Source organism: Salmo trutta, chromosome 34, assembly GCF_901001165.1.
Source record: "Salmo trutta chromosome 34, fSalTru1.1, whole genome shotgun sequence".
NCBI lineage: Eukaryota > Metazoa > Chordata > Actinopteri > Salmoniformes > Salmonidae > Salmo > Salmo trutta.
Window position 1 is genome coordinate 29,003,672 of NC_042990.1, and position 142,716 is coordinate 29,146,387.

The 142,716-nt window shown below is 44.1% G+C and overlaps 6 protein-coding genes and 1 pseudogene across 12 annotated transcripts in view; 4 read left to right on the top strand and 3 right to left on the bottom strand.

The window, feature by feature from the left end:
• tra2a (transformer 2 alpha homolog) overlaps positions 1–1,149 on the top strand; it is a 5,994-nt gene extending 4,845 nt beyond the window's left edge. Inside the window, exons 7-9 of the mRNA XM_029732496.1 lie at positions 5–190; positions 356–426; positions 557–1,149. Of these exons, the coding sequence (XP_029588356.1) occupies positions 5–190; positions 356–426; positions 557–567 (268 nt within the window). The 3' untranslated portion in view covers positions 568–1,149. The remainder of the gene's footprint in view (positions 1–4; positions 191–355; positions 427–556) is intronic.
• A 7,510-nt stretch (positions 1,150–8,659) lies between these two features.
• Positions 8,660–46,816, top strand: igf2bp3 (insulin-like growth factor 2 mRNA binding protein 3). 2 transcript variants are annotated; one of them, XM_029732497.1, is made up of 17 exons: positions 8,660–9,421; positions 10,389–10,449; positions 16,807–16,855; positions 21,456–21,507; positions 21,719–21,782; positions 22,352–22,633; positions 23,443–23,577; positions 38,352–38,474; positions 41,938–42,073; positions 42,410–42,544; positions 42,792–42,860; positions 44,355–44,480; positions 44,577–44,615; positions 44,845–44,919; positions 45,214–45,345; positions 45,526–45,639; positions 46,363–46,816. In XM_029732497.1, the coding sequence occupies exons 1-17, from the start codon at positions 9,247–9,249 to the stop codon at positions 46,471–46,473; spliced, it is 1,878 nt and encodes a 625-aa protein (XP_029588357.1). In that variant the 5' UTR covers positions 8,660–9,246; the 3' UTR covers positions 46,474–46,816. The 2 variants fall into 2 exon arrangements, with proteins under 2 accessions (XP_029588357.1, XP_029588358.1); XM_029732498.1 differs by lacking the exon at positions 42,792–42,860 and having other exon boundaries at positions 8,661–9,421.
• A 10,442-nt stretch (positions 46,817–57,258) lies between these two features.
• gpnmb (glycoprotein (transmembrane) nmb) lies at positions 57,259–77,576 on the bottom strand. Of its 4 annotated transcripts, none has more exons than XM_029732499.1 (13): positions 77,406–77,576; positions 75,515–75,644; positions 71,829–71,966; positions 71,564–71,728; positions 71,295–71,468; positions 70,335–70,496; positions 65,561–65,872; positions 64,231–64,296; positions 63,858–64,100; positions 63,574–63,673; positions 63,193–63,416; positions 57,612–57,705; positions 57,259–57,468 (listed from the first exon to the last, which is right to left on the bottom strand). In XM_029732499.1, exons 2-13 carry the CDS (start codon positions 75,591–75,593, stop codon positions 57,315–57,317), a joined length of 1,911 nt encoding a protein of 636 aa, XP_029588359.1. In that variant the 5' UTR covers positions 75,594–75,644; positions 77,406–77,576; the 3' UTR covers positions 57,259–57,314. The 4 variants fall into 4 exon arrangements, with proteins under 4 accessions (XP_029588359.1, XP_029588360.1, XP_029588362.1 ...); XM_029732500.1 differs by having other exon boundaries at positions 57,612–57,702; positions 77,406–77,575; XM_029732502.1 differs by lacking the exons at positions 75,515–75,644; positions 77,406–77,576 and adding an exon at positions 72,730–72,913 and having other exon boundaries at positions 57,612–57,702.
• A 6,515-nt stretch (positions 77,577–84,091) lies between these two features.
• Positions 84,092–96,328, top strand: LOC115173967 (polypeptide N-acetylgalactosaminyltransferase 15). Its single transcript, XM_029732503.1, has 10 exons — positions 84,092–84,965; positions 85,203–85,369; positions 88,128–88,332; positions 88,848–89,009; positions 89,145–89,262; positions 94,017–94,211; positions 94,837–94,968; positions 95,108–95,209; positions 95,348–95,491; positions 95,668–96,328. Exons 1-10 carry the CDS (start codon positions 84,436–84,438, stop codon positions 95,866–95,868), a joined length of 1,956 nt encoding a protein of 651 aa, XP_029588363.1. The 5' UTR covers positions 84,092–84,435; the 3' UTR covers positions 95,869–96,328.
• Positions 96,329–96,426: 98 nt separating this feature from the next.
• On the bottom strand, positions 96,427–97,290 carry LOC115173239 (gastrula zinc finger protein XlCGF57.1-like; annotated as a pseudogene).
• A 1,648-nt stretch (positions 97,291–98,938) lies between these two features.
• Positions 98,939–116,441, top strand: oxnad1 (oxidoreductase NAD-binding domain containing 1). 2 transcript variants are annotated; one of them, XM_029732504.1, is made up of 8 exons: positions 98,939–99,048; positions 99,419–99,569; positions 99,951–100,035; positions 100,275–100,378; positions 113,298–113,439; positions 114,482–114,727; positions 115,580–115,688; positions 115,971–116,441. In XM_029732504.1, the coding sequence occupies exons 2-8, from the start codon at positions 99,460–99,462 to the stop codon at positions 116,126–116,128; spliced, it is 954 nt and encodes a 317-aa protein (XP_029588364.1). In that variant the 5' UTR covers positions 98,939–99,048; positions 99,419–99,459; the 3' UTR covers positions 116,129–116,441. The 2 variants fall into 2 exon arrangements, with proteins under 2 accessions (XP_029588364.1, XP_029588365.1); XM_029732505.1 differs by having other exon boundaries at positions 99,972–100,035.
• Positions 116,442–123,730: 7,289 nt separating this feature from the next.
• rftn1a (raftlin, lipid raft linker 1a) overlaps positions 123,731–142,716 on the bottom strand; it is a 50,074-nt gene continuing 31,088 nt past the window's right edge. For both annotated transcript variants that reach the window (XM_029732507.1, XM_029732506.1), the window contains exons 3-10: positions 141,218–141,401; positions 133,743–133,848; positions 126,695–127,679; positions 126,316–126,519; positions 125,372–125,481; positions 125,174–125,277; positions 124,872–124,947; positions 123,731–124,502 (exon numbers count right to left, since the gene is read on the bottom strand). In XM_029732507.1, the coding sequence (XP_029588367.1) occupies positions 124,050–124,502; positions 124,872–124,947; positions 125,174–125,277; positions 125,372–125,481; positions 126,316–126,519; positions 126,695–127,679; positions 133,743–133,848; positions 141,218–141,401 (2,222 nt within the window). In that variant the 3' untranslated portion in view covers positions 123,731–124,049. The remainder of the gene's footprint in view (positions 124,503–124,871; positions 124,948–125,173; positions 125,278–125,371; positions 125,482–126,315; positions 126,520–126,694; positions 127,680–133,742; positions 133,849–141,217; positions 141,402–142,716) is intronic.

The window sequence follows — 142,716 nt, forward strand, 5'->3', positions numbered from 1 at the left end:
TCAGTAATGGTGGTGGTGGAGGAGAGCGAAACAGTGGCAGTGGTGGAGGGAGGAGGGGTCGGGACTCGTATGACCGATACGACGATCGACGGGGCGGAGGCTACGACCGTGGATATGACCGTGGATACGATCGGGGATACGATCGGGGAGACCGGGGATATGACAGATATGACGAGTACGACAAGTACAGGTAAGTTATACTCAGGATGTTGACTTTATTCAATAGATTCACATTGGAGATAACCTCAAGTAGCTACGAATATATTTGGAATACTTTTTTTCCCAATGCTGGCTGATAGTGAGTTAATCCTTCTTACGCTAGTGTACATCTTTTTGTTCTCTCTCCCTCTTACAGTCGCAGGCGCTCTCCCTCTCCCTACTACAGTCGATACAGGTCACGCTCCAGGTCTCGCTCATACAGCCCACGTAAGAACACACACGTGCACTGTTCACACACAAACACCTCAACAGCTTTTGTAAAAATGTTAACCCATACTCTGGTGTTTGATGTCTGAGAGAGCCTTAGACACTAACATGCATCATTATCTCTTTGCAGGACGATACTAACAAAGTTCCATCAAGATGAAGTTTTCCTTTTCTTCGTGACCCACATTGGAACGGAGCCGTTTGGGAGCGTTGTCAAGCTAACTAAAGTGTTTATCAACAGACAAAAGCTCCTCTGTGACTTAGCACGAAAGTCAGAGTTCGGAAGGAGAGTCAGTCGTTTGTTTACGTGCTCTAGATGTCTTAGTTTTTTAGACTTTTCGATGCATCCATGTAGTGTTTGCTAAAGACCCAGAGGGTGGTAATGAAACTCATTGAGCCTGTTTTGAGTATCTTTAAAATGTACCCTTCTCCATCACTGATCTGTAAGTGACTGTATAAGTGGAAGCATGGTATACATTTTATTGCTTTCACCAATCCAGCCTTGACAGATCAGTGATTACCTCAAGGGAAGAAAGGATGTATTTAATATTCAAAGTATTCAAACAGGCTCTTTGGTTTTAGTAGGAGGAAATGTATCAGTGGATTGAGAAGGGTCTTCGTTTTTGAGTTGGATGTTTATTGTCGGGATACCTCCGGAGATTTTTATTTTGATGTATGATTCTTTTTTTTTCTTTTTATGGAAATAAAAACCCAAATCTTGGATGTGTGATGGTGATTGAGCTTGATTCTGATATGAAAGTGAAGCCGTGGGGGTAACCACTAAAAATGTCTCAGATATGCATTAGTCATTACAGATGTTTATATTGATATTAAGAAATTATAGACCACAGTGCACATCCTAATCAACATGCATACAAATTCAAATATCTTCTGTGGAGAAATACCAAAACCCACACAAGATTTGTTTTCCATTTGGAGCAACAGAAATGTGATAAAGTGCAAAAGAAATGCTCATAAGAATGGTACACACACTTGTGCTGCTCATGATTAATAAATGTGGCCATTGCTTTTCAGACATTTATCCTTTTACTGAAATATACCTCTTTCCTGTTTTTCATTGTATTCAGCCCATCTCTGATCAAACAAGTGAAAATTCACGCTTCCTATTTGCACCTCTGTTTTACTATGTAATGATGCACTAGTCCAACTCCTTTTATAGGGTGTGTTCAGCACTGTGAAGCGTTCACAACACTGCAGATAGCAATACACTATAGAGATAGAGGACACCGCATTGTTTGTGCCCCATTATGGTGCCATTGAGGCCATCTCCATTTTGAAGTAGTCAAGTTTCTTCTATTCTGAGTTGGAAAACAAAGGGTGCATACTGCCACCTGGAGTGCGTTTGAATAGGTAAAGGTTGGCGATTTACTGCTACCTGCAGTTATGGAATGTTGCCTCATGAGTATAATTCATTGGCTGATACCTACTGATGACCTGGATGGAATTATGTGATCCTTCCTTAACCCATAGCAAGACTCCCCAGTTGATTACTTCAAATTTGTGAAAGTTCTCAATGGCGCTGCTCATTTTAAAACTGTTTTTTGGGCACTAGAGTCTGCTCTATCTCTATGCAATACACTCCACAGAAATAACCTGTTGTCCACATAAAATGGAAATTACTGCTCTATTTTCAGTTTTCTGTCTTCAATCCTCAAGAGGGCACAACTACAGGAAGTTCAGATTGAAATGTGTGGTATGAAACAGATCATTTCTCTGTCATGTAGAATAGACCACAGGGATTGTGTTTCAGCTCTATGAATTGCATTTCTATCTGCCACGCTGAATAATCTAATCAGACAGAGAGTGACACACCTTGGCTGAGAAAATGCTCATCAGAATGGGTGTGATCCACACAGTCAATTGTGTGATCAGTTGGGGGGACCATCAATCTAATTAACACACATATTGGTATGGAGAGGAGGTGGGGTAAAGAAAAAGTGCAAATGAAGACCATTGTGATTCAGGCAGGCTAGTTGACTGATCAGAGGCAGTGATAGAGGGGTGGGGTGGAAACTACAACGTTTATCTGGAGTATCGGGAGACCTTGAAACTAATGATACCGGAGCCCACTGAAGTGGGTAATGGCTACCATCATACCACTGACGACACTGTGGTTACTATATGGTCAGGAATATAAACATTAGAAAATAATGCTAGAGTTTGTTTTATGAGCAAATTATTTTTAATCCAAGTTACAGTTACAAGGAAAATATAAATAAGTAGACCAGCCCTACTAGTTTCTGTTGACCAATAGAGTTTCATCTTCCCGTTGCAAGGGGAATGGCTACAGGGAATGAGGTAATATTTTGAGACTATCTTCGAAAATAAATGGTTGAATTACAGTAGAGTTGCACATGTTTGAAAGAGGGTAAACATGTCATAAGACCACTTTCACCTTTCTTTGACCGCCTTTATCAGCACCACCATCTGCTGGTGAATAGTAATGCAAACATGGTTGAAAATTCATTATAGGGGACAAATGCAGACAGAAGAGTAAGTTTTACCTGCAGGATGGTGAGGCTTTTCACTGGATGAGACTGGGGAAACATCATAGCCAATTAAATCATATCCAAACACTGGTGAATCAAACATACTGAGCTTAAACCAATAAAACAAAGTTGTTTAAGGAAAGGTAAAAGTTACTTTAACATGAGCGGAAACCAAATGAGTGGCCCTTGAGGTTGAACCCCAACAACTGCACGGCTATCTCTGCTATATGTCTGCAAGGAGAAACAGTGGAGCAAGGACAACCTCTGCCAGAGACGGAAGATGAAAGACAATGAAGTAGACCAGACCCAGCTGCTATTGCATTGGTGTCTATGGGAGACACCCGGTTAAGTAGACTGGAACTGACCATTTTTTTCCCAATGGCAAACGGCCTGAGTGAACTATCTATATTTATCCACCATATTTGCCTCTGCCTCCCAGTCAAGATGAGTTGATAGGCTATTCCCTGACCTCATGGTCAGAGGCATAATGTGTGTCTCAAAGAGCAGCCATAATCACTATATAGTGCATTCCTAATGAGTAGTTCCGACGTTTTCAGATTTGAAAGGACCAGATAGGTGTAAGCAACATGGTGAGAGCAATCTAATGTATTCTCTGCCATATTGCTTAAACCTATCTGTATCTTTCAGATCTGTAAACACCAAAGTAGGTACTTTTACTCAGTTATTATTCAGTATGATTATTTAGTACCTAAATTAATCAGACAATATCCATTTTCCATTTACCAAAGGCCAATTCAAGATTTTCCTCTTGTAGGACAATAAACGTGATTCTGATTCTGACTGCAAATTTCACACCGTGTCAGTTTAAAACATGATGTACATTCTAGAATATAGAACAGACATGATCCACTATCATGCAATACGTAAGTTATTACACTCTATTCATCACACTTCTATCTGCAACATTCTGAACGTTGCACTCTGCTAAATTTCCACTTATTGTTAATTTGAAAAAAATACCAGCTTGCAGGCCAGGATTGGTTTTATTGGTGAGATGTGTTTCAATAGGTTTGCTTTTCAAACTTAGCATGCAGAGGATTGATCTGAACTTCAGAAAACTATCTCTCTGAAGTATTTTTTGTTATCTTCTTATAAATGAATGTGTGTTATATAGTACATTTTACAAGAGGCACTAGGTACAGTTGTTTAATACAACACCAATAAATAACTGTTTCAAAATACACCAAAATCAAGCATTGATCACGAATGAATTATATGTCAATTCCAAAATTAATTGGAAATGAGTGAATAAATTAACATAGCCTATTGTAATATATAAGTAATGTATGCTTGGAAGTGTTAAGTGACTTGAAGTGTAGTTTGCATCAGAGCTTAGGTCAGTTCCATGTCACCTTAATCACCTTAAGTCCACTCAGGAACTAATTTGATATAATTTAATTAATAAACAATATTTAGATTAATTTTCAACTCGTGAGGTTACTTGAACAGAAATTAAATGAATATGCATAATATTCTCTGAGGGTTTAGTTCGTAAATGTGTTTTCTGTATTGAATTGGAGTAAAAACAAATCTACCATGAAATGACGATATACTGTAACTTGATACTAGAGATAATTTCTATCAAGAAAATTAGCTGACATATAAATAAAATCAGCTAATTTATTGTTTCATGTAATAATGTAGTGTCAGAAATACTGTTTTCTGGACAGGTTTCTAACAACAAGTTAACTGCTGTTATCAAACAAATATTTAATTCTTATAACATTCCTAAAAGTCACATTTCCTAAGATATTTGTAAGTTTATGACAATAAACATTGGTGAACATGTTCACCAGCTATACTATGCTTCACTAATTGAAAAGATCACACTTACATTCACATAAAATAGGCCTAGATGCAGAGACTGGCAAAAAGGGTCTTGAACAACAATTTGAATGGATAGAATCCAAAGCAAAAATGTCTTCAACATAAAACGTTTGATAAAGAACTATATAAAGGATACAAACAGTGTTCTGAACTTAAATGTTCATTTATTTCATTTTGTCATTCACTTAGAACCTTTCATTATCAATAATATATATTGTGTTTTGAATGATTATTGAAGTAGACCTAGGCAGAACACCGCCATTTTCTGTGCAGAGGATATTAGTGAAAGTCTATAGGGTGACCTCACAGGGGAAAAGACCAATCTATTTCGAAAAAAACGTTCAAATGTAAGGCACATTTAATGCAATTTAAGTGTAATCTATGACTGCTGGTCGCAATAAGTTATTTATCCGTATTATATCGATTATATAAATCGTTGGAGAAAAGTTCTCACACACGTTTTTTCAATACTCACTACAACATGGCGTTCACGACAAGAATGCACCATACATTCTAGCTTAAGCAGTCAGGCAATGGAATGCATTGAGACTAACAAGAGATGATTCGAGATATTCGACTGAAGTATAAATAAATAGATAAGGGGATTTCACTCAAAACGGTTCCCCTGTTTCATTAAACGACGGGAACGAATGAGACATTGTTCCTCCATATCACGACACAGAAATACATAGTCTATTGTTTAAACTTAAACATTGCGTCATTATGGAATGAAATATAATTGTATTTGGTCTTAAAATCTCACCGATGTTCCCCGTGTGCTTTCCATTCATAAAAATCTCAAATCATTCCATGCAAGACGCAGTCTTTGGTATATGAATCTTTCTTTATTTAAGCCTGTTTAGCCCTAAGGAATAAAGTTTTTCTCCAAAGAATGGGGGCGGGGACTTTTTCTGTACATTCTTCACCGATATATTCACCACTTTGCAGTTACTGAGAGCGTTGTACAAGCCTGGAATGGTAGCGAAGAGAAGGACTGCGTACATTGGTTGGATGTAAACAAAGTGTAGAATCTAAGTCACATTGATAGTCCAATATTTTATCTATATGAACACATAGTATATTTCACATTTCCAGAAAAGTGTCTTATATAAACATTGTGTTATTTCCCAACAGACGGAATTAGAGTTGGGCTCATTGAATAAATCGACTAAATTGTGCGGGTTTATTGAACGAATAGGCTAGACTATTGAACTAAACGAATTAATTACACGATTGTTTGTTGAAAGGCAAGTAGACTTTTATGGTGAGGAAAAGATGACACATCTTTATTTTCACCATTTAATACATGACAGGTGAATTTGCGAAGCAGACGAACATGTAGGCCTAATAGAGGTGTTTGAAACCATCTAATTTACCTCGTAATCACTTTTTTTGAATTTGTAAGATCATTTCCATCTCCAACTTTCTCATTGACCAACACAAATAATGGGACTGTTCTTGTGGAGTAGCCTAACATGTATCTAGTCGCATTTGAATTATTTCGTTAGATTAGGAACGTGGATTACCTTTTTCCATAAACAGTGAAAAAAAGGGTTTTTCGCGCGCTGATTCATATAGAACAGCCGTACAAAAGAGCCAATGAATGAACACGCTGAGCTCGAGCCAGCGAGAGTAGTGGGGAGCGAGAGTGAGCTCTCTGATTGGTCAGTCTTTCCAACCAATAGGAGCGCACTCTATGTTTGGCCAGCATAGAGTATGTCAATTTAAAGTGCTGCCAGTGCCAACGCAGAGGGCCTACCGTTGTAGGCTTTGGCAATTCCCAGTTTACTTATTTTTGCCTAACATGAACATGTCCATGAAACTCAATTGTTCTTATGTTGTCTAGAAACGAGTAAGTAACTTTTCCTGCAGTTATACATTTGAAGAAGGTATTTTAGCAGTATGCCATGACGTGTTGCCAATGCCTACACACGATTTAAAAGTTGAATAAACTATATGCATGCACAAATGGTATAGATACTGACTAAATTATGGGCTATCCTGCTCTGGTATGTGTGTGTAAGACCCTATTCAACAGTGGCCATCCATGCGTTTCGAATTAAATTGAATGGATTACACTTTCATTCTATTATTAATCCATCCACATTTCTTCATACCTTTTTTATTTTCACCATAAAAGGAATGCTTTTGATGAATGTAAACACTAATTGAATCTAGAACACAAATGGAGAATAAACTTGTTTCAGAACGTTTTTAGGAAGGAAGGAAGAGAAGTCTATCCATTGTAGCGCCATTCAGAGCAACGAGGCGCACAGGCAGTGGTCGCACATTGTAGGCTTGTGTGTAACATGGATCACTTCGATTCAATTCACTTTACTAAATAACTGTTGTATTGCTACTTTTGTTGGCGCCTTTGAACTCTCCGGGGACCAATGAAGTAAGAAATTAGCAATGGAAGTATGGCTATCAGAATGGATAAGGGGCTGAGATCATCCCTAGGCTATGCTAAATGTAGCATACTAATTTAATAAAACTCATTGGGAATGAGTCCATGTTTGAACTTGTGTTGTGAATTTCATCTACCCGAAACTACAATAATTTTACACAATACATATTGACAAGTTTAATTGTCTGAAGACATGTGCTAAGCCCAGCCAGGCTGCATTTGAATGAAACTTGCTTGCTTGTTACATTTGTCGCCAGTTCGGTAGGGTCTGTATGAAAAGACCCCTCCCTCTCTGTACGTAGCCTATATCAGAGAGGAAGAGGCGAAGCGAGAGGATTTACTCCTCCTAAAATCTGTCCACATGAGATAAGTCCCTTTTTTGTTTGGAGGTCTATGAGAGTGAGAGTGTCGAATTACGTAAAGCTTATTTGATCAAATTGAAGTTTCGTAATGTTTAGTCTGTTAAAAATGTACTGATATAAGTGGACGCACGTGGCATTCTGTCAACTTTAAGAAAAACAACTTAGTTGTGCCTTTTGTTCACACCTGTATATGCCCTCTTATTGGCTAGAATGGTCCCACTTGATCTCGCCTACTTTCAATTATTGAGCACATGTATTTCCATTGTTAGAGCGGTCACTCTACTATCTTGTCAACATATAATAGGTAATCGTTGCCTATATACCCACGCCATAAATGTAATATCAGGTTCACCATTATGCAGTTATAGCAGAGACGGAAGAGGGAAGATGAAGCGAGACACCCACTCGCTGTTTTTTTCTGGTTCAATGAAAGTCAATTAACTAAGTAGACCAGACCCAGCTGCTATTGCATTGGTGTCCATGGGAGACACCCGGTCAAGTAGACTGGAACGGACCGTTTCTTTTCTATGGTAAAAAGCTTGAGTGAACTATCTTCATTTATTCACCATCTTGGTAGTAGCAAGCTCAATATATTTCTGGTTCTTCTCCAGATAAGTGTTTTAGAAAACAAGCAATCTTGCCCCAGACACCTTATTCCCCTCTCTGCCATTTCGTGTGGACATGGACAGAACTGGCATGTCACTGTATTGTAGAGCAGTGAACCACTTCAATCTACGTAGAGAAGATGGATGCCGTCATGTGGATGGTAGGAAACGTGTCATCCCATGTTGACCGGGCCATGGGCCTAGTAGTGGTGGACGCATTCTAGACTTTCATTGATTCAATCCAATGTGTTTCACATGCATACATTGTAACAACATCGTACGATATAATTTATGAATGGCACCTCCCCCAAGATACTTGTTCCATACAGTAGGCCTACACCCACCGCAGGCTCACATGCGTGCGCGCAAGCCCCCGCAACACTGCTGTCCCCCTGCTATGGGCGTGCGTGAGCCCACTGCCGTTTTACTATTTCGACCAGCGACCAATGGGAAGCCAGGGTTTGCAGAGAAAGGCACACAAATGTGATTCTAGTAAAAGATCCACTGGGTTCTCACGGAATCCCTTAACGCACGTAGCTCGCCAGGTTTTCCCCCAACACCAATCCACTCTTACCCTCTCCATGGTCCCCACCCCGGATTCCCGTGACATTTTTCCAATACAACACTTAATTGAGCAACTGAGATTCTTCACGTGCGTGGTTGATTTGTAGTTTGAACACGTGGCTCATTCAAATTAGCCGGAATATCCGTTTTTTTTCTTACGTCTTCTCTTTCTTGGTTTTATTCAGAGGCGGGTGCGAACCTTAACGTGTGACATTCTCTAGGCCAAGGGGTTTTGATGAAGACAAAAAAGTAGTTTCTTCCTTTTCACCCAGCCCGCCATCGTTTTGGAGAGAAGGAATAAATAATTAAGAATATTTTTTTTGTGCGCAATAGAGGGGCGAGGAAGCGCAAACACGGACGAGGTAGCCCGTCAAAAATATCTGTGGCTCGAACGACCGGGGGAAGCACGCCACCGCCACTCCGTTTAGTAGTAAGGCGATTTTGGCGACTCCAAACACTGCACACCCGAGATATTAAATAACGGTTAACCTTCTGCGTAAAGGTTGTCCATTTCAGCGCAGAACATGAATAAGCTGTACATTGGAAACGTGAGTGAAGAGGCGAGTGCGGAGGACTTGGAAACTATATTTGAGCAGTGGAAGATTCCGCACAGTGGTCCGTTTCTCGTCAAAACTGGTTATGCGTTCGTGGATTGCCCCGATGAAAAGATTGCAATGAAGGCCATCGACATTCTTTCAGGTGAGACATTTTAAAAAGGCGTTCGAGCGGTGCGTAAAGGGTGCTTTAATTGTGGAAATTGCTACGGGTTTACTTTAACCTCTTTAGATGGATGCATGGAGCCCAATTGGACGGGGGTGTATCCGGGCTGGTCTTGCCTCTCACTTGGCACCTGACACCGTATAAGGAAAGTCCATGTCTTTGATTAATTCAGAGTGTTACCACTAATTTACTCTAGTACAAAAACGGTGAAGAAAGTTGTTTCAGAACGAACAAACGAAGGAAGAGAACGCCTATCCATTGTAGCGCCATTCAGAGCAATGGGGCGCACAGGCAGTGGCCGCTCAATGTAGGCTTGTGTGTAACATGGATCACTTAGATTAAATTAACTAATTATAACTGTTGTATTGCTACTTTTGTTGCCGCCTTTGAACTTGCACATTCTCCGATGACCAACCAAGTAACAAAGTTGCAATTGGAAGTATGGCTTAACTTGTTAAATTGTAGCACACAACACAGTGCATTTGCTTCTACTGACACACCAGGTGGCTTCATTGTGTATTGGTAAAATGTAGGCCAACGAAATGTAAGACCATTGCCAAACTACGTTATATGTAACATTTAGAAACTACAACTGTACGAAATGTGAGAGGAAAATGTGGTATTCTGCAGGCCACAATCTATAAATAAATCTAACATTTTACGAAATGTTATCGTATTTAGCTCAGGTGTCGTGGACTTGTCACAGTTACCATATTTAACCTTTTAAAATTGGCATTCACGTTGGCTGATGTTAACTTAGTGAACATTTGTACATTTTATGGTCATACAATTGTGCCACTGAGTTTCATTTTAAATACATTTTGTGCAAGGACTTTTTGGACAAAAATCTAGGCTAGTTGAGGCCTACTTTTGGCTGCTTGTGAGAACAGTTGGAGAGCAATTAAATAATTGTGAACTAAAATTGCTTTTATTCTCCTCACTATAGGTAAAGTTGACCTACATGGAAAACTCCTAGAGGTGGAGCACTCTGTCCCTAAACGTCAAAGGTAAATTCTGATTATAATCTCCGAAATGTCCAAATTGTTAATTTATGCTGCTGCTGTCCTCCAAATGGTACATATTTCCATGACCCGTTTATGGAAACTTAACGTTATTTGATTGAAGTCGTCTGATTGTGTCTTGTGATTGTGTAGTCAGTGGGTTTGGAGCGTCAGCAGGAAGTGAAGGGGCGGAATGTCTGTTCTTTTGTGGAAAAAGCAGAAATTAATAGGCTGAGTGTGTAGGGGTTGAGTTATAAGGGCATGAGGGATGTCACCTCATCACGCCTATGGCAACCTAAAATGATGCCACTTAAATTATATTTTACACACCATACCCATCTGTGGAAGAGGTTAGGCTGTTTAGTGCAAATCTCCAGTGTTGTAGGGCTATTTATGCAGCAATGGTCTACTGGGCCTCCTTAGGTGTGGATGTGTGTGTGCTGAGGGGTAGGCTCTCTGAAGTCGTCCATTTGAGAAGGATCTGCCCGTCATTCTCTCTGCCTGCCCCACACTTCCGCCCTCCTTCGCTCGTATATTGAGGTTGTGCACGAGATGGACTCCCAAATGCGATAGGAATGGGCGGTTTGGGTCCTAGTCACGGGAAAAAACCCGGTCTGATAAAAAAACGTGTAGCTCCATGTACACAGTCAAACGGATTATACTGTGCTGATTTACGTGGAAGCGGGACAAGAAATGCAACAATTCGGCATGGCGTGGAGGATTTCCGCCACCTTACACATTTTGGCCATTTATTAAACTTCTTGGATTTTAATTGCAATCATTTGAAATTAGTAATTAAATTAGTAATGATTTGGAGGAAGAGGATTTGGCGCCAAATTGCACTTTAATGAGTTATAAATGAATATGCTTTTTAATGAGTTAGTGGGCTATATGCAGTGCATAATGGCTACTGCTAGGTTGGTATGGAATTAGAATGAAGCATGTGATAACCACGTTTCAAAATGAATAATGGAAGTAAAGTTTGACTGAATTGATTTTTATAATTGCCAATATGACCATTTAGGCCTGCTAAATCAATTCATCGGTTTTATTGACGTTCTGCACAAAATGGCTGAACATATTGGACATTCTATAATTTATTATAGTGGACATATTTATTTGCATGGTTTGAAATGACCATGCATTGAATTGTTGAGGTTAGGCCTATTGATGTTCGACAAGGGCCTTCACTTGAATGCCTTTAGCATGCTCGTTATTGGCATGGAATCATCATGAAGGTATTTTAAAAATGTCAAATCACTCTGGTCAATTTGCTGACCTTTCTCCTCCCAAAGTGGTACTAGTTGTTTTTTGCTAAATTATTAGTATTTGGCATGTGTAGGTTTACACACAGGCGATTTTTAGTAGTAGGTCTTACATTTCACTACAAGTCTCCACCTACAAAAAACGGTGAGTGGGGAGGACATAAAGGTGATGTCCCCCTATTGCAACAGGAAAGGTTATAGGCGCAACTGGGAACAGTATCCTGCCCATTACACACACTGGGGTGTCCACTGGGGCCCATTACACACACTGGGGTGTCCACTGGGGCCCGTCTTTGCATTCCAGCCTGCTGAATATCAGCTGGAGGCTCGGCCATCACCACGACTTAACCTTTGAACTGGCGGGGGAAGTGTGAGCAGGGAGGCAGAGGCTCCCAGAGTCCTCCACAGGGTTCCAGGGTGGGAGGAGAGAGTGTGGGGGTGGGGTGCAGATGGTGGGAGAGGACTAGGCTTTGGTGCAAGTGTGCCATTCGCGTTATAGTCCTACTTCTGCATTCATCTTTGGCCTACATATTGTAAAAACTGTAGCTTGATCATGAGGAGTTGAAAAGGGAGTAATTATTGTCGGGCCTGCGACATGTAGGGTATAGGTATATTTTGGCTATTTGTAATTGGCGCACTAATTGCTTTTATTTACTGAATCTTCATGTTTAAGTCTTAGCTGCACTAGTGAGTGTTTGTAGGACACCCATAGACCTCTGATTTTTAAAGCTATAGTCATATTGAGTTCATTGGAAATAAACTCCCCCATCTGTATAAAATATGGTTTGAGAGGTGGTCCAAGTGTGCCAATCGGTGTAATTTTGTATGTAAGCACTCTAAAGGGGTGTGTGTAGCGGTCAAAGTTTGTGCTTGAACTCTGGTGTGTGTGGGGGATGGGGCGGCAATCGGGCAGGTCGAGGGCCGAGTAGTAAGCTGCTGTAAGTGTGCTTGATGCATCAGGGTTATTACATTTGAACTCAGTCTGGCTTTTGAAGATGGTTCAACTTGAACCTAGTTTACTATTAGTCTTGGGACCTTTTGTTGTATATTTTTTTACACCAGACAAAAAAAATCTGTTACTTGCACAATCTTTTTTACACGTTCTAAAATTGCGATATTCTCCTCACCAAACGGGGAGGGGGTAGGTCAAGAAATCCTAAACATTGTCATTTAAACTAAAAATATACCCATTGTGCTTTTCCTTTAACAGCCCAAAAAACTCGTAGTTGTAAAAGCAAAGCTTGCTTCCGTGGCCATTCTAACCCATAACTGTGGCTTTGTGAAGAGAACTACCTCCCAGCTCTTATTAAAGAATTTGGGGTCAGGGGGTCATTGTGGGGCCTGACCTGTAAAGAAGGGATTTTGGATGGAAGCACGGGGTTGCCTGAAATTCTCAATGTGGCCCCCCATCTAGCTTGCAGTACTAGATGTCTCAACTCGCTCATTCTTATCACGGAGTGAGAAACACTGATAGTGTGGACTTATTTTGCTAGAGAACCATTGGATAGCATGCTGTAGGGAGATTAAGCTGTTAGCTTTTTTACGTGTGTAAGACTTCACAGATTTATATTAAATGTTTTGAGTGAACCAATTTTGTGTATTTTTAGCTATCAAACTACATTTGAGCAATTTTTGCTGCAAAATGGACTCTGCTATGTGAGGGTCTATAAGAGTGCAGCGGAAAGTGAGTAGTTTTGAGTTGAGTCATTCAGAACTGCTGCATACAGAATAGTCAATGTGTGTGGATGGATGGGTGTTGAACACAGACCTGGGAGTGTGTGTGCTGACATGGATGGGTTTTTAGTCTGGATGTCAGTGTTTCTGTTGAGTATTGAATGATGATAAGATGGGTTCTGGGGGGGGTGACGTGGATGAGCATGGATGTGGTGCAGTCTCATGTTGCTCGACATGGGATTCCTCCTATGGGCGTTACACACACACACTCTACGGTGGTGCAGAGGCCCGTAGATCTCAGCTGGGATGTGATCATTCGGAAGGGGACGGAGCCGTTGAATGTGTAGAATGTTAGTTGAATTTAAAAGTAAATAAGGAACCTTGGCCTCTGTCACATGACAAGCCAACCCAGCCCTCATGGTCCCCTCCCTTATCCCCTCCCCCTACATATTTCTGTCAGTGGACTTTGTGTCCATGGCAACGGGAGCCCCACCCCCACAGGGCAGAGAGGGCCCTTGTTACCCTTCCCTGTAAACAGGGCTACTTCCCCTACAACCCCCCCCCCCCCCCACCCCCCTTTCCTTAATCTAAGGCGGGGACTGGGGAATGCACCCCACCCCCTCTCCTCCCTCTTCTCTTCCCCATACCCTGGCTTACTTCCTCCATGTGTGGAGCTATAGGTTAATCCGTCTGGAAGTGCTTGGTGCATTTGCACATTTTGCACAGTGTTCCCGCTGCATTGCAGAGCGAAACACACAGGGAGAAAGGGGGCCGGATCAGCCAGGAATGGCACAGTAGACCGGAAAGAGCTGGAATTCCTCTCGGAAGCTCTTTGGGATTGTTTTTTTTATTTTATTCACCATTTTAGAATGTATTAATATTTTTATGGTCCAAATAAATTAATACAATTAATTTGAGGCCGGGATGTCGTGACCATGTTGAAAGGTCCTCCAGATCGAGTGTAGGTGTTATAGAATGTGTAAATGTCATTGAACTTTCCCCTACTATGTGTTTTCACTGCAGCCTAGTGCTGCATGCATGGAAGCTCTCCCACCTAACCTGCAGATGTGTTTGTTGAGGTATCAGACAGTTTTTAAAATGTGCTCCAATGTTAACGTGCTTTCTCTCTGGGTCATGTGTGCGTTGCTGGTCTTGGTGTGAGCTGGGCCGTGTCTGCGTGTGGGTGGTGGGCTGAGAAAATGATTTAAGGATGCTCTCTGGGACCTGAGACCAACCAGCCTGTTCAAAACGCAGACACTTGTCTCACTGATTGGCCTTTCCTAATTTGGGAAAAAGTCTGTCTTCCTCCATGACCCGGAAACAGATAAGTGGTCGAGGAGAGTGCCTACTAACGAATTGACAAACAGAAGATGGTCCTCCCATCTATAGCCTCCTTTAGGCTAGAAAGCAGAAGTGTATCTTACCTGAGTCCTTCATGGCAGAGTTTTATCTGCTACACCCTCTTTTTAATCAGATGTTTACTCGAAGGAGAAAAGCAATGAAACTTTAAAAACAATACGCTACTATCCTTTTATCTATAAAATGTCTTGCATATCTAGCAAATTCTTTTTTATCACTTTATACATTTATTTTGGGATTCCACCCTGTAAACGTCCTTTGCCTGGTGAGGTGTGATTTGGAGGAGTAATTTCGCACAAGTGCATTTTTGTCCACTTTCCCTCTCCTCAACAGGCCAGAGGACGCAGAAGTTTAGTGACTCTAATGGAGGAAAAAGGCCATTGACTTGCACAGCTTAAATGGCTGCCAGTTAATAATTTTCAACTCTTGAAGTTGAAGAGTTAAATTTGAATGTAAATTCATTGTATTTCGAATGTATAGTCTATTTAACAGGAAGGTTGATGGGCCACAATGCTTTAGTCATGACCCCAAAAACACAACGTTCCCACTTCAACAGAAGTCTTGGTCAGGTGACCACAAGTAAAAAGGTTTCTAACATTTCCTGTTAAATCATCCCACATCTTCATTTCCTGGTCAAAGTGATGCTTTTACCTCCTGACTGATCCTAGTGGAAGGGGTTAGTTGTGTTTTGTGGTGTAGATTATCTCTTGCGTAGATGTTTGTGGGAGAAGTTTCCGGTAAGGGTTAGGTTTATGTTCGGAGTGCGTTTTGGTATACGCTGTGTGTGTGTATAGGGGTCATAGTTTGCACTGGAACTCCCAGCTGCATGTACAGTGTGTGTGTGTGTGTGTGTAAATAGGCAGTGGACTTTGGAGCAGCCTGGCCACTTTTCCCACATTGATATAATCTCCCAGGTCTAAACCAACACCTTAATGGAACATGTCACAAGTACACCAAATTAGTCTTGAAGTGTGTATGTCCACAGACTAGTTACAGTGTGTTACGATTCAACCAAGTCCAACCAAGCATCTGAATGAGCTCTTAAAATATCTGGGTCCTTGGTATTCACAATGTTTCATTGTGGAACCGAAAGTTTTGAAAATGTGAAAACAATTGGCTGTATGGAGTTTGAATCCCATGGCATTCTGGGTGCCAAGCCTTTGACCAGACTGATCCCTGGAGAAGGGACACCAAATTAGAACGGATTCATTTTGGTCCGTGCGTGTGCTCCTCTTTTCCATCAGCCCGTCAAAAGTTAAACTCGTCTGATCTTTTTGTGCGTGGATGAAAATTGTATGGATATGGACCGTCAATGTATGACTCCCATTGAGAAGGTATAGGAAATACGGAAACAATCAACAGGCCAGTTTGGCTGCGCCCTTAACCAGAGTTCTACAGTGCAGTAATTGGTAGCAGAGAGTCTGTGCTGCTGTTGCCTGCGACGTCAGCGCTCCTTCCACTCTGAATCCCCGTCATCTGTTCTCTCTGCTAAGATACCACTAGTGGAGGTTCCCTCTTCCCTGGGCATGGCATCCCTCCCTTTTCTGCACTCCCTCGCTCACTCTTACTTTATGCTCTCCTCTGCCTTTCACCTTTTCCCTCTTCTCGCTCTTCTCGCTCTCGGTCCTTCTATCTCCTTTCCTTTCTGTTCCTCGCTCTTCCCCCCCTCCCTTTTCTCACCCCCTTCCTGTCTCTTCCTTTACCTTCCTCCCTACCTCTCCTTGCCATGCGCTCCCTCTGTCCCAATCCGTCTCATATATTTTAATTTTCAAACAAGATCATACCATTTTCTCCACATCGAGCCACCCGTCCAACAATGCAACTGCTTCCCTCCCTTGTATTCTCCTTCCATCCCTCCCTCTGGTGCACACCTGCTGGTTTTGGGAGTGGTATTAAACATTAGTCATGCCCACAGCTTGTATACCTCTCCTCTCAGAGCACAGGGTGATGGAAGGAGGCACCTACTAGCCTGCTGGCTTTTTACAATGTGACACCTTGTCCTTTAGCCCAACCAACTGATGCTAACTGTCTTGCTTCATCTCCCTCTTTCTCTCCCTTCATGTAGGAGCTGTAAGCTGCAGATCAGGAACATCCCGCCTCATATGCAGTGGGAGGTAAGTGTTAATTGGTCCGTTGGTAAAGCTTTGGCTGTCTCACTATACTGGGTCCTGTTCAATAGGAACAAACGTTAAAAAATGCTTTGAACACGAAGTACAAGTAAGCCTTTTTACTGGGTGTAAACAAGTCCACTGAACAGGTTCTTTGCCATCTTTGTGTCCTTTTTTTAGTTTTGTATCCACAAGTTAGTTCTTAAAAACAGAGGCTGATATTGCAGGTCTCCGTTTTCTCCTGGCTGTCTCATGGTACTTTACAGTTAGGGTTCGCCCCAAATGGCCCTTTTATAGTGCACTACTTTTGAACAGGTTCCATAGGGTGCCATTTAGGACACATAATTATACTGAACAAAAATATAATCGTAACATGTAAAGTGTTGGTTTCATGAGTTGAATAAAAGATCCCAGAAATGTTCCATACGCACAAAGCTTATTTCTCTCAAATTTTGTGAGAAATCCCTGTTAGGGAGCATTTCTCCTTTGCCAAGATAATCTATTCACCTGACAGGTGTGGCATATCAAGAAACTATTTAAACAGCATGATCATTACACAGGTGCACCTTGTGCTGGGGACAATAGAAGGCCACTCTAAAATGTGCAGTTTTGTCACAACACAATGCCACAGATGTCTGACGGGGGACCAGTACGGAGAAAAGATGTATGAAATGTATGCATTCACTACTGTAAGTCGCTCTGGATAAGAACGTCTGCTAAATGACTAAAATGTAAATGTAAGTTTTGAGGGAGCGTGCAATTGACATGCTGACTGCAGGAATGTCCAACAGAGCTGTTAATGGAATTGAATGTTCATTGCTCTGCCATAAGCCGCCGCCAACATCATTTTAGAGAATTTGGCAGTACGTCCTGCTGGCTTCACAACCACAGACCACGTGTAACCACGCCAGCCCAGGACCTCCACATCTGGCTTCACCTGCGGGATCGTCTGCTTGGCTGGGCCTGGCTCCCCAGTGGGTAGGCCTATGCCCAGTCATGTGAAATGCATAGATTAGGGCCTAACTAATTTATTTCAATTGACTGCTTTTCCTTACATGAACTAACTCAGTAAAATCTTCGAAGTTGTTGCATTTAGCAGTCGATTTTTAAGGGGACTATTTCGGTCAGAACAACTCATTAAGGGAGTGAGCGAGTACCAGCATAAAGCAAACAGGACAGGCTTTAAAGCTGAAATCTGTTTCATTGCTAGAGACTTGTTTGTTGTCATGCCGTGTATGTATGTAATCAATGGAGCTGTGATAGTCGGTGTTACTCCAGAGGATTGCCTTTTAGGCCAGTGACCTACTAGGGAACTGCAGCCCATGACATACCTGATAATGACAGGAGAAACGTCCATACAGATGCTGTGCTGCCCTTTATATGCCATCTTCTTTTGAAAGGGACATGAATAGCCATGCTAGACATGTACAGTGACTAGCAAGCATGTACAGCATTCACAAATCAACAGATAAAATGTTCATGACTAAAATGCTTGAATATCCCAAAAGTATTGTTGGGAGACTATTATAAAAGCACTGTCAGTGAACATAAACTCATTGTTTTAACACATAGGATTGATTATGATTTTCATGGACTCTTTCACATGGGTACACTAGACAGGGTAGAGGAACGGGGGGCAGGGGATGTTTGAGGGGGAATGCAAAGTAGATGGAAGTCTGCAACATTAAAGGGCACTTGCAACAACAAAAGGAATGTACTCTGCCGGACATGGGAACTATACAGATTTGGCGTACTTGTATTACATGGACACCACTTACACCCCATTCATTTTCAATATGTCGATTGGATAATATAAGATGACCTGCAATAGTGCCATTTAGAATGGGATTTATACTAGCGTTCAATTGTCTTGTTTGGAGAGCACACAAAAAATCTGACAAGCCGGCACATTCGTAGTGAGTCATATCAGTTATTGACCTCTTAATCCTTGATCCTTTCTGCTTGCAATCTAAATAAGAGAAAGTGAAAGGAAAAGGGGGATACCTAGTCAGTTGTACAACTGAAATGTCTTCCGCATTTAACCCAACCCCTCTATGGAGTGGGTCTGTGTCACAGGCAAAATCTACTTTAGCAAAGGGCTGTTTCATGTCTCAATTTGACCAATTGGAATACAGATAGAATAGCCTTTGTCCATCTAACTTTCAAAACTCAGTGTATAGGCTAAAGTATGACTGGTTTCACCCTTTTGAGTGTTCTGTTCTAAATTGACAACCTTTTGTGGTTGGTAGCATGTTGGCTAGCCGATGGCTTTTGGACCAGAGGGGTTTATGGTGCAGGTTAGCTTTTTCTGTCATGAATCTTGTTCTGGAGGGAGCTCTGTATATAGTGGTCACTAGCTGAGACAGCCACAAAGTCAATCAGATTTTAACCTCACTGCTAACCCAAATGCTAACCTAACCTTTAAATTAAGACCAAAAAGCTAATTGTAGTTCACACATTTTTACAATCTAGCCAATTTTGACTTCGCAGCTGGCCTTTCTAAGGGGAAATTGCTCCGTTCTGCCTCCAGGACAAGAATCATGACAATGAACGTCAACCTGCGGTTGTGGTAGGGTTGGAGTGGAGGGGGGACACCGAACAAAGTCTTTGATATAAGGGAGACGACATATCTTATTAGGGAGATAACGTGTGCCTCAGCACAAAGCCATGCAGGCAGAGAACAATGGTAGCATGTTTGCTAGGCTAGCTCTAGCTTGCTTTGGGTGGGTGGGCCTGCTCTGTTTCGCCTACATGTGCCTCAGACACACTCACAGAATGTGTAGCATTACTCCTGTTTCGCCCCTCCCCCCAATCCAACCACCGCTTCCTGCAGGAATGCACTCCACCCTTTCCTGAATGGCCTGGATTCTCATTGGCTGGACCCTGGAGATGGACAGACGTGGCAGCCAGTGAGCATGGAGGTGCTACTCCCCACTGGGAATGTTGTATCAGTGCTGGGAACAGCCAATGGAAGGACTTTGAGATGGCTCGGGGGTGGGTGGGAAGGGGATATGTGGGTTGGGAGAAAAGGAGGACCAAGAGGGAAGCTGATTGGTTAGAAAGGGGGGTTGAGCTCTTGTGGGTGTGGCTTCCAGTAAGCCTGGGCATGATTGGATGTCCTCAGCCTGTACGCTGCGTTGGGATGCCTCGCCCTCTCGTTCCCTCCCTCACGACTGCACTTGGAAGAGGAGAACATTTTATCTCGTAGAATTCAAATCCTGTGCTTGCCAGATTTGGGCAGGTTGCCAGATTGGTTTGGCTCTGACATTGATTTTGGCCCTCTAATAAAAAGCAAATCAATTCCCCCCCAAACTTTCTCTATGGACTCACAAGTGAATAAAGAGCAGTTGTTCAGCTTGATAATGTGGGGAAATCAAACTTCATGAACACAATTTAGGATGTTCTTTCTCCTGTTTTGAGAATGTAATTGAATGGTGTGATTCACCAAAGTAGGAAGACCTTGCATCTGAGGAAGTAGTGCTGTTCTAGGATCAGGTACCTCCTGCCCATGTAATCGTATTCATTGTGATCTAAAGGTTACACTGATCCTAAATCAGCACTCCTAGATGCTTGACGCATACGGCCCCAGGTCTCTGGTTGATGAGTGTTATTGATGGGCCAGTTAGTTGAATCACAGGTCCAATGACACCAGGCGTTGAACAGTTTAGTTGCAAAGTTTGGTAACAGAATGACACCAACTGCCATTCTGTTAACCAACTTTGCATCTGCACTCTAAGTAAATGTTTTTGTAAAATGCTCTGTGGAATTTGTTAAAGGTTGGTTGGTTGTATGGTTTGTTTACCTTTGCAATCGTTTTTGTTTGACACTCTTTATTCTCTGCATCAGTCTGTTAGTGTGAAATTGCCCTTAACTGTAAGTTGCTTTAGGTCCATCATGAACATTTTAAGAGGGTTTAACCAATGTGCTCTTTATTGGGATGTGGTGTGTTGGAGTGAAATTGTCCCTAGACACCGATATTGGATCACTTTGTTATTTCCCCTACTAATGGTTAAGATTAGGATTGGGGAAGGGGAATCGGATCCTAGATCTGTACCTATGGAAAAGTTCACCCCAGGGCATGTTGGTCAACACCCAGCAGGTGATCACTAACGGTGGTAATTCAACATGTAGAAGTTAACTGAAATTGACGGCCGAGGTTCTGGTCGGAGGTGATAGGACGGCCGTCCATCGCTTTGCTGTTTCCTGGCCACTTGTACATCAAGTTGCCTCACGCTACAGAAACGGGAGAGAGGCTCCTGCCCTATTGGCTGTTCTGGCTCGGACAAGAGCGACAGGTAGCCTGGCGTTTACAGCGTTGTCAGTAAGTGAAAGGTCGCTGGATCAAATACCCCCAGCCAACAAGGTGAAAAGTCTGTGCACTTGAGCAAGGCACATACCCTAATTTGCTCCTTGGGCGCCGTACTACTTTGGCTGACACTGTAAAACAACACATTTCACTGCACCTATCCGGTGTATGTGACTATCTTTTATTTACTTACTGAACTGTACTCACCAGAAAGCCAGTTTGGGCCTCCATGATGGTGTGAAAGACACTAACAAAACTCTGCTCTGGTTCTAATCACTGTTTCCTGTGGTTCTGGATCAGGTTCTGGATGGCATGTTGGCCCAATATGGCACAGTGGAGAACTGCGAGCAAGGTACGAGCACATGTAAATGTGCACACAACATGTACGTGCTTACGCACACACATACACACACACTCCTTAGCATGTCTGTTTGTCTTCTCTCTGCGGTGTGTGTGTGAGCATGTGACTAGTAGGTATTTGTTCAAGTCGGATTGTTTAGTGTATAAAGTTGTATCGCCTTGTGTGTTTTTGGGTGTTGAGTCTATGCTCTCTCTCCTTACAGTAAATACAGACACAGACACTGCAGTGGTCAACGTCAGATATGGTGCTAAGGACCAGGCTAGACAGTAAGCACACACCTACTTACCTACCCTCCTTTTCTTTGTCATTCTGCAAGAGCAGTCAAACTAAATTTGTCTGAGTGCTTCACACTATTTCCCCACACTGCGTTTGTATTGAATCGATTTGAATTGATTACCCTTTTGTTAGTTCACCTGACTCCTCACCCTCTAAAGCGGTCACGTCTAATTAGTTGCTGCTATAGGAGTAACGTGCTGGCTGAGAGATGCTAGCTCACTGCTGCCCTCTGGTGTGTGTGTGTGTGGAATGCTGGTCTTTCCTGAAAGTGGGCTTGGCCGGTGTATGGAAATGAATGCGACCCTTCAGAGCAGTTCACAGAACAGTCAGTCCTGGCCTTGTAGAGCAAGTTTTGTTCCAGCCCAGCAATAATACACCTGATTCTTGTAATGCCTTAATCAAGATCTTGTTTCAGTAGTGGGATAGAGAGAAAATAAAATCTTCAACTTGCGTCAGTATCTACAGGGTTCAAGCAAGTTTCTCCTTCTCTGTGACGGAAAGCTTTCTATTATCAATGCTGTGACAGTGACTGACTGCTGTTTCTTTGTGTGATTGCCAGGGCGATGGAGAAGCTGAATGGCTTCCTGATGGAGAACTTTGCCCTGAAGGTGTCGTACATCCCCGACGAGATGGCCACCGCTGACGTCCCACCTCTGGGAGGGGGTAGGAGGGGCTTTGTCCCCCGTGGCCCGCCCCGCTCGGGTTCTCCGGGCCTGGGGGCGCGCCCCAAACTGCAGTCAGAAGTCCCCTTGCGCATACTCGTCCCCACGCAGTTCGTAGGAGCCATCATCGGCAAGGAGGGAGCCACCATTCGCAACATCACCAAACAGACACACTCAAAGTAGGACTACGTCCCTGATCATGTACACAGTATACACCCAGCAGTTTGCTGGGGTGCGTTCCGCAGGACACAATGTTGTGCAACGTTCAGATAGAAATACAGCATGTAGGTCAAACACCCCTCTTTTACATGTACAATTAGGAATTACATTGGCACTATTCAATACGTTTCTATCTGCAACTTTCCACAACATTTGTCTACTGAACTTGGCCCTGATTTATGACCATATGTAAATACATTTTATGATTCACTTCTTGGCTTGGCAATATAAAGCTCACTCCCACAGAAATAATCATACTCTATTGATTTAGGCTCAGCCTACCAATTGATGTGACGCTCTTAAGGCATCTCAAGTTGAAAAAGATGGGCTTTAACAGTTTCACCCATCTTCAGTGATTCTGTGTGATTAAGCCAGTAGGAAGGGTGGACGCTGGGATTGAACCCTGATCTCTGGTAGGGAATAGTATGAGACCAGCCGGTATCGTAACCGGCAGACGGGCTGTGCACACTCTAGCTGTTTAGGTGACAAAAACAATGCCTTTCTTCCCTTCTAAACTTGGGCTCCCGAGTGACGCAGCAGTCTAAGGTACTGCATGTCAGTTCAACAGGCGTCACTACAGTCCCTGGTTCGAATCCAGGCTGTATCACATCCGGCCGTGATTGGGAGTCCCATAGGGCTGCGCACATTTGGCCCTGCGTCATCTGGGTTTGGCCGGGGTAGTCCTTCATTATAAATAAGAATTTGTTCTTAACTGACTTGCCTAGTTAATTTTTTTATTTAACTTCATCTTTCTCTTGCACCTCACCAGGATCGACATCCACAGGAAGGAGAATGCGGGAGCGGCAGAGAAGCCCATCACGGTCCACTCCACCCCAGAGGGCTGCTCCAACGCCTGCAGAACCATCATGGAGATCATGCAAAAGGAGGCCCTCGACACCAAGTTGTGAGTTCACACATGCATAGACACCTGACGACCTTTTAATTATTTTGCCGATATGAAACAATCATAATTCAGTGCATTCGGAAAGTATTCAGACCCCTTAACTTTATCCACATTTTGTTTCTTTACAGCCTTATTCTAACTGATTTTTTTTTAATATATATTTTTTTAAATTACTTATTCTACACACACTACCCCATATTGACAAAGCAAAAACAGGCATTCAGACCCTTTTCTATGTGACTTGACATTTTTGGTATTTTATTAGGATCCCCATTAGCTGTTGCAAAGGCAGCAGCTACTCTTCCTGGGGTCCACATGAAACATGACATTATACAGAACATTAATAGACAAGAACAGCTTGAGGACAGAATTGCATCCGTTTTTTTAAAGGCACATGTAGCCTACATATCAACACCTACACACAAACTATTTAGGTCAAATAGGGGAGAGGCGTTGTGACATGAGGTGGTGCTTTATCTGGGGTTTAAAAAAAAATATGTTTGTTTATTTGAGCTATGAAATGGAACAGTGTTCCATGCAATAATGGCTCTATATAATACTGTATGCTTTTTTTTGAAATTGTTCTGGATTTGGGGACTGAAAAGAACCCTGGTGGCATATCTGGTGGGGTAAGTGTGTGTGTCAGAGCTGTGTGCAAGATGACAATGCAAACAATTTGGGATTTATAAAAAGTGATGCATTCAGGCTCTCAACTCTTAGCCAAGAGAGACTGGCATGCATTGTATTTATCAGCCGCCTTATTACAATGAAGAGCAAGACGTGTCGCTCTGTTCTGGGCCAGCTGCAGTGTAACTAGATCTTTCCTTGCAGCACTGGACCACACGACTGGACAATAATCAAGATAATACAAAACTAGAGCTTTCGGAGCTTCTTGAAGTGTGGTGTCAAAAAATGTCTTTATTATGGACAGACCTCTCCCCATCTTTACAACAATTGAATCTACGTGTTTTGACAATGACAGTTTACAATCTAAGGTAACGCCAAGTAATTTAGTCTCAACTTGTTCAACAGCCACACCATTCATTACCAGATTCAGCTGAGGTCTAGAACTTAAAGAATGACTTGTAACAAATCCAATGTTCTTAGTTTTAGAGATGTTCAGGACCAGTTTATTACTGGCCACCCATTTCAAAACAGACCAACTCTTGTGGTTGCTGATGCGTATATGGTTGAAGCACACATGGACACACATGCTTTGTTTAATGCCAGTGGCAGGTCAATGGTAAAAATAGAAAACAGTAGAGGGCCTAGAGAGCTGCCCGGCGGTGCTGTTGTGGAATATTCTAATCAATATTATCAAAGGCTGCACTAAAATTTAACAGTACAGCTCCCACAATCTTCATATTATCAATTTCTTTCAACCAATCAGTCATTTGTCAGTGCGGTACATGTTGAGTTCCCTTCATAAGCATGCTGAAAGTCTGTTCATTTGTTTACAGAAATACCATTGTAAACTAAGCAAAAAAAGAAATGTCCTCTCACTGTCAACTGCGTTTATTTTCAGCAAACTGAACATGTTTAAATATTTGTATGAACATAAGATTCAACAACAGACATAAACTGAACAAGTTCCACAGACGTGTGACTGTTCCATTTCTGTTAATGTGTCCCTGAACAAAGGGGGGGTCAAAATCCAAAGTAACAGTCAGTATCTGGTGTGGCCACGAGCTGCATTAAGTACTGCAGTGCACCTCCTCCTCCAGATTTGCCAGTTCTTGCTGTGAGATGTTACCCCACTCTTCCACCAAGGAACCTGCAAGTTCCCGGACATTTCTGGGGGGCATGGCCCTAGCCCTCACCCTCCGATCCAACAGGTCCCAGACGTGCTCAATAGGATTAAGATCTGGGCTCTTCACTGGCCATGGCAGAACACTGACATTCCTGTCTTGCAGGAAATCACGCACAGAACGAGCAGTATGGCTGGTGGCATTGTCATGCTGGAGGGTCATGTCAGAATGAGCCTGCAGGAAGGGTACCACATGAGGGAGGAGGATGTCTTCCCTGTAACGCACAGCGTTGATTGCCTGCAATGACAACAAGCTCAGTCCGATGATGCTGTGACACACCGCCCCAGACCATGACGGACCCTCCACCTCCAAATCGATCTCACTCCAGAGTACAGGCCTCGGTGGAACTCTCATTCCTTTGACGATAAACGCGAATCCGACCATCACCCCTGGTGAGACAAAACCGCGACTCGTCAGTGAAGAGCACGTTTTGCCAGTCCTGTCTGGTCCAGCGACGGTGGGTTTTTGCCCATAGGCGACATGGTTGCCTTTGATGTCTGGTGAGGACCTGCCTTACAACAGGCCTACAAGCCCTCAGTTCAGCCTCTCTCAGCCTATTGCTGACAGTCTGAGCATTGATGGAGGGATTGTGCGTTCATGGTGTAACTCGGGCAGTTGTTGCCATCCTGTACCTATCCCGCAGGTGTGATGTTTGGATGTACCAATCCTGTGCAGGTGTTACACGTGGTCTGCCACTGCGAGGACGATCAGCTGTCCGTCCTGTCTCCCTGTAGCGCTGTCTTAGGTGTCTCACAGGACAGGCATGGCAATTTATATCCCTGGCCACATCTGCTGTCCTCATGCCTCCTTGCAGCATGCCTAAGGCACATTCATGCAGATGAGCAGGGACCCTGGGCATCTTTCTTTTGGTGTTTTTCAGAGACAGTAGAAAGGCCTCTTTAGTGTAGTAAGTTTTTGTAACTGTGACCTTAATTGCCTAACGTCTGTAAGCTGTTAGTGTCTTAACGACCGTTCTACAGGTGCATGTTCATTAATTGTTTATGGTTAATTGAACAAGTGTGGGAAACGGTGTTTAAACCTTTTATAATAAAGCTCTGAAGTTATTTTGGTTTTTACGAATTCTTTGGAAGACGGGGTCCTGAAAAAGGGATGTTTCTATTTTTGCCGAGTTTATTTGGTCCAAAACCATTTTTTTCTAACAACTTGCTAAGAGCTAGCAGCAAGCTTTATAGGTATGCTGTTGGAACAAGTTAAGGCTGCTTTACCACTCTAGGATAACTGGATTTACTTTAGCTTCCCTCCAGGCCTGAGGACAAAGACTTTCCTCTAGGCTCAGATTAAAGATATGACCGGAGTGGCTATAGTCAGCTACCATCCTCAGTAGCTTTCCATCTCAGTTGTCAATGCCAGGAGGTTTGTTGTTATTATTGATAATTTTTCCAACTCTCCCACACTAACTTTACAAAAATTCAAACTTGCAATGATCTTTTATTTTTTTAATGCATGAATACGGTGGCTCACTGTTCGTTGTTGGCATTCCCTGCCTACATTTGCCCACTTTGCCAATGAAGTAATCATTAAAATAATTGGCAACATCTAATGGTTTTGTAATGAATAATCCATCTGATTCGATGAAAGATGGAGTTGAATTTGTCTTTTTGCCCATAATTTCATTTAAAGTAGGCAAGTTTTTTTCCCCCCCATTCTTTATATCATTGATCTTGGCTTCATATTTCCTTTTTGGTTTGTTAGTTACATATCTCAATTTACAGCCAGTCAGATGTGCAGCCAGACTCATTAGCCACTCCTTTTTCCCCTTCTCTTTCAACCAAAGTTTTTCAATTCCTAGTCAATCCATGGAGCCTTATTGAGCTCAGGTGCATCCTGTTTCCATTGATCATCCCTGATGTTACTACAACTTGGAGTCCACCTGTGGTAAATTCAATTGATTGGACATGATTTGGAAAGGCACACACCTGTCTATTTAAGGTCCCGTAGTTGACCGTGCACATCAGAGCAAAAACCAAGCCATGATGTCAAAGGAATTGTACGTAGAGCTCGACACAGGATTGTGTCGAAGCACAGATCTGGGAAGGGTACCAAAAAATGTCTGCAGCATTGAAGGTCCCCAAAAGCATAGTGGCCTTCATCATTCTTAAATGGATCACTCCACCAATCAGGCCTTTATGGTAGTGTGGCCAGACGGAAGCCACTCTTCAGTAAAAGGCACATGACAGCCTGCTAGGAGTTTGCCAAAAGGAACCTTAACTCTCGCTGGTCTGATGAAACCAAGATTGAAGTCTTTGGCCTGAATGCCAAGCTTCACATCTGGAGAAGCATGGTGGTGACAGCATCATGCTGTGGGGATGTTTTTCCAGCGGCAGGGACTGTGAGGCTAGTCAGGGCCGAGGGAAAGATAAACGGTGCAAAGTACAGAGACCCTTGATGAAAACCTGCTCCAGAGCTCTCAGGACCTCAAACTGGGGGATAAGTTCACCTTCCAACAGGACAAAACCCCATGCACACAGCCAAGACAACGCAGGAGTGGCTTCGGGACATGTCCTTGAGTGACCCAGCCAGAGCCCGGACTTGAACCCGATCGAACATCTCTGGAGAGACCTGAAAATAGCTGTGCAGCAACGCTCGTATCCAACCTTACAGAGCATGATAGTCTCTGCAGAGAAGAATGGGAGAAACTCCCCAAATACAGTTGTGCCAAGAAGACTGTAATTGCTGCCAAATGTGCTTCAATAAAGTACTGAGTAAAGGGTCTGAATACTTATGTAAATGCAACCAGAGGGAAAATAACTCCCTTGGCCTCCATTTGGCAAATCGGACAAAAATTCTATCCTCCTAATTCCTGTTTACAAGCAAAAATTAAAGCAGGAAGCACCAGTGACTATATCAATAAAAAAGTGGTCAGAAGAAGCAGATTCTAAGCTAAAGGGCTGTTTTTTTGCTAGCACAGACTGGAATATGTTCCCGGGTTCCTCCAATGGCATTGAGGAGTACACCACATCAGTCATTGGCTTCATCAATAAGTGCATCGACGACGTCCCCCCCCCAGTGACTGTGCGTACATACCCCAACCAGAAACCATGGATTACAGGCAGCATCCGTGCTGAGCTAAAGGCTAGAGCTGCCACTTTCAAGGTGTGGGACTTTAACCCGGAAGCTTATAAGAAATCCCGCTATGCCCTCCGACCCATCAAACAGGCAAAGCGTCAATACAGAACTAAGATTGAGTCATACTACACCGGCTCTGACGCTCATCCGATGTGGCAGGGCCTGCAGACCATTAGACGACAAAGGGAAGCACAGCCGAGAGCTGCTCAGTGACATGAGCCTACCGGACGAGCTAAACTACTTCTATACTCGCTTCGAGGCAAATAACACAAACATGCATGCAAGCACAAGCCGTACCGGAAGACTGGGATCACGCTCTCTGCAGCTGATGTAAGACCTTTAAACAAGTCAACATTCACAGGGCCGCAGGGCCAGACGGATTACCAGGACGTGTACTGCGAGCATGCACTGACCAACTAGCAAGTGTTCACTGACATTTTCAACCTCTCCCTGTCCGAGTCTATAATACCAACATATTTTAAGCAGACCACCATAGTGCCTGTGCCCAAGAACACCAAGGTAACCTGCCTAAATGACTACCGACCCGTAGCACTCACGTCTGTAGCCATGAAGTGCTTTGAAAGGCTGGTCATGGCTCACATCAACACCATCATGCCAGAAACCCTAGACCCACTCCAATTTGCATACCGCCCCAACAGAGCTACAGAGGATGCAATCTCTATTGCACTCCACACTGCCCTTTCCCCGCTGGACAGAAGGAACACCTAATGTGAGAATGCTATTCATTGACTACCGCTCAGCATTCAACACCATAGTGCCCTCAAAGCTCATCAATAAGCTAAGGACCCTGGGTCTACACACCTCCCTCTGCAACTGGATCCTGGACTTCTTGACGGGCCGCCCCCAGGTGGTAAGGGTAGGTAGCGCATGTGCCACGCTGATCCTCAACAGGGGCCCCTCGGGTGCGTGCTCAGCCCCCTCCTGTACTCCGTTCACTCATGACTGCACAGCCAGGCACACCTCCAACACCATCATTAAATTTGCAGATGAGACAGTGGTAGGCCTGATCACCGACAACAACCTCTCCCTCAACGTGATCAAGACTAAGGAGATGATTGGGGACTACAGGAAGAAGAGAACTGAGCACGCCCCCATTCTCATCGACGGGGCTGCAGTGGAGCAGGTTGAGAGCTTCAAGTTCCTTGGTGTTCACATGACCAACAAACATGGTCCAAGCACGTGAAGACAGTCGTGAAGCGGGCATGACAAAACTTATTCCCCCTCAGGAGACTGAAAAGATTTGGAATGGGTCCTCAGATCCTCAAGGTTCTACAGCTGCACCATTGAGAGCATCCTGACTGGTTGCATCACTGGCTGATGTGGCAACTGCTCGGCCTCCAACTACTCGGCACTACAGAGGGTAGTGCGACTGGCCCAGTACCTCACTGAGGCCAAGCTTCCTGCCATCCAGGACCTCTATACCAGGCGGTGTCAGAGGAAGGCCCTAAAAATTGTCAGACTCCAGCCACCCTAGTTATAGACTGTTTTCTCTACCACATGGCAAGCAGTACTGAAGCGCCAAGTCTAGGTCCCATGAGGCTTCTAAACAGCTTCTACCCCCAAGCCATAAGACTCCTGAACATCTAGTCAAATGGCTACCCAGACTATTCACACTGCCCCCCCCACACACACACCACTGCCACTCTCTGTCATCTATGCATAGTCACTTTAATTAACTCTACCTACATGTACATACTAACTGGTGCCCCTGCACATTGACTCTGTACCGGCACCCCCTGTATGTTATTTTTTTACTGCTTCTCTTTAATTACTTGTTACTTATCTTTTATTCTTATCTGTATTTTTTTGGAACTGCACTGTCGGTTAAAGGCTCGTAAGTAAGCATTTCACTGTATTCGGCACATGGGACTAATAAAATTTGATTTGAATGTGATATTTCTGTATGTTTTTTTAATAAACACCTGTTTTTAGCTTTGTCATTGTGGGGTATTGAGGGGATTTAAAACTTTTTTTTTAAAGCGATAATCTAACAATGTGGAGAAAGTCAAAGGTTCTGAATACTTTCCGTACTGTATGTCAAAGATATCAAATTCCAGTTGATGCTTCAAAACCTACTTCATAAGAGGTTTTAAAAATAATAATGCATTCTTGGTAGAACAGATGGATGCAGTTCAATGCATGATTTAATATACAATACCAGTGAAAAGTTTGGACACCTACTCATTCAAGGCCTTTTCTTTATTTTTACTAATTTCTACATTCATAGAAGACATCAAAACTATGAAATAACACGCATTGATTCACGTAGTACCCAAAAAAGTGTTAAATGAAAATATATTTGAGATTCTTCAAAGTAGCCACCCTTTGCCCCAATGACAGCTTTGCAAACTCTTGGCATTCTCTTAACCAGCTTCACCTGGAAAGCTTTTCCAACAGTCTTGAAGGAGTTCCCACATATATTGAGCACTTGTTGGCTGATTTTTCCTTCACTGCGGTCCAACTCATCCCAAACCATCTCAATTGGGTTGAGATCGGGTGAACTGATACAGCACTCAATCACTCTCCTCCTTGGTCAAATAGCCCTTACACAGCCTGGAGGTCTGCTGGGTCATTGTCCTGTTTTTGGAGAAAAAAAATATTTTTTTTTATTATTATTTTTTAATCAGACGGTGTTACCAGCAAAGCACCATCACACCACCACCTCCATGCTTCACTGTGGTAACCACACATGCAGAGATCATCCGTTCACCTACTCTGCGTCTCACAAAGACACGGCGGTTGGAAAATCTCATTCGGACTCAGACCAAAGGACAGATTTCCACCGGTCTAATGTCCATTGCGTTTTACTTGGCCCAAGCAAGTTTTTTTTTTTTTTGGTGTCCTTTAGTAGTGGTTTTATTTCAGCAATTTGACCATGAAGACCTGACTTCATACACTTGATGTTGTCTGTTACTTGAACTCTGAAGCATTTATTTGGGCTTGTAACTAATGAACTTATCCTCTGCAGCAGAGGTAACTCTGGGTCTTCCTTTCCTGTGGCAGTCTTCCGGAGAACCAGTTTCATCATAGTGCTTCATGGTTTTTGCGACTGCACTTGAATAAACTTTAAAAGTTCTTGAAGTTTTCTGCATTGACTGACCATGTCTTAAAGTATTCAAATCAAAGTTTGTCACGTGCGCCGAATACAACAGTAGACCTTACAGTGAAATGCTTACTTACCTTTTTTGCACTATTGGTTAGAGCCTGTATTAGGTGAACAATAGGTAAAGAAATAAAAACAACAGTAAAAAGACTGAAAAACAGTAGCGAGGCTATATACAGTAGCGAGGCTATAAAAGTAGCGAGGCTACATACAGACACCGGTTAGTCAGGCTGATTTGAGGTAGTATGTAGATATGGTTAAAGTGACTATGCATATATTATGAACAGAGAGGAGGGGGTGGTGGGTGGCGGGACAATGCGGTTAGCCAATGTGCGGGAGCACTGGTTGGTCGGGCCAATTGAGATGCAAATAGTCCAGGTAGCCATTTGATTACCTGTTCAGGAGTCTTATGGCTTGGGGGTAAAAACTGTTGAAGCCTTTTTGTCCTAGACTTGGTACTCTGGTACAGCTTGCCGTGCGGTAGTAGAGAGAACCGGGTGGCTGGGGTCTTTGACAACTTTTAGGGCCTTCCTCTGACACTGCCTGGTGTAGAGGTCCTGGATGGCAGGCAGCTTATCCCCAGTGATGTACTGGGCCGTACGCACTACCCTCTGTAGTGCCTTGCGGTCGGAGGCCAAGCAATTACCGTACCAGGCAGTGATGCAACCAGTCAGGATGCTCTCCGTTGCAGCTGTAGAAACTTGAAGATCTCAGGACCCATGCCAAATCTTTTTCGTTTCCTGAGGGGGAATAGGCTTTGTCGTGCCCTCTTCACGACTGTCTTGGTGTGTTTGGACCAGTCTAGTTTGGTGATGTGGACCCCAAGGAACTTGAAGCGCTCAACCTGCTCTACTACAGCCCCGACGATGAGAATAGGGGCGTGCTCGGTCCTCCTTTTTCCTGTAGTCCACAATCATCTCCTTAGTCTTGGTTACGTTGACGGAGATGTTGTTATTCTGGCACAACCCGGCCAGGTCTGACCTCCTCCCTATAGGCTGTCTCGTCGTTGTCGGGGATCAGGCCTACCACTGTTGTCGTCTGCAAACTTAATGATGGTGTTGGAGTTGTGCCTGTCCATGCAGTCGTGGGTGAACGGGGAGTACAGGAGGGGACTGAGCATGTACCCCTGGGGGGCTCCAGTGTTGAGGATCAGCGTGGCAGATGTGTTGCTACCTACCCTCACCACCTGGGGGCGGCCCGTCAGGAAGTCCAGGATCCAGTTGCAGAGGGAGGTGTTCAGTCCCAGGATCCTTAGCTTAGTAATGAGCTTTGAGGGCACTATGGTGTTGAACGCTGAGCTGTAGTCAATGAATAGCATTCTCACATAGGTGTTCCTTTTGTCCAGTTGGGAAAGGGCAGTGTGGAGTGCAATAGCGATTGCATGATCTGTTTGGGCGGTATGCAAATTGGAAGTGGGTCTAGGGTTTCTTTGATAATGGCGTTGATGTGAGCCATTACCAGCCTTTCAAAGCACTTCATGGCTACTGACGTGAGTGCTACGGGTCTGTAGTCATTTAGGTAGGTTGCCCTTGTGTTCTTGGGCACAGGGACTATGGTGGTTTGCTTGAAAAATGTTGGTATTAGACTCAATCAGGGACATGTTGAAAATGTCAATGAAGACACCTGCCAGTTTGTCAGCACATGCCGGAGCACACGTCCTGGTAATCCTTCTGGCCCCGCAGCCTTGTGTGTGTTGACCTGTTTAAAGGTCTTACTTTGGCTACAGAGCGTGATCACACAGTCATCCGGAACAACTGATGCTCTCATGCATGCCTCAGTGTTGCTTACCTCGAAGCGAGCATAGAAGTGATTTAGCTCATCTGTTAGGCTCGTGTCACTGGGCAGCTCGCGGCTGTGCTTCCCTGTGTAGTCTAATAGTTTGCAAGTCCTGCCACGTAAGACCAGCGTCGGAGCTGGTGTAGTATGATTCAATCTTAGCCCTGTATTGATGCTTTGTCTGTTTGATGGTTCATCACAGGGCATAGCAGGATTTCTTGTAAGCTTCTGGGTTAGAGTCCCACACCTTGAAAGCAGCAGCTCTACCCTTTAGCTCAGTGCGAATGTTGCCTGTAATCCATGGCTTCTGGTTGGGGTATGTACGTACAGTCACTGTGGGGATGATGTCCTCTGCACTTATCGATAAAGCCAGTGACTGATGTGGTGTATTCAATGCCATCGGAAGAATCCCGGAAAATGTTCGTCTGTGATAGCAAAACAGTCCTGTAGTTTAGCATCTGCTTCATCTGACCACTTTTTTTTTTTTTTTTTATAGACCGAGTCACTTGGTGGAATGTCGTTTCTCTTTGCTTATTTGAGCTGTTCTTGCCATAATATGGATTTAGCCCTATTTGGTAAAAGACCATCTTCTATATACCAACCCTACCTTGTCACAACACAGCTGATTGGCTCAAACACAATTTATGGAGTTTCTTTCCATTTTAATAACATTTAACAAGGCACACCTCTTAATTGAAATGCATTCCAGGTGACTACCTCATGAAGCTGGTTGAGAGAATGCCACGAGTGTTAACTTGTCATCAAGGCAAAGAGTGGCTACTTTGAAGATTCACAAATGCAAAATATATTTTGGTTTACACGTTTTTGGTTACTACATGATTCCATATGTGTTATTTCATAGTTTTGATGTCTTCACTATTATAATACAATGAAAAAAATCAACTGTGGAATGAGTGTTTTGACTGGTACTGTTATTCACCAATAAATGTTTTGGTAGTCCAAAATGTTTAACTATCAGGTTGTAAATCAAAGCTGGCCTGGTACATTGTTTGCTTCCTCCATTCGAGATGCACTGTTTCAATGACTCAATATTTTGGACAAATCTGATGTCTGTAACTAACAGAGAACCCAAACCAGCTGCGCGTGCGCTATTGTGCATACATTTATTTTGTCCCCCTACACCAAACGCAATCACGACACGCAGGTTAAAATATCAAAACAAAGTCTTTACCAATAACATTAATTTGGGGACAGGTCGAAAAGCATTAAACATGTATGGCTAGTTAGCTTGCACTTGCTAGCTAGCTTGCTGTTGCTAGCTAATTTGTCCTGGGATATAAACATTGAGTTGTTACCTGAAATGCAAAAGGTCCTCTACTCTGACAAATAATCCACACATAAAACGGCCAACCGAATCGTTTCTAGTCATCTCTCCTCCTTCCAGGCTTTTTCATCTTTGAATTTATATGGTGATCGGCATCTACACTTTCGTAGTATTACCACAACCGGCAAAACAGTTCGTCTTTCAATCACCCACGTGGGTATGACCAATGAGGAGATGGCACGTGGGTACCTGCTTCTATAAACCAATGAGAAGATGGGAGAGGCAGGACTTGCAGTACGATCTGCGTCAGAAATAGAAAGGCACGCGACGTGTCCGGTCAGAGTCAAAAAAAGAAATGTAGAAATCCATGTTAATCAATTATTGCACCCACACTGTTCGCGCGCGCCAATGAGCGTCTGCGATACCAAGGGTTAAAATAGAACTCCTATTTCTGACGCAGATCGCGCTGCAAGTCCTGCCTATCCCTCATTGGTTTATAGAAATTAATGTATGCACGATGGTGCATGCGCGCAGCCGGTTTGGGTTCCGTGTAATACAATCCAGCTAACAAGGGCAACGATCACATGTCAGTCATTACATGGGTAATAGGCTAGCGCATGTGTCAACCAAGGCATGACACATTTCTATCCAGCCCGGTGTTGTCCAGAAAATCAACCCCCTGACAGATTTGTCCCCCCTCTTTCACGTGAAAAGACTTGCTTGCTGGTTGAGATTTCCGATCGCGTTTTAATTACATTTTCTTATGTCCGTTTGATAATGGGGTAAGGCGCTAGTAAGGTCTGCAGTTTTCGGTTTGGCTATTTGTTTCAAGTGTATGTCTAGAAATCAATCTCTTTGCCAAAATTCATCTCATGTCTTATTTGACTAGTAGTTCTGAAATGTTTGCCTACATTTTACTCCCTCTGTTTAATGGTACACGCACATTCATTTCAGTTGCCTGTCCTGACGTGAAGTTTGTTCTATAGAAAGTATTTCACTCTTTGTGCTACAAAGTATTTGACTCTAGTCAGGAAATTAGAGGGGTATTTCACAAGGCCATTTTCTTGGCCGATGAACCCCCCCCCCCCCCCCCCCCTTCTATGTCGGGACTGCAGGGCCTTGCACACTTCAGAATAATTTTGGTAGCTCATGTTGACCAGTACTGTGTGTGCCACAGAAAGTATGTGACTCAAGCCACAAAATGAAGGATATTAGAAGGGGGTGGAAGATTTTGGCAGGCAAGAAAAAAGCCTTGCCGAAATCCTATTCCCCTTGTAATTTCCTTAATTTTGTGGCTAGAGTCAAATACTTTCTATAGAACAGACTTCACGTCAGGATAGGCAACCCAAATGTATCATTAATGTGTTAAGCATAGAGGGAGTAAAATGTAGGCAAGAAATAAATGTTTCAGAACAACTACTAGTTGACTAAGACATGGGAGAGATGACGAATTTTGGCAAAGAGATTTATTTATAGACGAATACACTTGAAACAAATAGCCAAACCAAAAACTGCAAACATTACTAGTGCCTCCCCCTCGGACAAATCAACCTAAGTTAAATGAAACGCAGCTTAACGTGATCAGAAATCTCAACTAGCAAGTAAGTCGCAGCACTGAAGAATTGTGGGGGAGGAGGGGATCTTCGGCACAACACCGGCAATGATTTTGGTTAATTCATTTTGGCCCACTACCATACCGCCAACGTTGCACTGCACTACAAGTCACAGCAAGAACTGCCAACCTGCTGCACACCAACGGGCATTGCGTTGCCACACACAACCCTCTTCCCAGACACACACGAGCCAGCCAGAGCACTAACCGACTCTTCTACCGGACGAAATGTTTAAACGTGTTGTAGGCTAAATGTCCATGACGAGGTTCTGTGCCGAAGGGTCACTGCTGTAGCCTGCAGAAAATGCAGCCAGAACAATTTCATATTGGTTGTTGAAACTTTGAAAGATAAAGGATTCAGATGCGGGTTTAAATGACTACTAAAGGACAATAGGACACACGCGAGTATAAATTAGTCAACAGTTGAGTCATATACTGATTCACCTGATTTCGCTCGCATCGGTGAATTCAACTTGAATTGCGCTGCTTTCGTGTGTCCCGTTTATAGCACGCGGCAAGGTGTTCAGACACATGCCACAGTCCTAGCTAGCCTATTAAAATGTTGCCGTCTGGCTTCAGTTTTTATAGCTTGAAGATGAATAAGCAAAGAACTAAACCTGCAACAAAACACCACGCAAAGGAGAAATGTATTACAGCCACATTTGTTCAGTAGCCTAGGCTGGTTACTCAACTACAAGATATTGAGTGCACCATACAGCAATTCTGCATTCATTATTTATTTAGCAAGCTAAAAATACGGAGTGGGTGTGACCAACTTTCCCCCCTCATATCGCTTTTCGGTGGCTACAGGAAGGGATGCAGGTGTCAATTGGGTTGCTAGTAAGACATGTGAATCACTTTGCTAGCTACAGTAGCTATGCTTACCCTGAACGACTTATCCACAGTTAGCAGTGGTCAATCAAATGTATTGGCGTCGATCAAATGGGAGAGCTGGCAAGTTCCCATTCAGTTGTCAAACCGTGGGACAGTTTGCATGCATTGCCAGGGAAGCTGCAGAAGGACGGGGAAGGTTAATGCCAGGACTACGTTTTTGGCTAGAAGGTCCAAGCTGCTTGATAAGGACTCCACGAGAGTGCTAGCTACTGCCTTCATTCAATGCCATTTTGACTACGCTAGTACTTCCTGGTTTGGTGGTTTATCTAAGCTTCTGAAGGGGAAGCTCCAGATACAGGAGCTGCTTTCAGGAACTCAACTGGCTGCTTGTTGAGGCTAGGGTGTCCCAGATTAGACTGGGTTAGGTTTACAGAATTATTTATGGTTCTGCGCCCAGATATCTGATTACTTCCCCATGTTAGGGATGCACACAATCACAGCACCAGATCAGGTGTTGCTAATGTGTGCTTATACAGGTTCAGGAGTAATGCTGGGAAAGGTACTTTCTTGTATACTGGAGCCTCCAGAGTGGAACGAGTTGCCTCTGCCCATAAAAATGATGTCCTCTCTGGGCAGCTTTAAAAAGAAAGTAAAAAGAAAACTGTTCTGAGGGATAGACTACCTTTTCATTATTGTTTGATCAATAGGACTGTGAAGTTCCGAAATGTAAGAGGACTCGTGATATTTGAAGAAATCCATTTAGTGTAATTTGTGGCTTTTGGCGAATGTGTTCTAATCTAAAGTCACGCTGTTGCTACTGCCTGTAAACACACAGTCCAGTTTAAAGTGAATGATGGCAGGCCCGTGTGGCAAAAGCTTATTTGCATATAGGCCTACTGTGGCTCGGATTGGCTGTGGCCTACCAGTCTGCGTAGACTGCGGTCCTGGACAAGACGGATGGTTTTATTTACTGCAGTGTCTATTAATTGTTCAACCGCAGGGCTGCTTTCCCTCTGTATTGCTATGGAATTTTCACATGCCTTGCTCTGTCATTCCCAAACATTCTATGAATTTATGAAAACGTGAAAATGACGACTTGCTCACTTGTCAATGTTAACCAAGTATATGATCAGATTTTAATAAGATTTCATGTTGCTAAAACGTCAGTTCCACTTTTAATTATTCTTCGACTTGAACAATTAACTCCTGTTGTCTTTCTCTCGCTCTGCCTCTCCTCTCTACCAACAGTACTGAGGAGATTCCACTCAAGATTCTGGCTCACAACAACTTTGTGGGCCGACTGATCGGGAAGGAAGGACGGAACCTAAAAAAGATTGAAGTGGACACAGAGACCAAGATCACCATCTCCCCGTAAGATGACCACACACGTCCCAAAGTCAGAACTTCTAATTTCTCTGACTAGTGAAATAATAAAGTCCATTTTAGCATGTAAATCTTGGTGCGGCAAACTCAACCAATTTTGGTTGTTGATGCATGCCAGCGAATCCACAACACTAAACAATCCATTAATTGTACTATAACATGACAAACGGTGCCCACAAACTGTTAGGGCCTACATAAAGCTGTCCCAACAGCAGACATTTCCTTTCAGCACCATGGAGTGAATCCTTAACATTGCTACACTTGGGTATCGGTGGAGCCTTGTCTGGCAGCAAAGCAGTTCATTCAGCCTCATTTACTGCCTTTTTTTTAATAACCATAGCTGATATGGCAGACTTGATTAAATAATTAGTTGGTTTCTGCTGACTCCTTGTGGAGTTATGTAACTCCATAAAACTGCGTTCTCCTTTAATAACGAATGCTGACATGAGTTGACTTTTGAACCATACACAAACATTACATTTGTGTTCAGTAAATTCATGTTTATTCTTATCATTAACACTTATCTTTAAGTAGGCTATAAGCAAGTGCAAGCAAACGAGCTGCGACGAGGGAGGTCTTCCTTCAGCACTTTCAAAATGGACACAGACAGAAATTCAGGTGTCTTGCTGAATTTAACTTTACTCTAATTCACGGGAGGTGGTTAGCTTACTGCTTTAAGTATTTTATTAGGCCTATGTGGTCTAAAAAGGACAATGCAATCACAAGGATCCACTTTTATAGACAGCACGTTGTACAAACCAAATAACCCTCGCAGTATCAACTGGAATTACATGGGTCTATTACTGAACTCACTGGCAAACATGATTACAGACCCAAAGACATTATAGTATTCCCCCTCATTTAGAAAAGCACATGAGCTTTTTATAATACACAAAGAATTGTATAATTCCAACATTGACAAAAATAAATCGGATACTAATGAGACCTATATAACAATTGTGATAGAAAGTATGACATTAGGGGACGATGAGTGGATAAGAGGCAAGTTGTAATTTTGACACTATGAGCAAGCTAAGGACTACAATAGGCCTATGCCTATTTGTTCAGCACCTTTTGAAATGGACAGCGACATAATTCAGAACATGGGGTGTTCTTACAATATTCTCCCTGTACACAGTCAGAAAATAATAAATAACGGGGGTATGTAAGTAGACAAAGCTTTTACAATTGTAAACGAAGACATTTCTGTAAAACTGGCCAAGGCTATATGTGCACCACCAAGTCAAAACAGTGTAGGCTAAGTTCTGAGGTGGAGAGGGACCAAACTCTTAGGGTGAGACACATGGGCTACTAACAGCTTACTACACACCATACTTAATATTACTTTCTTAGCTACAGTATACGTATCTCCCTGGCATTACGTCATTTATGCGGCAACATACAAGACAACTTTTTGGACTCACCTTTGTGCAGTGCGCAGCAGTCCTTGTGGGCAAACCTTGTCATCAGTGTGGCATTCTCTGTATATATGGTGTTTTCAAGACAACTGGGAACTTGGGGGATTGAATCATGATGTCAGTGTTCTTCAGGTTGGAAAGTTGGACCTCTAGAAAGGGACCCGAGTACCGACTTGGAATTCTGAGTTCGATGACCGTTCAAAATGTATTTTCCCAGTCGGAGCTAGTCCCCCCAAAGAGTTCCCAGTTGTCTTGAACACACAGTCTGAGATTTCTGAGTTCCCAGTTTTGAACCCGGCAGAAGTCAATCTGGATTGATAGCATGGCTAATATCAAATCAAATCAAATTTTATTTATATAGCCCTTCGTATATCAGCTGAAATCGCAAAGTGCTGTACAGAAACCCAGCCTAAAACCCCGAAAAGCAAGCAATGCATGTGAAAGAGGCACGGTGGCTAGGAAAAACTCCCTAGGAAAAACTCCCTAGAAAGGCCAAAAACCTAGGAAGAAACCTAGAGAGGAACCAGGCTATGAGGGGTGGCCAGTCCTCTTCTGGCTGTGCCGGGTGGATATTATAACAGAACATGGTCAAGATGTTAAAATGTTCATAAATGACCAGCATGGTCAAATAATAATAATCATTGTAGTTGTCGAGGGTGCAACAAGCACGTCCGGTGAACAGGTCAGGGTTCCGTAGCCGCAGGCAGAACAGTTGAAACTGGAGCAGCAGCATGGCCAGGTGGACTGGGGACAGCAAGGAGTCATCATGCCAGGTAGTCCCGAGGCATGGTCCTGGGGCTCAGGTCCTCCGAGAGAGAGAAAGAAAGAAAGAAAGAAAGAAAGAGAGAGAGAGAGAGAATTAGAGAGAGCATATTTAAATTCACACAGGACACCGGATAAGACAAGAGAATACTCCAGATGAAACAGACTGACCCTAGCCCCCCGGCACATAAACTACTGCAGCATAAATACTGGAGGCTGAGACAGGAGGGATCAGAAGACACTGTGGCCCCATCCGATGATACCCCCGGACAGGGCCAAACAGGCAGGATATAACCCCACCCACTTTGCCAAAGCACAGCCCCCACACCACTCGAGGGATGTCTATATTCAACCTTTTCTGGTCCATGGTGTTGCATGTGAATGTTTATCCTTTTAAACTTGGAGAAGAGACCCTTTCGGACAGTTTAAAATCCTTAAACATAGCAGGCAAGGGAAGCAAAATAGTGATTGCTTTGTGACGCTGGCAGTTAGCCGCTGATTCCTTCCAAACCATTCATTGTTGAATTTGTGATTTCTGACTTGCTGTGTAATGTTTATGGCCAATGAGCACCAATTTTTATAATTTCTCTTCATTTGAAAAGGATTCATGATGAAGACTGCTTGGCTAGCTAAGATTTTGAAAGTATGATGTTGACATGATCAGTCCAATCAAAGCTATGGTAGATATAACATGATTTCATTTTATTTTATCTGTGACCAATGGCCTTGAGCCTTCTTGGATGGCCACTTCTAATGCAAGTCTAGGGCTGTGTCCAAGGGGGCTTAAACTGCGTAGATTCTGCGGTGCGTAGTATCCCCGTGAGTGACACAACACTGAGCCAATCACAGAGCAATGCCTCCGCACTATTTCCGGTGGCTGCCCCTCCACCACAGAAAGCATTGAGCTAGGCATTTTTGGCGCTGCCTAAAGAGACCATGTTTGTATGCGGATTGATTAACTCAAGGATCAATCTTTTCTTTTTTACATTGTTTGCAAACTGTGACACTGTGACCCACCTGCCCTGAATGACAGGTCGCCATTGTACACCCTTAACTGATGAACACAAGCCATTGTCATCACGTTATCAAAATGACTGGGTGCCACACGCGTACATTTTAGTCTTGTCAAATTCACCTCTAAAATAATCCCAAAACACACCAATGACAAAATCCTCATGTCTTTAGGGTATAACGAACACAAGGTCAGTCTCCCATCACAATACACACATCCACTAGAGACCAAGGTGGTAATGGATGTCCTTCTCCTTCAGTCTCCAGGACCTGACGCTGTACAACCCTGAGAGGACCATCACAGTGAAGGGTTCTATCGAGGCCTGCTCCCTCGCCGAGGAGGAAGTCATGAAGAAGGTCAGGGAGTCGTATGAGAACGACGTGGCTGCTATGAATGTAGGTCCTTGTTCTCACACGCTGGGCACAGCACACTGTGTCGGTAGAACCAAAGAATCCAGAGTAGTGTCCCTACAGTGTTCTACTTTTGTGTGCTATATATGGCGCCATTTGGAATGACCCCTGGGAGATACTTTTCTTATCACTGAAATAACAGTGAAGGTATAGAAACGTGATGTTTAACTACTTGCTACGGACCTGCGTGTGCCGTCTCTCAGCCTTTAATTGTATTCGACTGGTTTCCCTGAGATTATTATTATTTTTTTCTAGTAACTTTTATCTGGTAGTAATTCTCTCTTCCTCTGTCCATCTCTCTCTCGCTCTGTCTATCCCCAGCTCCAGTCTAACCTGATTCCAGGACTCAACCTGAATGCTTTGGGTTTGTTCCCTGGTGGTGCTCCAGGTATGGGCCCCTCCATGGGACACAACGCCCCACCTCCCGGTGCCCAGGGTGGCTACTCCTCATTCGGGGTGAGTGTCTGGACCTTTCCCCTCCCCACCCCGCCTACCTCCCTGGGTCTACTCCACAGAGCCTCTTGGTGACGCTTAAGGATGGCCCCCTCCTTACTGAATTTCTGCAAGAAGAAACCTAAAACAGACCAACCTCTGACTGAAGCCATTTTGGATCTTTCAGTGACCCTGTCTATGTTCCTCTCTCCTTAGTGCAGCCATTTGGGGGCACGACAGTGACTTGGTTTTGTGTTATTCTCTCCTATAGAGCAGTTCCTTCGGGGGTGAAGGGCCATTTTGGGCATCTGTGCTATCGGCGAGCAGCCAGCCTGTCTCTGTAAGTCTCCCTTCCCACAGTGCTTTGCACGGCTTCTGGCTGCTCGCTGCCGGATAGGGTAACAAGGTAGGGCTCGCAGTAACATTTGACCCCTAGGGAGGGCACAACACGTTTAAGTTCATTACTCTGAAACCTGCTGGGAAGGGGCCCCTAGTCCCAGAGGGCCCCAGTGTCTGCTGGGTTTAGTTGGGCCCTCAAGTCTTCAGCTGACAAAAGAGCAGCTATTGAACACCTTTGCGTGTTTAGAAGGGGGCAAATGTTTTCAAGCGGACACCTGTCTATTGAACAGTTTAATCTGGAACCGCCTCCTTGAAAACGTTTGTTCCCATCTGGAGGCTTCTGAATGTGACCCAGGATTTGGATGACTGAAGTGTAATGATTTGATGACATCCTCTAGATTAAAACTAGCAGTCCCAGCAGCTCTGTCCCACATGTCACCTTATTCCCTATATAGTGCACTACTTTCAACCAGAGCCAAATGTATAATATTAATACCTCCTGCCCCCTCATCTAAAAGATCTCACCCACTTTTCTCTAACACCAGCCATGTGCAGTGAGCGGACACAGTTTGCTACAGGTCATCGTCAATACAATCTGTTCTACAGTGTCTGTGGAAGCGCTGAGGAGTGACTGAGCAGGGCCAAGCATTCTGACTTCCATCTGAAAGGGATTATCAGAGTGGTGCATCCATATACTGTGTGGATTATTTAGATGTGCTCAGTTGCTACAGAGAAACGGAGAACCCTCAGGATGCTGTGTTTACCTGAACTAGGCACTGGATGCTACAGATTTGCGCATCTTTCTAGAGTCGGTGGTTCTCTTATGCCCTGGGTGCGTCCCAATCTGTCATTCCTCCTGAAATGTGCACTCGATCACTACTTCCCACAAATTTAAAAGCATTGGATTTGTATTGTCATGGGTAGGAGGGAATTTCCATATCAGTCTTTTTCTTTCTAATCCATAACAGGAAGTGAACAAGTTCTCACTTGGTGAGAAAGGAGAGATAATTGGGACACAGTCCACATTGGAAGTTGTGATCTGTTTAGTTGTGTTCAACCTCTTCAATACTGTGTGTTCAGTGCTATTGTGATTCTATATGCTACTGAGGGGATTTGAATTGGCCTAGATTTGACTGGTAAATATGAGGTACAACTTTGTTAATAAAGCCCTTAGGAAACTTCCCATCAGCTCTGCTTCCAGTCTCCCTGGCTGTCTCAAATGGCACCCTATTCCCTGTATAGTGCACTACTTTTGACCAGGGCTTATATGGCTATAGTCAAAAGTAGTGCACCAAATAAGGAATAGGGTTCCATTTGGGATGCGAGCCCCTGTGAGGATCCTTCTTCCTGTGTCGCTGCATCTGTTGCTTGGTCACTTTCATCTGGGCTGCTATCGCGGTTTGCCAGGCCTGATTGTGGTCTCCTTGCGGTCAGAGTTGCTCTGTTGTGGTCTCACTGGGATCTCTACTGTCTTGTGGCCTCTACTGTTCCACAGGGCCAGGGGCAGCCGGAGTCGGAGACGGTCCATCTGTTCATCCCGGCGCTGGCGGTCGGAGCGATCATTGGAAAACAGGGTCAACACATCAAGCAGCTGTCCCGCTACGCCGGAGCCTCCATCAAGGTGAGGGACTTAACTCACAGGAGGGTTTGAGCTGCGTGTCAACTTAAAGTAGCTTCTCATCTTATTTGTTCTCCTTCACCATCCGCTCCATTTCAGATCAGTGCAGAGGAAGTCGGTGTCGTAGATGCAAACCAGGTATTTTATTTTTGCTTCAAACATTCAGATGAATTTGTTTGTTGCTTATACCCATCAATCATCTCAGAAGTGCAAATTGGGTTAGGGTTCAGATTGGGATTGGGTGGCGCCTCCTTCAGGCTGTTCTGATGTGTCCCTGATGGGGTAAAGGGAAGCAGTGGGCAGTAATTAGAGCAAGTAAAGTGTGTGTGTGTGCAGATGTGTTAACATGTCATTTTCCTCCTGTCAGGTAGCCCCTCCAGAAGGTATGGACACAAAGCAGAGGATGGTGATCATTGCTGGACCACCAGAGGCCCAGTTCAAGGTAGGAGCCCTCAGGACCGTGCTCTCCAGCCATGCTATTTCTGTCCAATGCCCACCGCACCAGAGAAAAGGTGTTGTCCTTTTTCCCATAAACACGGTAGTCTATACAATTGAAAATTAGCTAGCTGGCTAATTCTGGTACAGTTACAGAAATGTTGATTGATGTCCATCGTCCCTGTCAAGTAAATTACCTCAAATAAAGCAGATATTTACAGTTTGATAAAGATGCTTCTGTAGCTTCAATCAAGGGTTTATCATTTCCTGACTCCAGTGTGGGATGTCTGCCCTGTTCCAGGCTCAGGGTCGTATCTTCGGGAAGCTAAAGGAGGAGAACTTCTTTGGGCCGAAGGAGGAGGTGAAGCTAGAGGCTCACATCAAGGTGCCCTCTTTCGCTGCTGGACGCGTCATTGGCAAGGGAGGCAAAACGGTACGCAGAGGCCGGTCTGTGTGTGTGATCACTGCAATTTACTGTTGCAAAATGTATAAGTTCTGCTGCAGAATAATTGAATACACCACTTATTACTTTGGCCATAATATAAAATACTTATTAATTTGTTCATTTCTCTCTCGCTTGCTCTGTTTCTCGCTTTCCTTCGGTCCCCCTCAGGTGAATGAGTTGCAGAACTTGACCAGTGCTGAGGTGGTGGTCCCCAGAGACCAGACACCTGACGAGAACGACCAGGTCATTGTCAAAATCACTGGACACTTCTATGCAAGCCAGGTATGTTACACTAATGAAACTTTAAAGTGCAATTAAATTTCAACTCACTTTACAGTAAAACAATAACAAATTAAGTAGATCAAAAACAAGCATGAGGAAATAAAGTAAAGGAGCGTAAAACTAATTCAAATGTATGTCTGAAATCATTTCACTACAGTACTAATACTGTTGCCCAAATCCAAATCTACCCCTCTGCACATCATGTGGTTCTGAAGGGATCAGATGGGAGGAGCTATGATAACAGGATGTTCCTCCACCCCTGTCACTGGGCAAGGTGGTGTCTTCTGACGGGGAGAGAGAACGAGTCCATATTCATCCCAGTCAGCTCTGATTAGTGAGCTAAAAGGCTGGTTCATGCTATGTGCACAGTATGAATGAAGCTGAGTGTAAGGTTGTGGACTGTAGGGTGAATGGGGGTGTAAAATGTATACAATGTCTGCTTGTTATGTAAGGATTGTCCACAATACTGTTTCACTTTGTAGCATTAATCAATGGCTGCATCTGAAGGGGCACCCAATTCCTTATATAGGGCACTACTTAAGGAAGGAAGGAATAGGGTGCCATTCTGTAATAAAGGGAATGGGGTGCTATTTCAGTTGCAGCCATCGTTAACCTTGCTGCTTGATGAATTCTTAATTCTACTCATCACCTTAGACGCAATGGATGTGTGCATGTCATTGTCAGATGACATGTCCTGACCTCTGCCCTCTTACCCCTCCCCAGCTGGCCCAGAGGAAGATCCAGGAGATATTGTCCCAGGTGAGACGACAACAGCAGCCCAAACCCTCACCCCGCGGGGAGGGACCCCCCCTCCCCCGCCCCTCCCGGAAGTAGATGGGGGGTGTCCGGTTGGCCCAGGGGGGGCCAGTGACAGAACCGCCCCCAAAGACAGACCAGAGGGGAAACACACAGGCAGGGACAACGCGCTCATCTCAGGGGTTAAGGGTCATGGGTACCCAACTGTACACCCCCACTCTCGGCGACCTCCTCGACCTTACACACCCACCCCCACTTTCAACGACCTCCTTGACCTTACACCCCCACCCCCCCTTCTCGACGAGCTCCTTGACCGACACTATCCCCCCCTCGACGAGCTCCTTGACCGACACTACCCCCCCTCGACGAGCTCCTTGACCGACACTACCCCCCCTCGACGAGCTCCTTGACCGACACTACCCCCCCCCCCCTCGACGAGCTCCTTGACCGACACTACCCCCCCCCCCCTCGACGAGCTCCTTGACCGACACTACCCCCCCTCGACGAGCTCCTTGACCGACACTACCCCCCCTCGACGAGCTCCTTGACCGACACTACCCCCCCTCGACGAGCTCCTTGACCGACACTACCCCCCCTCGACGAGCTCCTTGACCGACACTACCCCCCCTCGACGAGCTCCTTGACCGACACTACCCCCCCCTCTCGACGAGCTCCTTGACCGACACTACCCCCCCCCCCTCTCGACGAGCTCCTTGACCGACACTACCCCCCCTCTCGACGAGCTCCTTGACCGACACTACCCCCCCCCCCCCTCGACGAGCTCCTTGACCGACACTACCCCCCCCCTCTCGACGAGCTCCTTGACCGACACTACCCCCCCCCCTCTCGACGAGCTCCTTGACCGACACTACCCCCCCCCTCTCGACGAGCTCCTTGACCGACACTACCCCCCCCCCCTCTCGACGAGCTCCTTGACCGACACTACCCCCCCCCCCCCAACCCATCGCCACACCTGTCTGCATCTCTGTGAGAATGTACTTGAGGGTTCCAACGTTGTCACCCACCCTCACCCCCTGCTCACCCTCGCCTCGGTCCTGATTGGTTCCTTAATTGTTTTAATGTTTTTTTTTTTTTTTGGTACACTAGAAAACACAAAGAAGAAATAATAATGAACTCCCTCCTGTCACCTGGTGGTAACACACTCAACCACCTCACATGTTGATGATGGCTGTTAATTTTGACTTTTGTTTTTACCTTTTTATTTTAACTTTTTGTTTTTTTTGACCTGGATGAAGTGTTTGTTTAGTTGGTTGAAACTTTCTCTCCCGAGTTTTCTTAGGAAAGAAAAAGGCATTGCTCTGAGTCCTTGTAGGATGGAGAAAGGTTGGGGGGAGGGGTTTTGATGGGGCGGGGCTCGGGGTAATACTCTGGTGTTTGATTGGACAGGGGCCCCGGTGGTGGTCTAACAGGGCACCCCTGTCCTGCTATTGATAGTGGCATTTTATAAATTCGGATGCATTTTATAGATATATAAAATATATTTAGAGGCGAGGATAACACTGTCATTAACACTTAAGGGACGTGTTGAATGGTGTTGGCCAGGAAAACCAATTTAATATGCATTGTACTGAACTACCTCAGGATCTCTAGTACCTCAAGAAGATGAAGAGAAAAAGAAAATAATTATATATATGAAAAAAATGTTCCTTTCTTTTTTATTTTGCTTTGTGGTATTTTGTATACTTTATAAAGCTAATAGTTATTGAACATTTTTATTTTTTTAAGAAAATTTAAAATTTGGTCAGCTGCCAACTGACCTTGCCTTCAACTCTAGCGCTCTCCGGCGGCCACGTGTACAATGTCTGTCGACGGTGGCCCTGTTCATAGAGTCTCTGTACATAGAGCCCAGGGCAGAGTTGGCACCAAACTGTTGGCTGCTGACGGGAGTATCGAGAGAAGAAATTGCCTCAGTTTTCCTGAGGTGTATCCACCATCTAATGAAAACTACAAACAATGAATATATTAGAGTAATGCTGAATAATGCCAACCGTACATACTGCAGCAATGCCGTTTAGTTTTGGGATTCTGACATTCTATTTGTTGACAGTACGTTACATTTTTCACACAATGATTTTTCCTTTTGCCTTCCTGGAAGTGCAATGGGTAGCACACATGGAGGGGCCTGAACACTGAGTTCTCTCTCTGTAGCCTCCATAGAAATGGACATGTTAGAGCAGTACTGTCTGTTCTCAGTTGTATTTCTGTTACCTGCTTAGGCCTTACCTGCTTTATTACATCATCCTAGTCTCAAATAGCACCCCATTTCCCTTATAGTGCTCCAAGTTGTACACAACATTGAAAATAGGGTGCCATTTGGAAGTCATCCCAGGTTAGTGACAGGCTGAAGTGCAGTCCACAGCCTGACTAGGGTTTTTTCAGAGGGAGCTTGGCCATGTGCGGTGGCCCCAGTAGCCGCAGTCGGTCTACGTTAGTGTCATTCACTGCATGGTGAAAGTAAGGGGAGTCACTGACGGATGCTTATTTTGCTATAGAAACTACGTTAACTGAAGGTTGCGTTTGTTTAACCAGCAGCTGTAATCTTGATTGAAGTGAGAGAAGTTTCAATTGTTATTCATCATAAAAATCCAAGATGCACACAAGAAAATGTACTAAATTTACCTTGATTGGGATGGGAAACATAAGTAAAAAAAAAACTAAAAAAAACATGATAACGAAATACTATACCAAGTTTTTCCTTTCTTTTTGATTTCATGCAGAATGTAAATATGTTTTGATTGTGGTAAAAGTGCTCGTGTGTATCCATGCTTCCACAGTAGAACGCTGTCTACCTCAGCTGAGGGGGGTTTGTGGTGGCACCGCCCTCACCCCGCCTAGCGCCCACGCGCTCGCTGCGATACCTCAGTCCCCCCAGGAACACTTCTCTGCATGGGCTCGTGCGTGCTCACGCGGTTCAACCTCGCGCTGATGTCCACGAGGGGCACAAGTGACGTTTATTATTTCCCCCTCCCTTTCTCCACCCGTTTTTTTTAATCTACCTCTTTAGATACATTTGAATTAGAGACAAACTTCTATTTGTTAGATTTAGGGTTATTCTCCCACTGTCCCCCTTCTGATTTCCCAGATATTAATGAAAATAAATAAATCATGTACTCTTTAGAATTTGAACGAATAATGGAAAAGTTCAGATATTTCCTTTGCCAGTGTTTATATATATTTATAATACTCTTAGCTTAATTGATTGTAAATCCTCAAGATTTTGCTTTTCTTTCTGCTTTTCTTTTTGATGGTGTGGCTTCCATGTATTGAACTTTCTTGCCTGGGTTTTTTGTGAAAAAAAAGGTCAAATTCACCGGTTTAAGTTTTTGGATTCAATGACTGGACGATAAGTAACAAACAAATGTTTAAAAAAAGGACCTGCCTTTTGTTTCTGGTTTGAGACTAAAAATAAATACTAAGCCAGTCTTCTTTCTTACCTTTTTATGTCTTTACGGATGCTACATTGGCCTGCTGATTTGATAACAATTTGTTCGGTTAGCATTTCCTGGATGTGTAATGTGGAAAATCATGTTTGTGTGGGAAAGAGGGACTGGGTTTGGGAGTCAGTTTTTGGAAAAGTATTCTGGTTTAAGCATGATACCCCCCCCCCCCCCCTGCGACCATGCTTCTGCCCCTTCACCCCCCTCACAGCTCAACTTGTCAAATGCCTCTGAATAAATCAAAAAAATGAAATTGGCTCCCACGTCTTTCACTTGTCTTTTTTTTTCTCATGTTTTTTCAATCTACTGTAAGATGCTATAAAATGTAACTTAACATTTGTTAAAGGGGAAGTTCAGGATTCTACAACTTGATGCTAGTTGGTTCCTCGGCCTGAAAGAACACTATATATACAAAACTTAAATTAGTGGGTTCGGCTATTTCGGCCACACCAAACTTGGCAGAATAGCCCATACTGAAGAGCTCAGGGACTTTCAACGTGGCACCGTCATTGGATGCCACCTTTCCAACAAGTCAGTTCTTCACATTTCTGCCCTGCTAGAACTGACCCGGTCAGCTGTAAGTGCTTTTATTGTATAGTGGAAACCTCTTGGAGCAACAACGGCTCAGCTGCAAAGTGGTAGTCCACACAAGCTCACAAAAAAAATCTTATTTCTGCTGCAACACTCACTACAGCGTTCCAAACTGCCTCTGGGAGCAACATCAGCACAATAACTGTTCGTCAGGAGCTTCATGAAATGGGTTTTCACGGCCGAGCCGCCACACACAAGCCATAAAATCCCTATGCGCAATGCCAAGCGTAGACTGGAGGGGTGTAAAGTTCGCCGCCATTGGACTCTGAAGCAGTAGAAAAGCCTTCTCTGGAGTGATGAATCCCATTTCACCATCTCTCAGTCCAATGGACGAATCTGGGTTTGGCGGATGCCAGGAGTAAGCATGACAACACCCCTGTGAACAAAGCGAGGTCCATACAAAAAAATAGTTTGAGTTCGGAGTGGAAGAACTTGACTAGTCTGCACAGAGCCCTGACCTCAATCCCATCGAACACCTTTGGGATGAATTGGAATGCTGACTGAGCCAGGCCTAATCGCCCAACATCAGTCACCAACCTCACTACTGCTCTTGTGGCTGGATGGAAGCAAGTCCCTGTAGCAATCTTCCAACATCTAGTAGAAAGCCTTCCCAGGAGAGGGGAGGCTGTTATAGCAGCAAAGGAGGGACCAACTCTATAAAGGCCCGTGATTTTGGAATGAGATGTTCGATGAGCAGGTGTCCACATGTAGTTTAGCTCCCCCCCCCCCCCCCCCCCCCCCCCCTAAAAGTGTATGTGGCGAAAAGGGTGACATTTGGGAAGCAACCATAGTCTGTCTCGTACACATCAGCCGGTCCTTCCTCAGAGGGACACAGAAGAGAATGTATAGCTGAACGGATGCATCATGTCTGAGTGTTTCTCATTAACCCTTACCAGTGGCTCTGCCCCAACGGTTTAACAAATAAACAGAAGTTGGCCTGTTTTGCACGTTATTTTGCCATTAATACATGTCACATCAGTTTGTCAACAATGTAAAAAAACAATTATCTTTGAGTTAATAAAGCGGCATACAAACATTCTCTTTTTTGCTTTCTGGAGTAAGGCAGCTCCAAAATGCAGGTGTTTCAGCCTAGCTCAGTGGTTTCTGTGGTGGTGGGGCAGCCAGTGGAAAATACGGAGGGTAGGGGTTAATGTACTCTAGTTGCGCCGTGATTGGCGCAGTGTTCTGTCACTCATGGGGACAATTGCCGCAAAATCTATGGGGACAGCTCGAAAATTCAAGCCCCTTCGGGGCTGCAATAGATGTCCATTAAAGTGCCCATCCAAGAAGACTCAAGGTCATTGGTCACAGATAAAATGTCAAATCACATTTCTACCATAGCTTTGATTGGACTGATGTCAACATACTTTCAAAATCTTAGCTAGCAGTCATCATGAATCAAGTCGACAATCTACTGGCAAATCCTTTTCAATCCTTGTCATATGAAGAGAAATTATAGATAAAACGTATCGGTGGTCATCGGCCATTGGACATAAACATTACACAAGTGGAAAATCGCTAAATCAACCATGAGTGGTTTGGAAGGAGTCGGTGTCGAAGTGCAAGCATGGCAAAGCAATCACTAGACTGCTATTCAGTGGAGTGGGTGTGTGAAGTCTGGGTTTAAGGGTCTCTTTTCCAAGATTAAAAGGATAAACATTGAATCCAGCATTACTTTGCCGCGTTCAAAACAACTGGAAACTCAGAATGGAGAAATATTTAAAAAAACGAGCTCCAACTGGGAAAATACGTTTTAAATGATCATCCAATTCGGAATTCCAATTCGGGAACTCTGAAGCAACCTGAAGATCACTGACGTCATGATTAGACCTTGTTTTTATCTGAGTTCCCAGTTGTCTTGAAAGCACCATAAATCCAGAGAATGCCAGACTTTGATGATGAAGTTTGATGACAAAATTTGCAAATGAAGGATGGCCGCACCACCTACCTGTTCAAGTGAGCACAACAAAACAAGGTGAGTCCAAAAATGTATTGTATTCTGCTGCAGAAATTACATAATATAACAGGAAGATATGTATACTGTTGCTAAGAAAGTAATACTAAGTGTATGTTTTGTAAGTTGTTAGTAGCCCATGTGCCTCACCCTAATAATTTGGTCCCATAACTTAGCCTAATGTTCTGACTTGGTGGTGCACATTTAGCCTATAAAGCCTGTTTTAGAGACATTTCATTGAATATTGTAAGAGCTTTCATTGTCTGCTTATATGCCCCCTTCATTTATCCTACGGTCCTGACTTGGTGTTCAGGGAGAATACAGTAAGAACGGCCCATGTTCTGAATTCCCTCACTGTACATTTCAAAAGTGATGAAGAAATAGTTATATTGACTACGTCCGTCCGAGCTCGCTCATTAATGTCTTAATCGAAATTGCAGATTGCCTCTTACCCGCTCGTCGTCCCCTTATGCCATAGTTTGTACATTTCAATTGTCAGTAGAAACCACATTTGTTTAAGCAAATGACTGATATGGCTGACTTAAGCAAGTCAGCCATATCAGCTATGTTTTTTTAAAGGCAGTAAATGAGGCTGAATGAACTGTTTCCCAGCCAGACAATGCTCCGCTGATAGTCAGGTGTAGCAGTGGTAAGGTGTTGGAACTGCAATTGGGACTCTGCTGTTGGGACAGCTTTATGTAGGCCCTAACAGTTTGTGGGCACCGTTTGTCACCGTTATAGTGCAATGAATGTATTGTTTAGTGTAGTGGCTTTGTTGGCATGCATAAAAAAAAGTTTGGGGAGTATGCCCCACCAACAGTTACATGCTAAAATCACCACTGACCCTTACCCCTTCAGTGGCGGTGAATATTTCCCAGAAGGCAGCAGCCAACCTGTCGGAAAGTGTGTTTGTGCATGGCGAGGACATGGTGTTCAGTGTCTGTTCACGAACCCAGTAAATACCTGAAGACTGCCAATGCTGTCGACTACATCTGGGACTTCATGGACTGCAACCAGCTGGTCACCCATAGCAACGTGGCCACGTACGCCTACAGCGCGGTCGGCGAAGTTAACGTGAAGCTGGCCTTGAAGGCGGCAATCAAGATCCCGTGCCCCCCGCCAACACCGATGAGTGTTACTTTGCCTCAAACTACAGGTACACACTCGAGTCACACACTTCACTTCAGAGGATACTACAGGTACAGAAATCTAGAAGAAGGTGTTAGGGTTTGACCAACTATTTTTGTGCATATCCTATATAATATAACAATTTGTTTGCATCACCTATATAATATAACACAGATGCTATAATAATGAGTATTTAAACTATAGATAATTGAATACTGCTATATGTTAGAGGAAGTGTCTCATGTGATGGTGGGTCATGTGGAAAGAATGCTGATGCTGTAGAAACAGGATTGTCTGTAGAATAACAGGATATGGGTGAAAGGTATATGCGGGGGGTGTAAGGGTTTTAGAGAACTGTGCATTGTGCAGTCACAAGATGAGACATCCGTCAGAGACAACAGCTACGCCAGGAAGCTGGAGTGCGTCTAGAGGTTGGGACCAACCTGCACGCCAACGATAGGCTGGAATAAGTCTAAACCATATTCTAGCCTCTACTATGACAGGCCCTCAGGGAGAGGGAACTAAGTCTGTCCAGTATTTAAGGAAGAACTTGTGATGTCATACCAGTTCTCTGTCTGCCCTGCGTGGTGTTACAGAGAGCCCGTATATACGAGCCACATATTTACCATTCAAGTGTTTGCATTAATTAAAGTACAAAGAAATCAGAAGTTACTATGTGCTGACTATTTTGTTCTGATACCAGATTCTAATTGAGCGACCTAACAAAGGTATGTACATAGTACACACCATAATGAGCTTCACCTGCACCGTACTACTGCCACACATGCCTGGAATAAGGTATGCACTGTTGGGGAATGGAGCATGTTTTTTTGGACTGATTGAGCAGCAGCCTCATGTCCATCTTTGGAGTGTTGTATCATATCTGGTGTCCACATACTTTTGGTCATGTATCTATGGAGCATGATGAACTGCAATCTATAGTTTGGTCGTCTAAAGCCAGTACAAACTTCAGCTAACTTTAGCCCCAGTGCAACTGTGTTCGGTGGTCAGTTATTGCAACAGTGTAGTAGTGTCATAAGTCCCAACTTTAAATTATATTTAAATCCGGTTACTTGTTTCATCACTTGTAACCCCCCCACCTACTCCCAAGACACATGCAGATTGGTAGGCTACAGACATTACCAGTACATTCACAAACAGTGGTTAGTTCACAATCTTTATTTTAATCTTTCCAGAACAAAATTACATTTTTAGATTGGTTTGAAACGAATGCTTTTATAGTAACTAAATAACTACAATTCAGTACATTCGTGCAACAAATGTAAATTACATGCACATTAGAGAATGGGCAGTGGGATGTACAGTTAAATCTAATATTTGAACATTTTCTAAAAGTAACACATTGTTAGGCTTGTGAGACTGCAAAGATATTTACTACATTTTATTTACAAAATAATTAGCTCCGATCATCCGTCAAAGCTGTTCCATTTGGCCCAGTTCCATTTTAGTTCCTAGCCTCATTTCCCTTTGGAGTTCACAGATCTGAAAAGACTTGGGGAAGAAGCTAGGGATTGAAATGGGAAAGGGCCTTACTAGCACGCTCACACCAGGGGTGTATTCATTACAGAAACTGTTTACAGTTTAAGAACCAAATGGAAGCAAACAGAGCAAAACGAGTGTCTATTGGACAAATTCAGGTAGGTCCTGCCCATGTTTCGTTCTGTTTAAGAAACATTTTGCAACAGAATCGGTGGAATGAATACACCCCAGCACTGTCTTAAACACTGCCCCGCCCCAACTTAAAACACTGAGCTTTTTGCAAACTTTTCTTAATTCTTGCCATTTGCCACATACTTGTGCTTTTCTACTACAAAGTGAACTAAACAGAAAATATATTAATATTTTCATATTTTTCAGCACAGGTGAAATGTACCTCTTGCCTATTAACAGTGTTACTTTGACACACACTAAAATGTGAAGAAGTTATAGGTATATATATATATATATATATATACACATACTGCTCAAAAAAATAAAGGGAACACCTAAACAACACAATGTAACTCCAAGTCAATCACACTTCTGTGAAATCAAACTGTCCACTTAGGAAGCAACACTGATTGACAATAAATTTCACATGCTGTTGTGCAAATGGAATAGACAACAGGTGGAAATTATAGGCAATAAGCAAGACACCCCCCAATAAAGGAGTGGTTCTGCAGGTGGAGACCACAGACCACTTCTCAGTTCCTATGCTTCCTGGCTGATGTTTTGGTCACTTTTGAATGCTGGCGGTGCTTTCACTCTAGTGGTAGCATGAGACGGAGTCTACAACACACACAAGTGGCTCAGGTAGTGCAGCTCATCCAGGATGGCACATCAATGCGAGCTGTGGCAAGAAGGTTTGCTGTGTCTGTCAGCGTAGTGTCCAGAGCATGGAGGCGCTACCAGGAGACAGGCCAGTATATCAGGAGACGTGGAGGAGGCCGTAGGAGGGCAACAACCCAGCAGCAGGACCGCTACCTCCGCCTTTGTGCAAGGAGGAGCACTGCCAGAACCCTGCAAAATGACCTCCAGCAGGCCACAAATGTGCATGTGTCTGCTCAAACGGTCAGAAACTGACTCCATAAGGGTGGTATGAGGGCCCGACGTCCACAGGTGGGGGTTGTGCTCACAGCCCAACACCGTGCAGGACGTTTGGCATTTGCCAGAGAACACCAAGATTGGCAAATTCGCCACTGGCGCCCTGTGCTCTTCACAGATGAAAGCAGGTTCACACTGAGCACATGTGACAGACGTGACAGAGTCTGGAGACGCCGTGGAGAACGTTCTGCTGCCTGCAACATCCTCCAGCATGACCGGTTTGGCGGTGGGTCAGTCATGGTGTGGGGTGGCATTTCTTTGGGGGGCCGCACAGCCCTCCATGTGCTCGCCAGAGGTAGCCTGACTGCCATTAGGTACCGAGATGAGATCCTCAGACCCCTTGTGAGACCATATGCTGGTGCGGTTGGCCCTGGGTTCCTCCTAATGCAAGACAATGCTAGACCTCATGTGGCTGGAGTGAATTAGCAGTTCCTGCAAGAGGAAGGCATTGATGCTATGGACTGGCCCGCCCGTTCCCCAGACCTGAATCCAATTGAGCACATCTGGGACATCATGTCTCGCTCCATCCACCAACGCCACGTTGCACCACAGACTGTCCAGGAGTTGGCGGATGCTTTAGTCCAGGTCTTGGAGGAGATCCCTCAGGAGACCATCCGCCACCTCATCAGGAGCATGCCCAGGCGTTGTAGGGAGGTCATACAGGCACGTGGAGGCCACACACACTACTGAGCCTCATTTTGACTTGTTTTAAGGACATTACATCAAAGTTAGATCAGCCTATAGTGTGGTTTTCCACTTTAATTTTGAGTGTGACTCCAAATCCAGACCTCCATGGGTTGATAAATTGGATTTCCATTGATTATTTTTGTGTGATTTTGTTGTCAGCACATTCAACTATGTAAAGAAAAAAGTATTTAATAAGATTATTTCTTTCATTCAGATCTAGGATATGTTGTTTAAGTGTTCCCTTTATTTTTTTGAGCAGTATATATATATATATATATCTTTGTGATGCATTTATAAATGTGCTAAATGTATAATTTGTTACTAAAGAACCTCTAAGTAAAAACGTTAGCGCCTGTTCAGGATTATATAACGTTACAGAACATTCAGATATAAATGTATGGTGTAGAACAGATACTCAATATCCTAACTGACAGACTAGTGTAAGTTCTATTCATTTTATTTCGCTCTGCTTCCCTTCTGTAGTACCGACGGTGGGTCTACATGGGGCGTCTGTCCTTCAGCAGGCGACTCCTCTCCTCGTTGGTGGGGAATATGATCTCCCTCAGCCGGCCCATACGACCCCCGATCTCAACATGGACGCTGGCATCCTCCACAAGGGACTTCCTCACAGGTCTGTAGACCTTATAGCGCCTAGGGGAGAGAGAGAGATGGAGGGGATGGGGGGAAAGAGGGAAAGAGGACAGAGAAATGGCATAGAGAGGGAGGAGAGAGATCATGAGTAAGGGAAGATTGGTGATAGACGTGAGTGTGTGGAACACTGTGGCTTGACTTACTTGTAGACTATGAAGGCGATGAAGGCAAAGATGGCTACCAGGAGAGCACTGGAGGACAGGACAACCTCTGCAGCATGAGGAGCTTTATACACTACTAACAAAAAAAAGAGGGAAATGGACAGAGTGATAGAGTTGGATCGAGGAGAGGAAGGGAAAGAAGTAGAAAGAAGTGCAAAGAAGAGATGTAGGTATGAGACCAGGAGAGAAGGAAAGTACTTTAGTATCAGGTGCAAACTTAGCACAAGCACTATTAAATAAAACCTAGACAGGCACCTTTGGGTCGAAATGCCCCAAAGGAGACTGTTTTACCTATTTTTATCATGGAGAGAGAAATCCTGACAAAGGAGCAGGATATAGCCAACCCCATAAGGAGAAGGAGCTCTACCACGGTCTCATTCAGGAAATTCATCCAAACCACTTAAGGTCAGTACAGAGAGTATGTGCACTCTGGCGTATATATATTCTCAGTAAGGAAGCAAGAGCAACGTTTTGATCAGAGGAATAACAGTCAGAGGAAAACATGTGTTCAAAGAGAATAATTAGTTCAGTTTGAAGTCACGCATAGCTGACCAGAACTCCATTCAAGTTAACATTAAAGAACTACCTGAATCAGCAGATGATAGTGTTGTGACTGAGTTCCTGGCTAAAGCTAGATGTAAGGTGATGGGGAGAGTGATGAGGCGCATGATAAGATACAAGGGTCAATTTACAAACTGCTCCAATGGAGATCGTTTTGTATATGTTGAAGCAGCACCCATCATTCCTATAACACGGTCTGAAAGGATGGGCCCTCACTAAATCTTTTATGATGAACAAGGTCCTGTGCGTAGACAGGACTGGCTGACACAATCCCACACTAGAGGGGGTCAGGAGATGGTGGAGTACAGTCCTACTACACTGGACAACTTAAGGTGCATAAAGGAAACGTTTTCACACTGTGCAGGACAACAATCCTGTCCCCATGAGTAGGGCAGACGTATCATATATCTCAGCTGAAATGACTGAACGTGAGACTGAGGTTGAAGATGGTAATTCTTCGGCTCCCGAGAACAAAGACGGAGTGAATGAAACATTGGAGTTGGTACCTGGTGAGCTAGAGTCTGCAACAGTGACCTCTTATTCTTTTTCTTGGAATGAGAGGAAAAATGCTAAAAATGAAGCTGGGAAAGTGGCTACTCTCCTCATATATCTCTCATCATAACCCAATAGAAAACCTGGAGGTTAATAAGGGACCCCCGAAGGTGGTGCAACTCTCTGGGGAATACAAAAGAAGGCAGCCAAACATCAATGCTGGCCTTCATTCAAACAAACCAGAATTAACATACACCAAAGCGGCCCAGGGTACCAAGCTCCCAATCAGAGTCTGGAGTTAGGTCACCTGCAGAAAAAAAGGCTGATATGGAGGATGTAATTCTGGGAGAAGTGGAGAAAAGTCCCCCTAATTAGCCATCCAGAACAAAATCATTGATGAAGGATTGAAATAATCTATATTTGAGTAACCTATATTATCTGGGTCAGAGAAGGTTATTCTGTGTGTGAGCATAACTTCTGTCGCTACATGGCTTTTCAAGAGAATGAGCAATCTGCTGATAATTTCATTTTAATGCCAATTCTTGATACATGTCCCAAACAAAGCCCACCTTCAAGTCAGAAGCTCAGTTCCCTTAAACAGGTATTAGAAAACATTGTACCATGAAACTTTTTCAAACTGTTAATCAGGCTAAAATGCTCTGGGACCCTGGTTCCAAGCCTAGAGGAATATTGGGAGGTCATCTGAATATTCCTAGCATTATTTCTAAGAGTGAACAGGTAGAACATTTATTGAACGACTCCAAACTAGGTTTTCTGTTTCTCTGAGACATGGCTGAAAAAATCTTCTATTTCTGCCTTTAATGTCCTTGAAAGCCTATCCACCATACAAAGACTTATGACCCAGTTCACGATCCCTACGGCTTCCACTACATGTGGCCAGTCTTTAGGCATTGTTTCAGGCTTTTACTCTGAAAAATTAGGGAGAAACACCACTTTCAATGAGAGGACAGTGGAAATTTCCAGCGTGTGACCGGGAGCGCACCTTTCTTGTTTCTCCTTTTCTATTGACGAAGCTATTGTCTGGTTGAAATATGATCGATTATTTATGACAAAAACAACCTGAGGATTGATTATAAGCATCGTTTGACATGTTTCTATGAACTTTTATGGTACTTTTTTGATTTTGTCTTCATGCTGTGATCGCGCTTTGTTCCAACTTAATTACTGAACAAAATTGAGGTTTTTGGATATAAAGAGGGAATTTATCGAACAAAACAAACATTTATTGTGTAACTGGGAGTCTTGGGAGTGCTACCATATGAAGATCATCAAAGGTAAGTGATACATTTTACCGCTATTTCTGACTTTTGTTACTCCTCTTCTTGGCTGCTAACTGTTTGTAATGATTTGTCTGCTGGGCGCTGTTCTCAGATAATCGCATGGTTTGCTTTCGCCGTAAAGCCTTTATGAAATCTGACACAGCGGTTGGATTAACAAGAAGTTTCTTTCAGCTGGTGTATAACATTTGTATCTTTCATGTATGTTTATTATGAGAATTTCTGTTTTGTTGAGTTTCATGCTCTGCAATTTCACCGGATGTTGTTTGAGACAGTGGATTACTGAACAAAACGCGCTAACATAACGGAGGTTTTTGGATATAAAGAGGGACTTGACCGAACAAAACAAACATTTATTGTGTAACATGGAGTCTTGTGAGTGTAACCATATGAAGATCATCAAAGGTAAGTGATTCATTTTATTGCTATTTCTGACTTTTGTTACTTGTCTACTTGGCTGGTTACTGTTGGTAATGATTTGTCTGCTGGGCGCTGTTCTCAGATAATCGCATGGTTTGCTTTCGCCGTTGACACCGTTGTTGGATTAACAAGAAGTTAATCTTTAAACCGATGTATAACACTTATATGTTTCATGAATTTTTATAATGAGTATTTCTGTTTTTGAATTTGGCGCTCTGCAATTTTACTGGATGTTTGCCAGGTGGGACGGTAGCGTCCCACACCCCCTAGAGAGGTTAACACAGTGTCCAAAGGGACAATCTCTTCAGAAAGACAGGGTACTACAACAAGACATATTCTTCAAAGGACAAGAGAGATCTCTGCTGGGCAACCCAGCCTTCCATCTACGACCAATCTATCGAAGAGCAGCTCAGAGTAAATATTTCTTGCATTTTCCTTTTCCAAATGGGCGGTTATTTGGAATGCATAAGATTCTGTATTTACGATAGCATAGCTTCATAAGGTCCGATAGAGACCCAATCCTTTTGTTCCTCAGTCTTCCCGCGCTTTCATTCAAACCCAACCCCCTTTCTTTGTGTAACCAGCCATCATATCTGTTCCGTCCGCTAGGGACGTTTTCTTTTATGACATAATTACTAATCAATGTATGATCCATCCTGTGTATATGTAATTCTGTCATTATTTAGGTATTTAGTAAATAAACCACATTTTGTATTACTGATTCAACTTGTTAGCCAGGGTTTGTGAAGATAACCAAGAATTTTACGACGTTCAGATGAGACTTAATAAGGTGACGATTAATAATTGACTGCTATTGATATAAAAGATTACCAGGTCTTTAAGAGTTTATTCAGAAGACAACAGCTCTATAAACATTCTTCCGTTAGTTTAATCAGGTAATATTAATTACAGAGAAATTATTTTATAAAATAGCATGTCATATCACTTAATCCGGCATAGCAAGACACGACACCTGTTTTAAAATCTGGTGACCCAACACTGGTGGAAAATTACCGACCTATAAGCATGCTTCCAGTGCTATCAGAAGTAGCTGAAAGATGGATGGCTGATCATCTGACTGTGATCACCTCATTCAGGGCAACTCCATACATCAAATGCAATTTGGATTCAGAACTAACCATTCTACCGAAACAGCCAATTGCTATTTTCTGGAGTGCATTAAATCTAAACTGGACATAGGTGGTGATGTCAGTCTTTTTGGATCTTAAAAAGGCCTTTGATACTGTGAATCATGAGGTTCTCCTATCCAAACTATCCTACCTTAATGTGTCCACTGAAGTTATTAGTTGTATGTATTCCTATCTGACAAACAGAAGTCAAAGGGTTCGTCTGGGGGACACTCAGTCGGACTCTCTTTACTATAACACTGGGGCCCCAGAAGTGTCAATATTAGCCCCCCTTCTGTTTACCTTCTATAGAAATGATCTCACACTTGCTTGCCTACAAGTTAACATGCAGATGTATGCAGACGATACAGTTCTGTATGTACACTCCAAAAAATAGACAACTGGTTGTTAACAAGTTAACTTTAGCTATGGTCCATGTTTCTAAATGGATGACTAATTCTTGCCTGCATTTAAATATCGACAAGACTGTTTGTATGTACTTCTCTAAGAAATCCATTGATTCTTCCCGACCAGCTGTTCTTGTTAATGGGGAGAATCTGAAAGTTGGGTCTAACTTCAGGTATCTTGATGTCATTTTGGACTCCAACTCTACATTTAAGAAACATGTGAAGAAGGTGGTTAAGACAGTTAAGTTTGGATTATCCAACTTTAGGATTATAAGACCTTTCCTTCCTCTGGAGGCCACCAAACTATATATGCTATGATCTTCTCACATCTGAGATATTGCCTCACATGCTGGTCACAAGCAGGAACTACTATTCTGAAAACAATTGAATCACTCTACAAACACTTAAGATTTATGATAACAAACCAAACAGTTACCACCATTGTCATTTACAAACATAATTTATTTAGTCTGGATAGCTTTAAGCAGCATGTAGATGCAAGCCTTGTCTTTAAGATCCTGCATGGTCTTTCCCCTCCACCCCTATGCCGTCATGCTCAAGGAAAGCACCTCCAGGATAACAAGGGCAGTAACTAGACGGGTTTGCATTGTCCCTTTTCGACACAGTAAAATCAGTCAATCGGCCTTCTCTGTTAGAGCTACAGTATACTGGAATACAATGCCCATTTTCTTGAGAAGCTGCACTGATTATTGTACTTTTACATTTGAATTGAAAACATGGCTCAGATCTATCCAAACCTGTACGCATTAGTTATCTGTGCTTCCTCATATGTGAGATGACAGTTCATAATAATGTTGTTGTCGTTAGAATGATATTATTGGATGTAATGTATTGGTATTTTGTATTGTTTTAGTGAGTATGTGCATTGTGGCTGTATAATTGCCCTTAGCTGCCCTGAGACTACGGGTGCAAATTAGCTTTTGACTAACCCCAGCACATTTACATGGATGTTGCATTATTGTAATATTGATGTTGATTATTGCACATTGTCCCCTATAAAATAATTGTTTTTTTTTATAAAAAAAAATGAAAACCTCCAACTACGACTTGGACTTATCCACATGTTCACAACATTGCAGCAGACATTGCACAGTCAGGCATCAGATTGCTGTATCAGATGTGGTTAGCTAATTATCCTAAACATCTATCCAGACATTGTGAGATCTGGCAGACGTGTGTAAAGTAGTCCGCCTGCAACGCTGCCAATAGTACCTCAGGGTTTTTCCCTGTGACCTACCGGGTGTGTCAGGGTCAGTGTTGCTGATGGTGATGGTGGTGGTGGCGAGGGCCATACTGCTGGCATCCTCCAGGGTGATGTTGACACAGTAGACCCCCGGCTCCAGGAAGGTCCTCCGCAGGCGCACCTCGCAACCCAAAGACGGGGGCACGTCGTCACACACGATGTTCCTGACCTGGCGGCAGGAGGGGTCCGACACGATGGTGCAGGCTGAGGTGGGAGTGCTACGGGGGGAGAGGAGAAGTAGAGAGGTGATTATGGTAGATGGATGGGGAAACTATGGAGGGGTTTGTGTGCTAATATTCACAAATTACATTTTTCACTAGTGCCAAAAAAATTTCTGAGGGTTGCCTTAGCAATGTGTAATTGTATTCCACTCACCTGCCCAGGCACTTGACCAGGAAGCTGATGTCAGTGTTGGTCACCTTGGCAGCAGACACATCCACGATTCGATTGGCTGGCTGGCTGTTGATTAGGTGCTCTGTGATAGGGTAAAGCCCAAGTGATGTCATTTTCGAGTGTGCGTGAACTCATCAGCCAAATCTGTAATGTACAAGCTTTATATATTTGTATAGACTGACAAGTGATTAACTGAGGGGCTAACTGACTGACTATCTGACTTCACTGATTGTCATCAGTTTGACATCCCATTGTCATGCACCCACCAATGATGGTGATGTTGGTCTGGAAAGTTCCGTAGAGGTAGCGGAAGCAGTCGGTGGACGCCAGGTGTCTGTGACGGAGCTGGGCCATAGGGGTGGGGACAGCTGGCAGCAGCGAGGTCGGGTTGAACCCCTGGGTCACATCAGCCACCGTCGGGGGGAGGGGCTCTGTCGTCGGGAAGCCCGTTGTCCCGGGAACAGGTGTGTTGGGGCCCTTGGAGGTGGGTGTGGCAATGGTGACTGGCACTGGAAACGAGACAGTCGAATTTGGACAGTTTATGTCAGCTGAATAGAACTAAACTCACAAGAGAAAACATTTCCTCATACACTCTGGCAGACACTTCTATTCAATACACATTGAAGAGTTAACTCTTACCATAACCATGGGTTGTTTCCATTTTGCTAGTGATGGAGTGAGTGCCAGGGGGAGGTGTGGGGGCCGCTGAAGGAGAGAAAAATATATATGATACAACACTCCAAAGATGGACTTGAGGCTGCTGCTCAATCAGTCCAAAAAGCATGCTCCATTCCCCAACGGTGCATACCAAAAATCTCTGAAACTGGAAACACTTATCTCCCTCACTAGCTTTAAGCACCAGCTGTCAGAGCAGCTCCCAGATCACTGCACCTGTACATAGCCCATCTATAATTTAGCCCAAACTACTACCTCTTCCCCTACTGTATTTATTTGTTTTATTTATTTTGCTCCTTTGCACCATATTATTTATATTTTAACTTTGAACTTTCTTCAAACTACAAATCTACCATTCCAGTGTTTTTCTTGCTATACTTTATTTACTTTGCCACCATGGCATTTTTTTTGCCTTTACCTCCCTTATCTCACATCATTTGCTCACATTGTATATAGTCTTATTTTTTTTCTACTGCATCATTGATTGTATGTTGTTTTACTCCATGTGTAACTCTGTGTTTTTGTATGTTGTCGAACTGCTTGCTTTATCTTGGTGATAAGAGAATTATCTAATAAAGGTAAATGAATCAATAAACCATGATGAATTATTAGTCATACAGAATGGTTAATGAATAATCAATGTAATGATCAAAGTAGGGATAGATAAGTTTGATTAGTTCTGGAAAGTCCAGGAACCATGGGATAGGGAAAGAAATGTGTATATGCAATTACGAGGGACACCAGGAGACAGATGGTCCTGGGAGTAAAAGCTTCAAAGCATTTCTAACCTTGAGGGAAAGGAACAGGCGAGCTCGGGAGAGTGATAAAGAGTGTGAGAAGTTTGTGGGGGAAGCAGGTCACCAACAGTGTGTGTAAATGCATGTGCGTAAGAAAGCAAGAACTATATAATGACTGTTTTGTTATCCTGACCTCAGAACGTTCTCTGAATAAAGCTACAGAAACCTTTTGCAGAAAGCTGAGTCCTTGCCTAATTATTTTAACCCATTGTCTTACAAACCTTGGGCATTAGTCAAGGCGAATTGATTATTGATTATTAGCATCAAAGATATAAAATTCCTTTAACACTTGGCCAGGTCGCAATTGTAAATGAGAACTTGTTCTCAACTTGCCTACCTGGTTAAATAAAGCTGAAATAAAAAAATAATTCCAGGCATGTGTGGTAGTAGTACGGTGCAGGTGAAGCTCATTATTGTGTGTACTATGTACATACCTTCTTCTAGATTTGTGTACCTGTAGTATCCTCTGAAGTGAAGTGTGTGACTCGAGTGTGTACCTGTAGTTTGCGGCGAAGTAACACTCATCGGTGTTGGCGGGGGGCACGGGATCTTGATCGCTGCCTCCACCGTCAGCTTCACGTTGACTTTGCCGACCGCGCTGTAGGCATGCGTGGCCACGTTGCTATGGGTGACCAGCTGGTTGCCGTCCTTGAAGTCCCAGATGTAGTCGACGGCATCGGCAGTCTTCAGGTATTTACTGGGGTCGTGAACAGACCCACTGAACACCACATCCTCGCCACGCACAAACACGCTCGCCGACAGGTTGGATGCTGCCTTCTGGGAAATATTCACCGCCACTGGGATCTTGTCTGTGAAGGGGTAAGGGTTAATGAGAAACACTCAGACATGATGCATCCGTTAAGCTATACATTCTCTTCTGTACTTCTGCGTCCCTCTGAGGAAGGACCGGCTGATGTGTACGAGACAGACTATGGTTGCTTCCCAAATGTCACCCTTTTCGCTACGTACACTTTTAGGGGGGGGGGGGGAGCTACACTACATGTGGACACCTGCTCATCGAACATCTCATTCCAAAATCACGGACCTTTATAGAGTTGGTCCCTCCTTTGCTGCTATAACAGCCTCCACTCTTCTGGGAAGGCTTTCTACTAGATGTTGGAACATTGCAACAGGGACTTGCTTCCATCCAGCCACAAGAGCATTAGTGAGGTTGGGCACTGATGTTGGACGATTAGGCCTGGCTCGCAGTCGGCGGTCCAATTCAACCCAAAGGTGTTCGATGGGGTTGAGATCAGGGCTCTGTGCAGGACAGTCAAGTTCTTCCACACTAATCTCAACAAACCATTTCTGTATGGCCCTCGCTTTGTGCATTGTCAGAATTGTCATGCCGAAACAGGAAAGCGCTTTCCCCAAACTGTTGCCACAAAGTTGGAAGAACAGAATTGCCTAGAATGTAATTGTATGCTGTAGTAGCGTTAAGATTTCCCTTCATTGGAAGTAAGGTGCCTACCCCGAACCATGAAAAACAGCCCCAGACCATTATTCCTCCTCCACCAAACTTTACAGTTGGCACTTTGCATTGGAGCAGGTAGCGTTCTCCTGGCATCTGCCAAATCCAGATTTGTTTGTTGGACTGCCATATGGTGAAGCGTGATTCATCACTCAAGAGAACGTGTTTCCACTGCTAGGGCTGTGGTGGTCACAAAATTTTGTCAGTCGGTGATTGTCAAGCAAATAACTGTCGGTATCACTGTAATTGACCGTTAATTAACATAAACACATTTAGCATCTCAACTCATAGCTTACAAGTCACTGATGCAGAACTTTGGAACATCTACATTAAAAAGTCTAATAAATCCATGTAATATAGCCTACAACTTTACAATAAATCCATTATTTATTTTTGACAGGTCTAAAGAAGCATGATATGAAGAAAATGTAGTCTATTTCAGAAGAACAGAATAGCATACTCTGAGTTGTCCTTATGTTAGGTCCTGATCTGGCTATGCCAAATGGCTGTGGGCTACACTAGTTCATTTAGCAGACAAGATTTGCTTAGAATTCTGTGGAATTATTTTATAGTATGAATACAATTGAACAAAGCTGAATAAAAGAGAAAGGACATTTTCTCCAAACGATTTGAGGGAGTGTGCACATATTGCTATTCTGTGTTGAGCGGTTAATTTAGAGTTATTAATGTAACTCTAGGTTGTTTTACAAACGTTGGCCTATATGTTTAGATTTTTAATACATTGTAAGGCTGCACGATGATTTGAAAAACATTGCTTGAAAGGCATGAGCTCTGCTTTGTTTTTTGCGCAGGCAGTACACACTACATCAGTCACTCATTCACAATTTGACAAGGACTTGATAATGCCTCGAATTTCACGGCGTTATCCCCTTTGTGTGGCCGTAATGCACCCTAAGAAAATCCTTGCCTTTTGCGGCCAGTGGACATTGTGCCCTTCTCCCTGAGTGCTGAGCGCTCCGAATCACCTCACTCATATGGCTCTCCATCACATGAGCGGGTCTTTCTCACAGGCTACAAGTGAAGACAGACACATCGGGGATGCAACTGTGCGCGTCCTTATCCAATTCCGAGGTGCAAATTGACGATATTAGAAGAACTGTCAGCATTTACTTCTCGTCAGCCAACAAGATGAGTAGGCCTAACGAACAGCAAAAGCACTAGCCTATGTCAATCTACTATCCCCCATAGTACAAAAGTCAACCTATTATATTCTGTGTGAGAAATAAATATTCCAAACATAGTCTGGGACAGTTGTGGGATGCGTTAGATTCCAAATTAATACAACCACTAGCATTAAAAAACATGTTTAATGCAATGAGGCTGACGCAACAGATCAGAACGTTTAGCTTAAAATGTTGATGAACTATTAGGCAATTTCTTCACATTATAAGCGCAGCAATGGTCAGATGTACCATTAGCAGAAAACACCATTATCAAAGGTGACCACAAATGCAATTATGCATGTAATGCTTTTATTATAAAGATGCATTTTTATGATGTACATTTTCTTCCCCAAACTTGAAACTCATGTATGCCAGTTAGGCTATATACCCCTTGTAAAGCGAATTAATGTGCTTAATTTTAAGAAGTTTTTTGGCAACTTTAGTTGTGATACAAACCTTATCAAACCATGTAGGCTTATGGGCTAGGCTACATGAGGTGTGCGACTATGATTAGAAAAAGTAGCCCAAAAAAAGGCATTGTTTCTTAAGCTGGGCATTGTCCACAAGTGATAATATATAATTCACAAGTGATAGGCTAATATTGTCACCCATCAGACTATTCTTGATTTAATCTAGTATTTACATATATTAAATAATATATGTGTGAAATGTGTTTTGATTTACAATGGACCATTATCATGCATATGTATCGAAGCAGGGGCAGCAGGAAAAATACATGTAATCTATGCACTTAAATAGCGAATGGAGGACGCTTTTCATATGGTTCATTTTCATGCCAGCCAGGTAGGCTATACTCCGGTTGTAAATATAAGCAATGTGCTTAATATTAGGAAAGTTGAGAAATAAATATAGTAGGACTAGTCTATAGAAAGCTGATGGGATCCTCCTATTTTTAGTCGAGACCATCACTCATGCGCAACATGAGCACATGGGCTCTCATGAAGTGTTTGATTAGATTTTCGATTACATTTGCTTTGATATCAGAGTGATTAGAGGGACAATAGAGTGCTGAGTACCAGGAAGTTAGCAAGTTTGGTAGGCTACTAATGACCATCAGCAGCATCAACACTTGGAGAAGCCTAATTACCGTGACTAAACGGTCATGTTGAATTTGACTGCCTTCATGACATGTGACCGCCGGTGTGGTGGTAATACGGTCACCGCAACAACCCTATCCACTGCTCCAAAGTCCAATGGCGGTAGGCTTTACACCACTCCAGCCAACACTTGGCATTGCGCATGGTGATCTTAGGTTTGTGTGCGGCTTCTCGGCCATGGAAACCCACTTCATGAGGCTTCCGACGAACAGTTCTTGTGCTGATGTTGCTTCCAGACGCAGTTTGGAACTCGAAATGAGTGTTGATACCGAGGTCAGACGATTTTTCAGCTTCAGCACTCGGCGGTCCCGTTCTGTGAGCTTGTGTGGCCTACCACTTTGCGGCTGAGCCGTTGTTGCTCCTAGAAGATTCCATTTCACAATAACAGCACTTACAGCTGACAGGGGCAGCTCTTTAGTATGAGCTCTTAGTATGGGCCATTCTACTACCAATTTTTGTCTATGGAGATTGCATGGTTGTGTGCTCAATGTTATACACCTGTCAGCAACAGGTGTGGCTGAAATAGCCGAAACCACTAATTGAAAGGGGTGTCCACATACTTTTGAGTATGTAGTGGCCTCCCGAGTGGCTCAGTGGTCTAAGGCACTGTGCTAGTTGTGCCACTAGAGAACCTGGTTCGAGTCCAGGCTCGGCCGCGACCAGGAGACCCATGGGACGGCGCACAATTGGCTCAGGTTTGGGTGGCAGGGATGTTCCTGTCCAATCGCGTACTAGCGACTCCTGTGGTGGCCCGGGCGCAATGCATGCTGACACGGTCGCCAGGTGTATGGTGCTTCCTCCGACACATTAGTGCGGCTGGCTTCCGGGTTGAGTGGGCGTTGTGTCAAGAAGCAGTGCGGCTTGGCTGGGTTGTGTTTCGGAGGACACACGGCTCTCGACCTTCGCCTCTCCCGAGTCTGTACGGGAGTTGCAGCGATGGGACAGGACAGTAACTACCAATTGGGGAAGGGGTAAAATAATACAATTTTTAAAAGAATGTAGCGTATCTAGAACTTAAAAAGGTTATTTGGCTGTCCCCATAAGAGAACCCTTTGAAGAACCCCCCTTTTGGGTTCCGTGTAGAACCCTTCTCACAGATCCTACCTAGAACCGAAAAGCGTTCTAATTAGAAAAAAAAGGGTTCTCCTATGGGGACAACCGAAGAACCTCTTTAAAACCTTTTTTCTAAGAGTGTTGTGCACTACATAGTGCATTACATAGGGGTCTGGTCAAAAGTAGTGCACTATATAGGGAATAGGGTGCCTTTTGGGACACACAATCGGCCTTTGTTCCAATCAACAAAATTCTTAACTGTCACAAAAGATTTGAATAAGTGAAAGCAACAAAGCACTAAATCTCCACCTGACTAAGGGCTTGGTGTCCTATAAGATGTACAGGGGGAAGGAACGATAGTAGATGGGAGGAAGAAAGGTTGTGGATTGAGACCCGTCCCATTGATGCTTTGGGAATAGACATGAAGTGTATACAGGGGACTCACCCGTGACGAAGAAGACGGTCTTGTCTGTGGCCAGGGGGCTGTACTTCCTGCGCTCACGTTTCCTGTACACCATGACTTCTATCAGCTCTGGCCCCAGAGTGATGTCACTGGTGTTCACTGTCAGGGTGGAGGAGGAGCCATCACACGTCTCAGAGTACTGACCTGAGAGAGGGATGGAGGGAGTGAGGGAGAGGTGGAGGGAGGGAGGTGGAGAGGGAGGGCAGAGAGAGTTTCAGCAATAGCAGATCTCCATCTCTCTCAGCACCTGCCTCCTCACCTTTCCCCACTTTTAAAGCTGCAATATGAAACCTTTTAGAAATGTGAGTTATAGATCTGTCATTCTTATTGAAAGCAAGTCTAAGAAGCAGATTTGTCCAATGTGCACTATTTATATGCTTTGTTTTTGTGTCTTACTTTCGGTTTTGTATACCAGCTTCAAACAGCTGAAAATAAAATATTTTTGGTTATGGAAAATATATTTCACCGCGGTTTAAATGGTACAATGATTCTCTACACTGTTGTTTTGTCACATTAACTGAAATAAGGGAAAGGGGGATACCTAGTCAGTTGTACAACTGAATGCCTTCAATTGAAATGCGTCTTTCGCATTTAACCCAACCCCTCTGAATCAGAGAGGTGCAGGGGGCTGCCTTAATCGACATCCACATTTTCGGCGCCCAGGGAACAGTGGGTTAACTGCCTTGCTTGAGGGGCAGAACGACTGATTTTTACCTTGTCAGCTTGGGGATTCCATCCAGCAACCTTTCGGTTACTGGCTCAACGCTCTAACCTAGGCAAACTATTAGAATTTTAGCAACCAGGAAATGGCAGAGTGATTTCTGCATAGTGCATCTTTGATAGAGCACATATAATTGAAGACATTGTGCGTGCATGTGTGTGTTACTTTATGACTGTGTGCATGAGCATGTCCATGACTGATTGTGTTTGAGTGAGACTTACCCATGGAGTGCCATACGTAGACGTAGCCCTTGTGTCTCCAGTCGTTGCTCTGAGGGAAGGGTTTCCCGTCTGGGAAGACGTTACATCTCTTCAGGTCAGTACACTTTCCAAAGCCGTAGTCATCTAGCCAGGAGGTCCAGTTAAACACATAGCCATGCTTCAGCTGACCGTTAGCTGACCAGGGGAGGGGAGAGTTACAGTCAATACTGAAGTTATCAGATATTACGTGAATGTGTGTGTGTGCATGTAGAGTGGTTTGTGGGAAGCACCTGAGGCCTCCAGCTCCACACCATCCGGACAATGCTCATCCCACACCAGCTCCCCATTGGCATCCTCCTTCTGACACGGTGGGTACTCTAGCTTGGCGGTAAATGACACCATAGAGCCAATGATCGCAGGACTGTCACTGGTCAGTCGAACTTTGACGGGCTGACCTGGATAGGTGTGTGAAAATAGTGGATAGCCAAATGTTTTAAAGGAGGAACGTTATAACATTTCCCTGCATAATTTGACAAGGTCAGTGGTGGTGCTCACCTTTCCGCCGCGTTAGTTCCTTGGGACTGAAGGGTGGGTAAAGATAATCATCCCACGGGTTACCGTCTGGGTTCCAACCGGGGATCGGTGGAAACTTCATCGATACTGAATGCTTATGAGGGAACATGTCCCGGTAAGCTGAGAGAGAGAGAGTAAATGTTTGTTTTGAGATGTATAGACTAAAATGGTGCTTTTAAAAACGTATATTGGAAAATGCTGCCTAATGTGAGAGTTCTAATGTAAGCTTATTGTATTAATTCGTTGAAACCAGCCTATTTCCATAACCATAATAAACGGTCATATTCTAGACACAGACTACAATAGATTTAGTTCAAAAATATTTTGTATACCGTTGGAAAACCTATCCAGGAAATTATATTCACAAGACGCATCTACTAGTGCACGCGCGTAAATGGCATAATTGGGCTCATGGGACTGAGACTGACAAGACAAGCGCGCGGATATTGGCAACGCAATAACAGCCCGCGCACCTCTCTGACATTCTTAGGAGATGACCAAGGTCAGATGAAAACAATTCAAGTCCGGAGCGTTCATTTTTACTTGTAAAACGTAATTTGTAAACCACAGGTGTAAACGGAGAAAAATAACAATACATTTCAATTCCATGCATAGCCTATGTGAAATTATTTCGACCTATAGCCTAGTCCTTTGAAAGAGTTGACTGATTGCATTATTAAACCTTTATAGGCTAAAGGGGGAAAATATACAACGATCCGCATAACAAGTATCAAACAAGAATGTAGGCTTACAATCATCCCTATATTATTTAAATTATTCATTTGCCAACAAATTATGCTTAATCTGCATCCAAGCATTTTATTCCACAAACCTGATTGGTAGGTACAGCTGAGACCCAAAAAGCAACCAAAACTTTACTTACTTTTGAGTCCATTTGCTTGAGAAACGAAAAAAGCGCAAGCCAGAACACAGACATAATGCAATCCTTCCATTTCGACCTGGAGAAAAAGCTGCAACTATCTCCACACAACCCCAAAGATATTGCTGCTCACGCTGACCCCACCAAACACATAACTGCTCCCACGCGCACCTATTCTCCCTTTCTTCCCCGCGTGCCCGGAGTTCCATAATTTAATGGAGGGATGCATGCACGCGCAAACATGTGACGTTGATAACAAGATGCATCTCATCCTTCATTAGGTCGCGCGCTTCATGTGAACCGTCTCAATCCCCACCGCTCTCCTCTGTCCTGTCCCGTCCAGTGAGTGAGAAGTTTACATATACTCAAATAATATTTGGTAGCATTGCCTTTAAATTGTTTAACTTCGGTCAAATGTTTCGGGTAGCCTTCCACAAGCTTCCCACAATAAGTTGGGTGACCAGAGGACAGTATAGGACAGTAGTGCGAAAAAATAAACAACGTTTTAGATGCATGCCAATTATTATTTTTTTGCACCACCAAGATTTACATGCTAAAATTAATACATTAATTGCACCATAACGGTGACAAACAGTGCCCATAAACTCTTAGGGCCTATATAAAGCTGTCCCAACAGAAGAGCTTTATTTTCAGCACCATGGAGTGAATCCTTAACATCGCTACACCTGGTTATCAGCAGAGCCTTGTCTGGCTGGGAAACTGTTCATTCAGCCTCATTTACTGCCTTTTAAAAAACATAGCTGATATGGCTGACTTGCTTATTAAACAAATGTGGTTTCTACTGACAATTGAGATGTACTAACTATGGCATAAGGGGCCGACGAGCGGGTAAGAGGCAATCCGTAATTTCGATTAAGACATTAATGAGCGAGCTAGGACCGATGTAGTCAATATAACTATTTGTTCAGCACTTTTGAAATGTACAGCGGCAGAATTCAGAATATGGGCCGTTCTTACAGTATTCTCCCTGTACACCAAGTCAGAACAGTATGATAAATAAAGGGGGCATATAAGCAGACAATGAAAGCTCTTATAATATTCAATCATTACATTTCTCTAAAACAGGCTATAGGCTACATGTGCAGCACCAAGTCAGAACATTAGGCTAAGTTATGAAAGGGATCAAATTATTAGGGTGAGGCACATAGGGTACTAAGAACTTACTACACAACATACACTTAGTACTTTCTTAGCTACAGTATACATACAGTTGAAGTCGGAGGTTTACATACACCTTAGCCAAATACATTTAAACTCCGTTTTTCACAATCCCTGACATTTAATCCTTGTAAACATTCCCTGTCTTAGGTCAGTTCGGATCACCACTTTATTTTAAGAATGTGAAATGTCAGAATAATAGTAGAGAGAATGATTTATTTCAGCTTTTATTTTTTTCATCACATTCCCAGTGGGTCAGAAGTTTACATACACTCAATTAATATTTGGTAGCATTGCCTTTAAATTGTTTAACTTGGGTCAAATGTTTCAGGTAGCCTTCCACAAGCTTCCCACAATACGTTGGGTGAATTTTGGCCCATTCCTCCTGACAGAGCTGGTGTAACTGAGTCAGGTTTGAAGACCTTGCTCGCACACGCTTTTTCAGTTCTGCCCACACATTTTCTATAGGATTGAGGTAAGGGCTTTGTGATGGCTACTCCAATACCTTGACTTTGTTGTCCTTAAGCCATTTTGCCACAACTTTGGAAGTATGCTTGGGGTCATTGTCCATTTGGAAGACCCATTTGCGACCAAGCTTTAACTTCCTGACTGATGTCTTGAGATGTTGCTTCAATATATCCACATAATTTTACATCCTCATGCTGCCATCTATTTTGTGAAGTGCACCAGTCTCTCCTGCAGCAAAGCACCCCCACAACATGATGCTGCCACCTCTGTGCTTCACGGTTGGGATGGTGCTCTTCGGCTTGCAAGCATCCCCCTTTTTCCTCCAAACATAACGATGGTCATTATGGCCAAACAGTTCTATTTTTGTTTCATCAGACCAGAGGACATTTCTCCAAAAGTACGATCTTTGTCCCCATGTGCAGTTGCAAACCGTAGTCTGGCTTTTTTTATGGCAGTTTTGTAGCAGTGGCTTCTTCCTTGCTGAGTGGCCTTTCAGGTTATGGCGATATAGGATTCGTTTTACTGTGGATATGGATACTTTTGTACATGTTTCCTCCAGCATCTTCACAAGGTCCTTTGCTGTTGTTCTGGGATTGATTTGCACTTTTCGCACTAAAGTACGTTCATCTCTAGGACACACCGCTCCTTCCTGAGCGGTATGACGGCTGAGTGGTCCCATGGTGTTTATACTTGCATACTATTGTTTGTACAGATGAACGTGTTACCTTCAGGCATTTGGAAATTTCTCCCAAGGATTAGCCAGACTTGAGAAGGTCTACAATTTTTTACTGAGGTCTTGGCTGATTTCTTTTGGAATTCTGTAATTATCCAAGCTGTTTTATAGGCACAGTCAACTTAGTGTATGTAAACTTCTGACCCACTGGAATTGTGATACAGTGAATTATAAGTGAAATAATCTGTCTCTGAACATTTGTTGTAAAAATTACTTGTGTCATGCACAAAGTAAATGTCCTAACCAACTTGCCAAAACTATAGTTTGTTAACAAGACATTTGTGGAGTGGTTGAAAAACGAGTTTTAATGACTCCAACCTAAGTGTATGTAAACTTCCGACTTCAACTGCATCTCCCTGGCATATTACATACTTTATGCAGCAGCATTCAATACATTTTTGTACTTACCTTGTGCTGTGCTCACTTGAACAGGAAGTTCTCGTGGCTGTTCTTCTTGTGGACAAATTTTGTCATCAAACTTTGACATCAACGTCTGGCATTCTCTTGATTTATGGTGCTGTCATTACACCTGGGAACTCTGAAAAAAACAGGGTTGAATCATGATGTCTGTGATCTTCAGGTCAGAGCTCTAGAAAGAGTCCTGCAATCCTGACAGTTTTGGAGTAGAAATGGTCTATAATTGATTGATGATGATGGAGACGATGATTTGATTGGCCAGTGAAGTTGAGTAGGCTACCTACTCTGCGTGTTCTCGTCAATATAGTCAATAATTTGGGCAACAGTCCGGCCTTCACATGGTGGTGTCTGATGAACCTTTAAATTATACTCTACTAACATCGTTTTTGACAAGATAAGCATCCAATCTAATCACCCTATCCTTCCTCAGTCAGACTCAATGTGTCATCCTTCCTCAATCAAAATATGAACTGGGATCATATAGGACCAAAAACAGAGATGGGGGGGAGCTCACACTTACTTGTCTGAGGCCAAACCACACGACTAACAAAATTGTACACTTTATGGAACGCAAACAATCACTATGTAATCCTGGAATATCCAAGGCCTGGCGTCATCTGCGTTTGGCCTAAAAAGCAGGAACCTGGACTTCACCAAAAAATTTGAAATACAGACGTTGTCATCCTACAAGAAACATGGTATAGAGGAGATGGACTCACTGGTTGCCCTCTAGGTTACAGAGAGCTGGTAGTCCCATCCACCAAACTACCAGGTGGTATAGAGGAGATGTACCCACTGGTTGCCCTCTAGGTTACAGAGAGCTGGTAGTCCCATCCACCAAACTACCAGGTGGTAAAGAGGAGATGGACCCACTGGTTGCCCTCTAGGTTACAGAGAGCTGGTAGTCCCATCCACCAAACTACCAGGTGGTATAGAGGAGATGGACCCACTGGTTGCCCTCTAGGTTACAGAGAGCTGGTAGTCCCATCCACCAAACTACCAGGTGTGAAACAGGGAAGGGACTCAGGGGGTGTGCTAATTTGGTATAGAGTAGACCTAACTCACTCTATTGAATTTAAAAAAAACAGGACATTTTACATTTGGCTAGAAATTCTAAAGGAAATTATCTCAACAGAGAAAAATGTCCTCCTGTGTGCTACCTACTGTATATCCCCCCACTAGAATCCCTACACTTTAATGATGACAGCTTCTCCATCCTGGAGGGGGAAATCAATCATTTCCAGGCCCAGGGACATGTACTAGTCTGTGCCAACCTAAATTCCACAACTGGACAAGAACCTGACACCCTCAGCACACAGGAGGACAAACACCTACCTGGAGGTGACAGCATTCCCTCGCCCATATGCCCTAGGCACAACTACGACAACATAACCAACAAAAACCGGTCACAATTCCTGCAGATCTGTCATACGCTGGGTATGTACATAGTCAATGGTAGGCTTTGAGGGGACTCCTACGGTAGGTACAACTATAGCTCATCTATTGGCAGTAGTACTGAAGACTACTTTATCACTGACCTCAACCCAGAGTCTCTCAGAGTGTTCACAGTCAGCCCACTGACACTCCTATCAAATCACAACAAAATCACAGTCCACTTGAACAGAGCAATACTCAATCATGAGGCATCAAAGCCAAGGCAACGGAATAATATTAGGAAATGCTATAGTTGAAAGGAAAGTTGTCACGCCCTGACCATAGAAAGCCTTTGGTTCTCTATGGTGTTTAGGTCAGAGCGTGACTAGGGGGTGTTCTAGTCATTGTATTTCTATGTTGGTGGTTTGTATGGTTCCCAATTAGAGGCAGCTGGTAATCGTTGCCTCTAATTGGGGATCATATTTAGGAAGCCCTTTCTCCCACCTACCTTGTGGGATGTTGTTTTGTTGAGTGCTGATGTGCGCTCTGTTTGTTCACGGTCGGTGTTTGTTTATTGTTTGTTGTAGTTTCACTTTGGATTAAAAGTATCTGGAACTCAAATCACGCTGCGCCTTGGTCCGTCTTTTCTCACGATCGTGACAAAAGTAGTGTGGAAACCTACCAAAAAACAATTAGGCAACAACAAATTCAATCATTTTAGACAACTTCCTGGACAAAATGTTTCACTGTAATAGTGAAGCTGTAAACTTGTCAGTAGAAAATCTAAACAGTATATTTGACCTTTCAGCTTCCTTATCAAATCTAAACATTTCAAGCAGACAACCTAAGAAAATTAACAACAATGACAAATGGTTTGATGGAGAATGCAAAACCTAAGAAAGAAATTGAGAAACCTATCCAACCAAAAACACAGAGACCCAGAAAACCTGAGCCTACGCCTTCACTATTGCAAAACACTAAAACAATACAGAAATACACCACGGAAAAAGAAGGAACAGCACGTCAGAAATCAGCTCAATGTAATTAAAGAATCTATAGAATCTAACCACTTATTGGAAAATACTAAACAAACAAAAACACAAAGAGTTATCTATCCAAAATTGAGATGTATGGGTAAACCACTTCTCCAATATTTTGGGCTCTTTAACAAAGAACAAACAGCAAACACATATACATGATCAAATACAAATCTTAGAATCAACTATTAAAGACTACTAGAACCCACTGGATTCTCCAATTACCAGGACAAAATACAAACCCTCAAACTCAAAAAGGCCTGTGGGGTTGATGGTATCCTAAATGAAATGATCAAATATACAGACAAATTCCAATTGGCTATGCTTAAACTTTTTAACATCATCCTTAGCTCTGGCATCTTCCCCAATATTTGGAACCAAGGATTGATCACCCCAATCCACAAAAGTGGAGACAAATTTTACCCCAATAACTACCGTGAGATATGGGTCAACAGCAACAACAGCAAAATCATCTGCATTATCATTATCAGCCAACGTGTACATTTCCTCAGTGAAAACAAAGTACTTACCAAATTACGATAGACCACGTATTCACCCTGCACACCCTAATTGACCAAGTAACAAACCAAAACAAAGGCAAAGTCATGTTTTGTTGATTTCAAAAAAGCTTCGGCATGAGGGTCTGCTATACAAATTGATGGAAAGTGGTGTTGGGGGAAAAACAACATTATAAAATGAATGTACACAAACAACAAGTGTGTGGTTAAAATTGGCAAAAAAAAACGTTTCTTTCCACAGGACCGTGGGCTGAGACAGGGATGCAGCTTAAGCCCCACCCTCTTCAAGATACAGTGCATTCAGAAAGCATTCAGACTTATTCTAAAATTGATTAAACATTTTTTTCCCCTCATCAATCTACACCCTCTACCCCATAATGACAATGCAAAAACAGGTTTTTAGACATTTTAGCAAATGAATAAAAATTAAAAACTGAAATATCACTTTTACATAAGTGTTCAGACCTTTTACTCAGTAATTTGTTGATGCACTTTTGGCAGTGATTACAGCCTTGAGTCTTCTTGGGTATGACGCTACAAGCTCGCCACACCTGTATTTGGGGAGTTTCTCCCATTCTTCTCTGCAGATCCTCTCAAGCTCTGTCAGGTTGGATGGGGAGCGTCGCTGCACAGCTATTTTCAGGTCTCTCCAGAGATGTTTGATCGGGTTCAAGTCCGGGCTCTGGCTGGACCACTCAAGGACATTCAGATATTTGTCCCGAAGCGACTCCTGTGTTGTCTTGGCTGTGTGCTTAGGGTCATTGTCCTGATAGAAGGTGAACCTTCACCCCAGTCTGAGGTCCTGAGTGCTCTGGAGAAGGTTTTCATCAAAGATCTCTCTGTACTTTGCTCCGTTCATCTTTCCCTCGATCCTGACTAGTCTCCCAGTCCCTGCTGCTAAAAAACATAACCCACAGCATGATGCTGCCACCACCATGCTTCACCTTAGGGATGGTGCCAGGTTTCCTCGAAACGTGATGCTTGGCATTCAAACAACTGTGTAAATGTGATATTTCCCCCAAAAAAATTTTACTGTTTTGACCTTGTCATTATGGGTTATTGGGTGTAGATTGATGAGGAAAACAAACAATTTAATCAATTTTAGAATAAGGCTGTAATGTAACAAAATGAAAAGAGTCTGAATACTTTCCGAATGCACTGTATATATCAATGAATTGTCGAGGGCACTAGAACAGTCTGCAGCACCCGGACTCACTCTACTAGAATCTGAAGTCAAATGTCTACTGTTTGCTGATGATCTGATGCTTCTGTCACCAACCAAGGAGGGCCTACAGCAGCACCTAGATCTTATGCACAGATTCTGTCAGATCTGGACCCTGACAGTAAATCTCAGTAACACAAAAATAATAGTGTTCCAAAAAAGGTCCAGTTGCCAGGACCACAAATACAAATTCCACCTAGAGCACACAAAAAAACTATACATACTTAGGCCTAAACATCAACGCCACAGGTAACTTCCACAAAGCTGTGAACGATCTGAGAGGCAAGAAGGGCATTCTACACCATCAAAAGGAACATATAATTCAACATACCAATTAGGATCTGGCTAAAAATACTTGAATCAGTCATAGAACCCATTGCCCTTTATGGTTGTGAGGTCTGGGTCCGCTCACCAACCAAGAATTCACAAAATGGGACAAACACCAAATTGAGACTCTGCATGGAGAATTCTGCAAAAATATCCTCTGTGTACAACGTAAAACACCAAATAATGCATGCAGAGCAGAATTAGTCCGTTACCCACTAATTATCAAAATCCAGAAAAGAGCTGTTAAATTCTACAACCCCCTAAAAGGAAGCGATTCCCAAACCTTCCATAACAAAGCCATCACCTACAGAGAGATGAACCTGGAGAAGTGTCCCCTAAGCAAGCTGGTCCTGGGCCTCTGTTCACAAACACAAACAGACCCCACAGAGCCCCAGAACAGCAACACAATTAGACCCAACCAAATCATGAGAAAACAAAAAGATAATTACTTCACATATTGTGACAGACCCACTGTGACTGACCCAAATTTAAGGAAAGCTTTGACTATGTACAGACTCAGTGAGAATAGTCTTGCTATTGAGAAAGGCCACAGTAGGCAGAGCTGGCTCTCAAGAGAAGACAGGCTATGTGCACACTGCCCTCCAAAATGAGGTGGAAATTGAGCTGCACTTCCCAACCTCCGGCTAAATGTATGACCATATTAGAGACACATTTTGACCTGAGATTACACAGACCCACAGAGTTCGAAAACAAACCACAAGAAAGGGCAACCAGTGAAGAACAAACACCATTGTAAATACAATCCACATTTATATTATTTTCCCTTTTGTACTTTAACTATTTGCTCATCATTACAACACTCTATATAGACATAATGACATTTGACATGTCTTTATTCTTTTGGAAATTTGTGAGTGTAATGTTTACTGTTCACTTTTGTTTATTATCTATTTCACTTGCCTTGGCAATGTAAACATATGTTTCCAATGCCAATAAATCCCCTTAAATCCAAATTGAAAGCGGAGAGAGCAAGACTGAAGTGCAGTACTTCTAAACCTCCAGCAGAGTGCAGCACTATTCCGTCTCAGTGAGCCCCAGTCTATCCAGACATAACAAGACTCCAGACTCTACACGTCACTGACTGCAAAAACAAAAATAGGAATGTTTTCAGACCAGCAATCCAGGCATGGTACCCTGAATATCACCCAAAACCAACACCATTAATCACATCTGTACAAACAGAGGATACTAACATTGATTACTGTGAAGAGTACACAGAGTACCCAGAGTTGAGAAGAACAGGTCACACTCTTTTTGGGTGTAGTGGGGAAGGGAGTGTGTCTAGCCATGTCATGACCCTGGACCGTGAGTGTGTTTTCGGTGTGTGTGTGTTTTCAGAGTGTGTGTGTGTGTGTGTACGTGTTTAAGTGTGTATGGTGTAAAAACTTCTACAGCTGCAACATTGAGAGCATCCTGACCGGTTGCATCACCGCCTGGTATGGCAACTGCTCGGCATCTGACCGTAAGGCGCTACAGAGGATAGTGCGTACAGCCCAGTACATCACTCAGGCCACGCTTCCTGCAATCCAGGACCTATATAATAGGCGGTGTCAGAGAAAATCCCATAAAATTGTCAGAGACTCCAGTCACCTAAGTCATACACTGTTTTTTCTGCTACCACACGGAAAGTGGTACCGGAGCGCCAAGTTTAGGACCAAAAGGCACCTTAACAGCTTCTACCACCAAGTCATAAGACTGCTGAACAATTAATCAATGGCCACGGGACTGTTATATTGACCCCCCCACCAATTTGTTTTGTACAATGCTGCTACTCACTGTTTATTATCTATGCATAGTCACTTCATTTTGATTGGTGCATGTGTGCCCGTATGTGTGTTAGGAGCTGTTGGTTACAAGCAAGCACTTTCCCTCTCCCTACTTACAGCACTGCATGGCTTCTAGAGGGGGAAGGAATGCAGGAACATTCCTGAGGAGGATGCGTGGGTCGAGCTGTGTGTGTGTGTGTGTGTGTGTGTGTGTGCAGAGTCTACATCCTTGTATGTCTGTTTGTGTGGTGGTCTGGGAATTTAGATGTTTCTCTTTTGGCAGGAGGGTGGATCATATGGAAACGTTCTTCTGTGTGCAGATGGAAATGTACTGTTCTTTAATTGGGTGAATGACTTGTGAGTTCCATCCTATTAGATCAACTAAAGGTCAAGGGGTCAACAACCTGTTCTGTGCCATGTCACTTGGCAGTAGGGGGAGGGACTAAATACATGAAACATTCTGTACAACTTCTGTCCTGATTTTTAACAGTTCGACTGAAAGGTCTCTCTGTCCTCTTTCTCACATTCCCCTCTTTCATTTTCTTGATAGATCCTCTTACCTCTCGCCCCCTCTGTCACTTAGTCTGTCTTTCTCTCTCCCTTACTTTACGCTCTCTTCACCTCTCTTCCCTTCCCTCTCTTTCCTTTTCATCCTCTCCTTCACTCTATCTCTTTCTCGGCTTCTCTCTCTCCAGGTATGTCCTCCTGTGTAATCAGGTGTAGGGTGACGTTTCCGTTAGACGCTGATCTTGGGTCAGTTTTTCATTGTCCCCACTAATGGTTCATGTTAGGATTTGGGGAGGGAAAGCTGATCCTAGGAAAGACTTCATCCTTGAGCCACCAGAGCCCTGTGGACACCATCATTACCCAGGGGCCTCAGGGAGACTGATGTCTCTGCCCTGTCATCCTGACCAGGGGGAGCCTTTAGAGGTGGACACAGTGCTTTCATCCTGAGGGGGACACACGGATCCTACCACCCACTCACTCAATGTAATTACAGAGAAACTAATGCTAAAGACTGAACTAACTGTCAACAGTACCCAACACCTACAGACAGGCATGCCAAGACAGAACTAATTCTGTCAACACTAACAGAACTAACTCTGTCTTGGAATGCCTGTCTGTTAGTGTTGGGTAGTATTGACAGAGAGATGACATAAGTAGAGACACATACAGAGAGTCACGACTATGTAGACCGTTTTCTATTGTTGTCCTGTTATCAGCACACTATGGCCTAAATGCACCTTTTTAGTCATTTTTTAGCATACGCTCTTATCCAGAGCGACTTACAGTAGTGAATGCATACATTTCATACATATCATACTTTTTTTTTTTCTGTGCTGGCCCCCCGTGGGAATCGAACCCACAACCCTGGTGTTGCAAACACTATGCTCTACCAACTGAGCTACAGGGAAGGCTTCACACTGTAGCATTACAGCCTACTGTTGAAATGGGCCACAGTGTGCTGATAACAGGACAACAATAGAAAACGCATGGTTCTCATATAAAATATGATGAAACTAAAAGTCTACAAAGGGAGGGAAGAGGAGACTTTGGGCGGTGTGGAGCCAGGCACCCTGCTTCCAACAGCAGGGAAGAAAACAGCCACGGTGGCTGCCAAGAATCAATGTGAAAACCGGAGAGATCGAGTCTGCAGCCGCCGGCTTCACAGCGCAAACAGCCAGTCATGGGACCGCGAGGCCGTTGGCCAGCTGGCCCGGGTAATAACTCTGATGTCTGACCGGGGAGTGATGCTGCCTCGAGCTAGCCGCGAGGAGGGGCGCAGTACTCGCATACACAAATAAACTATGGGCTCGATTCAATCCGTAGCGCTGGAAATCAGCTCGGTAGCGCGATTGAGCCGACATATGCAGCGTTATACTATGAATGTAGTCTCCGAACGCGGGAATGCTTTACATTTCTATCTCGCTGTAGCTCAGGTCATCAGCGCTAAGGGTTGAATCGAGGCCTATGTTGATGACAATCTGTTCTCCGTTTATGTTTCCCCTTCTTTTAGAGGTTGACATCAGATATAATGATGGCTAAATATTTTCTTATGACAGATATATAGAATTTTAGCCATATTTGGATGATTTAATGTGTTTTTGTTATTTGCCTCTATTTTCTATTCACTTATAGGGCTATAGGCCTGGATATTGATTTCCTAAACTGTTATTGCCATTTAGTCATTACGGTGATAGAGCAAGCAAGGTGTTTGAACAGGTGTGGCCTTCAAATCCGCTATTCTTGCAGGGGTTAAATCTCGCGTTAGGACCACAGGGGCGCGGTGGAAGGACATATTTTACGCACCTCACTCCAACAGCAATGAGTTTCACCGAACAAGGGACATAACTGGAAACCACATTTGTCGGAGGTGAAACGAAGCGCTAACGTGTTCAGCGCTGCAGGTCTTTGGAAGGACACCGTTATGGACAAAAACTAAAGAACAACATCTATGCGTAATTCCATTTGGTCATGATTACGGACTATCCATTGCAAGACTGAAACGTCATGGTTAAAAAGTTGTAGCTAAAAGGTGCAGCATCTGACCATGTTGTCCCCAGTCAAATTTGATGAGGGGAATAAGATTCAGCGCTGACTTCTCTATGTGAACCCGTCCCTCTCCTCTCTCTCTCTCCCGCTCACCATGCGGCTTTGGAGCAGACTCAGACCATGCCGGCGGGTGATGCTCTGTCTCTGGTTACTTATCCTCGTTCTATCCGTGGCCACGTTGGCTCTCATGGACCTGGTCTTTCGGGATCAGACCCAGACACCGCCCAACTCGCCCCGCCGTCCCTTCCAGCGGCTCTCTCGTCCACCGGACCTGGAGGTGATCGTGGATTCCTGGGACCGTCTCAAACAGGAGCATAATCTCGGTCTCGCGCCGCTGAGCTCGCTGCAGGAGGACCAGCTTCTCCTCGTGCCCTCAACCCAGGTGAGGAACCCAGCTCCGCCGCCGAGGAAGGGGAGTTACCGGATGGTTATATCGAGCGCCAAGAAGGAATCAGCGGTCCCGGTGCTACCGACGCACGGGGATATGGGGAGACCGGTGCGGCTGAAGCTGGAGGGGCTAGAGAGGGACATGGAGAAGTCTGCTCTGCAGAAATACGGCTTCAACGAGCTGGTGAGCGAACGGATCTCACTGCACCGCAGATTGCCCGAGGCTCGCCATCCTTCGTAAGTGCCCTGCATGTTCCCAAGGAGCGCACGACGCCAAAAAAAGATCTCTTCAACAACGTATCCAAAATAACTAGATAAGATAAGTCGACAAGAGCTATCAATGACAAATATGTAGTCTAATTTCAAGATCTCACTAACTACGAAATATGGTATATTGTTTAGTAAAGCTAATGGGTTCGTGCGTAATTACTCGTGCGTCTATACCCCTGTCAATCAATGGGAATGCTTTGACAGGTGCCTCGTTGAGCGTTACAGCGAGTCGCTGCCGTCCGCGAGCGTGGTGATATGTTTCCATGACGAGGCTTGGTCCACGCTCCTCCGCACCGTGCACAGCGTGCTCGACACTGCGCCCAAGGAGTACCTGCGCGAGGTCCTGCTTGTGGACGACCTCAGTCAGCATGGTGCGTGAAGAAGACAGTACTCAAACAATAGGCACGAGTTGTATCTAATTAGTCTAAAGTACCACTACAACATCACTGCATATCAGACGAAACTTGTTCACTCTATTCTCACCATATTCAACTATTTTATAGTGCCAGATTCTGAATAGACCCCTAGCCCCCTAGCCCCCAAGTGTCCCAAACCCTTTTGCACTTGTCTGAAAGGATAGGTGTTAGCATTATGACCAAACTTCCACCTATAATCCGAGTTGTGCTATGCCCATGTTATTACTGTACACATCCATCCCTGGGGTTCATTTGGAATGGGGCATACAGTACCAGTCAAAAGTTTGGACACCACTACTCATTCCAGGTTTTAAAAAAATATATATTTTCTACATTGTAGAATAATAGTGAAGACATCAAAACTATGAAATAACACATATGGAATAATGTAGTAACCCAAAAAGTGTTAAACAAATCCAAATATATTTTATATTTGAGATTCTTCAAAGTAGCCACCCTTTGCCTTGATGACAGCTTTGCACACTCTTGGCATTCTCTCAACCAGCTTCGTGAGGTAGTCACCTGGAATGTATTTCAATTAACAGGTGTGTCTTGTTAAATGTTAATTTGTGGAATTTCTTTCCTTAATGCATTTGAGCCAATCAGTTGTGTTGTGACAAGTTAGGGGTGGTATACAGAATATCGCCCTGTTTGGTAAAAGACCATTTGGTAAAAGTCCATATTATGGCAAGAACAGCTCAAATAAGCAAAGAGAAATGACAGTCTATCATTACTTTAAGACATGAAGGTCATTCAATCCGGAAAATGTCAAGAAAAAAAAATTAAAGAAGTGCAGTCACAAAACACATCAAGCGCTATGATGAATCTGGTTCACATGAGGACCGCCACAGGAAAGGAAGACCCAGAGTTACCTCTGCTGCAGAGGATAAGTTCATTAAAGTTACCAGCCTCAGAAATCGCAGCCCAAATAAATGCTTCACAGAATTCAAGTAACAGACACATCTCAACATCAACTGTTCAGAGGAGACTGCGTGAATCAGGCCTTCGTGGTCAAATTGCTGCAAAGAAACCACTTCTAAACGACACCAATAAGACGAAGAGACTTGCTTGGGCCAAGAAACACGAGCAATGGCCATTACACCGGTGGAAATCTGTCCTTTGGTTTGATGAGTCCAAATTTGAGATTTTTGGTTCCAACCGCCATGTCTTTGTGAGATGCAGAGTAGGTGAACGAATGATCTCCGCCTGTGTGGTTCCCACCGTGAAGCATGGAGGAGGAGGTGTGATGGTGTGGGGGTGCTTTGCTGGTGACACTGTCAGTGATTTATTTAGAATTCAAGGCACACTTAACCAGCATGGCTACAACAGCATTCTGCAGTGATACACCTTCCCATCTGGTTTGCGCTTAGTGGGACTATCATTTGTTTTTCAACAGGAAAATGGCTACTTTGAAGAATAAAGAAGGTTAAAGAAAATATATTTTGATTTGTTTAACACCTTTTTGGTTACTACATGATTCCATATGTGTTATCTCATAGTTTTGATGTCTTCACTATTATTCTACAATGTAGGTAATAGTAAGAATAAAGAAAAACCCTGGAATGAGTAGGTGTGTCCAAACTTTTGACTGGTACTGTGTGTATGACCCTGACCCTGCCTCACCTATCTGTAGGTCACCTGACCCTGCCTCATCTATCTGTAGGTCACCTGACCCTCCCTCACCTATCTGTAGGTCACCTGACCCTGCCTCCCCTATCTGTAGGTCACCTGACCCTGCCTCACCTATCTGTAGGTCACCTGACCCTGCCTCACCTATCTGTAGGTCACCTGACCCTGCCTCCCCTATCTGTAGGTCACCTGACCCTGCCTCCCCTATCTGTAGGTCACCTGACCCTGCCTCACCTATCTGTAGGTCACCTGACCCTGCCTCCCCTATCTGTAGGTCACCTGACCCTGCCTCCCCTATCTGTAGGTCACCTGACCCTGCCTCCCCTTTCTGTAGGTCACCTGACCCTGCCTCACCTATCTGTAGGTCACCTGACCCTGCCTCCCCTATCTGTAGGTCACCTGACCCTGCCTCCCCTATCTGTAGGTCACCTGACCCTGCCTCCCCTATCTGTAGGTCACCTGACCCTGCCTCCCCTATCTGTAGGTCACCTGACCCTGCCTCACCTATCTGTAGGTCACCTGACCCTGCCTCCCCTATCTGTAGGTCACCTGACCCTGCCTCCCCTATCTGTAGGTCACCTGACCCTGCCTCCCCTATCTGTAGGTCACCTGACCCTGCCTCACCTATCTGTAGGTCACCTGACCCTGCCTCCCCTATCTGTAGGTCACCTGACCCTGCCTCCCCTATCTGTAGGTCACCTGACCCTGCCTCCCCTTTCTGTAGGTCACCTGACCCTGCCTCACCTATCTGTAGGTCACCTGACCCTGCCTCCCCTATCTGTAGGTCACCTGACCCTGCCTCCCCTATCTGTAGGTCACCTGACCCTGCCTCCCCTATCTGTAGGTCACCTGACCCTGCCTCCCCTATCTGTAGGTCACCTGACCCTGCCTCACCTATCTGTAGGTCACCTGACCCTGCCTCCCCTATCTGTAGGTCACCTGACCCTGCCTCCCCTATCTGTAGGTCACCTGACCCTGCCTCCCCTATCTGTAGGTCACCTGACCCTGCCTCACCTATCTGTAGGTCACCTGACCCTGCCTCCCCTATCTGTAAGTCACCTGACCCTGCCTCCCCTATCTGTAGGTCACCTGAAGAGTGTGCTGAGTGAGTATGTGTTGCTGCTGGAAGGGGTGCGTCTGGTCCGCAGCACGTGGCGTCTGGGCGTGGCAGGGTGTCGCTCTCTGGGTGCAGCCAGAGCTGTGGGGGAGGTACTGGTCTTCATGGACTCACACTGCGAGTGCCACAGGGGCTGGTTGGAACCACTATTGGAGCGAGTGGCACAGGACAGGTATACACACACACACACACACACATATACACACACACACACACACACACACACACACACACACACACACACACACACACACACACACACACACACACACACACAAAATGGCACAATGTATGTCTGTGTTTGTGTGAATCTGTCTCTGTGTATTATATCCAATCCTTAATTGCCTCCGGACCATGGTAGCTTGCTTGCTGAGCTGTATCCAGCAGGGTAGCAGCCATTTAGACTAGTTGATTAAACAGAGTCCTTTAATTGCCGCCTGGCACTACTCCATCTCTCTTGCTCTCTCTCACTCAAACCTCTTAATTCCCTTCCTTAATCCCTGCTCTTCTTCTGTGATGTTTTATGAAATTATAGGTTATCATTGACCAATCATCTGTCTGCAGATTTACATCCATCAAATAAAATCTTAGGTTTTTAATCTTCTTTGCGAGAAAATGTTTCTGATCTAGTTCTAGGAGTTATATGAGTTTCCTCTGTGCCCAGTGTCTATCTCCTCCCATCTCCAGGACCAGAGTGGTGTCCCCCATCATAGACGTGATAGACTGGCAGACGTTCCAGTACAACGCCACCCAGTGGCCACACAGGGGAGTGTTTGACTGGAGACTGGACTTCAACTGGGAAACCCTGTCCCAACAGGAAGACCAGGATTCACCAGTGGAGCCTGTCCAGTAAATATAGTCTGACCTCTGGAATACTACAGTGAAATAAGGAGATTACAGACATATCCAGTTCAAAATCAACCCCTAGTAGTACCTATCCCTGTCGACTCTTTTGATATTTCCTCTCCTTTCATGGTCCTATAGGAGTCCGGCGTTGGAGGGCGTGGTCTTAGCAATTGACAGACACTTCTTCCAGAGCGTGGGTGGTTATGATCCGGGCATGCTGTTCTGGGGGGCAGAGCATATGGAGTTGTCCATCAGGGTAAAGAAGGGAGGTTATTTATTTTTATTTATTTATTTCACCTTTATTTAACCAGGTAGGCTAGTTGAGAACAAGTTCTCATTTACAACTGCGACCTGGCCAAGATAAAGCAAAGCAGTGCGACACAAACAACAACACACAGTTACACATAAACAAACATACAGTAGAAAAAGGACCTCTACACCAGGCGGTGTCAGAAGAAGGCCCTAAAAATTGTCAAAGACCCCAGCCACCCCAGTCATAGACTGTTCTCTCTACTACCGCATGGCAAGCGGTACCGGAGTGCCAAGTCTAGGACAAAAAGGCTTCTCAACAGTTTTTACCCCCAAGCCATAAGACTCCTGAACAGGTAATCAAATGGCTACCCGGACTATTTGCATTGTGTGCCCCCCCCCCCCCGCTGATGCTACTCTCTGTTTACCATATATGCATAGTCACTTTAACCATATCTACATGTACATACTACCTCAATCAGCCTGACTAACCGGTGTCTGTATGTAGCCTCGTTACTTTTATAGCCTCGCTACTGTATATAGCCTGTCTTTTTACTGTTGTTTTATTTCTTGACCTACCTATTGTTCACCTAATACCTTTTTTGCACTATTGGTTAGAGCCTGTAAGTAAGCATTTCACTGTTAGGTTTACACGTGTGTATTCGGGGCACGTGACAAATAAACTTTGATTTGATTTTAAAAAGTCTATATACAGTGTGTGTAAGTGAGGTAAGATAAGGGAGGTAAGGCAATAAATAGGCCATAGTGGCGAAATAATTACAATTTAGCAATTAAACACTGGAGTGATAGATGTGCAGAAGATGAATGTGCAAGTAGAGATACTGGGGTGGAAAGGAGCAAAAATTAATAAATAAATAAATAAATAACAGTATGGGGATGAGGTAGTTGGATGGGCTATTTACAGATGGGCTATGTACAGGTGGAGTGATCTGTGAGCTGCTCTGACAGCTGGTGCTTAAAGTTAGTGAGGGAGATATAAGCCTCCAGCTTCAGTAATTTTTGCAGTTTGTTCCAGTCATTGGCAGCAGAGAACTGGAAGGAAAGGCGGCCAAAGGAGGAATTGGCTTTGGGGGTGACCAGTGAAATATACCTGCTGGAGCGCGTGCTACGGTTGGGTGCTGCTATGGTGACCAGTGAGCTGAGATAAGGCGGGGCTTTACCTAGCAAAGACTTATAGATGACCTGGAGCCAGTGGGTTTGGGGACGAATATGAAGTGAGCGCCAGCCAACGAGAACATACAGGTCGCAGTGGTGGGTGGTATAAGGGGCTTTGGTGACAAAACGGATGGCACTGTGATAGACTGCATCCAGTTTGCTGAGTAGAGTGTTGGAGGCTATTTTGTAAATGACATCGCCGAAGTCAAGGATCGGCAGGATAGTTCGTTTTACAAGGGTGTGTTTGGCAGCATGAGTGAAGGATGCTTTGTTGCGATATAGGAAGCCAATTCTAGATTTAATTTTGGATTGGAGATGCTTAATGTGCGTCTGGAAGGAGAGTTTACAGTCTAACCAGACACCTAGGTATTTGTAGTTGTCCACATATTTTAAGTCAGAAGCGTCCAGAGTAGTGATGCTAGTCGGGCGGGCGGGTGCGGGCAGCGATCAGTTGAATAGCATGCATTTAGTTTTACTAGCATTTAAGAGCAGTTGGAGGCCATGGAAGGAGAGTTGCATTGGATTGAAGCTCGTCTGGAGGTTAGTTAACACAGTGTCCAAAGAAGGGCCAGAAGTATACAGAATGGTGTCGTCTGCGTAGAGGTGGATCAGAGAATCACCAGCAGCAAGAGCGACATCATTGATGTATACAGAGAAAAGAGTCGGCCCAAGAATTGAACCCTGTGGCATCCCCATAGAGACTGCCAGAGGTCTGAACAACAGGCTGTCCGATTTGACTCACTGAACTCTGTCTGAGAAGTAGTTGGTGAACCAGGCGAGGCAGTCATTTGAGAAACCAAGGCTGTTGAGTCTGCCGATAAGAATGTGGTGATTGACAGAGTCGAAAGCCTTGGCCAGGTCGATGAATACAGCTGCACAGTATTGTCTCTTATCAATGGCGGTTGTGATATTGTTTAGGACCTTGAGCGTGGCTGAGGTGCACCCATGACCAGCTCTGAAACCAGATTGCATAGCGGAGAAGGTACGGTGGGATTCGAAATGGTCGGTGATCTGTTTGTTAACTTGGCTTTCGAAGACCTTAGAGAAGCAGGGTAGGATAGATATAGGTCTGTAGTAATTTGCCTCTAGAGTGTCTCCCCTTTGAAGAGGAGGTTGACTGCAGCAGCTTTCCAATCTTTGGTGATCTCAGATGATACGAAAGAGAGGTTTGCAGCTCTTTCAGAACATCAGCTATCTGGATTTTGGTGAAGGAGAAATGGGTGAGGCTTTGGCAAGTTGCTGTGGGGGGTGCAGGGCTGTTGACTGGGGTAGGGGTGGCCAGGTGGAAACCATGGCCAGCCGTAGAAAAATGTTTATTGAAATTCTCAATTATAGTGGATTTATCGGTGGTGACAGTGTTTCCTAGCCTCAGTGCTGTGGGCATCTGGGAGGAGGTGGTCTTATTCTCCATGGACTTTACAGTGTCCCAGAACTTTTTTGGAGTTTGTGCTACAGGATGCAAATTTCGGTTTGAAAAAGCTAGCCTTTGCTTTCCTAACTGCCTGTGTATATTGGTTCCTAACTTCCCTGAAAAGTTGCATATCTCAGGGGCTATTCGATGGTCTGGAGTGAACCAAGGGCTATATCTGTTCCTGGTTCTACATTTATTGAATGGGGCATGCTTATTTATGATGGTGAGGAAAGCACTTTTAAAGAATAACCAGGCATCCTCTGCTGACGGAATGAGGTCAATATTCTTCCAGGATACCCGGGCCAGGTCGATTAGAAAGGCCTGCTCACTGAAGTGTTTTAGGGAGCGTTTGACAGTGATGAGGGGTGGTTGTTTGACCGCAGACCCATTATGGACGCAGGCAATGAGGCAGTGATTGCTGAGATACTGGTTGAAGACAGCAGAGGTGTATTTGGAGGGCAGGTTGGTTAGGATGATATCTATGAGGGTGCCCGTGTTTACGGATTTGGGGTTGTACCTGGTAGGTTCATTGATAATTTGTGTGAGATTGGAGGCATCAAGTTTAGATTGTAGGATGGCCGGGGTGTTGAGCATGTCCCAGTTTAGGTCACCTAGCAGCACAAGCTCAGAAGATAGATGGGGGCAATCAATTCACATATGGTGTCCAGGGCACAGAAGGTGGTCTATAGCAAGCGGCAATGATGAGAGACTTGTTTCTGGAAAGGTGGATTTGTAAAAATCCACCTTGGTTATGGTTATGACCATAGAGGTATAATAAGAACTAGAGACTTCGTCCAAGATATCCAACCGTTGTTGTCAACGTAATCCACTAACATTTGCCGATTCACGGACTGTCTATATCCGGGTTGCATACGGCCCAACTTCATATTCGCACTAGCACTCAGTGCCCATGGAGAGCAGCTCAAGCAGTGAAGACATCATCACGTCATCCAAAAACATGCCAGACATTGGATGAATATAAAATGTTAATATCTTCGGCTGTGAGTGATGGAGGAAAAAAATAGTCCTCAGCGAAAATTCTAATTACAATTATACATTTTGCTTGGGAAGTAATGTGTGATTCTGTCACTTTCATTTTTTACATTACATTTTAGTCATTTAGCAGACGCTCTTATCCAGAGCAACTTACAGTAGTGAATGCATACATTTTCATACATTTCATTTCATGCATTTTCTTTTTGTACTGGCCCCCCGTGGGAATCGAACCCACAACCCTAACGTTGCACACACCATGCTCTACCAACTGAGCCACAGGGATTGACATTATAATAATTCAATGGATGTTTAGTGAAGCGTTACAGGTCCCGCGATATAAATATAAGGTAATTTTCGATTGAGCCGACATATGCAGCATTTACCAAGAATACAGTCTCCACTATTGTGGGAAACATTGCCTTTAAATTTCAATCACGCTGTAAAGCTGACCTTCCACAATGGGGATTGAATAGGGCACAATTGGCCCAGCGTCGTCCGGGGTAGGCCGCCATTGTAAATAAGAATTTGTACTTAACTGACTTGCCTAGTTAAATAAAGGTTAAATAAAAACAATAAAAATAGAGCCCTAAAGTGTCTTATTAGGAATTTTCAAATCAGACTTCTCTATGTGGGGGGTGTATGGAGCTGTCCATCAGGGTAAAGGGGGAGGTTATATATGGAATGCAAAGGGCTGATTGATGATGGAATGTCTCACTAGCAGGATTATGTAGCATGTTACATATGGGCCCTGGTCGAAAGTAGTGCACTAGTGAATAGGGTGCCGTTATGGAATGTTTATATCCATCATGGAATGTTTAATTGAAATGATGGTTTGGAATGATGAGCAAATGGAAACCTTGGGAAATAAAGAGGAATAGGATCGCAGCGTACTGTTGGTTGATAGTGTATTTGCAGACAGGTGTCAGTGAATGTGAGTTTTTGTGATCCTAGCAATTTAAGATTCACACATACATCTTCATTTGAAGGACATTTTGACAATGTAGCGAAAGTAATGGAGTCTGAGTGGAGACACACCTGTCTGCATCTGTGGAGCTTAGATGTGCGGATGATTCTACAAGGCTTCTGTAGATTGGGCTGCTCATCTTGGTGAAGTCATATTCCAACAAAAAAGGTGATGGCATCGCCCTGTCTCTGTCTGTCTGTTTGTCCCGGTCCAGGTGTGGTTGTGTGGGGGCTCCATGGAGGTGGTCCCCTGCTCCAGAGTTGCTCACTTGGGGCACCATCACCAGCCCTATACCCTCCCTGACCAAGACATCCTCCAGAGGAACAAGATACGCATCGCTGACACCTGGCTGGATGGCTTCAGGAAAATCTACTATAAGAGAGATACACTAGCTCACTTCATCAGGCAGGTAGGGTGTGTGTATGCGGTGTGTGCACGTGTGTGTGTGCGTGTATTTATATCTATAGGCGTGTGTGTGTACTGAGTGTACAAATCATTAGGATCACCTTCCTAATATTGAGTTGCACCCCCTTTTGCTCTTGGGGCATGGACTACAGGGATGCTGGCCCATATTGACTCCAATGCTTCCCATAGTTGTGTCAAGCTGGCTGGATGTCCTTTGGTTGGTGGACCATTCTTGAAACACACGGGAAACTGTTGAGCGTGAAAAACCCATCAGCGTTGCAGTTCTTGACCCGATCAGGTGCACCTGGAACCTACTACCATACCCTGTTCAAAGGCACTTAAATGTTGTCTTGCCTATTCACCCTCTGAATGGCACACACACAATCCATGTCTCAAGGCTTAAAAATCCTTCTTTAACCTGTCTCCTCCTCTTCATCTACACTGATTGAAGTGGATTTAACAGGTGACATCAATAAGGGATTATAGCTTTCACCTGGATTTACCTGGTCAGTCTGTCATGGAAAGAGCAGGTGTCCTTAATGTTTTGTACAATCAGTGTGTGTGTGTTTGCGCATGTCTGTGTCTGGCATTGATCTGAAATGAATGTGTGTGTCCTGTTCCCTGTGCAGTCTGAGAGTCCTAACATTACAGAGCTAGTCAGACTGAAGAAGAGACTGGGCTGCCGTAACTTCCACTGGTTCCTGACTAACGTCTACCCAGACCTCTATATACCCCAGGACAGACCTTCACTCTCAGGGGAGGTAGGACTCACCCCCCCACACACACTTGTATAGCTATTATATCATTATCCTCATACTTTGACTAATATATTGTGTTATTATTGTGCTGTATGTTGAACATGAATGTATCATGTAACATATTGTGCCTGCACGTTTGAAGCTGTACAATGTTGGCACTGGCTATTGTGCGGATTACCCTGGAGGACGGGGTCCACAGGGCGCCACTATGGACATAGCACCCTGCAGTGGCAATGGCTACCAGGTAACCATGACAATGATGATGACAATGGTGATGATGATATTGGAGACAGTGAGAGCGGATCCTAAATCAAAAGATCATAATGATGCTGTTGTAGTGATGAAGACTAAAGTTTTACTCCCCTGTCTGTTCTCTCTTCAGCACTGTGAGCTGAACTCCATGGGAGAGGTGCGCTGGGGGCCAGCGGGACGGCTGTGTTTCCACGCCCAAGGGGAGAGGGTGGTACTAACACCGTGCCCCGCCCATCAGTCGCCCCGCAACAAACCACAGTGGAGGGTCATCAAGGTCAGTGAAGGGGCAAAGGTCATGCATGACATGACAACTGCAAACTTCTACAAAATAAATAAGCAAAAAATAATAGTTGTATGAAGTGTTACTTATTTAGGTGTTTGTAATTTGACACAGATATTATAATAATAATAATACAGACAATTAATAATTTATAGATTTTTTTTCTTCAGCTGAGTGGCCAGGTGGTTCACTTGCAGACCCAGAGATGTCTGGAAGCTATGAAGGAGGAGGGGGGTAAGCAGCAGAGGGACACAGGAGGTCACCAGAGAGGGGGCAACGGTACCCAGAAGGGTCTGTTCCTGCGCCCCTGTGCCCATCAGCCCCGGCAACAGTGGCACTTCGAGCAGCTAGTTGTCCCTAAAGGGGCCTGAGACGGACTTGAAGTATAGTTACAGTACATTGCCTAAAGGCACATAATAAAAGCGCATGTTGTAAGGAGCCAGTTTTATAAGTGGGTCTCTATGGGCAAGAGGTTTAAGGCTAAATTCAATAGTAATGCTGATGTGGCTTTACTGTATGTCTGTATATTCTTTGCAATGGCTTGTGGAATCAGCATCTTGCCTGTATTTAGATTTTGTTTCTGTTTTAAGGACATATAATGCAAGTTCTACGGTGTGAACATAATTTAACCATAAATCACAGAGGAAATACGCTGTATGATTTTGTACAATGCTGCACATAAAGGAATATTCTATATTATGAAATTGCCAGATTTAGTTAGTGAATAGCCTATAATGTAGGCTTAATGGTGACTGAATCCTTTAGAATCATTTAGAAGTGCAAACAATCAAGATTTTTCATCCTGAATAAAATATCTAACAAACGTATCAATAGTATAGTGTGTGGATGTTTCAATGTATAAATGTCTCCAAGCTCAGAAGTAACCTAGGCCTACACAATTCCGACAATTCAGATGGCAGACTGATCAATTCGCTGACTGATAGAACAGGCATTGCCACCTTTATTACCAGGAGAGTCAGCATACAATCATCTTCTGTACATATTCAATTAAATAAGTACAAAAAGGGTGTCTGTTAATCACACAATCCAACTATAATCTACTAATGATGTGCCAATGTATTCCATGACTATACTGTTAATGTTATCATTTCACTGTGGAGGATTCATCTCCAAGTGATTCCTATGAATACAATGAGTTTCATAATACAGGTGTTATATAAAAACAAGTCCTATCCTGATAATTTACGACATCTAGGCAGGTGTTTGGAGAGGTGCTTTCCGAGTGAAGCTGAAAAGGCAGAGTGGGCAGGGATACGGTCTCTCCCGTGTGGGTCTTTATATGGACTTTCACGTGACTTTGTTCATAAAAGCTCTTCCCACATTCTTGGCAGGAGTATGGCTTCATATGAAGGTGAGTCTGGCTCCTCATGTGACTGGTCAGAGAACCATAGTGGTTAAACCGGTTGGAGCATTCAAGGAATTCAAATGGCTTTTCCCCAGTGCAGAGGAGCTTGTGTTTAGAGAGATCCCCAGACTGAGTGAAGCTTTTACCACACTCACTACAGGTATATGGTTTCTCACTTGTGAAAGTCAGATCATGTTTTTTTTCTAAAAAACTGCTTGTCACACACTGTGCAGTGGTAGGGCCTCTCCCCAGTTTGTGAGCGCATGTGTAACTTAAACAACCCAAGCCTCAAGAACTCCCGCCCACAAATCCCACAGTGGTAGTTCTTCTCGTTGCTGTGGATCTTCAGTTTAAGATCAACTTTGTCAACAAAGTCTTTACCACACACAGAAAGGTCTCTCCCCTGAGTGCGTTCGCAGGTGAAATGTCAGATGTGCCCTTCTTGCATACTGCTTGTCTCATTGGGAGCAGGAGAACTTGCTTTCACCAGTGTGAACAGACAGGTGAGTCCAGAGGAGTGACTTCTGTTTGAAAGCCTTCCCGTAGTACCGGCATTTGAACGGCTTGAGTCCCGAGTTTATTAACAAGTGATAACGGTAACTGCTGTTCTCTGAGAAGCACTTGCCGCACTCCTTGCATTCATAAGGCTTCTCTCCGGTGTGGATGAATATGTGAATGTCCAGGCTCATAGGAGTACTGATGATTTCCCCAGACAGACCACAGGCTTAGTGTCCTTAGGTTTAGAGCCCTCTGGTTCATGACACCGGTAAGGCCCCAGTCCCCAGCAATTCTCAAAGCTTTTCCCAGTCGGAGCAACCGATGTGTCCATTGGTGCGAAAAACTGCCATTTTGTACAAATTCTTGCAGTGCTTCAGCAGGGTGCCCAGGTACGAAAATCTGCAGGCAGAGGTGGAGTTTCCCCGGAACCCTGGGGGGACAGGCAGGTTTCAGAGGAAGGGCAGAGGGGTGGGCCTGGCATGTGTGGATGTCTAGCTGTCATGGGGTGTGGAATATACAGCTACAGTGGGAACATCTGTTTGTGAGGGTGTGTACTGTTTTACTCTTTGAGACGTGGCTTTTCAACATGGCCAGGTACTGCTTCTGGTGTTTGGTCTTGATGTGGTTCTCCAGGAAGTAACAGTCAGTGAAGGAGATGGTGCAGTGTGGACAAGGTAAGAACTTCAGAGAAGAGACTGAGGTAGAGGGATAGAGGTGGAAGGAGGGTAGAAAAAGAGAACATAATAAATAAATAATCCCTGTTGATATCAAATTAAAATCTTCAGTAATTCATCAACCATTTAAACTGCAATGTTGCGACTAGACTATGTATGAACAGTATGTCCTACCTTGATTGTTGTCTTCATCCCTTCTGGCAACCGTCTCATCCTTCACCAAACTTACTTTTCTCTCAGTCTGAGAAGAATCTTAACCACCACTTTATAGATGACAAAGATTAAGAAACCACAATAAGCATAAACCAACAATCTAATTGCTCTTGTCTAGTTACTAACTGTCACATGTTGGGAATGATTACTAACTCCTCTTACATCAGACAACCTTGTTAGTATCACCACAGGACTCCTCCATATCCTGCTACACCTGGTCGGTTGGGTGGAATATGTTTGATGTTATTTGATGTGCTTTTGCTTCTCCAGCAAGGACCATTTGGAATGGTCGGTCACCCATTTCCTTCCTTTCAAGGTATGTTGGTTCTTTATTTATTTGGATGTAGTTGAAAGTAACCCAATTCATGTTGGACTGTTTAGTCCTCTTGGTTCTGTTACATTGCTTTTTCCCAGATGTGTTATTCATCATGTAGACTTGAGTCCGCACCTTCCTTTTCCTTTGAATTGCGTAGAAAGACCAGTTGGGATAAGGGGACAACACCATTTTTCACCCCTGGATTGAGGTACATTTTCCAAACCATATCTTGCGCTGGCTCGTTGATGTCGTAATCTGAACAGGAAGTCTGTCCGACCACAGTGCAGCTGTAAGGAGTCGTATGGTCGGAATCTATTCTGGCTAAGAACAATGTTGAGTGTGGCCTGCGCAGTCTCTGCGCAAATATGAACCCACGAAAGAGCAGGCCGTCAATCACTTCCGGGGTCAACAAATCTTCCACAGGAAGGTTATCTAACTAACTTGTACAATGATGAAGATCATATGAAAGATTCTCATCACATTGGTAAGACGTTGTTTTCAGAGAGACTAGCTAGCTATATTCCGTAGGGAATGCAGTCAGGACTAAGCGAAGTTACGATAGCTGTTTGCTGTCATGTGAAAGGGCATATGGTTGTGTAACTGGACTGAGCTAGTCATGCTATGGTTTTCTCTCTTTTAAAAACGCTGTGGTTGCACAGGTGGTTATCATGCTAGTTACATCAGACATACATGTTGAGATGCCGGGTGACAAGAAAGAGACCGAGGGTGTTGTAATCGATTTTTGTATCAATTAACTAGATTACGTGACTGTCAATCTGGTTTAGACCACCGATAACTGGCCATCACAACAGCACCAACCAACACCACATTTCTCTCTTCCTCTCTTGCAATAGGTTTCCTCTATAAAGTTAAGGTGAAGTGACATCCTATCGCAATGAGCGTCCCATGTCTACTGTCCACGGCTGCTCGAAGCTTCACATTGCCGGGGGTATCCGGTGTGCTGTTACGCCGGTTCCGTGTATTGTGCCCTTGTTCGATCACAAGGTGAGTTGAGTTCCATCTCGAATATGTCGAGTATTGTTGCAGGTCAGGTGGCCCTTCACCACTGTCATTGTTGTGGGTTAGGAGAGGCCTGGCTGTGACTGATTGTGCAGCTACTACACTTTTGCCACTTCTTATCCAACACCAGAGCTTCCATACACCCAGAACTACTCGCCTGTTTTTAGATTATGATTTACTTAAAGTTTGTTGGACCCAGCTGATAATAGGTAAAAGTCAATTTGCCGTTTGTGTTTTGACATCTGCACACAGGTAAGACTGCAGTGTCTTTATAGGGGCCATTGAGGTTATAGCCTTATGTAACCTTTGAGGTGATCAGCTTGGCTACATTATTTTCTGATAGATGGACGTGTTTAAATAAAGTAGGCATTTTTGTTGTCTTTTCAGGAAAATGTCATCCAGAAGACAAATGGACCATCTAGAGAGGACAGCCAGCAACTACAGACAAGATGTGAGTGACCGCCCAGCCGTGTTCGTACTATAGCAGCAAAACTGTGGCTTATGCAATTCAAAGCTGAAAACAGTTTTGGGCTTCATTCTGTGTTTCATCACGAGACAGTTTTCTTTGTCTGTTTATGCAATAGGTTAGTAGTGTACAGAGCCTTAACTATTGCCACAGTTTACAATCATTCATATTCATGATTGACAGGTTATTTAATCTGTAAAGTTTGTGTGTCTGTCTGTGTCAAGGGTGTATATCCGGCACAGGTATGTGGCATCATGGACGAGTCTGAGACAGTGAAACGCCTTCGGCTAGCTGTCCATCCAGACTTCACTTTCAGAGCTGGCCAGTGGTGAGTAGTACAGTACTGTTGTTTGTTTGGCTACATTCATAGCTCATTGTAAGGATTCTGAACATAGCATAACACCAATGGTTTGGGGGAGAGGCTGCTTACACCTATCCAATCCTTTCTGATCTGCACAAGTGTGAAGTGGTATGTTGTAGGTATGGGTAGATACTAGAGCTGTAAAGGTATTGGTACTGAACCGTTCGGTGTGGGGACCTCGGTTCGACCGCACTGTGAACCTGAATGAATGAAGAGAAACATTAGGGCTTGGCTATGCCTACGCTGCGTTGTATGCCATTTCCTTGTGAATAAATCAGAGCTGAAAAAAGATTGTAGGCTATTCCGTTAGTTAAAACAACTACAACCTATGCGCACGTTGTAAAAAAAATTCTAATCTTGACTGGCGGATTTCAAACTATCCTTTTGTGAGGCGCTGGGCACTGTGTAGATGGCGAGGTGAGATCAATAAACCAGAATGGGAGGATCCTCCGTCATTTCAATTTCCAGTTTCGGGAACATTTTGGCTTCACAGTCGATTACAACGGCGATGGACAGAGTTGTGGATAAAACGTTTATAGTAGGTTCTCCACTGCTCAATGAGAATAGCCTATACAGAGTGGCCAATCACAAGCCATCAGAGCCTCTACAGTCATAAGAGCCTCTGTGTGTAGCAAAGCAAGTTTGGAGATTATCTAATCAATGGAATTAAAATGATCGAGTTAAAAGAGAAGTATATGCTACAACGAACGAGAGCCAACGGGTAGGCTGCTATTTAATCATTTGAATGGAGGTGTTGTTATTTGTAACTGTAGGACAGGAAGAAAGCAAATGCAGACCCAACTAGCTTCTCTCCGTTTGATACAGTCAAGAGGGGTACTACGTAATCATATTGGATGATACAGTTGAAGTCGGAAGTTTACATACACCTTTACCAAATATATTTAACCTCAGTTTTTCACAATTCCTGACATTTAATCCTAGTAAAAATTCCCTGTCTTACGTCAGTTAGGATCACCACTTTATTTTAAGAATGTGAAATGTCAGAATAATAGTAGAGTGATTTATTTCAGCTTCTTTTTCTTTCATCACATTCCCAGTGGGTCAGAAGTTTACATACACTCAATTAGTATTTGGTATAATTGCCTTTAAATTGTTTAACTTGGGTCAAACGTTTCGGGTAGCCTTCCACAAGCTTCCCACAATAAGTTGGGTGAATTTTGGCCCATTCCTCCTGACAGAGCTGGTGTAACTGAGTCAGGTTTGTAGGCCTCCTTGCTCGCACATACTTTTTCAGTTCTGCCTACAAATGTTTTATAGGATTGAGGTCAGGGCTTTGTGATGGCCACTCGAAGACCTTGACTTTGTTGTCCTTAAGCCATTGCCACAACTTTGGAAGTGTGCTTGGGGTCATTGTCCATTTGGAAGACCCATTTGCGACCAAACTTTAACTTCCTGACTGATGTCTTGAGATGTTGCTTCAATATATCCTCATGATGCCATCTATTTTGTGAGGTGCACCAGTCCCTCCTGCAGCAAAGCACCCCCACAACATGATGCTGCCACCCCCGTGCTTCACGGTTGGGATGGTGGTCTTCGGCTTGCAAGCCTCCCCCTTTTTCCTCTAAACATAATGATGGTCATTATGGCCAAACAGTTATATTTTTGTTTCATCAGACCAGGGGACATTTCTCCAAAAAGTACGATCTTTGTCCCCATGTGCAGTTGCAAACCGTAGTCTGGCTTTTTTATGGCGGTTTTGGAGCAGTGGCTTCTTCCTTGCTGAGCGGCCTTTCAGGTTATGGCGATATTGGACTCGTTTTACTGTGGATATAGATACTTTTGTACCTGTTTCCTCCAGCATCTTCACAAGGTCCTTTGATGTTGTTCTGGGATTGATTTGCACTTTTCGCACCTAAGTACGTTCATCTCTAGGAGACAGAATGCGTCTCCTTCCTGAGCGGTATGACGGCTGTGTGGTCCCATGGTGTTTATACTTGAGTACTATTGTTTTGACAGATGAACGTGGTACTTTCAGGCATTTGGAAATTGCTCCCAAGGATGAACCAGACTTGTGGAGGTCTACAATTTTTTTTCCTGAGTTGTTGGCTGATTTCTTTTGATTTTCCCATGATGTCAAGCAAAGAGGCACTGAGTTTGAAGGTAGGCCTTGAAATGCATCCACAGGTACACCCCAAATTGACTCTAATAATGTCAGTCAGCCTATCAGGAGCTTCTAAAGCCATGACATTTTCTGGAATTATCCAAGCTGTTTTGTAGGCACAGTCAAATTAGTGTATGTAAACTTCTGACCCACTGGAATTTTAATTTAGCGTATTTTGCCAAATAAACAAACATTAACTACAGTAACTGTTAGAATTCTAGAATTCATTTTTTCACTGTACCTGCAACCAGTCAGGATGGTCTCTGTTGCTGCTGTAGAACCTTTTGAGGATCTCAGGACCCATGCCAAATCTTTTTAGTTTCCTGATGGGGAATAGGCTTTGTCGTGACCTCTTCACGACTGTCTTGGTGTGTTTGGACCATTCTAGTTTGTTGGTGATGTGGACACCAAGGAACTTGAAGCTCTCAACCTGCTCCACTACAGGCCCGTCGATGAGAAGGGTGGCATGCTCGGTCCTCCTTTTCCTGTAGTCCACAATCATCTCCTTAGTCTTGGTTACGTTGAGGGATAGGTTGTTATTCTGCCACACGGCCAGGTCTCTGACCTCCTCCCTATAGGCTGTCTCGTCGTTGTCGGTGATCAGGCCTACCACTGTTGTGTCGTCTGCAAACTTAATGATGGTGTTGGAGTCGTGCCTGGCCATGCAGTCGTGGGTGAACAGGGAGTACAGGAGGGGACTGAGCACGCACCCCTGGGGGGCTCCAGTGTTGAGGAACAGCATGGCAGATGTGTTGCTACCTACCCTCACCACCTGGGGGCGGCCCGTCAGGAAGTCCAGGATCCAGTTGCAGAGGGAGGTGTTTAGTCCCAGGATCCTTAGCTTAGTGATGAGCTTTGAGTGCACCACTATGGTGTTGAACGCTGAGCTATAGTCAATGAGTAGCATTCTCACATTGGTGTTCCTTTTGTCCAAGTGGGAAAGGGTAGTGTGGAGTGCAATAGAGATTGCATCATCTGTGGATCTGTTTGGGCGGTATGCAAATTGGAGTGGGTCTAGGGTTTCTGGGATAATGGTGTTGATGGGAGCCATTACCACCCTTTCAAAGCACTTCATGGCTGCGGATGTGAGTGCTACGGGTCTGTAGTCATTTAGGCAGGTTGCCTTTGTGTTCTTGGGCACAGGGACTATGGTGGTCTGCTTGAAACATGTTGGTATTACAGACTCAATCAGGGACATGTTGAAAATGTCAGTGAAGACACCTGCCAACAGAACAGTAAAAGGAAATCTGTCAATTGAAATAAATTCATTAAGCTCTAATCTATGGATTTCACATGACTGGTAATCCAGATATGCATCTGTTGGTTACAGGTACCTTTAAAAAAAGGTAGGAGCGTGGATCAGAAAACCAGTCAGTATCTGGTGTGACCACCATTTGCCTCATGCAGTGCGACATATCTCCTTCACATAGAGTTGATCAGGCTGTTGATTTTGGCCTCTTCAATGACTGTGTGAAGTTGGGGGGGAACTGGAACACGCTGTCGTACACGTCGATCCAGAGTATTCCAAACATGCTCAATGGGTGACATGTCTAGTGAGTATGCAGACAGTGGAAGAACTGCGGCAAACAGATGAGCTTCCTTTAGACACTTTCTGACAGTTTTGCAGAATTTCTTCAGTTGTGCAAACCCAGGTTCATCAGCTGTCCGGGTGGCTGGTCTCAGATGATCTTACAGGTGAAGAAGCTGGATGTGGAGGTCTTGGGCTGGTGTGTTTACATGTGGGCTGCGTCTAAAATGCCGTTGGAGGCGGCTTATGGTAGAGAAATGAACATTCAATTCTCTGTCAACAGATCTGGTGGACATTCCTGCAGTCAACTGCACATTTTAGAGCTGCCTTTTATTGTCCCCAGCACAAAGTGCACCTGTGTAATGATCATGCTGTTTAATCAGCTTCTTGATATGACACACCTGTCAGGTGTATGAGTTATTTTGGCAAAGGAGGAATGCTCACTAACAGGGATGTAAATAACATTTGAGAGAAGCTTTTTGTGCATGTGGAACATTTCTGGGATCTTTTATTTCAGCTCATGAAATATGGGACCAACACTTTACATGTTGCGTTTATATTTTTGTTCAGTGTAAAAACATTTTCCGTACAGTGTAATTTGTAGAGATTACTAATATTACTGTCCCCACTACAACAACCAAAAATACTTAAATGCATGTAATTTTGTCCTTAACATTTAATTGAAATACTTAAGAATTCCATTCATTCCTATGGCGGACTGCTTTTACTGGGGAGTGCCAATATGGTTGACCGGTGGCTTCAAAGCCTCTCAATCGCCCATACATAGCATCAGAAATCTAGGGTTTGTATAAATCATTGGTAGATACAGTATTGGGGGAGGGGGTTGTCACATTTCAGCAATAAACCACAACAAGAGGTACCGTTTTTTGGATAAAAGGACCACGGGCATAGAGGTTATGAAGTTTATTATTTGACATAGGCTGCTGTCAATCATCATGCTCAGTGAACTCTTCTGTCCAGCTCTTGAACAATTATTTTATAAGGACTGTAATACCTTTACCAGGCACAAGAGGGAAGTGTTGCACTGGAAGCTCTGTGGTTATGTTTATGCTGCACAGATACATTTAGTGTATACATTTACTCTCCCCTGCCACTCTTTCCCAGGTCATTGTGGTAAAATATAAAGTTTAATCAATCACCCCCCCCCCCTCGGTTAAAATGAAGTTAAGTTGATCATTTTAAAAGATGAATGGATATGGCGACAGCAGGAAGCAGTTGGAAGTATGATTAACTTGCAAGGTTATTTTAGACCCACTAACAAGCATTAGTATTGTAGCTAAAAGCAAAGCACACATACATAAACATGTTTAATTTATGTTATGGAAAAGTACATTCATTTCTCTAACTGTAAATATCAATTAATCACATTTATTTTGAAAGCTCTCTTTACATCAGCAGATGTCAGTTCTTATACAGAACCCAGCCTAAACCCCCAAACATCTCCTTCAACTCTGAGGTCCATACTGCAGGTGGGCGTTTGTGTTGTGTATAAACAGTAGGGGTCCGTGAGTTGGACGACGGCGTTCAGTAATGAATGTAAAAAGATGTAAATGCATTTGTTACACCACCTCCAGTCCATATGGATGTTATTCCTATTCTGACAGCTGGGTTGGAGGAGTGGGAGAAACGTGTGTGTCTCAGTTCAGGTGTCGGAGGGAGAGGGAGAGAGCAGTAGATGGTTACTAGTTAGTATTTCCTTGGAGGGGTAGATGGAGAGAGCAGTAGATGGTTACTAGTTAGTATTTCCTTGGAGGGGTAGATGGAGAGAGAGAGCAGTAGATGGTTACTAGTTAGTATTTCCTTGGAGGGGTAGATGGAGAGAGCAGTAGATGGTTACTAGTTAGTATTTCCTTGGAGGGGTAGATGGAGAGAGAGAGCAGTAGATGGTTACTAGTTAGTATTTCCTTGGAGGGATAGATGGAGAGAGAGAGCAGTAGATGGTTACTAGTTAGTATTTCCTTGGAGGGGTAGAGGGAGAGAGAGAGAGCAGTAGATGGTTACTAGTTAGTATTTCCTTGGAGGGGTAGATGGAGAGAGAGAGAGCAGTAGATGGTTACTAGTTAGTATTTCCTTGGAGGGGTAGATGGAGAGAGAGAGAGCAGTAGATGGTTACTAGTTAGTATTTCCTTGGAGGGGTAGATGGAGGGAGAGAGAGCAGTAGATGGTTACTAGTTAGTATTTCCTTGGAGGGGTAGATGGAGAGAGAGAGAGCAGTAGATGGTTACTAGTTAGTATTTCCTTGGAGGGGTAGATGGAGAGAGAGAGAGCAGTAGATGGTTACTAGTTAGTATTTCCTTGGAGGGGTAGATGGGGAGAGAGAGAGCAGTAGATGGTTACTAGTTAGTATTTCCTTGGAGGGGTAGATGGAGAGAGCAGTAGATGGTTACTAGTTAGTATTTCCTTGGAGGGGTAGATGGAGGGAGAGAGAGCAGTAGATGGTTACTAGTTAGTATTTCCTTGGAGGGGTAGATGGAGAGAGAGAGAGCAGTAGATGGTTACTAGTTAGTATTTCCTTGGAGGGGTAGATGGAGAGAGAGAGAGCAGTAGATGGTTACTAGTTAGTATTTCCTTGGAGGGGTAGATGGGGAGAGAGAGAGCAGTAGATGGTTACTAGTTAGTATTTCCTTGGAGGGGTAGATGGAGAGAGCAGTAGATGGTTACTAGTTAGTATTTCCTTGGAGGGGTAGATGGAGAGAGAGAGAGAGCAGTAGATGGTTACTAGTTAGTATTTCCTTGGAGGGGTAGATGGAGAGAGAGAGAGCAGTAGATGGTTACTAGTTAGTATTTCCTTGGAGGGGTAGATGGAGGGAGAGAGAGCAGTAGATGGTTACTAGTTAGTATTTCCTTGGAGGGGTAGATGGAGAGAGAGCAGTAGATGGTTACTAGTTAGGATTTCCTTGGAGGGGTAGATGGAGGGAGAGAGAGCAGTAGATGGTTACTAGTTAGTATTTCCTTGGAGGGGTAGATGGAGAGAGAGAGGGAGAGAGAGCAGTAGATGGTTACTAGTTAGTATTTCCTTGGAGGGGTAGATGGAGAGAGAGAGAGCAGTAGATGGTTACTAGTTAGTATTTCCTTTGAGGGGTAGATGGAGAGAGAGAGCAGCAGATGGTTACTAGTTAGTATTTCCTTGGAGGGGTAGATGGGGAGAGAGAGAGAGCAGTAGATGGTTACTAGTTAGTATTTCCTTGGAGGGGTAGATGGAGAGAGCAGTAGATGGTTACTAGTTAGTATTTCCTTGGAGGGGTAGATGGAGGGAGAGAGAGCAGTAGATGGTTACTAGTTAGTATTTCCTTGGAGGGGCAGATGGAGAGAGCAGTAGATGGTTACTAGTTAGTATTTCCTTGGAGGGGTAGATGGAGAGAGAGAGAGCAGTAGATGGTTACTAGTTAGTATTTCCTTGGAGGGGTAGATGGAGAGAGAGAGAGAGAGAGCAGTAGATGGTTACTAGTTAGTATTTCCTTGGAGGGGTAGATGGGGAGAGAGAGAGCAGTAGATGGTTACTAGTTAGTATTTCCTTGGAGGGGTAGATGGAGAGAGAGCAGTAGATGGTTACTAGTTAGTATTTCCTTGGAGGGGTAGATGGAGAGAGAGAGAGCAGTAGATGGTTACTAGTTAGTATTTCCTTGGAGGGGTAGATGGAGAGAGAGAGAGCAGTAGATGGTTACTAGTTAGTATTTCCTTGGAGGGGTAGATGGAGAGAGAGAGAGCAGTAGATGGTTACTAGTTAGTATTTCCTTGGAGGGGTAGATGGAGAGAGAGAGAGCAGTAGATGGTTACTAGTTAGTATTTCCTTGGAGGGGGAGATGGAGAGAGAGAGCAGTAGATGGTTACTAGTTAGTATTTCCTTGGCGGGGTAGATGGGGAGAGAGAGAGCAGTAGATGGTTACTAGTTAGTATTTCCTTGGAGGGGTAGATGGAGAGAGCAGTAGATGGTTACTAGTTAGTATTTCCTTGGAGGGGTAGATGGGGAGAGAGAGAGCAGTAGATGGTTACTAGTTAGTATTTCCTTGAAGGGGTAGATGGAGAGAGAGAGAGCAGTAGATGGTTACTAGTTAGTATTTCCTTGGAGGGGTAGATGGAGGGAGAGAGAGCAGTAGATGGTTACTAGTTAGTATTTCCTTGGAGGGGTAGATGGAGAGAGAGAGCAGTAGATGGTTACTAGTTAGTATTTCCTTGGAGGGGTAGATGGAGAGAGCAGTAGATGGTTACTAGTTAGTATTTCCTTGGAGGGGTAGATGGGAAGAGAGAGCAGTAGATGGTTACTAGTTAGTATTTCCTTGGAGGGGTAGATGGAGGGAGAGAGAGCAGTAGATGGTTACTAGTTAGTATTTCCTTGGAGGGGTAGATGGAGAGAGCAGTAGATGGTTACTAGTTAGTATTTCCTTGGAGGGGTAGATGGAGAGAGAGAGCAGTAGATGGTTACTAGTTAGTATTTCCTTGGAGGGGTAGATGGAGAGAGAGAGCAGTAGATGGTTACTAGTTAGTATTTCCTTGGAGGGGTAGATGGAGAGAGAGAGCAGTAGATGGTTACTAGTTAGTATTTCCTTGGAGGGGTAGATGGAGAGAGCAGTAGATGGTTACTAGTTAGTATTTCCTTGGAGGGGTAGATGGAGGGAGAGAGAGCAGTAGATGGTTACTAGTTAGTATTTCCTTGGAGGGGTAGATGGAGAGAGAGAGAGCAGTAGATGGTTACTAGTTAGTATTTCCTTGGAGGGGTAGATGGAGAGAGAGAGAGCAGTAGATGGTTACTAGTTAGTATTTCCTTGGAGGGGGAGATAGAGAGAGAGAGCAGTAGATGGTTACTAGTTAGTATTTCCTTGGAGGGGTAGATGGGGAGAGAGAGAGAGAGCAGTAGATGGTTACTAGTTAGTATTTTCTTGGAGGGGTAGATGGAGAGAGCAGTAGATGGTTACTAGTTAGTATTTCCTTGGAGGGGTAGATGGAGAGAGAGGGCAGTAGATGGTTACTAGTTAGTATTTCCTTGGAGGGGTAGATGGAGAGAGAGAGAGCAGTAGATGGTTACTAGTTAGTATTTCCTTGGAGGGGTAGATGGAGAGAGAGAGAGAGAGAGCAGTAGATGGTTACTAGTTAGTATTTCCTTGGAGGGGTAGATGGAGAGAGAGAGCAGTAGATGGTTACTAGTTAGTATTTCCTTGGAGGGGTAGATGGGGAGAGAGAGAGCAGTAGATGGTTACTAGTTAGTATTTCCTTGGAGGGGTAGATGGAGAGAGAGAGCAGTAGATGGTTACTAGTTAGTATTTCCTTGGAGGGGGAGATGGAGAGAGAGAGAGCAGTAGATGGTTACTAGTTAGTATTTCCTTGGAGGGGTAGATGGGGAGAGAGAGAGAGCAGTAGATGGTTACTAGTTAGGATTTCCTTGGAGGGGTAGATGGAGAGAGAGAGCAGTAGATGGTTACTAGTTAGTATTTCCTTGGAGGGGTAGATGGAGAGAGAGAGCAGTAGATGGTTACTAGTTAGTATTTCCTTGGAGGGGGAGATGGAGAGAGAGAGAGCAGTAGATGGTTACTAGTTAGTATTTCCTTGGAAAGGTAGATGGAGAGAGAGAGAGCAGTAGATGGTTACTAGTTAGTATTTCCTTGGAGGGGTAGATGGAGGGAGAGAGAGCAGTAGATGGTTACTAGTTAGTATTTCCTTGGAGGGGTAGATGGAGGGAGAGAGAGCAGTAGATGGTTACTAGTTAGTATTTCCTTGGAGGGGTAGATGGAGAGAGAGAGAGCAGTAGATGGTTACTAGTTAGTATTTCCTTGGAGGGGTAGATGGAGAGAGAGAGAGCAGTAGATGGTTACTAGTTAGTATTTCCTTGGAGGGGTAGATGGAGAGAGAGAGAGAGAGCAGTAGATGGTTACTAGTTAGTATTTCCTTGGAGGGGTAGATGGAGAGAGAGAGAGCAGTAGATGGTTACTAGTTAGTATTTCCTTGGAGGGGTAGATGGAGAGAGAGAGAGCAGTAGATGGTTACTAGTTAGTATTTCCTTGGAGGGGTAGATGGGGAGAGAGAGAGCAGTAGATGGTTACTAGTTAGTATTTCCTTGGAGGGGTAGATGGAGAGAGACAGCAGTAGATGGTTACTAGTTAGTATTTCCTTGGAGGGGTAGATGGGGAGAGAGAGAGAGAGAGAGCAGTAGATGGTTACTAGTTAGTATTTCCTTGGAGGGGTAGATGGAGAGAGAGAGAGAGAGCAGTAGATGGTTACTAGTTAGTATTTCCTTGGAGGGGTAGATGGAGAGAGAGAGCAGTAGATGGTTACTAGTTAGTATTTCCTTGGAGGGGTAGATAGATAGAGAGAGAGAGCAGTAGATGGTTACTAGTTAGTATTTCCTTGGAGGGGTAGATGGAGAGAGAGAGAGCAGTAGATGGTTACTAGTTAGTATTTCCTTGGAGGGGGAGATGGAGAGAGAGAGAGCAGTAGATGGTTACTAGTTAGTATTTCCTTGTTGGGGTAGATGGTGGAGAGAGAGCAGTAGATGGTTACTAGTTAGTATTTCCTTGGAGGGGTAGATGGAGAGAGAGAGAGCAGTAGATGGTTACTAGTTAGTATTTCCTTGTTGGGGTAGATGGTGGAGAGAGAGCAGTAGATGGTTACTAGTTAGTATTTCCTTGGAGGGGTAGATGGAGGGAGAGAGAGAGAGAGCAGTAGATGGTTACTAGTTAGTATTTCCTTGGAGGGGTAGATGGAGAGAGCAGTAGATGGTTACTAGTTAGTATTTCCTTGGAGGGGTATATGGAGAGAGAGAGCAGTAGATGGTTACTAGTTAGTATTTCCTTGGAGGGGTAGATGGAGAGAGAGAGAGAGAGAGAGCAGTAGATGGTTACTAGTTAGTATTTCCTTGGAGGGGCAGATGGAGAGAGCAGTAGATGGTTACTAGTTAGTATTTCCTTGGAGGGGGAGATGGAGAGAGAGAGAGCAGTAGATGGTTACTAGTTAGTATTTCCTTGGAGGGGTAGATGGAGAGAGAGAGCAGTAGATGGTTACTAGTTAGTATTTCCTTGGAGGGGTAGATGGAGAGAGAGAGAGCAGTAGATGGATACTAGTTAGTATTTCCTTGGAGGGGTAGATGGGGAGAGAGAGAGCAGTAGATGGTTACTAGTTAGTATTTCCTTGGAGGGGTAGATGGAGAGAGAGAGAGAGAGCAGTAGATGGTTACTAGTTAGTATTTCCTTGGAGGGGTAGATGGAGAGAGAGCAGTAGATGGTTACTAGTTAGTATTTCCTTGGAGGGGTAGATGGAGAGAGAGCAGTAGATGGTTACTAGTTAGTATTTCCTTGGAGGGGGAGATGGAGAGAGAGCAGTAGATGGTTACTAGTTAGTATTTCCTTGGAGGGGTAGATGGAGAGAGAGAGAGCAGTAGATGGTTACTAGTTAGTATTTCCTTGGAGGGGTAGATGGGGAGAGAGAGAGCAGTAGATGGTTACTAGTTAGTATTTCCTTGGAGGGGTAGATGGAGAGAGAGAGCAGTAGATGGTTACTAGTTAGTATTTCCTTGGAGGGGTAGATGGAGAGAGAGAGCAGTAGATGGTTACTAGTTAGTATTTCCTTGGAGGGGTAGATGGAGAGAGAGAGAGCAGTAGATGGTTACTAGTTAGTATTTCCTTGGAGGGGTAGATGGAGAGAGAGCAGTAGATGGTTACTAGTTAGTATTTCCTTGGAGGGGGAGATGGAGAGAGAGCAGTAGATGGTTACTAGTTAGTATTTCCTTGGAGGGGTAGATGGAGAGAGAGAGAGCAGTAGATGGTTACTAGTTAGTATTTCCTTGGAGGGGTAGATGGAGAGAGAGAGAGCAGTAGATGGTTACTAGTTAGTATTTCCTTGGAGGGGTAGATGGAGAGAGAGCAGTAGATGGTTACTAGTTAGTATTTCCTTGGAGGGGTAGATGGAGAGAGAGAGAGCAGTAGATGGTTACTAGTTAGTATTTCCTTGGAGGGGTAGATGGAGAGAGAGAGAGCAGTAGATGGTTACTAGTTAGTATTTCCTTGGAGGGGGAGATGGAGAGAGAGAGAGCAGTAGATGGTTACTAGTTAGTATTTCCTTGGAGGGGTAGATGGAGGGAGAGAGAGCAGTAGATGGTTACTAGTTAGTATTTCCTTGGAGGGGGAGATGGAGGGAGAGAGAGCAGTAGATGGTTACTAGTTAGTATTTCCTTGGAGGGGTAGATGGAGAGAGAGAGAGAGCAGTAGATGGTTACTAGTTAGTATTTCCTTGGAGGGGTAGATGGAGAGAGAGAGAGCAGTAGATGGTTACTAGTTAGTATTTCCTTGGAGGGGTAGATGGAGAGAGAGAGAGCAGTAGATGGTTACTAGTTAGTATTTCCTTGGAGGGGTAGATGGAGAGAGAGAGAGCAGTAGATGGTTACTAGTTAGTATTTCCTTGGAGGGGTAGATGGAGAGAGAGAGCAGTAGATGGTTACTAGTTAGTATTTTCTTGGAGGGGTAGATGGAGAGAGCAGTAGATGGTTACTAGTTAGTATTTCCTTGGAGGGGTAGATGGAGAGAGAGAGAGAGAGCAGTAGATGGTTACTAGTTAGTATTTCCTTGGAGGGGTAGATGGAGAGAGAGAGCAGTAGATGGTTACTAGTTAGTATTTCCTTGGAGGGGTAGATGGAGAGAGAGAGAGCAGTAGATGGTTACTAGTTAGTATTTCCTTGGAGGGGTAGATGGAGAGAGAGAGAGCAGTAGATGGTTACTAGTTAGTATTTCCTTGGAGGGGTAGATGGAGAGAGAGAGCAGTAGATGGTTACTAGTTAGTATTTTCTTGGAGGGGTAGATGGAGAGAGCAGTAGATGGTTACTAGTTAGTATTTCCTTGGAGGGGTAGATGGAGAGAGAGAGCAGTAGATGGTTACTAGTTAGTATTTCCTTGGAGGGGTAGATGGAGAGAGCAGTAGATGGTTACTAGTTAGTATTTCCTTGGAGGGGTAGATGGAGAGAGAGAGCAGTAGATGGTTACTAGTTAGTATTTCCTTGGAGGGCTGTGTGCTTCTTGACGTTTTTATTTTCTTTTAAAACTTGTGGCATTTTTTTCCCCCAGCCATTTCCTTTTTTGTGGTGTGTGTGTATATATAAACAGAGAATTCATCGACACGTTCTGTACATTTTAAGATTTAATTTGGATCAGCTCTAGACTATTGGACACTTGTGTTTTATTGATTACTGTCCGTTTGAGTGTGTGCTTTTCCCCCTGCTGCGTGTGTCTGTGTAGGGTGGACTTCTTCATCCCTGGTATGGAGAAGGTCGGAGGATTCTCTGTGTGTTCCAGTCCAGGTCTGCTGCAGAAAGAGGGTGTCATCGAGCTGGCTGTCAAATACACGCAACATCCCCCTGCACACTGGATACACACCAAGGTGTGTGTGTGTGTGTGCATTGAATTGAAAATGTTCACTTGTCGGTAGTGCCTCAAAATCAATCAATAGCTTTGTCAGTATTTCTGCTGGTCACTATATCCGTTAATTGCTCTGTCTGTCTCTCTCTCTCCCATTGTGTTTAACAGCTTCTGTTCAGACGTAGCTAAATCGAACCTGCACTGGAAGTCGTTTTTTTTATATCTCTGAAACAGACACTTTCTCCACAATAGGGAGCAGAAAGCAGATCATTCTAGAATGTGGACACATCTCATACCTGAGCTATTTATCAGTACAAAATAATCACTCTCCCCCTCCCCCTCTCTCTGCCCTCCCTCCCTCTGCTCTCTGCCCTCCCTCCCCCTCTCTCTGCCCTCCCTCCCCCTCTCTCTGCCCTCCCTCCCCCTCTCTCTGCCCTCCCTCCCCTCTCTCTGCTCTCTCTCCCTCCCCCTCTCTGCCCTCCCTCCCTCTGCTCTCTCTGCCCTCCCTCCCTCTGCTCTCTCTGCCCTCCCTCCCTCTGCTCTCTCTGCCCTCCCTCCCTCTGCTCTCTCTCCCTCCCCCCTCTCTGCCCTCCCTCCCTCTGCTCTCTCTGCCCTCCCTCCCTCTGCTCTCTCTCCCTCCCCCTCTCTCTGCCCTCCCTCCATTTGCTCTCACCCTCCCTCCCTCTGCTCCCCCCCTCTCTGCCCTCCCTCCATTTGCTCTCTCCCTCCCCCTCTCTCTGCCCTCCCTCCATTTGCTCTCACCCTCCCTCCCTCTGCTCCCCCCCCCCTCTGCCCTCCCTCCATTTGCTCTCTCTCCCTCCCCCTCTCTCTGCCCTCCCTCCATTTGCTCTCACCCTCCCTCCCTCTGCTCCCCCCCCTCTCTGCCCTCCCTCCATTTGCTCTCTCTCCCTCCCCCTCTCTCTGCCCTCCCTCTTTCCTCACTGCTCTTTCCCCCCTCTGCTCTCCCCCCTCTCTGCTCCCTCTCTCTCCGCTCTCTGCTCTCTCTTCCTTCCCTATCTCTCTCCTCTCTCTCTGCCCCCCCTCTCTTCCTCTCCCTCCTACAGTGCACCATGGACTCCCATGTAGCGATGCGTGTGGGTGGTAACTTTTTCTTTGACCCCCTGCCCTCTGACCCCTCTGTTGACCTGTTGTTGGTGGCTGGGGGCGTGGGCATTAACCCGCTATACTCCATCCTGCTCCATGCCGCTGACCTGCTACGACAGAACCCCGCTAACGCAGGGAGGGGCTACCACATAGGCTCCACCCACCTCTGCTACAGTGCCAAGAACACACAGGAGCTGCTCTTCAAGGTGTGTGTGTGTGTGTGTGTGTGTGAGAGAGAGAGGACGTGTGTGGTTGCTAGTATTTGTATCAGTGTATATATATAATTGTATCAGGATATATGGTCTTTTCTCATTTGGGCAAAAGCCTGTATTTCAAATCAAATGTTATTAGTCACATGCGCTGAATACAACCGGTGTAGACGTTACAGTGAAATGCTTACTAATGAGCCCCTAACCAACAATGCAGTTTAAAAAAACCCAGATAAGAAATAAAAGTAACAAGTAGTTAAAAGAGCAGCAGTAAAATACCAATAGCGAGACAATATACAGGGAGTACCGTTACATCCTTTCTCCTCCGTGATCCGGAAACCAATAAGTGGTTGAGGAAACCAATAAGTGGTTCATTAGTAGGCAAACAGAAGTGTCCTCTCTTCCTCTATAGCCTCCTTTCATCGAGGATACCAGAGTCCTTTGCGGAAGAGTTTTATTAAAGTCTGCCACACCCCCTTTGAATCAGCTTTTGTCGGAGGAGAAAAGCATGCGCGTTTAAAAACAATATTCTACTTACTGTTTTATCTATAAAATGTCTTGCACATTTTAACTTTTTGTTTGAGTCACTTTACACATTTTCATTTGGGATCCACCCCTGTAAAGGTAATTTTCCTGATGACGTGTGAGTGGAGAAGTCTCATTTCATACAGCGTATTTTCGTCCACATTCCCTCGCCGCCTTGCCTCAATTAACTTTCACCGTTTTCAAAAGGAGATGAGGGAGGACGGAGAAGACGACGCAGGAGTTGAACAAATCTAATTGAGAAAAGGCCTGTGTGTGTAGGAATGAGACCAGTAATTGTTCTTCCCGTCCCTGATCTGCTCTCAGAAAAGCATCATAAACGTGTGTAAGGAATTCCCAGAGAAATTCTCCTGTGACTTCCACGTCACCGCACAGACCGCAGACATCAACCAGGAACTCCAACCGTACATGAACCGTAAGAACCACAGAATGACCTTAACACAACCACAAATGTTTACTGATGTGGTCTACAATGGGTTGGTAGACTTTGGCTTTGAAATGATCTAGATTTTAACTGGATATGTTTCCATTGGTTGCAAAACGGATACGTTCTCAAATCAATTAAATGGATGCTAGTCCCAGAATGGTAGTACTGGTATGAAAGTGTTTTTAGCTACTTTTTAATGTATGTTTTTCATGTTGTCTTTTTTTTTTTTTAAACAGCACTTGTAATAAATGTTGATTTGATCTTCCCCAGGTGGGAGGCTGTCAGAGGGGGGGTTGCGTCGCCACGTCCACCCTAACACCACTCTGTGTTACCTGTGTGGCCCTCCACCCATGATAGAGAGTGTGGTCCAGACCCTACTCAGCCTAGGCCTATCCCAGGAAAGGATACTGTTTGAGAAGTGGTGGTAGTGTGTACTAGAGACAGACATCTTCATCATCTCACCCCGGCCTAACTATCCCTGCTCTCTCCTCCAGTGTCTAGGAGATCAGCACCTGCCCGCGTTACCATGGCAACATGTCAAGGACTATTGGACCATATTTGTCCGGAGCTGCACACATCATTTTACATGCGTCTATACTAGGGCTGTGAAGGCCAGCCAGTGATTGTCATGTATAACTGCCCGTCTCACGGTAATTGACCGTTAATTAACAAACACATTTAGCATCTCCTGGCTTTCACTCATAGCCTACAAGCCACTGATGCAGACCGTTGGAACATCTACACTACCGTTCAAAAGTTTGGGGTTACTTAGAAAGTTCCTTGTTTTTGAAAGAAAAGCAACATTTATTTTTGTCCGTTAAAATAACATCAAATTGATCAGAAATGCAGTGTAGACATCAATGTTGTAAATGACTATTGTGCTGAAAACTGCAGATTTTTTATGGAATATCTACATAGGCGTATAGAGGCCCATTATCAGCAACCATCACTCCTGTGTTCCAATGGCACGTTGTGTTAGCTAATCCAAGTTTATCATTATAAAAGGAAAATTGATGATTAGAAAACCCTTTTGCAGTTATGTTAGCACAGCTGAAAACTGTTGTTCGGATTTAAAGAAGCAATAAAACTGGCCTTCTTTAGACTCGTTGAGTATCTGGAGCATCAGCATTTGTGGGTTCAATTACAGGCTCAAAATGGCCAGAAACAAAGACCTTTCTTCTGAAACTCGTCAGTCTATTCTTGTTCTGAGAAATGAAGGCAATTCCATGTGAGAAATTGCCAAGAAACTGAAGATCTCGTACAATTCTGTGTACTACTCTCTTCACAGAACAGCGCAAACTGGCTTTAACCAGAATAGAAAGAGTGGGAGGCCCCGGTGCACAACTGAGCAAGAGAACAAGTGCAAATGAGTGTCTAGTTTGAGAAAGACGCCTCACAAGTCCTCAACTGGCAGCTTCATTAAATAGTACCCGCAAAACACCAGTCTCAACGTCAACAGTGAATTGGCGACTCCGGGATACTGGCCTTCTAGGCAGAGTTCCTCTGTCCAGTGTCTGTTCTTTTGCCCATCTTAATATTTTATTTTTATTGGCCAGTCTGAGATATGGCTTTTTCTTTGCAACTCTGCCTAGAAGGCCAGCATCCCGGAGTCACCTCTTCACTGTTGACGTTGAGACTGGTGTTTTGCGGGTACTATTTAATGAAGCTGCCATTTGAGGACTTGTGAGGCGTCTGTTTCTCAAACTAGACACTCTAATGTACTTGTCCTCTTGCTCAGATGTGCACCAGGGCCTCCCACTCCTCTTTCTATTCTGGTTAGTTCTGTGGAGGGGAGGCATGTGCTGTTTTTTGCCTTACTGCACACAAGCTTGGAATCATTCACAAATGATAGGCTCAAATTGTCACCCATCAGACTATTCTTGATTTAATCTTGTCATTACATAAACTAAATGTCATCCATGCACTTAAATAGCAAATGGAGGACGCTTTTCCCGTGGTTCATTTTCATGCCAGCCAGGTAGGATATACTCCTGTTGTAAAGAGAAGCAATGTGCTTCATATTGTAAGTAAATATAGTAGGCCTAGCCCATAGAAAGCTATTTGGATCCTCCTCTTTTTAATAGAGGCCATCAACAACAAAAAAATCTCAGCAATTGCATAGCCTATAGAAATGTTGCGCAACATGAGCTCATGGGCTCTCATTAAGTGTTTGATTACATTTTCCAATACATTTGCATTGATGTCAGTGATTAGAGGGACAATAGAGCGCTAACCTAGTGGTTAGCAAGTTTGGTAGACTACTAATGAGCATCAGAGCTTGGAGAAGCCTTGTTACCGTGGAATTTGACTGCGGTCATGATTCGTGACCACTGGTGTGGCGGTAATATGGTCGCCATAACAGCCCAAGTCTCTACCAGGTACTGACTTGAACAACTGGCTTGACTCAGGTACAACTTGAACAAATGAACGCATCTTTACCATGAATATTCACTTGACTCAGGTGTTCATCAAATGCAATGAACATAAGTTGTACGAGGCTCATTGCACTGAGCCTGACTGATTTTGACCTCTGACCCGTGTGAAGTGCAGTGTAAAATGTATAGAAAAGTTTCTTGATGGTGCACATTGCCCAGTGGAGAAATGTTCTCACCTGTTTTCTGATAATGAAAATAAATCATTTTATTCAGTGGATATAGTTTGAGGAAATAATGTGTATGTGCAATTCTGTACATTATAATAATCTGATTATCTTTTTCAAGCAGTAGAAATAATTTATATAGGAATGTTTTTCAAACAAGACCAAGCCTAGTCTGGTTAACACGAGCTCTCAGTCTTTCTGACTGTAGTCACGTGGATCTCGTCAGCCAAGCTAGACCAAACCACACAGCAGAACCCCTGTTTATACCTGGTGCTAACATGATACCTGTGTCCTGATCTTTTCCACATTCTGATTGTGCCCACATTTTTAAAGTTTAAATGATTCTAATAACAGATTGTGATTAGATAGTTGGGGATGATTTGATGGGTTAGATGACAGCTCAGTGGATGGAGTCAATTAAAAGAAACCTTTTCAGAGAGGTTGATGGACGGCATTAAACACAGGTTGTGAACAGCAAGATTGCCAGTTTTAATCCCAATGCAACTTGTTTTACAACCCTACACAACATAACTAATCACATTTTAGTGTCTTACTGAAGAACTTCAAATATGTGAAAAACAAGTGTGGTGCCCTCCCCCTACTGGCGCAGTGGACTAGGCACTGGGGATGGGGACCAGAAGGTCCCAGGTTCTAATCTTTGATGCCTCTTTTCAAAAAAGGTATATTTATAGCCCTGGTTACACCTTGCATTAAAATGTGGTTTCGTTATCTGATCAATGAGAATGTGGACAAGCTCAGCACACATTCTTAGCACCAGATATAAAGGGGCTAGAGAGAAAATCTCACCAGCGAGTGTATTTATAGAAAGTTAAACTATGCAGACCTTAACACATTTATCACACACATCCTGGCAAGTGTCCCCTCATCCCATCTCTCTCTTCCTCTTCCTCTCACTTACACCACGACTTCTTCCAATCATCACACACCCATCCAGGCCTGAAATCGCACACACACCTCTCACAAATGAGTTTGTATATACAGTGGCAGAGGGGATCTGTCATGGTGCACTGTAATATAACCTCCTGGTGGTCCATGTCCGCTGAAATCGTTTAGTTTTGTTTTGCTCCTCAGATGTGAGAAGACTGAGGGGTGTATACAGAATTAAGAGTTGAAATAAAAGAAAACGAAGTCAGTATATTGTTTTGAGAATTGTTTATTCCTTCTGTTTGTCTGTAATAAAGAGTGTGTCTCAAATGGCACCCTATTCCCTATATAATGCACTACATAGGGAATGGGGTACCAGACTTGTTTACCACATCACTCACACAACAGGAAGGGGACTATGGTGCTGTACAAGTATTCCATAAATGCCTTCTGTAAAGTATAATCACTGACCTAACATAACATGATAGGGGAAAGCTATACAGAGACACCTATCCAATCGTTACATTTACATTTTAATCGTTTAGCATACGCTCTTATCCAGAGCGACTTACAGGAGCATTAGGGTTAAGTGCAATCATGATAAATGAAGGGAGGATACAGTTTTCAGTATTCACACAGGGCCATTGTCCTTGACTTTAAATGAGTTAAGTAAAGGTGGAGAAAATCTTAAATGTACAGTATTGTATGATACATGTCAAATAGATCTATAAACAGTGGTATGATTGATGTTACCTTGGCAATTAAGGCTCTGACCTATATTATCGGCGTATTCTCATTGGCCCAAAGCAGATGCACAACTGTACAAAAGTATCTCCACATATTTAGGCAATAAGGCCCGAGGAGCTGTGGTATATGGCCAACATACCACGGCTAAGGGCTGTTCTGACGCAATGCGGAGTGCTTGGACACAGCCCTTAGCCGTGGTATATAGGCCATATATCACAAACCCCAGAAGAGCCTTATTGCTATTATAAACTGGTTACCAACGTAATTAGAGCAGTAAATGTTTTGTCGTACCCGTGGTATGTGGTCTGATATACCCTGATTTTCAGCCATTTAAAATTCAGGGTTCAAACCACCCAGTTTAAAATTGCAAATAAGGCCTACTAGGTGAGTACATTACAACACTCCAGGGTGAAGTTTCCCTTAGGTACAGATCTAGGGCCCTCCCTCAATCCTAACCTTGACCATTTGTGGGGGGAATGCAAAAACTGACCCAAGATCAGCATCTAGGGGCCACTTCACCCTACTCCAAACGACAACATCTTGGCCAGAAGGTGAAATGTGTGCCTTGAAGGATGATTGAAGCCGTACACGTTGGCAGCAGTCCATATGAATATACACAAATCCATATATATACACTACCGTTCAAAAGTTTGGGGTCACTTTAGGGTTCTTGTTTTTGAAAGAAAAGCAAACATAGGCCCATTATCAACAACCATCACTCCTGTATTCCAATGGCACGTTGTGTTAGCTAAATTGCCAAGAAACTGAAGATCTTGTACAACGCTGTGCACTACTCCCTTCACAGAACAGTGCAAAATGGCTCTAAAAAGAATAGAAAGAGGAGTGGGAGGCCTCGGTGCACAACTGAGCAAGAGGACAAATACATTAGAGTGTCTAGTTTGAGAAACAGAGTCCTCAACTGGCAGATTCATTATATAGTACCTCCAAAACACCAGTCTCAACATCAACAGTGAAGAGGTGACTTCAGGATGCTGGCCATCTAGGCAGAGTTCCTCTGTCCAGTGTCTGTTATTTTGCCCATCTTAATCTTTTCTTTTATTGGCCAGTCTGAGATATGGCTTTTTTTTTGCAACTCTGCCTAGAAGGCCAGCATCCCGGAGTCACCTCTTCACTGTTGATGTTGAGACTGGTAGTCCCACTAAGCGCAAACCAGATGGGATGGCGTATCCATTTTTTCCCACAGGACAATGACCCAACACACCTCCGGGCTGTGTAAGGGCTATTTTACCAAGAAGGAGAATGATGGAGTGCTGCATCAGATGACCTGGCCTCCAAAATCCCCCAACCTCAACCAAATTGAGATGGTTTGGGATGAGTTGGATCGCAGAGTGAAGGAAAAGCAGCCAACAAGTGCTCAGCATATGTTGGGAACTTCTTTAAGACCGTTGGAAAAGCATTCCAGGTGAAGCTGGTTGAGAGAAAGCCAAGCGTGTGCAAAGCTGTCATCAAGGGTGGCTATTTGAATCTCAAATATAAATATATTTTGATTTGTTTAACACTTTTTTGGTTAATACATGATTCCATATGTGTTATTTCATAGTTTTGATGTCTTCACTATTTTTCTACAATGTAGAAAATAGTAAAAATAAAGAAAAACCCTTGAATGAGTAGGCATTCTAAAACTTTTGACCGGTAGTATATATATATGTGCACATATATATACAGCATATATATACAGTTGAAGTCGGAAGTTTACATACACCTTAGCCAAATAGATTTAAACTCAGTTTTTCACAATTCTTGACATTTAATCCTAGTAAAAATTCCCTGTCTTAGGTCAGTTAGGATCACCACTTTATTTTAAGAATGTGAAATGTCAGAATAATAGTGTAGAGAGTGATTTATTTCAGATTTGATTTCTTTCATCACATTCCCAGTGGGTCAGAAGTTTACATACACTCAATTAGTATTTGGTAGCATTGCCTTTAAATTGTTTAACTTGGGTCAAACGTTTCGGGTAGCCTTCCACAAGCTTCCCACAATAAGTTGGGTGAATTTTGGCCCATTCCTCCTGACAGAGGTGGGGTAACTCAGTCAGGTTTGTAGGCTTCCTTTGCTCGCACACGCTTTTTCAGTTCTGCCCACACATTTTCTATAGGATTGAGGTCAGGGCTTTGTGATGACCACTTCAATACCTTAACTTTGTTGTCCTTAAGCCGTTTTGCCACAACTTTGGAAGTATGCTTGGGGTCATTGTCCATTTGGAAGACCCATTTGCGACCAAGCTTTAACTTCCTGACTGATGTCTTGAAATGTTGCTTCAATATATCCACATAATTTTCCTGCCTCATGATGCCATCTATTTTGTCAAGTGCACCAGTCCCTCCTGCAGCAAAGCATCCCCACAACATGATGCTGCCACCCTCATGCTTCACGGTTGGGATGGTGTTCTTCGGCTTGCAAGCATCCCCTTTTTTCCTCCAAACATAACAATGGTCATTATAGCCAAACAGTTCTATTTTTGTTTCATCAGACCATCATTTTTCTTCCTCATGATGCCATCTATTTTCTGAAGTGCACCAGTCCCTCCTGTAGTAAAGCACCCCCACAACATGATGCTGCCACTATGCTTCACGGTTGGGATGGGGTTCTTCGGCTTGCAAGCCTCCCCCTTTTTCCTCCAAGCATAATGATGGTCATTATGGCCAAACAGTTCTATTTTTGTTTCATCAGACCAGAGGACATTTCTACAAAAAGCATGATCTTTGTCCCCATGTGCAGTTGCAAACCGTAGTCTGGCATTTTTATGGCGGTTCTGGAGCAGTGGCTTCTTCCTGGCTGAGCGGCCTTTCAGGTTATGTCGATATAGGACTTGTTTTACTGTGGATATAGATACTTTTGTACCTGTTTCCTCCAGCATCTTCACAAGGTCCTTTGCTGTTATTCTGCGATTGACTTGCACTTTTTGCACCAAAGTACGTTCATCTTTCGGAGACAGAATGCGTCTCCTTCCTGAGCGGTATGACGGATGCGTGGTCCCATGGTGTTTATACTTGCGTACTATTGTTTGTACAGATGAACGTGGTACCTTCAGGCGTTTGGAAATTGCTCCCAAGGATGAACCAAACTTGTGGAGGTCTTTGCTGATTTCTTTTGATTTTCCCATGATGTCAAGCAAAGAGGCACTGAGTTTGAAGGTAGGCCTTGAAATACATCCACAGGTACACCTCCAATTGACTCAAATGATGTCAATTAGCCTATTAGAAGCTTCTAAAGCCATGACATAATTTTCTGGAATTTTCCAAGCTGTTTAAAGGCACAGTCAACTTAGTGTATGTAAACTTCTGACCCACTGGCATTGTGATACAGTGAATTATAAGTGAAATAATCTGTCTGTAAACAATTGTTGGAACATTTACTTGTGTCATGCACAAAGTAGATGTCCTAACCGACTTGCCAAAACTATAGTTTGTTAACAAGAAATGTGTGGAGTGGTTGAGAAACGAGTTTTAACGACTCCAACCAAAGTGTATGTAAACTTCCAACTTCAATATGTATATGTATATGTATGTATGTATGTGTGTATGTATATATATATATATATGTATATATATATGTATGTATGTATGTGTGTATGTGTATATATATATATATATATATATATATATATATATATATATATATATATATATATATATACAGTATATACTGTATAAGACTCCAGGTTTGATACAGTCCCAGGAATATAACTAAACTACCATTCTGTTAAGTGCCTTGGTTTCCATCGATGAGCTACTAGTGCTTCATCCTATTCTGTCATTCTGTATATTATTATTTCCAGTCCAGGGTTAAAATAGTAGGCTGTTTGAAATCTTACAACTTGCTGAGCGTGCCTAGAGTGTCAGGTGGGCTGGGTTTGCACTTTTGGTACTATTCCATTAGTTCCATCCAGGCAAGGCACCATGCAAGCTCAATCAAGCAATCTTACAAATACTATTTGAACCCAAGTCAGGGCCTGTAACGTTATTCAGAACACATCTCAGAGTAAGAGTGCTGATCTAGGATCAGTTCCCCGCTTATTCATTATGATTTTAAAGGCAAAACTGTTCTTAGATCAGCACTCTTACTCCTACTCAGATGCTTTTAATTCTATCTAATTAACATACTCCAGAAAACAGCGCTCTCTCACTCAGCTGCTGTGTGATCTTCTCCTCTGACTTCTCTTCATCATTCTTCTGATTGACAAATTGATCTGCAAACCTAACGGCCTTCTCATGTCTGGCCAATAGGGCTTTGCAATTCCCCCGCTCTACTTCCTGGTTGAGGTCTGTGGCCCCGCCCTCTGTACCCTGGGTGAAGTCTTCTTGAGATTCTGTCTCACACTCTCTCTCCTCTTCTCTCTTGATTCCTTCTCTGTCTACGGTTCTCCCTTTCTCATTTATTTTGTTCTCACAATTCCTTCTCGCCTCTCTCTCCTCTTCCGTGTTCCTCTTCTGTCCATCCATCCCTCTCTCCATCACTGGGGATGTGTCCTTTCTCTCCTCTTTCTTCTCTAGCATTTCTCCAGCAGAGTTTTTCTTCGGCTTGTTCCGACCCCTGAGGTTCAACTTCTGAAAGATAGACATTTTAAGGATATGTTTTTTTCTTTCTAGAAACCTTCTCTCTCTCTTCAGACACCTGACAAATGACTACAAAAATCTCTGTGATGCCTCTATTGGACAGTTAAAGGCAAAGAATTGACTGAAGAAAGTTATCTTTTTGACTGTAATGTACTAAGAAATTACTATTTTTAGAACATAAAACTCTCCCCCTGAGTGTTAACAGAACCAGAGTAGGCCTATATCAGCTGGGTTATCTACAGCTACATTTAGAAGTATGACTTTTGAATGACACAGCATTGTGTAAGGTACAAGGAAAGAGTGAGTGATAGAGAGAGAGAAAGACAGACAGAGAACTAGAGGAACCAAAAAGTGAGGAACCTTGAAGTCTTTCCTGTTGCGTTGCAAGGCAGGTCTCTGGAGGAAAAGGATCTGCTTTGTGGACAAACTGCCATCACTAAGGAGAGAACAGTGCTATTAACGTAATCTACATCACATCACCACTGGCTTCACATCTTGGAACTTGATATTACAACTTCTGAGTCCTATACTGTATCTTATAATGTGAAATGTAATTTTGTTCCAAATGATGTGCAGTGTTCCAATGTTTAGTATGGTTTAGAGAAATAGTGCTATTAGTCTGTGCTAGGCTAGTGCTCCTGACTGGTGGGTTGGGACAGCACCTGTTGGTCTTAACGATGGGAGTAGGCAGCACACACGTCAGTCTCCATCCATAGGGAGCCAGAGACTGGAGCAAGGGTATGTAGTCTGTCCTTACCACTACACCCTGGAGAGGAGAAAAACAGTGTCACGCACACGTCGACAATGGTCGCTCGGGTGCACACACACGCGTACATTTACACGCACGCGCACACACTCACATCGACAATGGTCCACTGCTCCACCACAATGGCGTCGTATGAAGTGGGTGTGGTTTCTTCTGAGGAGCTCTGAAAGATGAATACACTGTCCACGGAGGAGACCCCGCTGTCTGAAAGAGAGAGAGAAACTCAACAACTTCTGCTACAGTTGAATCTCTTCCACAGATTTGGAAAACATAGAGTTGATCCGTTCTGGCTTTGATGTACTTCCATGCATCATGGGTGAAGGAACACGGATAAGCTTTGATGTACTTCCACGCATCATGGGTGAAGGAACATGGATAAGCTTTGATGTACTTCCAGGCATCATGGGTGAAGGAACATGGATAAGCTTTGATGTACTTCCACGCATCATGGGTGAAGGAACATGGATAAGCTTTGATGTACTTCCACGCATCATGGGTGAAGGAACATGGATAAGCTTTGATGTACTTCCACGCATCATGGGTGAAGGAACACGGATAAGCTTTGATGTACTTCCACGCATCATGGGTGAAGGAACATGGATAAGCTTTGATGTACTTCCATGCATCATGGGTGAAGGAACATGGATAAGCTTTGATGTACTTCCACGCATCATGGGTGAAGGAACATGGATAAGCTTTGATGTACTTCTACGCATCATGGGTGAAGGAACATGGATAAGCTTTGATGTACTTCCATGCATCATGGGTGAAGGAACATGGATAAGCTTTGATGTACTTCCATGCATCATGGGTGAAGGAACATGGATAAGCTTGAGCCTACACACTTTCCAAGTAGGCCTTTACCATTTTCCCCTACATTCCAAAAGTTGTAAGTATGTTCGCCATGGTAAACACTACAGCACTAGTGTTGTCAAAGAGCTGTTTGTGCTCTTCCTAACTGCAATGCTCATGGACAAGCCAAACAGTCTGGCCTCACTGAAATGGCTACTACTGTATTACACATTGTGCAAAACATACCATTGTCGTCTCCAAGGTGAAAGAAGCCGTCGATGAGGTGAGCTCCGCTGGTGAAATGCTGGGTCATGTGATCCAGCCAGTGGGCGTCAACCTCCGTTACTAGCCCCGCCTCTCTCTGCAGCTGCAGCGGAACCCTGAGGGAGTAGAACCTCAGAGAGCTGGACAGCTCCCCCGTGTGGTTGTACAGGGCAAACAGCTGCACCCCTACACACACACACAGACACACACACACACACAGAGAGAGACACATAGCATTAGTTTTAAATACTATACACAAGTCTGAAATCAATCAATATTATATTATTCAGTAATATTCAGTATAAAGTCACAACAGCAACCTCTATAACCCAGTTGCAACAGTAGTAGGCTTCACACTCACTGCTCTGTGCTGGTGGAGACCCTGCAGCCCTCTTTTCTCTGTCTGGACTCTTGACCCGGATGTGATTGTTGTTGTTGTGGGTCGGAACTCTGCTGCTCCTCAGATGCTCATCCGGGTCACCGCCCGTGCCCTCGTTTCTACGGTTACACCCCCTCTCAGCCCCGGACTCTGACCCGTGGTCACCGTTGTCTAGTTCTGGTGACCGGACCAGGTTGTCTGAGCCATGGTCCATTTCCGGTCTCTGTTTGTGGTTCTGTGTCTGAGGGCTTAGACTCTGTCTGTCTCCCTGGCACTGTCTGTCTGCGTCTGGACCACCAAGTCCATGTGTTAACTCTGTTGGGCTGAAGTTGGGTAGTAGAATCCTGATGAAGTCTGCTTGGCTTTCATTCTGTTGTCTCTCTATACATGTGGTCTCTATTGTGTTGTTAGACTGTAGTTGATCCCGGTCGCCAGGGAGTTCTGTTGGGGCGTGGTTGTGGTTCTGTTGGTCACTCTCTGGATCTCTTTGGCTGGGTCTCTCTGGTGAGTCTGCTGGTTCATCTGGACAGCGGTTTGGTTGGTCTTCTATTGAGGCTATTTTGCCTGGACTGTGGTCGTGTTCTCTGTTTGATGATTCTATTGGAGTAGAGTCCTGTGTGAGATCTAGCAGTCCTGTTGAGCTCAAGTCCAGCTCCACCTGTCTGGTATCTGTAGGGTTCTGTTCAATTGTTCTGAGTTCAACCAACTTGTGTTCTGGTGTTTTCACTTCTGTGTTCCGGTCGTGTTCTGGTTCTAGGAGGTTCTGGTGGGGTTCTGCAGAGCCTGTAGGGCTGGGATCCGGTATCGTGGGTTCTGAGGGACTGGTGGGGTGTCTGTGTATGGGGGAGGGGCTGGAGTGCAGGGAGGACAGGTCCTCAGGGTCCAAGTGCCCCAGGAAACAGGGTCCCCCGCCAGGCTGCTGCAGGAAGCCCACAAACAGCATACCCTGCTCCGCCATGTCCTGGATCTGGTCCAAAACACACACACACACACACACACACACACACACACACACTAGTGGTCACTTAGCAGACACATACACTACCAGTCAAAAGTTTGGATACACCTTCTTATTCAAGGGTGTTTCTTTATATTTACTATTTTCTACAATGTACAATAATAGTGAAGACATCAACACTATGAAATAACACATATGGAATCATGTAGTAACCCAAAAAGGGTTAAATAAATCAAAATATATTTTATACTTGAGATTCTTCAAGTAGTCACTTGATGACAGCTTTGCACACTCTTGGCATTCTCTCAACCAGGTTCATGAGGCAGTCATCTGGAATGCATTTCAATTAACAGGTGTGCCTTGTTAAAAGTTAATTTGTGGAATTTCTTTCCTTCTTAATGCGTTTGAGCCAATCAGTTGTGTGTGACAAGGTAGGGGTGGTGTACAGGAGATTTGGTAAAAGACCAAGTCCATATTATGGCAAGAACAGCTCAAACAAGCAAAGAGAAATGACAGTCCATCATTAAGACATCGGAAAATGTCAAAAACGTTGAAAGTTTCTTCAAGTGCAGTTGCAAAAACCATCAAGCGCTATGATGAAACTGGCTCTCATGAGGACAGCCACAGGAAAGGAAGACCCAGAGTTACCTCTGCTGCCGAGGATAAATTCATAAGAGTTACCAGCCTCAGAAATTGCAGCCCAAATAAATGCTTCACAGAATTCAATTAACAGACACATCTCAACATCAACTGTTCAGAGGAGACTGTGAATCAGGCCTTCATGGTCAAATTGCTACAAAGAAACCACTACTAAACGACACCAATAATAAGAAGAGTCTTGCTTGGGCCAAGAAACACAAGCAATGGGCATTAGACCAGTGGAAATCTGTCCTTTGGTCTGATGAGTCAAAATTTGAGACTTTGGTTCCAACAGCCGGGTCTTTGTGAGACGCAGAGTAGGTGAGTGGATGATCTCCGCATGTGTGGTTCCCACTGTGAAGCATGGAGGAGGAGGTGTGATGGTGTGGGGGTGCTTTGCTGGTGACACAGCATTCTGCAGCGATACGTCATTCCATCTGGTTTGCGCTTAGTGGGACTATCATTTGTTTTTCAACAGGACAATGACCCAAAACACATCTCCAGGCTGTGCAAGGGCAATTTGACCAAGAAGGAGAGTGATGGAGTGCTGCGTCAGATGACCTGGCCTCCACAATCACCCAACCTCAACCCAATTGAGATGGTTTGGGATGAGTTGGACTGCAGACTGAAGGAAAAGCAGCCAACAAGTGCTCAGCATATGTGAGAAATCCTTCAGACTGTTGGAAAAGCATTCCTAATGAAGATGGTTGAGAGAATGCCAAGAGTGTGCAAAGCTGTCATCAAGGCAAAGGGGGGCTACTTTGAAGAATCTCAAATATATTTTGATTTGGTTACTACTTTTTTGGTTACTACATGATTCCATATGTGTACTGGTACTGTACACTCAAGCACACAGAAAGGGACGGACACACACACACTCTCACATGCCCGATACACATATAGATACAAATCATATTCAATCAGTAGCCATTATGCTTACTTGGGGTTACACCCACAGCCTCATTTACACACTACAGACATTCTGCAAACACCCTGCAAACAGCCTAATCATCCCGAAAGACCAAGTATTCTAATGACAAAGGAACCTCATTATCCACGGTCTGCATGTGCGTTTGTCATTATCGTGTGTGTGTGTGTCATTCTCCCTCTCCCTCCCACAGAGCTCCTCTGGTTAACTGTCAGTTGATATTAATGCTGACAGTTTGAGAGGGGCTCGTTAGAGAGAACACAGAATGCTAACTACCACAAATAATAACGAGACATCTTTCCCCATTACCATCCCTCCTTCAATGACAATCAACACACACACATTTTTGTGGGGGGAGGCAGATGAAGGACAGTGAACAGACACTGCCCACCTCTTGAGTCTGTCAAGATGTGAGTAGAAATACAAAATGTGTGTGTGTGTGTGTGTGTGTGTGTGTGTGTGTGTGTGTGTGTGTGTGTGTGTGTGTGTGTGTGTGTGTGTGTGTGTGTGTGTGTGTGTGTGTGTGTGTGTGTGTGTGTGTGTCACATGTATGTGGGTGGTGGGGATTATTACTCAATCCCACCCAAAGGCTTATTATACCTCCTTGACATGTACTTATTCATGTTTAGTGTGTCCATGTACGCAAGGGCACACGTGTGTGTGTGTGTGTCATAAGGAAGTAAGTGCCAAACCCTGCAGTGTGAGAAGACCCATCAATGTCCCCTACTCTTCTATTGGGTCCTGTCCGTGGTTCTTTTCAGTGATTCCCCAGCAGCCAGGCTGCTATCTGATTGCCTATTCATGTCACGCTGGCTGACCATATCACATTATACTGAGCCCTGTGCATTTCCATCCAATCACCGCTCCCTTTTATGCTCCGCCTGTTCACATGCAAATCTCCTCAATAAGGCCTGTTCACTTCTCATGGTCGCTGTAGAATGAGATGAACTCACTACTATAAGTGCCTAAGAGGGAGTTTGTGATTGTTAAACGATGATGTCACAGCTGATAGTGACATTAGGGGGGCATCTCAATAGTCAAAGTGGCTTCCTCTTCTTCCAGTAAGGAGGCATCCAAGGAAATTAGGATGAGCTTGCCACTAGAATTTTTCTGTCAAATATTAAGGTTCAAATTTAGGGATTCATTTTAGAGTGTAATGTCCCTTTAAAGGGACAATCTGCAGTTGCTACATACAGTTTTTACTTATAAACTAAAGATATATACCTACTGATTCTTGAAGAATGTAACTTATGAACTAATGACTTTTGTTCAACTGTCGTACCCCATCAGAACCCATAATATTAGCTTGTTTTACTCCATTGTTTGTAAACAATGTAAACGTAAACAAACACTGTAGCGCCTCAAAACATGTTTTAAACTATAATTTTGATATCTTGGATTGGTCAGTCCTTGAATCCATAGCTCGGTCTATGAATTAGAATTTCTCCAGGCCCATCGTTGACCTTTTTACCAAAACAGAGGCGAGGATTCCAACTAAGGATCGGCCCTTTAACCCTTTACATTTGTGGGAATTGGTCTATATGGATAGAGCTACACTACTTTTCAAAAGTTTGGAGTCACTTAGAAATGTTCTTGTTTTTGAAAGAAAGCACATTTTTCTGTCCATTAAAATAACATTAAATTGATCAAAAATACAGTGTAGACATTGTTAATGTTGTAAATTACTATTGTAGCTGGAAATGGCTGATTTTTTATAGAATATCTACATAGGCGTACAGAGGCCCATTATCAACAACCATCACTCCTGTGTTCCAATGGCACGTTTTGTTAGCTAATCCATGTTTATCATTTTAAAAGGCTAATTGATCATTAGAAAACCCTTTTGCAATTATGTTAGCACAGCTGAAAACTGTTGTTTTGAATAAAGAAGCAATAAAACTGGCCTTCTTTAGACTAGTTGAGTATCTGGAGCATCAGCATTTGTGGGTTCGATTACAGGCTCAAAATGGCCAGAAACAAAGACCTTTCTTCTGAAACTCGTCAGTCTATTCTTGATCTGAGAAATGGCTATTCCATGCGAGAAATTGCCAAGAAACGGAAGATCTTGTACAATGCTGTGTACTACTCCCTTCACAGAACAGCGCAAACTGGCTCTAAAAAGAATAGAAAGAGTGGGAGGCCCCGGTGCACAACTAAGCAAGAGGACAAATACATTAGAGTGTCTAGTTTGAGAAACAGACACCTCACAAGTCCTCAACTGGCAGCTTCATTAAATAGTACCAGCAAAACACCAGTCTCAATGTCAACAGTGAAGAGGGGACTCCTGCTGGCCTTCTAGGCAGAGTTGCAAAGAAAAAGCCAAATCTCAGACTGGCCAATAAAAATAAAAGATTAAGATGGGAAAAAGAACACAGACACTGTACAGAACTCTGTCTAGAAGACCAGCATCCCAGAGTCGCCTCTTTACTGTTGACGTTGAGACTGGTGTTTTGCGGGTACAATTTAATGAAGCTGCCAGTTGAGGACTAGTGAGGCATCTGTTTCTCAAACTAGACATATACTAGGCAGTGTCAGAGGAATGCCCAAAAATTGTCAAAGACTCCAGTCCCCCAAGTCATAGACTGTTCTCTCTGCTATCGCACAGCAAGTGGTACCGGAGTGCCAAGTCTAGGTCCAAAAGGCTCCTTACCAGCTTCTACCCCCAGGCCATAAGGCTGCTGAACAATCAATCAAATGCCCACCCGGGCTATTTACATTGACACCCCCCCTTTGTTTTTACACTGCTTCTACTCGTTGTTTATTATCTATGCATAGCCAATTTACCCCTACCTACATGTACAAATGACCTCAACTAACCTGAACTCCTGCACATTGACTCAGTACCGGCATTTTATTGTGATACTTTTTATTCATTTTTTTACCTTTGTTTATTTAAGAAATATTTTCTTAACTCTATTTCTTGAACTGCATTGTTGCTTAAGGGCTTGTAAGTAAGCATGTTACGCTAAGATACCTGTTGTATTCTGCACATGTGACTAATAACATTTGATTTGAACAGTTCCCCAAGACTAAATTCAAGCATTTCACTGTTGATTTTAGGTGCATTTTACATTTACTGTACTTTTCACCGCATTTGTTGACAACGAAATCTGAAAATATTCTGGATACATTCAGTAACATGATAATAATATTCCTGGAAAATGTGGGGTAGGTGCAACCTAAGTCAAAAAAAATTGTTTGAGTGAGAAAATGTGCACAGTTGCGAAGCAATTTCAATGCACTTTTATGAATCAAAGAAGAGTCTTCAAGTTGAAGGTGCTTTTGTGAGCTCTCCTAGCCGTGCCATTGAGGGACTAGAACAAGCGCACTTTTAGTTTCAGTTGGAACACAACCCTACATCACACAATTACTGTTATTTAAGCAATCCAAAAACGGTCCATTATAAATCGCAATCTGTGTCAAGTGGGCATGATTAGAAAGCGTGTTCTATTGTTAGCTAAGTTATAAAATACAACCGTACAGTGTTAGGTACAGTGTTAGGTACAGTGTTAGGCTTTCACAAGGCAACTCAGAGAAACAGATTGGCATTTTGGTGCGCATTAAAAGGAGTCATGAGTGCATTTAAGTGAAATAAATAAACACAAGCTCATTGTGTTCAGAACATCCCAGGGCATGACCACATGTCATCTGGTAACTGTACATCAAACATAGTGATCAGAAACCTTGACCCTGCATATGACATGAGTTTTATGATTTGGAGATGTGATGTGACTCACAGGTGTTTGGCTTGCTTGTATGACATCAACATCTCATATTTCAAAATACATAGTCCTCTTAATGTACAGCATTTCCCTCACTCAGACTTATTAGTACCCAAATCTGCCATTTTCAACCCGAGAGTAAAGGGCAAGATTAAAACGTATGGAGGAATTTGTTGATCCTAGATCTGTGCCTATGGATAACTTCTCCCAGAGTGGAGCTGAGTGTAAGTAGTAAGCTGATGCTAGATCTGTGCCTATGGGTAACTTCTCCCAGAGTGGAGCTGAGTGTAGGTAGTAAGCTGATGCTAGATCTGTGCCTATGGGTAACTTCTCCCAGAGTGGAGCTGAGTGTAGGTAGTAAGCTGATGCTAGATCTGTGCCTATGGGTAACTTCTCCCAGAGTGGAGCTGAGTGTAGGTAGTAAGCTGATGCTAGATCTGTGCCTATGGGTAACTTCTCCCAGAGTGGAGCTGAGTGTAAGTAGTAAGCTGATGCTAGATCTGTGCCTATGGGTAACTTCTCCCAGAGTGGAGCTGAGTGTAAGTAGTAAGCTGATGCTAGATCTGTGCCTATGGGTAACTTCTCCCAGAGTGGAGCTGAGTGTAGGTAGTAAGCTGATGCTAGATCTGTGCCTATGGGTAACTTCTCCCAGAGTGGAGCTGAGTGTAAGTAGTAAGCTGATGCTAGATCTGTGCCTATGGGTAACTTCTCCCAGAGTGGAGCTGAGTGTAAGTAGTAAGCTGATGCTAGATCTGTGCCTTAGGATTAATGGGCAGGGCTGACCTTCTTCACGTAGTTCTGGATGACTTCTGGGTCAGGGGCCTGTTGACCCGCCACACACACGTCTGTCTCCAGGCGAAGCCCCGCCCACTTCAGCTGGTTCTCTGAACTGGATAGAGAGAAATGAAAGAGGGATGAAGGAAGACATCAGCGGACATTTATGTACCCTATTCCCTATATAGTGCACTACTTTTGCAGGGCTCATAGAGGCCCATATGGCTATGGTCAAAATGAGTGCACTATGTAGGGAATAGCCATTTAGGACACAGACTTACTTTCTTCTCCAATAAAGACATGAACGTGTAGAAAGACATGAACGTGTAGAAAGACATGAACGTGTAGAAAGACATGAACGTGTAGAAAGACATGAACGTGTAGAAAGACATGAACGTGTAGAAAGACATGAACGTGTAGAAAGACATGAACGTGTAGAAAGGACTGATGAAGGCCTGAATAAAATAGATAATCATGTTTGTATTCTGGATCTTAGTAATCTATTGTGCTTTAGAGAATGGAAGAAAGGAGAATGGTGATAATGGAGAGATGAGAGGAGGATACAGTCTGGAAAAATGGGGAGAGATGAAATGATAGAGAGAGAAGAGGAGAATAGAGGAGGATGGTGGAAAATGGGATGCAAGTGATGAAGGGATCATAAAAGAAGAGGGTAAAAGAGGAGGATGGTGGAAAGGGAAATGTAGAAATGAAAGGAGGAGAGAAAAGGATAGAGGGTGGAGAGGGATGGAGAGATAAAAGGATGAAAGAGTGGAGGATAGAGGGTTGGAGAGGGATGGAGAGATAAAAGGATGAAAGAGTGGAGGATAGAGGGTTGGAGAGAGATGGAGAGATAAAGGATGAAAGAGTGGAGGATAGAGGGTTGGAGAGGGATGGAGAGATAAAAGGATGAAAGAGTGGAGGATAGAGGGGTGGAGAGGGATGGAGAGATAAAAGGATGAAAGAGTGGAGGATAGAGGGTTGGAGAGGGATGGAGAGATAAAAGGATGAAAGAGTGGAGGATAGAGGGTTGGAGAGGGATGGAGAGATAAAAGGATGAAAGAGTGGAGGATAGAGGGTTGGAGAGGGATGGAGAGATAAAAGGATGAAAGAGTGGAGGATAGAGGGTTGGAGAGGGATGGAGAGATAAAAGGATGAAAGAGTGGAGGATAGAGGGTTGGAGAGGGATGGAGAGATAAAAGGATGAAAGAGTGGAGGATAGAGGGTTGGAGAGGGATGGAGAGATAAAAGGATGAAAGAGTGGAGGATAGAGGGTTGGAGAGGGATGGAGAGATAAAAGGATGAAAGAGTGGAGGATAGAGGGTTGGAGAGAGATGGAGAGATAAAAGGATGAAAGAGTGGAGGATAGAGGGTTGGAGAGGGATGGAGAGATAAAAGGATGAAAGAGTGGAGGATAGAGGGTTGGAGAGGGATGGAGAGATAAAAGGATGAAAGAGTGGAGGATAGAGGGTTGGAGAGGGATGGAGAGATAAAAGGATGAAAGAGTGGAGGATAGAGGGTTGGAGAGGGATGGAGAGATAAAAGGATGAAAGAGTGGAGGATAGAGGGTTGGAGAGGGATGGAGAGATAAAAGGATGAAAGAGTGGAGGATAGAGGGTTGGAGAGGGATGGAGAGATAAAAGGATGAAAGAGTGGAGGATAGAGGGTTGGAGAGGGATGGAGAGATAAAAGGATGAAAGAGTGGAGGATAGAGGGTTGGAGAGGGATGGAGAGATAAAGGATGAAAGAGTGGAGGATAGAGGGTTGGAGAGGGATGGAGAGATAAAAGGATGAAAGAGTGGAGGATAGAGGGTTGGAGAGAGATGGAGAGATAAAAGGATGAAAGAGTGGAGGATAGAGGGTTGGAGAGGGATGGAGAGATAAAAGGATGAAAGAGTGGAGGATAGAGGGTTGAGAGAGATGGAGAGATAAAAGGATGAAAGAGTGGAGGATAGAGGGTTGGAGAGGGATGGAGAGATAAAAGGATGAAAGAGTGGAGGATAGAGGGTGGAGAGGGATGGAGAGATAAAAGGATGAAAGAGTGGAGGATAGAGGGTTGGAGAGGGATGGAGAGATAAAAGGATGAAAGAGTGGAGGATAGAGGGTTGGAGAGAGATGGAGAGATAAAAGGATGAAAGAGTGGAGGATAGAGGGTTGGAGAGGGATGGAGAGATAAAAGGATGAAAGAGTGGAGGATAGAGGGTTGGAGAGAGATGGAGAGATAAAAGGATGAAAGAGTGGAGGATAGAGGGTTGGAGAGGGATGGAGAGATAAAAGGATGAAAGAGTGGAGGATAGAGGGTTGGAGAGGGATGGAGAGATAAAAGGATGAAAGAGTGGAGGATAGAGGGTTGGAGAGGGATGGAGAGATAAAAGGATGAAAGAGTGGAGGATAGAGGGTTGGAGAGGGATGGAGAGATAAAAGGATGAAAGAGTGGAGGATAGAGGGTTGGAGAGGGATGGAGAGATAAAAGGATGAAAGAGTGGAGGATAGAGGGTTGGAGAGGGATGGAGAGATAAAAGGATGAAAGAGTGGAGGATAGAGGGTTGGAGAGGGATGGAGAGATAAAAGGATGAAAGAGTGGAGGATAGAGGGTTGGAGAGGGATGGAGAGATAAAAGGATGAAAGAGTGGAGGATAGAGGGTTGGAGAGGGATGGAGAGATAAAAGGATGAAAGAGTGGAGGATAGAGGGTTGGAGAGGGATGGAGAGATAAAAGGATGAAGAGTGGAGGATAGAGGGTTGGAGAGGGATGGAGAGATAAAAGGATGAAAGAGTGGAGGATAGAGGGTTGGAGAGGGATGGAGAGATAAAAGGATGAAAGAGTGGAGGATAGAGGGTTGGAGAGGGATGGAGAGATAAAAGGATGAAAGAGTGGAGGATAGAGGGTTGGAGAGGGATGGAGAGATAAAAGGATGAAAGAGTGGAGGATAGAGGGTTGGAGAGGGATGGAGAGATAAAAGGATGAAAGAGTGGAGGATAGAGGGTTGGAGAGGGATGGAGAGATAAAAGGATGAAAGAGTGGAGGATAGAGGGTTGGAGAGGGATGGAGAGATAAAAGGATGAAAGAGTGGAGGATAGAGGGTTGGAGAGGGATGGAGAGATAAAAGGATGAAAGAGTGGAGGATAGAGGGTTGGAGAGGATGGAGAGATAAAAGGATGAAAGAGTGGAGGATAGAGGGTTGGAGAGGGATGGAGAGATAAAAGGATGAAAGAGTGGAGGATAGAGGGTTGGAGAGGGATGGAGAGATAAAAGGATGAAAGAGTGGAGGATAGAGGGTTGGAGAGGGATGGAGAGATAAAAGGATGAAAGAGTGGAGGATAGAGGGTTGGAGAGGGATGGAGAGATAAAAGGATGAAAGAGTGGAGGATAGAGGGTTGGAGAGGGATGGAGAGATAAAAGGATGAAAGAGTGGAGGATAGAGGGTTGGAGAGGGATGGAGAGATAAAAGGATGAAAGAGTGGAGGATAGAGGGTTGGAGAGGGATGGAGAGATAAAAGGATGAAAGAGTGGAGGATAGAGGGTTGGAGAGGGATGGAGAGATAAAAGGATGAAAGAGTGGAGGATAGAGGGTTGGAGAGGGATGGAGAGATAAAAGGATGAAAGAGTGGAGGATAGAGGGTTGGAGAGGGATGGAGAGATAAAAGGATGAAAGAGTGGAGGATAGAGGGTTGGAGAGAGATGGAGAGATAAAAGGATGAAAGAGTGGAGGATAGAGGGTTGGAGAGGGATGGAGAGATAAAGGATGAAAGAGTGGAGGATAGAGGGTTGGAGAGGGATGGAGAGATAAAAGGATGAAAGAGTGGAGGATAGAGGGTTGGAGAGGGATGGAGAGATAAAAGGATGAAAGAGTGGAGGATAGAGGGTTGGAGAGGGATGGAGAGATAAAAGGATGAAAGAGTGGAGGATAGAGGGTTGGAGAGGGATGGAGAGATAAAAGGATGAAAGAGTGGAGGATAGAGGGTTGGAGAGGGATGGAGAGATAAAAGGATGAAAGAGTGGAGGATAGAGGGTTGGAGAGGGATGGAGAGATAAAAGGATGAAAGAGTGGAGGATAGAGGGTTGGAGAGGGATGGAGAGATAAAAGGATGAAAGAGTGGAGGATAGAGGGTTGGAGAGGGATGGAGAGATAAAAGGATGAAAGAGTGGAGGATAGAGGGTTGGAGAGGGATGGAGAGATAAAGGATGAAAGAGTGGAGGATAGAGGGTTGGAGAGGGATGGAGAGATAAAAGGATGAAAGAGTGGAGGATAGAGGGTTGGAGAGGGATGGAGAGATAAAAGGATGAAAGAGTGGAGGATAGAGGGTTGGAGAGGGATGGAGAGATAAAAGGATGAAAGAGTGGAGGATAGAGGGTTGGAGAGGGATGGAGAGATAAAAGGATGAAGAGTGGAGGATAGAGGGTTGGAGAGGGATGGAGAGATAAAAGGATGAAAGAGTGGAGGATAGAGGGTTGGAGAGGGATGGAGAGAAAAAGGATGAAAGAGTGGAGGATAGAGGGTGGAGAGGGATGGAGAGATAAAAGGATGAAAGAGTGGAGGATAGAGGGGTGGAGAGGGATGGAGAGATAAAAGGATGAAAGAGTGGAGGATAGAGGGGTGGAGAGGATGGAGAGATAAAAGGATGAAAGAGTGGAGGATAGAGGGTTGGAGAGGGATGGAGAGATAAAAGGATGAAGAGGGGAGGATAGAGGGTTGGAGAGGGATGGAGAGAGAAAAGGATGAAAGAGTGGAGGATAGAGGGTTGGAGAGGGATGGAGAGATAAAAGGATGAAAGAGTGGAGGATAGAGGGTTGGAGAGAGATGGAGAGATAAAAGGATGAAAGAGTGGAGGATAGAGGGTTGGAGAGGGATGGAGAGATAAAAGGATGAAAGAGTGGAGGATAGAGGGTTGGAGAGGGATGGAGAGATAAAGGATGAAAGAGTGGAGGATAGAGGGTTGGAGAGGGATGGAGAGATAAAAGGATGAAAGAGTGGAGGATAGAGGGTTGGAGAGGGATGGAGAGATAAAAGGATGAAAGAGTGGAGGATAGAGGGTTGGAGAGGGATGGAGAGATAAAAGGATGAAAGAGTGGAGGATAGAGGGTTGGAGAGGGATGGAGAGATAAAGGATGAAAGAGTGGAGGATAGAGGGTTGGAGAGGGATGGAGAGATAAAAGGATGAAGAGTGGAGGATAGAGGGTTGGAGAGGGATGGAGAGATAAAAGGATGAAAGAGTGGAGGATAGAGGGTTGGAGAGGGATGGAGAGATAAAAGGATGAAAGAGTGGAGGATAGAGGGTTGGAGAGGGATGGAGAGATTAAAAGGATGAAAGAGTGGAGGATAGAGGGTTGGAGAGGATGGAGAGATAAAAGGATGAAAGAGTGGAGGATAGAGGGTTGGAGAGGGATGGAGAGATAAAGGATGAAAGAGTGGAGGATAGAGGGTTGGAGAGGGATGGAGAGATAAAAGGATGAAAGAGTGGAGGATAGAGGGTTGGAGAGGGATGGAGAGATAAAAGGATGAAAGAGTGGAGGATAGAGGGTTGGAGAGGGATGGAGAGATAAAAGGATGAAAGAGTGGAGGATAGAGGGTGGAGAGGGATGGAGAGATAAAAGGATGAAAGAGTGGAGGATAGAGGGTTGGAGAGGGATGGAGAGATAAAAGGATGAAAGAGTGGAGGATAGAGGGTTGGAGAGGGATGGAGAGATAAAAGGATGAAAGAGTGGAGGATAGAGGGTTGGAGAGGGATGGAGAGATAAAGGATGAAGAGTGGAGGATAGAGGGTTGGAGAGGGATGGAGAGATAAAGGATGAAAGAGTGGAGGATAGAGGGTTGGAGAGGGATGGAGAGATAAAAGGATGAAAGAGTGGAGGATAGAGGGTTGGAGAGGGATGGAGAGATAAAGGATGAAAGAGTGGAGGATAGAGGGTTGGAGAGGGATGGAAGAGATAAAAGGATGAAGAGTGGAGGATAGAGGGTTGGAGAGGGATGGAGAGATAAAAGGATGAAAGAGTGGAGGATAGAGGGTTGTGAGAGGGATGGAGAGATAAAAGGATGAAAGAGTGGAGGATTAGAGGGTTGGAGAGGGATGGAGAGATAAAAAGGATGAAAGAGTGGAGGATAGAGGGTTGGAGAGGGATGGAGAGATAAAGGATGAAAGAGTGGAGGATAGAGGGTTGGAGAGGGATGGAGAGATAAAAGGATGAAAGAGTGGAGGATAGAGGGTTGGAGAGAGATGGAGAGATAAAGGATGAAAGAGTGGAGGATAGAGGGTTGGAGAGGGATGGAGAGATAAAAGGATGAAAGAGTGGAGGATAGAGGGTTGGAGAGGGATGGAGAGATAAAAGGATGAAAGAGTGGAGGATAGAGGGTTGGAGAGGGATGGAGAGATAAAAGGATGAAAGAGTGGAGGATAGAGGGTTGGAGAGAGATGGAGAGAAAAAGAGAACAGGAGGCCTCATGGTTCCCCTATCCTAGCACATTGTTCCCCTCCGGCGGGTGCTGATGATGCAATCAGTCGTCGCCACGGTGACAAGTGCCAATTGGCAGGATCACCCAACTGTGTGTGTGTGTGTCTACGCACGCACACGTGTGAGTATGAGGGAAAGATTGTGTGTGTGTGTATTTGTGTAAGCATATACAGTATGTGTGGAAGTAGAGAACAGTTTACATTTCTAAGTGTGAGCATGTTTATATGCATGGGCCTGCCACACACGGTATACAGTTCCCTATCTACACATACAGTATGCTTCAAGAATTACACGGGTGAGAATAGATCTCTGCCGAGAATCCTCAGTGTGAAAATAGGATTCTGCTCAGATTTCACAGATTTTGTGGGAAAGAATAGAATTCAGATGAGGCTCCTGCAGGTGAGAATAGAATTCAGATGAGGCTCCTGCAGGTGAGAATAGAATTCAGATGAGGCTCCTGCAGGTGAGAATAGAATTCAGATGAGGCTCCTGCAGGTGAGAATAGAATTCAGATGAGGCTCCTGCAGGTGAGAATAGAATTCAGATGAGGCTCCTGCAGGTGAGAATAGAATCCAGATGAGGCTCCTGCAGGTGAGAATAGAATTCCGATGAGGCTCCTGCAGGTGAGAATAGAATCCAGATGAGGCTCCTGCAGGTGAGAATAGAATCCAGATGAGGCTCCTGCAGGTGAGAATAGAATTCAGATGAGGCTCCTGCAGGTGAGAATAGAATCCAGATGAGGCTCCTGCAGGTGAGAATAGAATTCAGATGAGGCTCCTGCAGGTGAGAATAGAATTCAGATGAGGCTCCTGCAGGTGAGAATAGAATCCAGATGAGGCTCCTGCAGGTGAGAATAGAATTCAGATGAGGCTCCTGCAAGTGAGAATAGAATCGAGAGGCCTTCCCTAACGATGTGTCTCGGTGTTCTGTGTAGCAGGCGTTGGTTGCAGGAAATGAGAGTGTGTGTGTATATATGTCTCCGTACCTGTGTGCGTGCGTGCGTGCGTGCGCGTGCGTGCGCGTGCGTGTTTCCATACCTCTGTGTCTCTCTGATGAGGACGGCTCTGTGTAGCTGGCGTTGGATGCGTGCGGGCCTGGGGCCACAGGGGTGGACGAAGGGATGGACGGCCACCAGGACAAAGCCCTGACCATACAGCTCCCTCACCTGGACTGGTAACTCTCTCACTGACGACAGACACAGCACTGAGGACACAGACACCTCTGGAGAGACAAAGAGAACGTGTGTGAGAGAGTGAGTAAGTGTGTGGGGGGTATGTGTGGTTGTGTGTGGGGGGGGTATGTGTAGTTGTGTGTGGGGGGTATGTGGTTGTGTGTGTGTGGGGGGGTATGTGTGGTTGTGTGTGGGGGGTATGTGTAGTTGTGTGTGGGGGGTATGTGTAGTTGTGTGTGTGGGGGGTTGTGTGTGTGGGGGGGTATGTGTGGTTGTGTGTGTGTGTGGGGGGGGGTGTGTGTGGTTGTGTGTGGGGGGGTATGTGTGGTTGTGTGTGGGGGGTATGTGTAGTTGTGTGTGTGGGGGGTTGTGTGTGTGGGGGGGTATGTGTGGTTGTGTATGTGGGGGGGTATATGTGTGGTTGTGTGTGGGGGATATGTGTAGTTGTGTGTGTGGGGGGGTATGTGTGTGTGTGGGTGTGTGTGTGTGTGTGGTTGTGTGTGGTTGTGTGTGTGTGGGGTGTGTGTGTGTGAGTGTGGAGGGGTGTGGGGTTGTGTATGTGTGGGTGTGTGTGTGTGTGTGGTTGTGTGTGTGGGGGTGTGTGTGTGGTTGTGTATGTGGAGTGTGTGTGGGGGGTGTGTGTGGTTGTGTGTGTGTGGGGGGGTGTAAGTCGCTCTGGATAAGAGCGTCTGCTAAATGACTTAAATGTTGTGTGTGTGGGGGGGGGTGGGTGGTTGTGTATGTGTATGGGTGGGTGTGAGCGGTAGAGACACACAAAGAGGATGAAAATAAGGGGAATATGTGTGAGTGAGAAAGCAAAGTAGTATGTAGGGAGAGAGGGTTATGGTTAGAGAGGGTTATGGTTAGAGAGGGTTATGGTTAGAGAGGGTTATGGTTAGAGAGGGTTATGGTTAGAGAGGGTTACGGTTAGAGAGGGTTATGGTTAGAGAGGGTTATGGTTAGAGAGGGTTATGGTTAGAGAGGGTATAGGGTTAGAGAGGGTTATAGTTAGAGAGGGTTATGGTTAGAGAGGGTTAGGGTTAGAGAGGGTATAGGGTTAGAGAGGGTTATAGTTAGAGAGGGTTATGGTTAGAGAGGGTTAGGGTTAGAGAGGGTATAGGGTTAGAGAGGGTTACGGTTATGGTTAGAGAGGGTTATGGTTAGAGAGGGTGTAGGGTTAGAGAGGGTTAGGGTTAGAGAGGGTTAGGGTTAGAGAGGGTTATGGTTAGAGAGGGTTATGGTTATGGTTAGAGAGGGTTATGGTTAGAGAGGGTGTAGGGTTAGAGAGGGTTATGGTTAGAGAGGGTTATGGTTAGAGAGGGTTAGGGTTAGAGAGGGTTAGGGTTATGGTTAGAGAGGGTTATG

Excerpts from the sequence above, each read along its gene's own strand:
- gpnmb (XM_029732499.1), bottom strand. The coding sequence starts at position 75,593 with ATGTCAAAGTTTGATGACAAAATTTGTCCACAAGAAGAACAGCCACGA. Across the intron at positions 71,967-75,514 it reads TCAAGTGAGCACAGCACAAG|CTTACCGGGACATGTTCCCT; the intron begins GTAAGTACAAAA and ends TCTCTCTCTCAG. Across the intron at positions 63,674-63,857 it reads GACCAACATCACCATCATTG|AGCACCTAATCAACAGCCAG; the intron begins GTGGGTGCATGA and ends ACCCTATCACAG.
- igf2bp3 (XM_029732497.1), top strand. The coding sequence starts at position 9,247 with ATGAATAAGCTGTACATTGGAAACGTGAGTGAAGAGGCGAGTGCGGAG. Across the intron at positions 42,861-44,354 it reads CGAGCAGCCAGCCTGTCTCT|GGCCAGGGGCAGCCGGAGTC; the intron begins GTAAGTCTCCCT and ends ACTGTTCCACAG. Across the intron at positions 44,481-44,576 it reads ACGCCGGAGCCTCCATCAAG|ATCAGTGCAGAGGAAGTCGG; the intron begins GTGAGGGACTTA and ends GCTCCATTTCAG.
- LOC115173967 (XM_029732503.1), top strand. The coding sequence starts at position 84,436 with ATGCGGCTTTGGAGCAGACTCAGACCATGCCGGCGGGTGATGCTCTGT. Across the intron at positions 88,333-88,847 it reads GAGCGAGTGGCACAGGACAG|GACCAGAGTGGTGTCCCCCA; the intron begins GTATACACACAC and ends TCCCATCTCCAG. Across the intron at positions 95,210-95,347 it reads GCAGTGGCAATGGCTACCAG|CACTGTGAGCTGAACTCCAT; the intron begins GTAACCATGACA and ends TTCTCTCTTCAG.
- oxnad1 (XM_029732504.1), top strand. The coding sequence starts at position 99,460 with ATGAGCGTCCCATGTCTACTGTCCACGGCTGCTCGAAGCTTCACATTG. Across the intron at positions 113,440-114,481 it reads CACACTGGATACACACCAAG|TGCACCATGGACTCCCATGT; the intron begins GTGTGTGTGTGT and ends TCCCTCCTACAG. Across the intron at positions 114,728-115,579 it reads CACAGGAGCTGCTCTTCAAG|AAAAGCATCATAAACGTGTG; the intron begins GTGTGTGTGTGT and ends ATCTGCTCTCAG.